The sequence below is a fragment of the Dama dama genome, chromosome X (genome assembly GCF_033118175.1).
Source record: "Dama dama isolate Ldn47 chromosome X, ASM3311817v1, whole genome shotgun sequence".
NCBI classification, from domain to species: Eukaryota; Metazoa; Chordata; class Mammalia; order Artiodactyla; family Cervidae; genus Dama; species Dama dama.
The window spans coordinates 129,991,257-130,133,366 of NC_083714.1; the positions used below are offsets into that span (position 1 = coordinate 129,991,257).

The following is a 142,110-nucleotide window of genomic DNA, read 5'->3' on the forward strand; positions in this document are numbered from 1 at the left end:
AAAGCTGTGTCGACTCAGGTGATCCCTGGAATCCAAGCTTAAAAATAAAAACAAGAATTATAAAGGAAGAAATAGCTGAGCCATCAGTGGCTGTACATGGGGTGGGGGAGGTGAGTGGGGGATGGCCTCCATAGAATTCCTCCTGGCGAGTCGCTAAGCACACAAGCCAGAAAAACCACAAAAAACCAAAAAATTTAAAATGAGCAAAACAACCACACAGAAGCCAGGGTTGCTAAAATATATTATCTGTAATGTTTCTAATGAAAAATTACGAGACCTGCAAAGAAACAGCAAAGTGACCATACCCAGGAAAATAAGGAGTCATTAGAAAGCTGTCTCAGGGATCAGAGTATTATGGAGATGAGTGAGATTAGTTTTATATCCTGTATTCCACATAAAATTTTATTGAAAACAATTGCACAAGTCATTAAAATTTCTTTGAAAATATTTGTAGCGATTGCTTAGTGTTCCGTAATATGGCTATACATAATTTATCTAACTATGCCCCTATTGTGACACTATACTACATTTAAAAAATTTCTTTAATTTGATACATTCCATGCTTTTGATTGTTTCCTTTATGTAGTTTTGTAAGATGGAATTAAAAAATGAACTAAGATCCTTGACAAATATTGCCAGGCTAAGCTCCAGGAAAGTTGTACAATATTAAACTCACATCAGCAGTGAATATGAATTTCTCTATTACCACATCTTGTACTTAGAAATAAATCAATTAGCAATTTAATAGGTGAACATTGTATTTTAATTACTATTTCTTTGATTACAGTGAATGTTTTTTTTTGATTACAGTGACTGTTGAGTGATATTTCCCATGTCTGTTTGCCATAATGTTCTATGAATTCCTGTTCATGTCTTTTATGCATTTTTCACTGGTATTTTGATGTTTTATTATGGATTTTGAAGGATTCTTCATCAACAATGCTTTGTTACACTTGAGTATAGTATTTCAAATGATGACTAGGTATCTTTAATTACTGGCGATTATTAAAAATCATATAATCAAATTTCATTAAATGTGGAAAACAAATAAAACAATTTAGAGAAAACAAGGGATGGAGAGTATACTGATGGAACAAAATGATTAAGAATCAAATATATTTGAGAGATAGGAGAAGCTGATAAAAATACTGAGAAAAGCATGGTATACATTACAGATTCAAAAGATACCTTATTCAAAAGTTAACAAACATACCCCTTAGATCTGGGGTATGAGAATTTTCTTTGTAGGGTGCCATCTTCTCTAATGGAAACATATATTCACACTTGTATTGAATACCTGCTATGTGGGTGCTAGTAGGCGTGAAAGAAAAGATCTCCTTTGCTCTCAATCTAATGAGGAAACATAGACACCCAAATGTCACTTAAGGCAAGAAAAGGTGCCAAGTAGAGGGAAAAACAGGATGCTGTGGGAGCTCAGGAAGTTAGTTACTATAGATGAGATTCAGGTTTATGGAGAAATTGGCATTTCTAGTTGGTCATGAAGATTAACTTGGATTTCTCTAGGTGGAGAATATGAAAAAGAATTTTAAAGAAAGATTATGCAAAAAATCTGAGGAGGTCATATGAGGCAGGAGGTTCTGATCCAGGCATGCACACAGATCCAATCCATCAGGCACCCAGTTTTCTATTCAAGTGGATTCTAGTACTGGTAGAAATAATCAACATAGAACAGCACCTAGTAAAATTTGTTAAGATGAAAAAAAATGGCTCATTTTTATCTAAGGGCTCATTTAACTCATTAAAATTATTTATCTCTGAGAATTTAAAAAATAGCTACCGTAGAAAATTTAGGCTCTGTAGAAATAATCAACACAATAAAACTGAGAATGGCAAAAACTTTATACAATTACATTTGTGATTGTAGGTTGGGCTCCCTGGTAGCTGACTCCATCTGAGACTAGAATGTGAATACAAGTTATCTAAGGTCATTCCAGAAAGCATCATTAGGGAGGTGGGAAATAAGACAGGGATGGGGGTTCTTTCCTGGTTGGCTCAGTGGTAAAGAATCTGCCTGCCAATGCAGGAGACACGAGTTTAATCCCTGATCCAGGAAGATCCCACTTGCTGCAGAGCAACTAAGCTCGAGAGAAAAAGGAGGAAAAAAAAAAAAAAAAGACAACGATAGGGATGAACCAGTAAAGGGTGTATCATCAAGCAGTTTTTCACTGGGGGGTGACTGGGTTCAATTCCACCGCCCTCCCCAGGGTACTGGGAAAAACTGCGTAGAACATACCTGAGTCATCCCCACCAGAGGACTAGGAAGCTGGGGTACTGATTGCCATCTGTCACTGGCTTAGGGTTACTTGCAGGTACATTAACTCCCCAGCACTTCTGGCATGGGGTGTCTGGCTGAGAGAAAGCCCTCAGGTGGGGAGTTGCACATATGTATTCGGAAGGATAAGTGCCAAGGGAGTATGGGGAGGGCCACAACTACTATCTGCTACATGTGTTATTGACTCAAAACTATTAGAAGAATCACCTATTGACAAAATTTAGGGCCACAAAATTTGCATCTCAAGAAATTGGTTGACATTATTGCCATAAAAGTAAACTCACCTTGTAAGAGGTTAAAGCTAAGACTTTTTTTATTGGGACAAATTTTAAAACACGTCTCCATGGTGACATTTTTATGAACAAGAATTTTCCAGATGAAAATAATTTCAGTAAAATGAAAGCAAGTAAAAAATTTAAAATATATCTTAGAAACATTTCACCTGCATTATACAGAAAAAGGATATCAAGAAATTAAATTGATTTTGAGTTTGCTCAGGAAAATACGTTCTTTGTTAAATTTCATCAGTGTTGGCATGATTTTGATTAGAATGTTTGTACTCACAAACATGGAGTCACAGTGTCCTCAGGCTCAAAACAAGAGGAGGGTAGAAACATCCTGTTCCTGAACTGCTAGAGGCCAAAAAATGAAGAGGATTTGTGCCAGGGGAAATTGCATGGGTAAATGCAGAGTGGAAAAGCATATGGAATGCTTTGGGAATGATGAATTCCTCACTGACAGAGCTATGAGAGCAGATGTTAAGCAAAAAAAAAAAAAAAATCATATTCATGAATATTCTGTGGATCTGCAGAGTTCTTTGTTGAAAGAGGATAAGAGAAAAATTGGATATTACAGCCCTCCAGTGAAACGCCTCACGACTTTTCACTAATATCCCATGACCTTACAGAAATGAATAAAAACCCATTAAAATAATGAAAGATTGACAGACAACATAATACAAAATTGTGAGCAGCCTTGAAAACTTTAAGGCAAATGGAGTTAGACTGAGAAAAATAGATCTATACTTCACATTATGGAATACTCAGGCTTCTCTTCATGATAGACAGCAAATCAAAGAAAGAAAGATTTTTTTTTAAAGAAAGATTTTTTTAAGGTATATTGTTCTTGCTCCACCAACTGCGTCCTGACTCAGAGATTTGTGCCTTTACTAGCTAGAGAATTGGCCCTTCAATTCTCTCGATTCCAAGGAGCTACACTGTAAGGGAAGCAGTTTTGTTGCTGAGTTTTGCCTCTTGCCTTGAAACCTCTCACCCCCACCAGCGCCCTCTGACCCCTTTGGCCCCCATCTCCACTCCTCAGTCTACCCACTGTCTTTTTGTATTTTCACATTGAGACAGCCCAACGGTCAACTAGGTAGGAAGTAAGAGCCGAGTGGCTGTGGTACAAAGCATATCCTCCCCCATTAGTGTAGGTGACCACAGACATAGGAAGGACAGTTGCACTTACTGCCACTGGCTTCCAGTACCAGAGAAGGAGATGAGAGGAGGGCAATAAGCATCAGAGTTGAAAGAGGCACAATGAGGGGAGAGCCTGTTAGAAGCTGAAATGTGGACTGGAAGCTATGCTCATCACCTTACCCACTTTCCAACTGCAAATGCATCAAAGGAATGGAACCATTACCCAATGGATAGAAGTTAAGAGCAAAGGCAACCCACACGTTCTGTTGACACATCGAGACTGGAAAGGTCTTCCCTTGTTTGTGTATGAATTAAGAGAAAAAACAAGTTGGGGTTTACAAACAAAGACTATGGGATAAAAGAAGTAGTTGGGAGACTCAGAGAAAGGAAATATTTGTGAAAAATTATTTGCTTTCAGATCCAGAAGAACAAAGTAACACTGCTTGGCATTTTCAAAAGATTGCAAATAATCATAACCTCTGTGTGTGAGAAACAAAAGGTTACAGGTAAATGAGCAAAAGTTGAAAAGGTCATTGACTCAAAGACTGTAAGCAAAGGCAACAAGAGAATTAAAACCCATATGAAGTCAGTAAAGAAAAGAAAGGATGTTGTAGAAAATTCACCTGCTGATGTGAAAGGCATCTTTGAGATGCTTTCCCAGAGTGCAGGAGAAAATGACAAGGAGATTTAGTTCTCACCACAGGCTTCATGAATACCTACTATGGTGCCAGTCACTGTGCAAGGTGCTAGGATCTAAAGGCTTTCATATTCTCAATCCTGAGAGTATGAGAGGCTTTCATTAAATCCTTAAACACAAATTAGCAAGGAGATATAAGAAAGCCTTCCTCAGTGATCAATGCAAAGAAATAGAGGAAAACAATAGAATGGGAAAGACTACAGAACTCTTCAAGAAAATTAGAGATAACTACGGAACATTTCTGGAGAAGGCAATGGCACCCCACTCCAGTACTCTTGTCTGGAGAATCCCAGGGATGGGGGAGCCTGGTGGGCTGCCGTCTATGGGGTTGCACAGAGTCGGACACTACTGAAGCGACTTAGCAGCAGCAGCAGCAGCAGGGAACATTTCATGCAAGTTCAGTTCAGCTCAGTCACTCAGTCGTGTCTGACTCTTTGCGACCCCATGGACTGCAGCATGTCAGGCCTCACTGTCCATCACCAACTCCAGAAGTTTACTCAAACTCATGTCCATTGAGTTGGTGATGCCATCCAACCATCTCATCCTCTGTCGTCCCCTTCTCCTGCCTTCTATCTTTCCCAGCATCAGGGTCTTTTCAAATGAGTCAGTTCTTCACATCAGGTGGCCAAAGTATTGGAGTTTCAGCTTCAACATCAATCCGTCCAATGAATATTCAGGACTGATTTCCTTAAGGATGGACTGGTTTGATCTCCTTGCAGTCCAAGCAACTCTCAAGAGTCTTCTCCAATACCACAGTTCAAAAGCATCAATTCTTCAGCACTCAGCTTTCTTTACAGTCAAAATGTCACATCCATACATGAGTAGTGGAAAAACCATAGCCTTGACTAGAGAGACATTTGTTGGCAGAGTAATGTCTCTGCTTTTTAATATGCTGTCTAGGTTGGTCATAACTTTCCTTTCAAGGAGTAAGCGTCTTTTAATTTCATGGCTGCAGTCACCATCTGCAGTGATTTGGGAGCCCAAAAAAATAAACTCTGCCACTGTTTCCACTGTTTCCCCATCTATTTGCCATGAAGCGATAGAACCGGATGCCATGATCTTAGCTTTCTGAATGTTGATCTATAAGCCAACTTTTTCACTCTCCTCATTCACTTTCATCAAGAGGCTCTTTAGTTCTTCTTCAGTTTCTGCAATAAGGGTGGTGTCATCTGCATATCTGAGGTTATTGATATTTCTCCCAGCAATCTTCATTCCAACTTGTGCTTCATCCAGCCCAGCATTTCTCAAGCTGTATTCTGCACAGAAGTTAAATAAGCAGGGTGACAAAATACAGCCTTGACATACTCCTTTCCCAATTTGGAACCAGTCTGTTGTTCCATGTCCAGTTCTAACTGTTGCTTCCTGACCTGCATACAGATCATATAAGAGGCAGGTCAGGTGTAAAGGCAGGTCATGCAAAGATGGGCAAAATAAAGGACAGAAATGGTATGGACCTAACAGAAGCAGAAGATATTAAGAAGAGGTGGCAAGAATACACAGAAGAACTATACGAAAAAGATCTTCATGACCCAGATAACCACGATGGTTAACCTAGAGCCAGACATCCTGGAATGTGAGGTTAAGTGGGCCTTAGGAAGTTTCACTACGAACAAAGCTAGTGGAGGTGATGGAATTCCATTTGAGCTATTTCAAATCCTAAAAGATGATTCTGTGAAAGTGCTACACGCAATATGCAAGCAATTTTGGAAAACTCAGCAGTGGCCACAGGACTGGAAAAGGTCAGTTTTCATTCCAATTCCAAAGAAGGGCCATGCCAAAGAATGTTCAAGCTACCACACAATTACAATCATCTCACACACTAGCAAAGTAATGCTCAAAATTCTCCAAGCCAGGCTTCAACAGTAGGTGAACTGTGAACTTCCAGGTGTTCAAGCTGGATTTAGAAAAGGCAGAGGAACCAGAGATCAAATTGCCAACATCCGTTGGATCACAGAAAAAGCAAGAGAATTCCAGAAAAATATATACTTTTGCTTTATTGATTACACCAAAGCCTTTGACTGTGTGGATCAAAAGAAACTGTGGAAAATTCTTCAAGAAATGGAAATACCAGACCACCTGACCTGCCTCTTGAGAAATCTGTATGCAGGTCAAGAAGCAACAGTTAGAACTGGACTTGGAACAACAGACTGGTTCCAAATTGGGAAAGGAGTACCTGAAGGCTGTATACTGTCACCCTGCTTATTTAACTTACATGCAGAGTACGTCATGTGAAATGCTGGGCTGGATAAAACACAAGCTGGAATCAAGATTGCCAGAAGAAATACCAATAACCTCAGATATGCAGATGACCTCACCCTTATGGCAGAAAGTGAAGAGGAACTAAAGAGCCTCTTGATGAAAGTGAAAGAGGAGAGTGAAAAAGTTGGCTTAAAACTCAACATTCAGAAAACTAAGATCATGGCACCCGGTCCCATCACTTCATGGTAAATAGATGAGGAAATGGTGGAAACAGTCACAGACTTTATTTTTTTGGGCTCCCAAATCACTGCAGATGGTGACTGCAGCCATGAAGTTAAAAGACGCTTACTCCTTGGAAGAAAAGCTATGACCAACCTAGACAGCATATTAAAAAGCAGAGACATTACTTTGCTGACAAAGGTCTGTATAGTCAGAGCTATGGTTTTTCCAGTAGTCATGTATTGGTATAGAGTTGGACTATAAAGAAAGCTGAGTGCTGAAGAATTGATGCTTTTGAACTGTGGTGTTGGAGAAGACCCTTGGACGGCAAGGAGATCCAACCAGTCCATCCTAAAGGAAATCAGTCCTGAATATTCATTGGAAGGACTGATGCTGAAGCTGAAACTCCAATACTTTGGCCACCTGATGTGAAGAACTGACTCATTTGAAAAGACCCTGATGCTGGGAAAGATTGAAGGCAGGAGGAGAAGGGGATGACAGAGGATGAGATGGTTGGATGGCATCACTGACTTGATGGACATGAGTTTGAGCAAGCTCCCGGAGTTGGTGATGGACAGTGAGGCCTTACATGCTGCAGTCCATGGGGTTGCAAAGAGTCAGACACGACTGAGCAACTGAACTGAACATAAAAATAGTGGCACATTGTGATGGCTGTCACAACTGGCACTATAAAGACTGCTCAGAAGAAGCCAGTTCTGCTTCTATGGTTAGGAAAGGTCTCTTTAAAGAAGGTATATATATATATATATATATATATATGTGTGTGTGTGTGTGTGTGTGTGTGTGTGTGTGTGTATGTGTGTATATATAAAGAAGGTATATATAGCCAGAGATATAAACTGTGAGTAAAAGAAGATCAAAAAATAGAGAGTGGGGCAGGGTGTGTAACTGTGCAGCAAAAAATGCTTGTGGAGCAGCAGAGAGATTGAAAGAGGGCTGAGGAGAGGAAGGTAAGAATGTGGTGCACGTTGTGATGGGAGAGCTACTAGGGCCATATCATACAATACCACGGAAGGCTGGGTGAGGTGTTTGTATTTTATTCTAAGGGAAATGGGAAGTCACTGAAGTGTTCTAGTAGGTGGCTGATGGGATTTACATTTTAAAGGGTCATCTGGTTTCCAAATGGCAATAAGGATGGAGTTGGAAATCTCACTGAGGGGTCAGTGAAGTGTGAAGGGTGATGATGACTTGGACAATGGTGGTGCCTAACACTACACAGAGAAGCGAATGGTTAGGACATGCTTGGGAGATTACAACTGGCAGAACCTGGTGATGGGTTGGGTACAAGAAGTGTTGGAGAGGGGACCATCTTGAGGACAGTTCATATGATGATGCCACAAATTACAATGGGAAAGATGGGTAGAAGAGTGATTTGGGAAGGGAACAGCAAGAATGCAGGTTCGGACACATCAGGTCTCAAATGCTTGTGAGGTGTTCACCAGTGAAGAGGTCCAAAAAGTCCCTAGATAGACATCTAGATGAAGTTCAGAAGAGAGGTAAGAGCTGCAGAGATACAATGGACAGTCATTCACCATTAATGACAGTACTTATTTATTTTGCTTTTACATACCTTTTCCTGATGGAAGTATTCAAAGATACACAAAAGTAGAACTATATACTGAATTTCTATGTACCCACCATAGTATGTATAATATTTTGTCATGAGAATGGTAAGTATCCTAAAGAGAGAAAGATCCCAACTCCAACTCATCCAAAAAAATGGGAATGTCTGAACCTACTTCATGGAGTTATGATGAGAATAAAATGAGATTCGCCATATCAACAGTGTGTGGTAACCGATGTTAGCCATTACTATTTTGGTATTGTTTGGTGGGCAATATTGATCCAATATTGGAGGGGGAAAATATATCCAGGTTAATGAGTGGAAACAAATTACTTAAGTTTCTAAATTCCAGGAGAAAGTATTCAAATCACTGAGTTCTTAGGGAGGGAAGAACCAAACAGAAGCTACTGACACAACTATGGCAAGTTTTGGAATTCTCGAAAAGGTGAGGCAAGCCAGGGACAGATCAGGAGTCTGACCTGGTAAAATTAAAGTTTCAAGAAAGTGTGAATTGTGCATATAAGATTCCCAGTCCTGGCAATAGAGCCCCCAATTTATGGTAGTAACATTACATGAAGGGAAAATTCACATGAAGATGAAGAAGTAAAGAGAACATGACATGACGTGGTCTGGTGAGAAGTTTGGGAAGCTTTTTGCTGTAAAGAATGACTCTGTCAGTAGACCTCCCCACACAAAAAAAGGATTATGAATAAAAGGGTTGAAAACGCCTGTGCTCTGGAGCTGAGATTCTCAAACATTAACGGACACACAAATGGCACAAATCTGGGCCTTCTGTGGCCCAGGAGGTTGGGGGTAGAACAAGGAAGGAGTCACCCACATCAATGCCCCCAAGAACTCATCAGAGTTGAGGGAGGAATGAAGAGAGAGATGGTAGATACAGAGAACAGAGAGGGAGCATCTGCACCCAGGGACTCGCTGTTCCCACCAAGGCATGCAAAGAGAGCTCTTTGAGAAGAAGGTCTTCCTAAGCTGGAGGAAGATCTGTATCTGTGGACTGAAAGAACTCACCACGGTTCACAGAAAATTAACTACCTGCCCACAGAGACATTTGGCAATGATGCTTAAGGAGGGGGGAAGCCCTGCCATCACTCAGGGAGAAGAAACAAGTCATCATGAATGGAGGCTTGAGTTCCACATGCCACATGCTACTTTCCATGAATTCTCTCATTTAACCCTCATAGCCTTCCAATAAAATGGTGGTGGTGGCCGTTAAGTGGACTGGATTCAGCAACTCAGACCATCTTGTCAGGATCCCTCTGCCCTCCAGCTGCCTCAGCTCTGTCATTGCGTGCGGGAGCAGGCAGCCTTCCCCCAGATGCACACAGGCAGCTCTGGGCTCACAGTGTCCCAGCTCAGCTGCCCCAGAAGAAGACAGAGTCCCTCTTCTGGTTTCCCCACAGAAGGACACCGGTTGTTTATGTTCTATGCTCACCCTTGGCTCACGGTGGCCAAGAGGATGGAGTAAGATATTCAAGCAGGGGCTGAGGGTACTATGACTACAAGTCCCACCAGAACTGAAAGGTTAGAGTGAGATGAAACAAAGAAAAGAGAGGAAGGATGGTCTGGCTAACAGATCCAAAGGGCCCATGACAGGGAGGACTGGGAGCTGCCCCACTTTACAGAGGAAAACAGTAAGGATCAGAGAGGATCAGAGAGGTCAAGTCACTTGCCCAAGGTCACACATCCCGGGCAAGTTAGAGCCAGGACACAAAGCGAGGTGGTCTGACCAGAGCTCTTAACCACTGTGCTCGAAGGCAACAAAGTCAAGTTTGGTTTCAGACTTCTCTGCAACATCAGTTTTCAGAAGAAAAAGTCTAGCAACAGCTTGACTTCTGGGGGAGAAAGACTGTAACTGAAGATTTGTGTGCTCTGCCAAATTGTCTTTCACAACAATAGGGAACAAACACAAAACACACATGGTGTGACAGGCACTGTTCTAAGGGCTTTATATATATTGACTCATCCACTCCATGGACTACACTGTAAGACAGAAATTCTTATTATCCTCATTTTACAGATGAGGAAATAGAAGGCCAGAGAGGTTGAGGATCTTATCTAAGAGCCAGGGTGGCGCCTAGGCAATCTGATCCCCTAAACCCATGCTGGCAATCACCCTCCCACAAGGTCATGGTTCAAAAGCGTATCATCAACACACACTTCTTGGAAAAAATGTAATAAAAATGTATGATGCAACAAGAGAGTAAAGAAACAGAGGTCAAAATCATGTAAAAACAAAGAGTTCTTGAAAGTCTAAATGATTAATCTGTATCTATCATAAATGTAAGATTTTAATAACAAAGAGGGAGAAAAGTAAAAGTGAGCTCAACTTGGCTGAGTCAGGAAGAACTAAAACATTACCATTTTATTTTTAAAAATTCTTATAATTTAAGAAATATAGACCACAGAATGCTTTTTAAAAAATTGTTGTTCTGCTTGAGTATTTTATCAGTATTTAGCAGTTTTCCAAATATAGCTGGGACTGTAAAGATCTCTAAATGAAAAACAGATTTTTTTTTTAAAAAAAAGATAAGCAGTAAGGGTTTTTTGATAATATGAAGTCATGGATTCAAACATATTCAATGTGTTTCACACCACTGCAATTAGCTTTATTGATGCTCGAATGATACCCACTATAGCTAGTGGGAACGATGTTGGCACCTGAATCCTTTTGCCATGATCTAGCAGTCTCTGACAGTTTTATTGCTATCAGAACATCTTGTATGTGTCCTTCCACAAATCCACAGAATGCTTAAAGGTCAAACTTTACTAGTCCTAAAAGAAGTATATGTGCTCTCCAAAGCAAGAAGAAGATAAAAGCAAAGGAAATACTCGTAAGAAAAAAACAAATCATAAACTAAAGGAAATGGCAAAAAAATTTTTTAAAATAGCATAGAAAAAAATGAAACATAATAAACTGGATGTATTAGCTATAATGACAAATATAAATGGAATCTGCTGCCATATTTAAAAATAAAATTTCCCAGATGGATTTTAAAAAATCAATTCTATGGTATTTAAAAGTGTCACACAATGGCACAAAAAGGGAATGGGAAAATATATGCAAAACAAACATAAATGAAGGGACATCAAGATCAAAATACTTAAATTAGTAGAGTTTGAGACCCAAAACTGAATGAAATGGCATGGAAATGTATAAAACTAAAATATGAAGGATAGATCCTCAGTAATAACAGTAAGTCTTGGGCTTCCATGGTGGCTCAGTGGAAAAGAATCTGCCTGCCAATGCAGGAGACATGGGTTCGATCTCTGGTGCAGGAGGATTCCACATGCCGCACAGCAACTAAGCCCATGCGTCACAACTATTGAGTCTGTGCTCTAGAGCCTGGGAGCCACAACAAGAGAAGCCACTGCAATGAGAAGCCCGCATACTGCAACTAGACAGTAGCCCCCACTCACCACAACTAGAGAAAAGCCCGCACAGCAATGAAGACCCAGTACCGGCAAAAACAAACTAATAAATACAATTATTTTTTTAAAAAAAGGTCTAAAAATAATAACAGTAAGTCTTACAGCTTCCTGGAAAGGCATATGTATATCAGACAATATATCTTTTTTCCTAGTGCCCATGGAGGACTAAACAAAGCTAAATATATAGCTATAGTAACAGTGGTGCTAAGACAGGGCTCAACTGCTGAAGAAGACTGACAGGACCCCAAATGGCAAAGCTTACAAATGAACAGTTTATTACAGGGAAAGGACACACTACAGCAAGAGCGTGAAAGTCAGAATGTACATCAGAGCATATGACTCACGGCAGGGGCCTGGAGAGGCCAGGTGCAGGCTCCTATTGTCCTCTCACTGGAAGGGCCAGGCCAGATGTCTTGTGGATCAGGAACCACTGACGTATGCACAGAACACTTCGGAACCAGAGATACTAAAATGAAGTCTTTGCTGAGTTTATTTATATTTTGCTCACCACCTAGGCCTAGCCCTGCTGTAGAACCAGCAGAACCCTGGGGCAGGGGTTGGGGAGTGTCACACCAAACCAGGTGCAACTCTTCAAGCTCATCGTTATTAATAAACAAGGCTGACAAGCTGGGTCAAACCACCCTGAAAGTCTTTGGACTCCTGGATATGTAGACACACTATACATCAATGCTTCGTGCTATGACCAAGAGTCACTGTCAAGCAGGAGCTTTAATTTTACCAAACAACTCAGGTTAATTGTAGGTCTGCTGTGATTCACCTTGCCAGTGCAGTAGCAAAACACAAAGCATAACTCACTAATTTCCAAAGTGCTGAAAACATACAAACTCTATTTTTGGACCATAATTCAAAGAAAATGAATAAATACAATGAGTACAAAGTACTAAAAATGCAAATTATAACAAAGTATGTTTTTGAGAACATAAGTCTAATGAAAATTCACAAGAATGTTAATATCTAGCATCAGTAAGGATCCAGGGTAACTGGGTCTCCACATTTACTGCTCCTGGAAACATAAATCTATAGACCTTTTCTCAGGTACATCTTGGTATCTATATTAAAATCCTTAAAAATGTACATTCTGTTGGTCCAGAAGTTACATATTTGGCATTTCAAGTATAATTGAGGATATGGGCAGGCAAGGATGTTTATTGCAGTGGAGTGTATAATAGCAAAATATTGGAAATAAAATGTCAAGCAACATGGGGACCACTTCACTAAGTTATATCCATGTCTAATTATTCCAAATAGTTTTGTGGAGGTCTGTTGCAGCAGGCTGTGTTAGTTGCATGTCTACAATCCTTTCCCCTCTTCCTCTCTAGCTATAGAACCCAACTATGGTTCAGGGCAACAATGCTCACTTTCCAGGCAGAAAATCATGACAATCCTGTTCCCACTTTCCCAGCTTCCCTTGCACCCAGGAGTGGCCATGTGATCCAGTTTTGGTCAACGAAATATAAGAAGAAATCTACTGAGGCTTTGAGAAAGTTTGTTGCTTTCCTAATCAAAGGGAAGGGCTTCCCAGGTGACTCAGTGCTAAAGAATCCGGCTGCAACGTAGGAGACGCAAGAGAGCGGGTTCTATCCCTGAGTCGGGAAGACCCCCTGAAGGCATGGCAACCCACTCCAATATTCTTGCCTGGAAAATCCCATGGACAGAGGAGCCTGGCAGGCTCTAGTCCATAGGGTCACAAAGGATCAGAGCAACTAAACCACCACCACCAGTCAAAGAGAAAGATTCTGTTGATTCAGCCAGTAATCATCTACTGCAGACCTTGTATTAAGGGAGAAAATTTTAACTATTTGTTATGCAAGAGTTGCTTGATTTTCTGTTATTTGGAGCCCAAAGTGTCTCTAACTTAGTGGATGCTGTGATGTGCTTCCTCAGATGTCCCTTCAGGGCTTCCAGATACTAAGAGTGCTCCAGGCTGCCAGCTCTCTCCAGGTACTGCACTCAGTTGAAGTTGGCTGCCTTGCCCAATGTCACATCACCCCCCACACCAGCCCTGCGAGGCAGCCCACATCAACACCTCCAAAGAAGGGTACAGGTCCAGCCTTCTTTCTTCAACGTGGAGGGCACCCCCAGCTCCAGAGCTGGAGCCCCAGTGATGACTGCACCGTTGCCTAACTTCCCCTTCTGCCTAATCCTACTTTATTCCCTTTCCCGGTGGTGTTGATCTTAAGAGTAGTTCCTAATAAACTTCCTGCACTCAAATGTCTCCAGAGTCTGTTTCCTGGGAACCCCACCCACAGTACTGCTGACACAGTTATTCACGTAAAAAAGATATTCAAAATATATTGCTAAATGACATAACAACAAGTTATAAAGCAGGACGCCTGGTGTTTTCTTATTATACAGATTACATGTCTCATATCGAAAAACTTTCCATAAAAGAAAATACTAATAATTTAACAGCAGAACTTGTGTTTCTAACAATATGCTGAGCTAGATATTTAGAGAAACTCCTACTTCAGAACACATTAAATGACAAAAAAGAGAAGTTTTAATGTTTTAATACATAAGGTAGTGGTGGGAAAATAAGGGAATTCTTGTGGTGGGGGCAGGAATGATAAGAAAGCACAAATCCACAAGAGTTAGAGATCATGTGACTCTGGAGCTATCTGCTGTTTTCTGATGGCCTAGAGCCAGGTTTTAATGAGTCACTGCTGTGGCGGACAGGAGACAAAGCTGAGAGCCCAAGCAGTGTGAAAGGTCAGGATGGAGATGGCTGTATCAAGGCTGGAGAGCCAAAGAGCAACAACCTCAAGAAGATCAGTTGGGAAAAACCCACCTTGCCAATGGAGCTCAGGAAAGTCAACTTCATAGGAACACTCACGCGCAAGCAAACTTGCATGAGTGTGGGCCAGATCTAAGCCTCAATCACTGTGGCCAAAATAAACCCCATGCCCAAAACAGAGTTCAAAGTGGTCCTGGGCCGTGCCCTGAGAAAACTACCAGAAGAAAACAAAAACTTTTCTTTGAAGAAACACATTTACCAGCTTTAAGAATTACCAGAAAGTTACTAATTTAGAATAATATGTAAATCAAGAAACTGTGAGCATTAGCATAAACATCAAAATTCAGAATCAGGTACATAAACACAAAAAACAATAGATATGGGATATTCAGGTACTGACTATAAAATACTAATGTTTGTTGTATGTAAAGAACTAAAAATAGGGTTGCCAATTAAGGGCAAAGAGACTATCAAAACTGACTAGGGTATATTGGAAAGAAAATCAAATAGGAGCTTATGCAATAAAAATAATAATTTAAATTAGAAACACAAAGGGTGTTATAAAGAGCAGATAGAACTAAAGATAAAATTGGAAAATTTATGAATTGTGGTCTGAGATATTTTCAGACATAAACAGACATCATTAAAAGAACTTTTAAAGAACATATCCCAGAAGGATAAAAATGATTCTAAGAGGAACATCTGGAACATTGGTAATGAAAAAAGGCAAGAAAAAAGAAATGAACAGCATACATATCAGAAGAGAAATAAAATTATTTATATCAACAAACAACCCTTCCATGTATAAAAACCCAAAGAGTCTACCAAAAAACTACTAGAAACAATAAGTGAGTTTATCAAGGTCATAGAACAGGAGGTCAATGTACAAAAATCAACTATATTTCTGTATACTAGTAATAAACAATTGGAAGTTGAAAACAGTCCTATTTATAAGAGCACCAGAAACATGAAATCCTTAGGTATGATTCTTATAAAATACGTGCCAGATTTATAAGCTAAAAATGACAAAATATCACTGAAAGAAATGAAAGACCTAAGTATATAATGATATACCTATCTTCATAAACTGGAAGGCTCATTGTTAAGATGTCTGTGGTAGGCAGCCTCTAAGATGACCCTTAATGATCCCTGCCTTCTGGTAATCATGCCCTTGCACAAATCCCTCCCCTTAAAGGTGGGCTACACCAGATCATGCACATTTAATGAAGAGAATAGGGCAAACCTGATGTGGCTTTCTAGGTTAAGTGGCAAAGATTCTGTGGTTTTGTCTTGAGTACTCTCTCATCTTCTTGCTCAGAAGAAAGCTAACTGCCATGTTGTGAGCTACTCTAAAGAAAGGCCCATGAAGGAAAAGTGAAAGTTTAGTCCTCAGTCGTGTCCGACTCTTTGCGACGCCATGGATTGTAGACTACCAGGCTCCTCCGTCCATGGGATTTTCCAGGCAAGAGTACTGGAGTGGGTTGCCATTTCCTCCTCCAGAGGATCTTCCTGACCCAGGGATCGAACCCGGGTTTCCCACATTGTAAGCAGACACTTTACTGTCTGAGCCACCAGGGAAGTCCCATGGGTAAAGAAAGGCCCACGGGTAAAGGAATTGAGGGAGGCTTCTAGTCAACATCCCAAAAGGAACTGAATCTTGCCAACAACCACATGGGCGAGTTTGGAAGGAGAACTTCCACCAGTTGAGCCTTCAACTAAGCCCTGGCTGACAACTTATTGTAACCTGATGCAAAGACATGAGCCAGAGGCACGCTGGGAATCCCAGGTGGCTCAGCAGTAAAGAATCTGCCTGCAATAAAAGAGACTGCTTGCAATGCAGGAGATGCAGGTTCAATCCCTGGGTCAAGAAGATCCCCTGGAGGAGGAAATTGCAATCCACTCCAGTATTCTTGGGCTTCCCTGGTGGCTCAGAGGTTAAAGTGTCTGCCTGCAATGCAGGAGACCCGGGTTCGATCCCTGGGTCAGGAAGATCCCCTGGAGAAGGAAATGGCAACCCACTCCAGTATTCTTGCCTGGGAAATCCCATGGACAGAGGAGCCTGGTGGCCTACAGTCCATGGGGTCGCAAAGAGTCGGACATGACTTCACTTTCACTTTCCAGTATTCTTGCCTGGGAAATCCCATGGACAAAGGAACCTGGTTGGGCTACAGTCCAGGCGGTCACAAAAGTCAGACACAACTGAGCACTAAACCACCACCACAGATGCACCCGGCTAAACTGAGACACCTGATCCACAGAATCTGTGAGGTAATAAATAGTTGATGATGTAGACTGCTTCATTTTAGGTGAGTTGGTTATGTAGTAATAGATAAGACAATGTCAATTTCCCCCAAACTGATGGATAGATTCCATGCAATCCCAACCAAAATCTCAGAAAGATTTTGTTAGAAGTTGTCAAGCTGACTCTAAAATTGATATGGTAAAGCAAAGGAACTAGAAGAGTCAAAACAGTATTAAAAAAAAACCAAAAAACCAAAGCTGGAGGACTCACAGTGCCTGATTTCAAGATGTGATATAAAGCTAGAGTAATTAAGTGTGGTATTGGCAAAAAGATAGGCCCGTGGATCCATGAAATAGAACAGAGAATCCAGAAATAAACCCACACATATATTGTCAATTGATTTTTGACCTAGGCACAAAAGCAAGTTTTACATAGATAATTTCTTCAACAAATGTTGTTGGAACCACTGAACATTCACACGCAAAACAAACAAGAGAATCTCATTGTATACCTCACATCATATACACAAATGAATTAAGCATAAATTACAGACCTAGATGTAAAATCTAAAGCAACAAAACTTTTAGAATGAAATCTTCGTGACTTTCATTAGACAAAGAATTCTTATCTCTGACACTAAAAGGACAATCTATAAAAAACTGATAAGCTGGACACACTAAAATTCTGCTCTTTGAAAAACACTTTTAAGAAAAGGAAACAGACAAACCACAGTCTGAGAAAAATATTTGCAAAATACATATCTGATAAAGGAATTGTAGCAGAATACATAATGTACTCTCAAAATTCAGTAAGAACACAAACAACCCAACTAAAAATGGTCAAAATATTTAAACAGATACTTCACTAAAGAAGATATATGGATGACAAAAAGCACATGAAAAGCTGCTTAACATCATTAGTTATTAGGAAAACGCAAATTAAAACCATAATGAAATATCACTCCATTCCCTCTAGAATGGCTAAGATTAAGATGACTAATAACATCAAGCGCAAAGCAAGGATGTGGGGCAACTAAAATTTTTTTTTGACATATTAAATTGTATTTTTTAATTTAATTTTTATTTTTTTCCCTATACTTTGCTAGTGGGAATGCAAAATATTACAGCCACTTTGAGAAAGAGTTTGGAAGTTTCTTATAAAGTTGAATATACACTTACAAAGTTAAACATACATAGGCTGAATAATTGCTTTCCAAATGTGCCCACATCCTAACCCCTGGAATTTGTGAAAGTTACTTTACATGGTAAAGGGAACAAGTTGCAGATGTGATTAAATTAAGGCTATTGGGATGAGGAAATAAGTCTGGATTATCTGGATGGGCCTCATGTAATTTCAATGGTATTTATAAGGGCGACACAAGAGAAGTCAGAGTAAGAGGAGAAGGTAATGTGATAATGGAAGCAGATAACTGGAGTGATGAGCATTGAAGATGGAAAAAGAGACCTTCATCCATCCTCCTGTATTCCACCTGAAGAAGGAATACAAGTGGTCACAAAGATGTTAATTCTCTCCCACACTGATCAAAAATTCAATGCAACCCCAAAGTCTTAGCACAATTTCTTTGGGGTAAAACGTTGACAAATAGATTAATGAAATAGAGAATTCAGGAATAAATCTTCACATATATGGACAACTTATTATTTTTTAAAACTATTTATTTTGCTGCGTTGGGTCTTTGTTGCTGCGCAGGCTTTTCTCTAGTTGTGGCGAGCAGGGGCTACTCTCTAGTTGCAGTGCATTGATTTTTCTCACTGTGGTGGCTTCTCTTGTTGGGGAGCAGGGCTCTAGGGCTCGAAAACTTCAGTAGTTGCAGCACATGGATTCAGTAGTTGCAACTCGAGGGCTCAGTAGTTCTGGTGCATGGGCTTTAGTTGTGTGCAGCATATGGAATCTTCCTGGACCAGGAATTGAGCCAGTGTTTCTTGCATTGCAAGGTGGGTTCTTATCCAGTGTACCACCAAGGAAGTCCATGAACAACTTACTTTTTTAAAACAAGGGTGCAAAAACAATGCGGTGGAGAAACAATAGCCTTTTCAAACACTGGTATGTAATAATTCGTTGCTGCTGCTGCTGCTAAGTCACTTCAGTCGTGTCTGACTCTGTGTGACCCCATAGACGTCAGCCCACCAGGCTCTGCCATCCCTGGGATTCTCCAGGCAAGAACACTGGACTGGGTTGCCATTTCCTTCTCCAATGCATGAAAGTGAAAAGTGAAAGTGAAGTCGCTCAGTTGTGTCCGACTCTTCGCGACCCCATGGACTGCAGACTACCAGGCTCTTATGTCCCGTTACGCACGTGCAAACAAAAACAAAAACCCAAACAAAAGGACCTTGGATCCAAGCCTCACACCATATGGTGAGGACCATATACCAAAACTAATACAAAATGGATCATAAAATAAATGTAAAACCTATAATTATAAAACTAGAAGAAGGGCTTCCTGGTGGCTCAATGGTAAAGAAACTGCCTGCCAATGCAAGAGACATGGTTCAATTTCTGATCTGGGAAGATCTCACATGCCACAGAGCAGCTAAGCCTGTGAGCCACAACTACCCAGCCTGTGCTCTAGAGCCTGGGAGCTGCAACTGTAGCCTGTGCTCTCCAACAAGAGAAGCCACCGCCATGAGAAGCCCACACACCACAACTAGAGAGTAGCCCCCATTTGCTACAACTAGAGAAAAGCCCAGGCAGCAAGGAAGACCCAGCACAGCCAAAAGTAAATACATAAATAAAATTATTTTTTAAAAACTAGAAGAAAACATGGAAAAAGCTTTGTGACCTTGAGTTAGGCAAATATTTCTTAGATAGGACAACAAAAGCATAATCCATTAATAACCAAACCGATAAACTGTGTGCTGTGCTAAGTCACTCAGTTGTGTCCGACCCTTTGTGACCCCACGGACTGCAGCCCGCCAGGCTCCTCGGTCCATGGAATTCTCCAGGCAAGAATACTGGAGTAGGGTGCCATTTCCTACTCCAGGGGATCTTCCCAACCCAGGGATTAAACCCAGGTCTCCTGCATTGCAGGCAGATTCTTTACCGACTGAGCCACCAGAGAAGCCCAAACTGATAGACTTCATCAAAATTAAGAACTGCTCTTCCAAAGAGACTTGTGATGAAAAGACAAGCCACAGACTGGGAGAAAATCTCTGCAGATAATACATCTGATAAAGGATTTGTATTCAGGGTATACAAAAACTCTGAACACTCCAAAATAAGAAAACAACTGACACAATAAAAACATGGCCAAAAGGTTTGGCAGGACACTTCACCAAAGAAGATATATGAATGGCAAATAAGCACATGAAAAGATGTTCAACATTATTAGTCCTTGAGAAAATGCATATTAAACTACAGTGAGATATCACTTGACACTTATCAGAATGGCTAAAATTAAAAAGATTGATGTCAAGGAAATGAAAGCCTATATCCACACAAAGACTTTACATAAATATTCAAAGTAGTAGTTTCATTTGTAATAGCTCCAAACTGGATACAACTCAAATGTCCATTACAGGTGAATTACCCAACATGGATAAACAAATTGTGGTGTATCCAAACAATGAAATATACCATTCAGATGAGCACGTGCAACAACACAGACGAATCTCCAAATAATTATGTTGAATGAAAGAAGCTAGACCAAAAAAACAGCACATGCTATTTGATTCCACTTATACAGAACTCTAGAAAATGCAAACTAATTCATACTGACAGAAAGCAGATCAGCAGTTACTTACAGATGGTGCTGGGAAGGGCATAAGGTAGGGACTACGGTGGCATGAAGAAACTTATGGGGATGACGGAGTACGTATTCACTACTTTGTGGTGGTAGTTTTATGGGTGTATATGTACATCAAAACTTCTCAAATTGTCCTTTCAATATGTACAATTTATCATATGTCTATTATACCTCAACAAAGCAGTTAAAATTTAAAAAATTAAGATTTGTGTATTGTGTATTGAGAATATTTTTCCCTGGCCTAATTTTCTATCTGAGGATTATAACCATAGTCATGCTTGACTAGGAACTCATCATTTACTAGTTATCAGAGGCAGAAGAGCAGGGATTAAAAGGCTCAGTTATTTTTCTCCTCTTTGAAAATAATTTATCTTTTTACTTGAAGAATTAAATTTCTTCAGTCAATGCACTTCAAAATTCAGCTACAATATTTTGCATTTTAGTAAAGTCAGGAAGGAAATAAATGAAAGATAAAACATAAAACTTAAATTTGAAAAATTTTATCATACTGCTCTTTCCATTATCATTGTTGATCTCTCATCTCAGTCTGGCCAAAATACAATTAAAATATTATTAATTTCACTAGCATGGAGTTTCAAGTCTAGAATGGAATGATAGAAGAAAACAGAGTTTTGTCAGAAAAGGAATGTCACTCTATAATTCACATTCCAGCTACAATTCCCTGTTCCAGCTATTCTTCATGAGCAAAGGCAAACATTTAAGATATTTAAGGAGTCATGTCCCTTTCTGAAAAGACAAATAGTAGCAACAATAATGGCATATGAAAAATTAATCAGAGCAAAGCTCCAAATATGGGAAGCATTGGTGTGAGGTTCAAGTTCAGTCAGTTTAGTTCAGTTTCTCAGTCATGTCCGACTCTTTGCAACACCATGGACTGCAGCATGCCAGGCCTCCCTGTCCATTGCCAACTCCTGGAGTTTATTCAAACTCATGTCCATTGAGTCGTTGATACCATTCAACCATCTTATCCTCTGTTGTCCCCTTCTCCTGCCTTAAATCTTTCCCAGCATCAGGGTGTTTTCAAATGAGCCAGTTCTTTGCATCAGCTGGACAAAGTATTGGAGTATCAGCTTAAACATCAGTCCTTCCAATGAACACTCAAGACTGATCTTTAGGATGGACTGGTTGGATCTCTTTGCAGTCCAAGGGACTCTCAAGAGTCTTCTCCAATACCACAGTTCAAAAGCATCAATTCTTCAGCATTCAGCTTTCTTTATACTCCAACTCTCACATCCTAACATGACTACTGGAAAAACCGTAGCCTTCACTAGATGGACCTTTGTTGGCAAAATAATGTCTCTGCTTTTTAATATGCTCTCTAGGTTGGTCATAACTTTCCTTCCAAGGAGTAAACGTCTTTTAATTTCATGGCTGTAGTCACCATCTGCAGTGATTTGGGAGCCCAAAAAAATAAAGTCTGTCACTGTTTCCACTGTTTCCCCATCTATTTGCCATGAAGTGATGGGACTGGTTGCCATGATCTTAGTTTTCTGAATGTTGAGTTTTAAGCCAACTTTTTCACTCTCCTCTTTCACTTTCATCAAGAGGCTCTTTAGTTCCTCTTCACTTTCTGCCATAAGGGTGGTGTCATCTACATATATGAGGTTATTGATATTTCTCCCAGCAATCTTCATTCCAGCTTGTGCTTCATCCAGCCCAGCGTTTCTCATGATGTACTCTGCACAGAAGTTAAATAAGCAGGGTGACAATATACAGCCTTGACTTACTCCTTTCCCAATTTGGAACCAGTCTGTTGTTCCATGTCCAGTTCTAACTGTTGCTTCCTGACCTGCATACAGATTTCTCAAGAGGCAGGTCAGGTGGTCTGGTATTCCCATCTCTTTCAGAATTTTCCACAGTTTCTTTTGATCCACACAGTCAAAGGCTTTGGCATAGTCAATAAAGCAGAAGTAGGTAGTTTTCTGGAATTCTCTTGCTTTTTCTGTGATCCAATGGATGTTGGCAATTTGATCTCTGGTTCCTCTGCCTTTTCTAAATCCAGCTTGAACATCTGGAAGTTCACAGTTCATGTATTGTTGAAGCCTGGCTTGGAGAATTTTGAGCATTACTTTACTAGCATGTGAGATGAGTACAATTGTGCAGTAGTTTGAGCATTCTTTGGCACTGCCTTTCTTTGGGATTGGAATGAAAACTGACCTTTTCCAGTCCTGTGGCCACTGCTGAGTTTTCCAAATTTGCTGGCATGTTGAGTGCAGCACTTTCACAGCATCATCTTTCAGGATTTGAAATAGCTCAACTGGAATTCCATCACCTCCACTAACTTTGTTCATAGTGATGCTTCCTAAGCCCCACTTGACTTCACATTCCAGAATGTCTGGCTCTAGGTGAGTGATCGTGATTATCTGGGTCATGAAGATTTTTTTTGTACAGTTCTTCTGTGTATTCTTGCCACCTCTTCTTAATATCTTCGGCTTCTGTTAGGTCCATACCATTTCTATCCTTGATTGTGCCCATCTTTGCATAAAATATTCCCTTGGTATCTCTAATTTTCTTGAAGAGATCTCTAGACTTTCCCATTCTATTGCTTTCCTTCTGATCAGGAAGGCTTTCTTAGCTCTCTTTGCTATTCTTTGGAACTCTGCATTCAAATGGTATATCTTTCCTTTTCTCTTTGCCTTTCACTTCTCTTTGGACTTCCCTGGTGGCTCAGATGGTAAAGCATATGCCTACAATGAGGGAGACCCAGGTTCAAGCCCTGGGTCAGGAAGACCTCCTGGAGAAGGAAATGACAACCCACTCCAGTATTCTTGCCTGGAAAATCCCATGGACAGAGGAGCCTACCTCAGGCTCCTCTGTCCATGGGGTCGCAAAGAGTTGGACACAACTGAGCGACTTCACTTTTTCTCTTCTTTTCACAGCTATTTGTAAGGCCTCCTCAGACAATCATTTTGCCTTTTTGCATTTCTTTTTCTTGGGGATGGTCTTGATCCCTGCCTCCTGTACAATGTCACGAACCTCTCTCCATATTTCTTCAGGCACTCTATCAGATCTAATCCCTTGACTCTATTTGTCACTTCACTGTATAATCATAGGTCATACCTGAATGGTCTAGTGGTTTTCTTCAATTTAAGGTTCAAGTTAATGTTCTTTTTATTTTTGCTTATGGATGTCCAATTGTTCAAGCACCATTTGTCGAGAAGACTATTCTTCCTTCATTGAATTGCTTTTGCATATTTGTAAAAAAATTAGTTTGGTGTATTTATTTTGATTTCTAGGTTCTATCTTGTTCTGTCGATCTATATGTCTATTCCTCTACCAGTATCACACTGTCTTTATCACTGTGGCTATATAGTATGTTAACATCAGGTGGATGTATAATTCCCACTTTATTCCTGTTTTCCAAAATGTAGCTATTCTAGTTCCTTTGCCTTTCCATATAACTTTTAGAATAAGCTTGTTCAAATCTACACAAAAACCTTTCTGGGATTTTGATGGGAATTGTGTTAAGCCTGTATATCAACTTAGAAATAATTGATACTTTTACTATATCGTCTGCCCATTCATGAACAGAGCATGTCTCTCCATTTATTTAAATCCTTGATTTCTTTCACCCATATTTTAAAATTTTTTAGCAAAGAGATTATTTACATGGTTTTTTTAGATTCGTACCTGGGTGGGCCTATTTTTGGTAGTGATTTTAGGTGGTATTCTTTTTCAGTTTCCATATGCTTATTGCTAGTATGCAGAAATAGACTGATTTTGGGGTATTCATCTTGTACTTTGCAAACTCGTTGAACTTATTGGTTTTATAAGTTCTTTTTTTTTTTTTGCTAGATTCCTTGGGATTTTCTATGTAGACAATCATGCCATCTGCAAACAGGAATAGTTTTCATTCTTCCTGATATGTAAACATCTTATTTTAATCATTTTTATTGCACTAGCTAGGACTCACAATGCTGTGTTGAATAAGAGTGGTGAAAGTGGACATCCTTGCCTCGTTTCTGACCATAGGGAGAAAGCATTCAATTTTTTACTCATAAGTATGATGTTAGCTGGGGGCTTCTCTGGTGTCTCAGACAGTAAAAATCTGCCTGCAATGGAGGAGACCCAGGTTTGATCCCTGGGTGGGGAAGATTCCCTGGAGAAGGGAATGGCTACCCACTCCACTATTATTGCTTGGAGAACTTCATGGACAGAGGAGCCTAGTGGGTTACAGTCCATGGGATTGCAAAGAATCAGACACAACTGAGAAACTAACACTTTTCACTTATAATGTTAGCTATAGGGTTTTTTTTTTAAATAAAATTTTTCAATGCTCTTTATCAAGGTAAGGAAGTTCCCCTACACTGCTAGTTTGCTGAGAGTGTTTATTATGAATGAGTGTTTAATTTTATTAAATGCTTTTTCTGCATCCATTATATTATCGGTGATTATTCTACTTTAGCCTGTTGATATGATTTTAAATATTTTACCTTTATATCCTGGAATAAACCCCACTTGGTTATGGTGTACATAGTTTTTATAAATAGCAGGATTTGATTTGCTAAAATTTTTTGAAGATTTTTGTGTCTAAGTTTATGAGTGATGCTATTCTATAGTTTTCTTTTTACATTGTTTTGGTCTGGTTTGGGTATTATTATATTGTCCTCAAAATGAGTTAGAAAGTATTCCCTCCTCTTTAACTTTCTGGAAGAGTTTTTGTACATTAGTGCTAAAACTCAAAGAATTTTAAAGCTGGAAGGCACGGCTGAAATCACTGATTACTGACTGGGACCTTGATTTGACTACAGGGATACCAGTGTGTGTGTGTGTGTGTGTGTGTGTGTGGCTTAGTCGTGTCCGACAGGGATACCAGTGTGTGTGTGTGTGTGTGTGTGTGGCTTAGTCGTGTCCGACAGGGATACCAGTGTGTGTGTGTGTGTGTGGCTTAGTCGTGTCCGACCCCATAGACTGTAGTCCACCTGTGTGTGTGTGTGTGTGTGTGTGTGTGTGTGTGTGTTTCTTAGTCGTGTCCGACCCCATAGACTGTAGTCCACCTGTGTGTGTGTGTGTGTGTGTGTGTGTGTGTGTGAGTTGCTTAGTCGTGTCCGACCCCATAGACTGTAGTCCACCTGTGTGTGTGTGTGTGTGTGTGTGTGTGTGTGTGAGTTGCTTAGTCGTGTCCGACCCCATAGACTGTAGTCCACCTGTGTGTGTGTGTGTGTGTGTGTGTGTGTTAGCTGCTTAGTCGTGTCCAACCCCATAGACTGTAGCCCACCAGGCCCCTCTGTCCATGGGATTCTCCAGGCAAGAACACTGGAGTGGGTTGCCATTTCCTTCTCCAAAAGGAACTATAGAAAGAAAGAAAGTGAAGTTGCTCAGTCATGTCTGACTCTTTGCAACCCCATGGACTGTAGCCTAGTAGGCTCTTCCATCCATGGAATTTTCCAGGCAAGAGTACTGGAGTGGGTTGCCATCTCCTTCTCCAACAGGGACACCAGAGACCTCATTTTTTCTCTCCAGGTAACCAAATTTAATTGCAGATTTCTATATCTTGGAAGATTACAAAGGAATTAAAGTGACTATTCTTGACACAGAATAGAAAGAAGATAGTATGTTCAGAAGAAGCTGAAAATCATTTCTTAACTAAGTTGATATTTGTTCTCTTTATTGCACTATAAAACCAGGAAATGACAAATAAATTCAAATGTTGAGTAAAGAACGAACCAAAGCAATAAGAGCTGGTTCTTGGTTAGTTTTCCCCAGAAGCTCTGAGGCAAGGACTTCAGTGCAAGTAGCTTATTTAGAAGGTATAAAAACAAACAAATCCCTCAGTAGGAGAATGAGAAAGTCATTGGGAAGGTTAGACATGGAAGGCAGGGCAGCCAACAGAGTGAATTATTAAGTCTATTGCCACTATGGGTGACTGGAACTTAATCGTGCTGTGGAAAATGTGAGAACCAGTTTAAGGCACACAAACCTCAGTGACCCCACCAAAGACAGACGGAGCTGGGATATTTATATACCATGTTCTTGAATTAGTCTCACTCTTGAGACTCTCAGGCATTAACTGCCTGGCACTTCTGCCCTGCTATGTAAAAATCAGCGGCAGAATGCCCTAAACAAAGGTCAGTATGTTTACCAAACAAAAACCAAACACATAAACACATAAAACAAAAACAACAGTTTTACCTGTTGGTCCCAATATTTATTATTTTTTTTTAATCCAATCTTTTCTTCTTTTTCTGGTTCTTCATCTCTCTATAATGACAGTTCTCAAAATTACATTCTCCCCGGTTTACACTTAAAAAGTTGTTTACCATTAGTACCCTGCAGTTGTCTTCCTAATGATGCTCTTAAATATGAATACACAATTTGATGAATAAGAAGAAAAAAGGTGGTTAGGGCTTGGTAAATGGGAAGTTAGGCTGTGTTCATGAAAGTGGTAAAGGCAAGGGGATACATGGAGGACATCTATAGCATTTGCCATAGCGGGGAAGGGGGATCACATTTTGGAGACAGTGAAATTACCTTACAGAGAAAGATTTGTGTGATTTTATTAGGAAAATATGAATATCATGGGACTTCCCTGGTGGTCCAATGGTTAAGACTCCATGCTTCCAATACAGGAGGTGTGGGTTCCATCCCTGGTTGGGGAACTAAGATCTTACATGCCCCTCGATGTGGCCAAAAGAAAGAAAATGAATATCATGATTTAATTTATTCCAAAATTACTCAAACTACATAAACATATTTCTGGGAGTAACCTGTAAAATTTTTGTCAAAAATAATATCCTTTTGATGCTATGCCTTCGGAAATAATCTGTGAAGACAATAAGGGACTGGCATGCATAATCTTTGCACAGAGCATTTTTATTCACTTTAAATTAATACAAACCTGAATATTATCATCTGATCCTATACAGCCTGTTAAAAGAATCACATCAACTTACATGCACCACATGAGAAAGTACTCTGAATGAGGAAAAAGTAATGGATTGTATGCTGAGAATAACCTATGGATTAATATTTAAAGTTTCTCAAGAGATGATATCATAATAAAACTTCCTGGGACAGACAGTATAATGGCATTAGTCATAGATTTCCGGAAATGCTGATCCAATATCTTTTAACACTGGAGGATTTTTTATATTTATACAAAGTTGTAGTAATTATTGATCCAAAATATGCTCAGGCTGTGTTTGATTCTTTCTTAATACTCCATGACAGAATGGTATAATTTTTGATATTTATTTTTTTAGTCTGGTCCCTAACCATCATTGATATTTTCACTTTTAGAAGTTTCTCATATTTCTGTAAATGTTGGAGAATATAATTTGACAGGTTAATTTTAATGCCAAAGATTGTCAAAATTTAATATTACCAGGGAGAAATGAATATTCACTTTTCCAAAAATACAGAAGGAAATGACTTACTCTTGGAGAACTTTAAAAAATGATACATATGAATATTTTAAACTTAATATCATTCCTATGAATCATAGCTGAATATAATACTGTAAATTTATAGAGAGGGGTTGAAACTTTTTGGTATTTGGGCAATCTTCATTCTTTCTTATCTTTCTGGTCCACAAATCTGAGCATCTCACCTTACTTCCAAACAAAGATTGAATAGTGGAGGTGAAGTAAATTCTTGTTACTAAAACCTCATTAATTTTATAAACATAATATATATATGTAAAACAATCACTATACACTATGAAAATAAGCCACAAAATATTCTAAATTAAATCACACTTTAAATAATTTAGCTTAGTACTATTTATGAACAGGAAGCCTTGATGTTTGAATTAAAGCAAATCAACAGTTCTTTGTGTTGTTAGTATTATTCTAGAAATAATTAGTATTGGTGGCTCAGATGGTTAAAAATCCACTTGCAATTCAGGAGACATGGGTTTGATCCCTGGGTCAGGAAGAGCCCCTGGAGAAAGGAACAGCTACCCATTCCAGTAATCTTGCCTGGAGAATTCCATAGACAGAGGAGCCTGGCAGGCTACAGACCATGGGATCGCAGAGTCGGACATGACTGAGAGACTAACACTTTCAAGGAGACTGTATTATTGCTTCATCATGGGAAAAAGTTACAGAGAGCATCAAGCCCTAAAATCTTATTATTCTGTGTCCTTTTTTAAAGTTAAGGTTCTGATTTTTTTTTTTTTTTTGGCCATACCACCTGGCTGGCAGGATTTTAGTTCCTCAACCAGGGATCAAACCCCAGCCTCAGCAATGAAAGCACTGAGTTCTAACCACTGGACTGCCAGGGAATTCCCAGGTTCTGAACATTTAGAATCATGTAATCAATTTCCCTCCTGTTCTTTCTAAAAAATCCTTTACTGTTGAGTTCCTATAAACTGTTCCTATAAAATTTGCAATCACTGTCAGTGGTGTATGTTAATTTATTAGCTTTGAAAAGCAAACAGAGGTTTCTACACGAGTGGTTATGAAGTTAATAATTTCTTCAGGAAGGCACTGCCACACTACTTCTATGCTATTATCAAGAGTCCCTCTGTCAGTTAATATATATTTCACATAGAAGACCTAACACTTTTGCAGATGCTTCCTGAGTTGGTGACCAAGCTAATGCTATAGAGGGAAGTATAACAATTTGTCCCTCAAGAAGATTCCGTCAGTTACCTGAAAATAATGTAAGTCCTTAAAAATTACTTTCATATTTTTATAGCATCCTATTCAGGCGCTGACTGTGGCTCAGATCATGAACTCCTTATTGCCAACTTTAGATTGAAATTGAAGAAAGTAGGGAAAACCACTAGACCATTCAGATATGACCTAAATCAAATCCCTTACAATTATACAGTAGAAGTGACAGATAGATTTAAGGGACTAGATCTGATAGACAGAGTGCCTGATGAACTATGGACGGAGGTTTGTGACACTGCACAGGAGAGAGGGATCAAGACCATCCCCAAGAAAAAGAAACGCAAAAAAGCTAAATGCCTGTCTGAGGAGGCCTTACAAATAGCTGTGAAAAGAAGAGACGTGAAAAGCAAAGGAGAAAAGGAAAGATATACCATTTGAATGCAGAGTTCCAAAGAATAGCAAAGAGAGATAAGAAAGCCTTCCTCAGTGATCAGTGCAAAGAAATAGAGGAAAACAATAGAATGGGAAAGTCTAGAGATCTCTTCAAGAAAATTAGAGATACCATGGGAATATTTTATGCAAAGATGGGCACAATCAAGGATAGAAATGGTATGGACCTAACAGAAGCCGAGGATATTAAGAAGAGGTGGCAAGAATACACAGAAGAACTGTACAAAAAAAATCTTCATGACCCAGATAATCACGATCACTCACCTAGAGCCAGACATTCTGGAATGTGAAGTCAAGTGGGGCTTAGGAAGCATCACTATGAACAAAGTTAGTGGAGGTGATGGAATTCCAGTTGAGCTATTTCAAATCCTGAAAGATGATGCTGTGAAAGTGCTGCACTCAACATGCCAGCAAATTTGGAAAACTCAGCAGTGGCCACAGGACTGGAAAAGGTCAGTTTTCATTCCAATCCCAAAGAAAGGCAGTGCCAAAGAATGCTCAAACTACTGCACAATTGTACTCATCTCACATGCTAGTAAAGTAATGCTCAAAATTCTCCAAGCCAGGCTTCAACAATACATGAACTGTGAACTTCCAGATGTTCAAGCTGGATTTAGAAAAGGCAGAGGAACCAGAGATCAAATTGCCAACATCCATTGGATCACAGAAAAAGCAAGAGAATTCCAGAAAACTACCTACTTCTGCTTTATTGACTATGCCAAAGCCTTTGATTGTGTGGATCAAAAGACTGTGGAAAATTCTGAAAGAGATGGGAATACCAGACCTGACCTGCCTCTTGAGAAATCTGTATGCAGGTCAGGAAGCAACAGTTAGAACTGGACATGGAACAACAGACTGGTTCCAAATTGGGAAAGGAGTACGTCAAGGCTGTATATTGTCACCCTGCTTATTTAACTTCTGTGCAGAGTACATCATGAGAAACGCTGGGCTGGATGAAGCACAAGCTGGAATGAAGATTGCTGGGAGAAATATCAATAACCTCATATATGTAGATGACACCACCCTTATGGCAGAAAGTGAAGAGGAACTAAAGAGCCTCTTGATGAAAGTGAAAGAGGAGAGTGAAAAAGTTGGCTTAAAACTCAACATTCAGAAAACTAAGATCATGGCAACCAGTCCCATCACTTCATGGCAAATAGATGGGGAAACAGTGGAAACAGTGACAGACTTTATTTTTTTGGGCTCCCAAATCACTGCAGATGGTGACTACAGCCATGAAATTAAAAGACGTTTACTCCTTGGAAGGAAAGTTATGACCAACCTAGAGAGCATATTAAAAAGCAGAGACATTATTTTGCCAACAAAGGTCCATCTAGTGAAGGCTACGGTTTTTCCAGTAGTCATGTTAGGATGTGAGAGTTGGAGTATAAAGAAAGCTGAATGCTGAAGAATTGATGCTTTTGAACTGTGGTATTGGAGAAGACTCTTGAGAGTCCCTTGGACTGCAAAGAGATCCAACCAGTCCATCCTAAAGGAGATCAGTCTTGAGTGTTCATTGGAAGGACTGATGCTGAAGCTGAAACTTCAATACTTTGGCCATCTGATTTGAAGAACTGACTCATTTGAAAAGACCCTGATGTTGGGAAAGATTGAAGGTGGGAGGAGAAGGGGACGACAGAGGATGAGATGGTTGGATGGCATCACTGACTCATTGGACATGAGTTTGAATAAACTCTGGGAGTTGGTGATGGACAAGGAGGCCTGGCGTGCTGCAGTCCATGGGGTGGCAGAGTCAGACATGACTGAGCGACTGAATTGAACTGATTCAGGCATATAATAAATGTTCAATATATATATCTGCTGAATTAGCATTTTTGTTATTGTCATTGTTGTTGATAATAAAGAATGAGTCTCTAGATCTACCTACCAATTTACAGGGAATACACAGGTTGGAAGAACAAGTTAAGCTATGCCATGGGAATTCAATCAGCAAAATCCAGATCATGGGATATGCTAGAGATAAATGATCCAGTTTTGACAACAAATTGTAAGAAGGAGGAAAAAAAAGGTGAATGGGGAACCCACAGATTAAAAAGAGGTAATAGCCATATAAAAATAATAAGCAAAACTAAACCATAGTGTTTATGGATGCATGCTTAGGTGGTAAAACTATAAAGTAATGAAATGGTTACCATAAAAGTCAGAAGTATTGTTACTCTCAGGAGAAGGGGAGCAGTTGGAGAGCCTCTGAAGTGGTTAGCCATGGTTCTTTTTCTGACATGGATTGTGGTTACAAAAGTGTCTTGCCTTCCAATAATTCATTAAACTGTGTACCAGTCATATAGCTTTCTATTGATGTGTTATATTTAACAATAAAAAAGTGTAAGAAATAAACAAGAAAGACATATATTTTCAAGGTATTTTTCAACCTGATTCCATAACACAGAGTTGAGAAGACATGTCCAGTAGCACAACATTGTATAGTATTTCCATTAGACAGATAAAATAGATATAAATAACCGCAAGGTCACAGATCACAGTAAAATAACTAGGAAGTGATGAGTTTTGAGTAACTAACTGTGCTTTTAATATAATAGTTTACTTAATTATAAGCCTATACACAATAGTTTACTGAATTGTAAGCCTATACATTTAATTTTTAATAATGGCTATATTTAACAACTGGTTTATGAACTTCCTTGAGCAATCTAAGCAATCTAAGCTTGCTTGGCAATCTTGAGCTTGAGCAATCTTGGCAGCTTGAGCAATCTAAGTATGAGCTGCTCTGGCACACTCCTGTCTGCATCCAAACAATTCTCTTGCTTTTTTGTATTTTTGAAAAAAACTTTAGTTTAAAAAAAAAATAAAATCAAATGTATACTTGCACAGAGTTTTAGAAGTCAAAGAGTTCTACAATGATTGCTGTAAAATCCACTAGACCACTCCTCTTTTTTCCATTTTCTGATTCATAGAGGCAACCATTTCAATTCTTTTGTTGGATTCTGTCTTCGCATGGCTGTCTTCTTATACAGACGCCAGTCCTATTGCTTTAGGGGCCCACCCTGTTCTAGGATGACCTCATCTTAAGTAATTACATCTGCAACAACTCTGTTTCCAAATAAGGTCACATTTTGAGGTACTGGGACTTCAACATATATATTCTGGGGAAGAAGATGGGACACAATTCAACCCATAACAGTGGGAAAGGGATTTGATGTTTTAATTGTGTCTTAAACAGACTTTTACCCAATTCTTTGTCCTTCACTTCACCCCCACTTCCAAAAATAACCTGTTAACTGTTGCCATTTCCCGAGTCTTTTAGGGGTTGCATGGTGTAAACTGGTTTGCTTCTTAGCTTTCCTTAGTCTGTTTAAGATACAGTTTTCTTAGATATGTTATGTCAACTATATAAAAAACTCATGTTTCATAACTTACAAAATTTTTTCACTGCTTTCTCTTTATCACTGAAAGTTTATGCCTTAAAAAATCTTTTTACTGTTATTTTAGTGGGGTTTGTGGGGGGAGGAGAGACCAAGATAGATATACAAGCCAGCATTTTTAGTCAGAAGTCCTTCCATGTGTATCTTAATTCTCTCCTCAAAGGGTGCCTTCTTTCTTAATTCTTTCGCATCTCAAACCAAAACAAAACTTTTTAGGGAAAGAGTTTCTCTAACCTCTATATATGTGAATACTGGCAGGATAGAGAGAGATGGGGTAGGGAGAGAGAACCAGATTTGGCTGACTTAAACTCATACTCTGATACCACTTGGCCTCCATGAAGTGGATAAACAAGAATCAATATAGTACTCACCACTCAAAAAGAGAATGGCTAGAAAGCAATCTGACAATGCATATGAACAACTATAAAAATGTTTAAAACTTCTGATGCAGTAGGTAGTGCAATTCTTGGCATTTTATCCTAAGGAGATAATTCAACAGAATTAAATGACAATGTGTGGACTTTTACTTATGAGAAAATGATACATTAAATATTCTGAAAAACCATCCCATTGCAAAACCACAGAAACCCTAGAGAAAATAAAATAAATTATCTTCTAAAAGGATAGCTGAACTTGTGAGGAAAATCCTCAAGAGTGAAAAATAAAGAGGGTGCTACAAACTAGCATGGTAAGTGACTGATGGCCCTGAGCACATCTGTCACTCTCAGGAACCTAAAGTCTCACATTTTAATGACCTCAGGTATGTGGGAGACAAGAAGATCCTGGGCTCAGACAGGTTGGAACTGAGACCTCCGCATAAAGCCAGCCTCTCAAAGGACAGTGAGGTGAAATAAAATGGGGAGAGAAAAGACAGAATGTGGGACAATCTTCTTCAGTATAATTGAAGAGCACAAAATACAAAGAGAAAATCTTTAAAATTTCAAGAAAGAAAAGAGAGAGCATCTAAAAGTCACAACTACTCGACTGGTAGCAACAGGGGAACAACAACTTCAGACTGCTGAGAGAAAACCATTGTCAATGCAGATTTTGATAACTACTGAAATTACGCATTTAATAACATTTAAGAATAAGGGTGAAATGAGGACATTTCCAGAAAACAAAAAACTGAGTTATCAATAAAAGATGTGCATTAAAGGAACTTTCAAGAGTATTCATCAGGACAAAGAAAAATGATCTCAGAAAAAAGTCTGAGATTTATAAAACAACAATGATGTCTGATTTGGAGGTTAAAAACAAGGTGGTGCTAAAATATTGGATAACAATAACTTTTAAAACAAGGGGATGGTGATTAGCATTCTAAGACCTTTGGATAATTTGGTAAAGGGAGTGGAGATTTAGGTTTCAAGTACACATGATAAACTTTAAGAGTAATCACTAAGAATAAAAATGTTATAAATTCCAAAATAATAGAGGGGGACAATGTGGAATCAAAAGAACAATCTGAAAGAAAACAGGAAAAGGGAGAAAAGACAGAAAAATCAGGACAGATAGCACAACATGGTAAATATAATTCCACATATCAACAATTAATTAAAATACCAATAAAGTATAACTTTAAAACCACCAGTTAAAAGGCTTAAACTGTTTATCTTGTTTAAAACCACCAGTTAAAATCCTTAGATTGAATTAAAACAAAACAAAACAATCTATATATTTGCTGTTATCCTAGAGTAAACCTAGGTTTCAGTGGTAAAGAATCCGCCTTCCAAGGCAGGAAACCCTTGAGTTTGTGCGTGAGTGAGTGCAAACCCTTGGGAAGATCCCCTGAAGAAGGAAATGGCAACCTACTCCAGGATTCTTGCCTGGGAAATACCACGGACAGAGGCCCCTGGCAGGCTGCAGTCCTAAGAGTCACAAGAGAGTCAGACACGACTTTACAACTAAACAACAAGAGTAAATCTAAAACACAAAGACATGGTATATCAGAATAATTAATGCTAGCTGCTGTAACAAACCACTCCTAGGATCCCTCGGGCTTAATGCAACAAAGTTTATTTCTTGCTCACATCAGGTCAGGGTGCTGCTTTGACTGTTGCTTCTTCAATCAGTGACATAGGAATCTAAGATCTTTCAATCCTAGCTCTACCATTTTGGAGTTTATTTTTTGCTCTGAGCCATATGAGCTCAGCTGTGTCCGACTCTTTGGGACTCCATGGACTTAGTCCATGGAAATCTCCAGGCCAGAATACTGGAGGAAATCAATCCTGAATATTCACTGGAAGGACTGATGCTGGAGCTGAAACTCCAATACTTTGGCCACCTGATGCAAAGAACTGACTCATTTGAAAAGACCTTGATGCTGGGAAAGATTGAAGGCGGGAGGAGAAGGGTACGACAGAGAATGAGATGTTGGATGGCATCACTGACTCAATGGACATGAGTTTGTGTAAACTCCGGAAGTTGGCGATGGACAGGGGGGCCTGGCGTGCTGCAGTCCATGCAGTCATAAGGAGTTGGACACGACTGAGTGACTGAACTGAACTGAGCCATATGAGCAGGGGAAAGAGAGCATCAAAGACCATGCATAACATTTTGGGGACCAATCCTAGAAGGGGTATACATCACTTCTGCCCACATTCCTCTGGTGATCCCAAAATAACTGTAAAAAGATTTGGGACATGTATCTTGTGTTCATAGGAAGAGGAAATGGAATCAGTGAATATCTAGCCAGTCTCTGACACATAAAAATGTTGACAATAAGAACAGATGCAAAGGGATATGCCAGGCAGACACTAACCAGAAGAACACTAGAGTAGCTCTGTTCATAATGGACAAGTCTTCAAAGAAAAATGTATTATTAGGAATAAAGATAGTAACTACATGATGATAATAGATTCAATTCATCAGGAAGTGACACAGTTTCTGAAATTATATATATACCTAATGATATCTTCAGGAGAGTCCTAGGTGGCTTGCTGGTAAAGAATCCGGCTGCCAATGCAGGAGACACAGGAGATGCAGGTTTAATCCCTGGGTTGGGAAGATACCTGGAGAAGAAAATTGCCACCCACTTCAGTATTCTTGTCAGGGAAAATTCTGTGAACAAAGGAGCCTGGAGGGCTACAGTCCATGGGGTCACAAAGAGTCGGACACAACACAGCAACTGAGCATGCACACACGCAAACAAAGTTCACAGACTTATGAGGAAAAACCAGCAAGTCTACCACCATCATAGGCTATAACACACATGTTTCTCAGTAACTGATATTATACAGAACAGAAATTAGTAGCACAGTATAGAGAATACAAATAAATTAACAAGCTTGATCAAAAGGACATGTATAGAATGTTGTACCTATCTATAGAGAATGTACATTTTTCTTCAGAGTACAAATAAGACCTATAAAAACTGACCATATACTTGGTTATAAAGGCAGTCTCAACAGGTTTCCTAGAATCAGTATCATACAAATCATGTTTTCTAGTTACAGTGCAATTGAGTTAAAAATAGCAGAAAGATAACCAAATGGAAGAATACCATGTATGAAGATGTTCACTCTAGCGTTAATTGCCTACAATAGTGAAAATTAGAATCACTGAAATATCCAATGATATGAGTATGATTAAGTAAATTATGCCTTATCAATCTAATGGGGTATCATGGGCCATTAAGAATTATTTTTAAAAAATAGACCATGTTTAAGATATAATATTAAGTGAATACTTTAGAATCTGTATGTTACTTATGATTACAACCATGTGAAAATATGTGCATTTAGACAGATTGGAATGATATAAGCAAGTGAAAACAGTTGTTATAGTGATGAGGTTATATGTAATGCTACTTTAAAATTTATTTTATTATTATTTTTATTATTGGCTGTGCAGCTTGTGAGATTTTAGTTCCCCGACCAGGTATTGAACCCAGGCTTTTGGCAGTGAAAGTCCTGAGTCCTAACCACTGGACCACCAGGGAATTCCCAAATTTTTTATATCTTTTATTTTTTGTGTTAGTTTCAGGTGTACAATAAAGTGATTTAGTTATGCATTATGGAGAAGGAAATGGCAATCCACTCCAGCATTCTTGCCTGGAAAATCCCATGGACGGAGTTGCCTGGCAGGCTACAGTCCATGGGGTGGCAAGGGGTTGGACACGACTGAGTGACTTTCACATTATCCACTATAGGTTGTTATAAAATATTGAATATAGTTCCTTGTGTTATACAGTAGGTCCTTGTTGTTTAACTATTTTATATATAGTAGTGTGTATATGTTAATCCCAAACTCCTAATTTACTTTAAAATAGACCACATTTAAAATAGATTCTAAATTTTCACTTTATATGTTACTCATGATTACAACTACGTGAAAATGTGTATTTAGACAGACCAGGACGGTATGAGTAAATGAAAACAGTCACTATATTATAGAGATGAGATTATCTGTAATTCTACTTCTTAAAAATAATTTTATTTATTTTTGGCTGTGTTGGGTCTCTCACTGCCTGGGCTTTTCTCTGGTTCCTGTGAGTGGTGGCTACTCTCTAGTTGCGGTGCACATGTTTCTCATTGTGGTGGCTTCTTCTGTTACCGAGCACAAGCTCTAGAGCACGTGGGCTCAGTAGTTGAGGCTTCTGGGCTCTAGAGTACAGCCTCAGTAGTTAGGGCACAAAGGCTTAGTTGCTCCGTGGCATGTGGAATCTTCCTGGACCAGGGATTGAACTTGTGTCCCCTGCATTGGCAGGCGGATTCTTTCCCACTAAGCCACCAGGGAAGCCCTGTAATTCCACTTTTAAAAGAATTTTTTGTGATGTGATTACATTGTGTGTTAGTCAGTCAGTCGTGTCCAAATCTTTGCAACCCCATGCACTGTAGCCAGCCAGGCTCCTCTCTGTACATGGAATTCTCCAGGCAAGAATACTGGAGTGGGTTGCCATTCCCTTCTCCAGGGGATCTTCCCAACACAGGGATCGAACCCAGGTCTCCTGCATTGCAGGCAGATGCTTTACCATCTGAGCCACCAGGGAAGCCTGATTACATTATTTAATGTAAGTTAAAAGAATCAATAGAAGACACAGCTCAGTCTGGCAGCTGATGCTATTTATGCCTTAATATCCATTATCCCTTTCTTTTATAACAATAGAATCTTAGGTGGGTACATAACTGCTCCACACAGCCTCCCTTGTAGCTAGGCATTATGATGGGACAAAGTCATATCATAGCTAATAAAATATGAGAAATGGGTGCCGTTAAACATAAAGAATCTGTCCTTTGACTTTTTCCTTCATCTTGTTATCTGAAATGTTGCTGGTTTTACTACTGCACATACTGTGAGTGAACTGGATCTGATCTGCATTTGATTAGATGAGAGACTGCTTCCCAACTTAATGAATGAGAATATGTGTGACTCATGAGGACAAATTATGTCTTCTATTCAACCAGTGTCCAGTACAAGCTCTGAAAACAAGATTATCCATCCTATTTTTAGAAATCGAATGAGGATATATTAATATTGAAGTGTACACACATGTTAAATATATTCTAGTGGGAATTATATACATTTACTCCAATATTCTTTATCATTTAAGAGAATGTTTTAATAGAGAATGAGATCCATTTATAGGCTGCTTTGCCTGAGTTAAATCAGGAATCAACCTGCACATTTTAAATATTAAGCAAAATAAAAAATTATATTTTTAAAGTACAATAAATAATGCACTTTGTTTAATTTCATAGCCTTAGGTAAGGTTTGATATAATCTAATAGCTTGGACCAGCACAAAAATTCATTAATTGGTACTATATCAGGAATGAGAATTTATCAATTCAAAAGGAAATTGATAGATATTACTCAAAATAGCCTTTTATACTTAAAAACAAATACAAAGTACAACAGTGAAGCACATGCAGCATTCTGTCCCAGGTGTTTTCAATGCTCAATAATAATTAGGTATGCTATGTCATGCCTTCTATAGCAACAAATTCATTATTATTTTTATTATAATTCAGAATGGGTCAATCACAAGCTGTTCTATAAAAACAACATGCTATTAATAAGAAAAAAAAAGACACTGGAGGCTGACTCAAGAGCAGCCTTTTATTCTGTGAATTCTAATATTTATGCTAAGCATGTCCTGTTCAGATATTTTTTTTAATGAAGGAAAATAAAAATTGAAATAAAGTTCCAGAGATGAAATACTCACCATTTCTTGAAGAAAATGTTATGTAGCTAGTTTGAGGGCACCTATTTGAAATTATTTAGATTAAAATTCTGTCAGTAAAAAAATACCTGTACCTATGGTAATACAGAAAGGGCTTTAAAATCTGTCGCACATTTGCTTAAGAGAGCATACTGAGCACTTGTTTATATTTTGTTTTCCTTTAATGCATATACTCATTTATAGACAGATAAGCAGACTGTTAAATAAGTTGGTTTTCTGTCAATTAGCTGTGCTTTAAAATGGAGAGTTATTAATAAACAAGTCTTGACACCAGGCAAATAATTCCTTTTCCTCTTTTTCCAATTCGTCATCTGACAGGAGTTCTTTAACTTTCACAATGTCAAAAGATGGGGTGGAGAGGACAACTGTCTCTTTCTGCTTTGCACCTGGTATGTCCATTTTTGGTTCCTAGGTAGAATTATAAATAAAAACGGAAAGTGTTTTATAGTTGGTTTCTACTATTTTATGTTTTCATATTTGACTGTTCATACTTAACCTCATCTGAAAAAAATTTATAGCAGATTTTTAAAAAACTACAAAGGAAACATGAATACATGTTCATTGAAAATATTCTTGCAATGTAGTACACTGAAGCTGACTTTCCACACTATAGCTCTTAATAAGTGTAGATAGAAATGACTTCCATTTTGAGAAACGCACCATTAGAGATGTGCTGAATCAACAGTGTCAATATACAGAAACAATTGGGCTTTTTGCCAACTCATGCTGATGTGGAGCGAAAATGGCTGATATTTATCAGAATAGCTACTCATATTTAAGAATTTTTAAAACATGTGTTACTAAGAGAAATGTAGCTTTATACCATCTAAAGTATATAACAAATGTATGTTTCATTCGTGAACTTGTAGATTAGGAAAATTCTACTTAAGGAAGTAGAATTACCTACAGTTTGAATATTGTCTAAAACAATGAATTCAGTACAAGTTAAACTTACAGACCCCACAGAAGCATTTTTTTCTTTAGCCATCTTATAAGCTCTCTTCATTTTTTCAACTTTTATTAGAGCTTGTTTGGATCGACGACCCAGATGTCTAATTTGACTTTGCTGTTGGTAGGGCCGATATAAAGGTTGAAGACTTGATAAGAATAAAGGGGACCTAGAAAATATTTGTAGTATAGACAGAAAAATTGCACAAAATAAAATTTACATGTAAAACAAGTTCCAACTTTTACTAAAGCACCCTTTAGCGACTATGTCATAAACCTCAGTACTTGGAGCAATATTGCATGTAAGTATTTAGGCCAAAGTTATCATTTCTGTTTGAGTTACACAGCATAGTTCTTTCCCACTTATGAAGGTATATGCTGATGTTCCTGCTTAGTCGCTTCATTCATGTCCGACTCTGCGACCCTATGGACAGCAGCCTGCCAGGCTCCTCTGTCTATGGGATTCTCTAGGCAGGAGTACTAGAATGGGTTGCCATGCCCTCCTCCAGGGGATCTTCCAGACCCAGGGATCAAATCCGAGTCTCCTGAACTGCAGGCAGATTCTTTACTGCTGAGTCACCAGGGAAGCCCATGAAGGTGTATAGACGTTTATGATGATGATAATGAAAATTACAAAATGTGGTATCAATTTAAAATCAGTTTTCCTGGAAAACACCATGTAATAGCCACTTGACTCTTTTAAAAATATACACTATATATGAACACCAACAAGTATTAGATTTCATAATGGCTTACAAGTTGTTTATATCAGTGTTGGAACCAGACATGGTTGGTGCCATGCTCTTAGTTCCCTTGGCCATAGGACACATACACCCAACTTCCAACTGTCAGCATTGGCTTCATTTACTCTGAGAGCTTTCTTATGAAAACAAGAGCCCATGTGCAGGGAAAGTGTCCCAGAATTAATACCTCTCCTCCTAAGTTACCCTTCACCAGTGACTGATGGGTGTTGGTGTATAAATATCCCAACTCCCTTCCCCTCAGTGGGATAACTTGAGTTGCATGTTCTACACTGGCTAGTTCATTCCCAGGAAGGATTAAAGCTCATTACCCACAGTAACAACTTGCTTGCTAACACACACTGTTTTGGTTGCTGGTCCTTCCCTGTTTCACTTCTCTACCCCTTGAAGTGACTTAGCACAACACTCCCTCTCATCAACGGTTCCTGGGATCACCTCCGAAATAAACTACTCATACTCAAATCCTTACCTCAGGGTTTGCTTCTGGGAGATCCCAAACTAAGACTGCATTCAAAGGAGTTTTTATGAAACTACTTTCCCCTCTTCAGTTGATTTAGAATTTGGCTACTTATTTGGCTTTTTAAGTGACTCATTCTTGGATAATCAGTAGCCTGAGTCTAAATAGCAGGGAGCCTACAGTTATATATGGTGGCAGAGAAAATTACATCATTTATTTGACCTTGGTGGTAATAGGGTTAAGTCCTCTATTGAATGCTTATATGGATAAGTTAGAGAAAATCTATTTCATGATGACAGACTGCACCCTACACTAGGCCATCTTTCTGGCAAATGTACAGCCTTGATCATAAAATAAATGGGATAAATCATGTTATTGGGTCAACACCCACTCATCTCTACTCCTGGAAAAAACCCAATGTGTTTGCCTGACAGTGGGTCACCAGTGTCTTTTCATGTACTGAAGCAGTATTTTTCATTTCGAATATGGTTGTGTGAAAAGAGACTACCAACAGGTCCTCTTCAATCTTATTATTTTCTTTTTCATAAGAAAAAAAGCTTAATTTGTAAACAAGATGGGCTAGGTGAGATTTGGTAATGGAAAGAAAAAAGAATATAATTGGTGTAGTCATAGTCTGTCCATGTTGTTTCAGATCATAATACAGTCTATTTTGCTACGACATGTTTTTCTATAATGTGAACTGGCTCACATGTTATTGGTAAAGAAGGGAATAATGTCACTGCAATTTATATGCAATTTATCCTCTGCAAAGGGAGCCAGAATAGCAAGACTAGAATTATAACCTTCAGCAGAAAAGGAAAATGTTTTCCTCTGTGCAGCATGTGCAATGAGAGCCCTTTTGGTTGTATTTATGAAAATAACACTAACACTGGCACCTAGCACTCTCTCCCCAGAGAGCCCCCCAAACACACAATCTACCCTTACTGCCCTCCACCCTACTTTCTGCCTTGCGTGGTTCCTGGTTTGTGGCAGGTCGCACTGCTTCTCATCTCTACTTAAAAGGTCACCACATTGGTCCAGCGCTCCACTTCCATCTGTACTGTCTCAGTGCCCACTACTTCCTCTAATTAAAGGGTCACCAGTATTTTCACTCTACATTTTTGATATTTTCTCTGGTGGCCTGTCTGGTGGTACAAGTTATCTCCCCAGGTACCAAATGTTCTTTTTGCTAGTGCTCTGTTTACAAAGTTGCATAAAATTTGAGCAATCTGCCCCAACCCATTTTTTTCTCACATGCTCTGTTATTATCTTTCCTGAGCCATTTGGCAGAATGTGAACATTTCCAGAAATTCCCCTAGTACTGTAACTCCAGTGAAGTGCCACTTTTACCTAACTTCAGAAACAATCTGTAGCTGGTGCTGATGCATCTCTTCTGTTTTTGGTCTTTGTAATAGATACTTCATCTCTTTTTTTAGACGGTTTGAGATTATTCCAGACTCGGCATAATCAACTATATCATACATTATCATTGTCCTGGGAATGTTTTCGAGGCTTAATCTTCGCCAATGATTATTTCTGCCACCAGAAGATGCAGGGATCTCATCCAGATGACTGGAATACTATATGAAAAACAACCAAGCATGATTGGCTACTTCATCCAAAAAGCATTCCCTGACCCCATCTCTGGACTGTATTGAGATCACTCTTCTATGCTCTTATTACTGACTACTTGATGTTCTAGCTACCTGTGTACGTTTTAGCTCCCCTGCTGTGACAAGGCAGGATCCCTGTCACATGGCATTGTGCACATAGTACCACACTCACTGAATATTTATTTAATGCATAAACACTAAATCTTTAAGGTAAATATAACTCAGATAAAATTGAAAATAGTGGTATGATCTACGTATCTGGCAATGCTTGTTCATGACGTGCTTGCATTGAAAGCACAAACCTTTCGAGAAATAATTAGTTCACCTCTGGTGCTAAGTGGTGAATTTCACTATTTTCATGTGGAGTATTTGTAGAAATTCCACTTTTCTTTTTTTACATTTAAAGTATTACATTAGGAATTTAAAATGTAGATATAATCAATTCAACCTTATAAATGTTCATTTAAGAGACAGGAACAGGGCAGGAGAAACTACTATGCTAGGCATTTAGGGTATCTCTCTCTCTGATACACACACACCCCCTCTCTCTCTTGCATTCTCTAACTCACACACATACCAGAAGTCCTCCCTTTGCACCATTTAGGCTTGTAAAAATCCCAATTACCACTATTTAGCAAAATAAGCTCAGTCCTTCAACAACACAGTTCAAATTTCACCTACCACAGTATAGCTGAATTAAATGCATAAAGTACAAACTCTGTTGCTAGCTCTTCAATGCGTAGATTACTACAGAAATAATAGGTGTGCGTGGTGGTAGACGACAAATCATGTCACTTCTTTCAAAGTGTGTCAGTGATTGGACACTGTGGATCTGCTTTTTAGTTCACACACAGACAGCAAAGTATGTAACTGTGTTGTCTCTTTGTCTCCCAGTGATAAACCCATGTGACATTTTTCCAATAAAGATAATCAAAAGAGGGAAAAGTCCAACAAAGAAACAAAAAGTGGTAAAGCTGGAAGTGAAATTCAAATTAAATGTAAACAGAGTTCTAGAAGAAACAGGTGACCATGGAGATGTTGATACTTTCATCATGCAGGAGACTGCAGCTAGGCTGCTAGAGGGACTTAGTGAAAGTGAACTTATCAACACAGGTGGGGAAAATGGCAATGATGGAAAGGGTAAAGTTTTCTTAGAGGAAGTAATGTTGGCAAAAAAGAAACTTCATATTAAAGGAGCCCTGATATATTTCAGAACACTTCAAGTACAGAGTACAGGGAATTCCCTGGTAGCCCACTAGTTAAGACCTAGTGCTCTCATTACCAGGAAGCTGGTTTTGATCCCTTGTCAGGGAACTAAGACCCTGCAAGCCAGGTGGAGAAAAAAAGTACAAGGAGTAAAATGTTGGCAGGTGATGCAAACTCAGGAGTATGACAATTTTCCAGGGCATTGAGAAGATGCTCACTCCTTATTGTAAATTATATGAGAATAAGGCGGCAAGCACTGTTTAAATTACTCTTGATAAACTAGCTTTTTTACAGGTTTTTTGAGAGTCACGTCTCTTATAATTCACCAGTTTAAAGTGTATAATTCAATGGTTTTTAGTATATTTTAAATGATAAGCTTTTTACAAAGAAGTAAAACACTTTAAATTCCGAGTGTTTCTAATGTTTTAAATTATAGTGTACTAAATAAATGCTTTGCTTTTTTCATTTTCCTATATAATTATAACATAGAGTAAGGGAGTTTTTAATATTTTGATAAGGTTTTTTTTAAAGGCACAGAACAATCACGATTTTTCCCATTGATGATTAAGTTTGGTCTGCATGGTTTCAGCTTTCATGGTCATTTTTATGACCCTGTACTACCATGCAAAGTGAGGACTGCCTGTACATTTTATTTCCTGAGAGTGGAATGGCAAAATGGGTAAACATCTCAGACCTGTCAATGATTTGCTCTGTATTTATTAACTATATGACCTTGGGCAAGTTTTAAAAAATCTCATTAAGCTCCATTTTTCTCATCTTTTAAAGGGTCACAAAATTTACAAACTTGAAGGTTAAAGGAGATAATATGTATTTAAAGAGCTAGAAACAAGGCTGTGTCCATAAAGGGCTCAATAAATGCCAGCAATCATCATATTTCTTTCAATGACTATCTGGGAACTTCTTTCTGTGACACCAGTCCTTGGCATAGTCACAATCTGCAAGTATGTGACCCACATCATTCACAAAGATAGTTGACATCCCCAAGCTCTACTTCTTCCCTGGTTCAGTTCTCTAATCTTCTAGGTTAGAAAGAAAAGAAAGAAAACACAACTGGGAGTCTCTAAAGCACTGCATTAATTTCATGTTTCACATGGAAGCAACTGAGTGAATAGTTAAGGCCATATATTACTACTATTATTATTCCTAGCTAGAATTTTGGGATCCCTTGTTTCTTTAAAACTTATAAAACAGGGGTTATAATAGTATCTAATTCTTAGGGTTCTTATGAGAACAGGAGTTAGTATTACATCAGCATTTGCTATTATTACTATTCAGGTTTCTAGTTTAAGTTCCCTGATTCAGCACTGCTGTCAGACCAGTTATGCAAACCAGAAACCTAGGAGCCATCTTGGACACCTTCTTTTAGCTTACTTCTCTGTTCCCAAGGCCCACTGCTTCTATTGCCTAATTATCTTCTGCATCGCCAGCTTCACTGCCCTAAACCAAGAGACTACCATCTCTCCTAAATTACTGCAGGAACCTCCAAACAAGGAGACAGTTCTTGCTGTCCTCTAATCCCTTATCTACATTGCAGCCAGACAGATCTCTTCAAGTATTAGATTAGATCACCTCATTTCCCAAGATACTGTACCAGCTTCTCACTGCATACAGAATCAAGGAAAAAAATAAACACCTTACTATGGTCAAAAGCCCTGTATGATGATCTTTTGCCAGCCCTCCAGGCTGACAGCCCTTCACACCTTCTGTGTCCTCCCTTCTCCAGGCCCACAAACTCTTTTTCAGGCACAGCAGTTCATCCTACCACAGAGCCTTGCCTGGGGTGCACCACCTTGAGGCTGTGACGCATTGTTGATTGCCTGCCTATCAACCATTCCCCAACTCCCTTACTTAAGGAGCCCTGGTTTATTTATTTATTTATTTTTGATGTACAGAACAGACATAAGCTCTGGGAAGGAAGGCCCCAGCATATGAACCGTGATTGTCCTACATCAATTATGGGAAAATGATCCCATTTCCCTTTACAGTGATTGGCTTAGGGGGAGCATGTGATCCAGTTCTGACTAAGAAGATCTGAGAAGAAGTTTGCTGGGGGATTCTGGGAAAGATTTTTCTTCATGAGATAAAGAGGAAAAGATGCTGAGTCTTCTTCCTGCCTTTGAGTATAGTTGAGAATGTGCTAGTCATTTTGTCACTGTGTGAAGGAAGCTGAAAGGACTGCAGAGAAGCTGGCTAAGAACCCTGATATCCTGGAGTTGTGGCACTAGCTATTCCATGATGCTCCTGTCCAGGGACATTCTAAAGTGGGAAAATAAATGTCCTTCATTGTTTAAGCCTCTTGTGGTTGCAGATATTCTGTTACTTGTAGCAGAAAGCACCCAAACAATAATAGATCCCTTCCTTACTGGGTCAAATCTCCATCATGTACTCTTTTTAGCACCATGCATTTATTTTTTATTTTTCAATTTTTTGTATTGAGATAAAAATTCACATAAAATTTACCATTTTAAAGTATAAAATTCAGAGTGTGTAGTAAATTTATGATATATATCACTACTAATTCCAAAATATTTCCATCACTCCCAAAAGAAACCCCACATTCCTTAGCTATTACTCCCCAGACACAATAAGCCACATATTATATGATTCCATTAATATGAAACATTCAGAATAGGCAAATTGAGAGAGATGGAAAGCAGATTAGTGGTTGGTAGGGGCTGGAGTGAAGGGGGGATGGGGGAATTCACTTGTTGCATGTGAGATTTCCTTTGGGGTGACAAAAAGGTTCTTAAACTAGATGGTAGTGATGTTTGCACTACACTATGATTGTACTTAATGCCATTGAATAGTACACTTTAAAATAGCACATTTTGCATTTGGAGAAAAGTCTACGGTGGTAAGTGAAGCTGTAACTTCTATATATGACATTACTATTTTAAAAAAGTATCTATTGGGTTATCTGCCTGGTGAGATTATGCAACTATTTATTTTTTGTTATTATCCTTTTTTGTATAAAAATAAAATAATAACAAATCTGAAAAAAATAAAATAGCACATTTTATATTGTGTGTATTTTACCACAATAAACTAATGTATGATTCTTCCTGAAAGATAGGGTCACAAGGCTTATTTTGCTGTTGTTTGTTTTCAATATCCAAATCTAAATTTCTTACTTGCATGTAATCTTTCAGGGTGACAATATCTTTGTCATCAGTTATTTTGAACTTCTGGAAAAGACGTTCATCTTCCTTAATTTGATGATAAAATTTCTTTTCCCCCATTATTTTGTAAGCATCAGCCTCAGCCTATAAAGAGAAAAGATTTACTTTTAAAATACTAGTATAATAGCAATAACTATCAGCACACATTTTACATATTTTTGAGACAAATCCATCAAATATTGTTCCTTCTAGTAACTTGCTGTTCAATAAAAAGACTGTATTTACAAAGAAAATATTATGTAGATTTTTAAACCACTTAAAATCTGTTTCCATAACCATATCTACATAGTTTTCAAATGCAGCGAGAGGAGTAGCAGAGTCTTCAATCCCCAGAGGACCAGTCTTTTTTTTAAAATCTGTTTTTCCCCCTTAAAAAAACATTATTTTCCTTTAAAAAGCAAAACAAACCTCTAACGTCATTCATGCTGTCAATGCAGAGAAAGCCTATCTGGTTATTAAACAGGTTGCCCTAGGAACCGCAATGAAAGGTACCGGGGCCAGCTCTCTTTTATGTGGTAGTTAATACGTCGCCCCCAAATGGAAATATATACGCTTCAGAGTGCTCAGACCTCCCTCTCCTTCAGGCTCTTCTCGGTAGCAAAAGAGCAGCAAACAAAGGGTTTTTTCCTCTCCCAAATGTCAACATTTTGTACTCAAGGAAAGACCTGAGAGTGCAGAGACAGAAGAATCACAGAAAACATGGAGGCTCAAATCCCGTTTAGCCATATTTGCTTCATACCCTTTCATGTATACCTGTCCTTGTGCTAAGAGCTATACATAGACTGTGAAGAGAGACTTCAGCGCTCTCCACCCTCCTCCCTACCCCGCCATAAGTATGTGCTGACTCTTCTAATACATATTTATATTACATATCCATGCTTCTGGCCACAGAGATTATGCTTATGTGAAGGGAGAGTGGCATAGATGAAAATTCAAGCATCGTTAGATTCCAGATCAGTTTCTTTTTTCCTTTGTATCTCAGAATGTGATACTGTGAAAGTATGGGAACTCTGTTTTAATGCTGTTATTAGGCTATAGAATAGAGACAGGATTGAAACTCAGAATCTCTGTTCTTTTTACTTACACAAAATAACAGGAAGCCTTAATGTATTTCTTATTCCCATTCTCATTTTTGTTATCCAGAATATTTCCTATGTATTTCTTTATTTAAATTGCAAAGCGTAGAACACAGACACATGGGGAAAATGAAAGAAAATATTCAAATGGTTGTAGTTTGATTCCAAATGCACCAAATCAAAGGCATAGAAACAGTTTACTAAAAATGTGATGGAACCTTCCTTTAGGCAGATCATTTTTGTTTTCCCTTTCATTAGTTTCCTTAAATACTATGCATCTAAAGAAAAGGCAGTATATTGGCATGTATCTCCATTATGCTTTCTTGCAGTTTCCTGTGGGTTCTAATTCTCATCCCCACAACGACACTAAAGGTAAAAGCAAATAGTTGTACACTGAACAGGTCTGAAAACCATATAATTTCTGCCTTGAGAATTTCTTTAGTAGATATAAATATATTTTACTTTAGCTCGGGTTACTTAGAAAACGTATTTCTGGGACTTCCCTGGCTAAGATTCTGTGCTCCCAAAGCAGGGGGCTCAGGTTCAATCCCTGGTCAGGGAACTAGATCCCACATGTCACAACTAAAACCCAGTGCAGTCAAATAAGTAAACACATATTTTTAGAGAGAAAAAGTATTTCTTGTCAGTTCCTCCCTACTCTATTCCACTCAGCCACCACCACCAACCTCTCCAAGCCCCAGTTTCCTTATTCATACGGCAGCTCAGCTGTGTGGCTCAGGTGTGTCAAGCCCATTCCAGTCTCTCAGCCAAAAAACCCCGGCACCTGGCAGCACAGGGCAGGCTTGTTGCCCAGCTGTGTCAGGGGTTTGAAAAAAGTTTGCCCTCCAGTGGCCAAGATGTTCTTTCTCAGACATTGGCTGTCTATGGCCAAGTTCAGAAAGTCCTTCTGGGTAGGAAGGGATGGGAATGAAGAGAAAAGGAAGAAAAGAGAAAAGAAAGGGATAAAACTAGGTAAGGATTCCATAAGAGCAGCCAATCAAGACTAGAATTCTAGAGACAGGTTCCATTCTTACTGGGTGACTCCAAGGGTCAGAGGGCAGTTGTTTTTGTTGTTTTTTAATCCCTAAATTGTGTCTGACTCTTTTGGGACCCCATGGACTGTAGCCCACCAGGCTTCTCTGTCCAAGGGATTTCCCAGGCAAGAATACTGCAGTGGGTTGCCATTTCCTTCTCCAGGGGATCTTCCCGACCCAGGGACTGAACTTGAGTCTCCTGCATTGGCAGGCAGATTCTTTACCACTGAGCCACCAGGGAAGCCCAGGTCAGAGGGGGGCATCTCTAAATTTGATACCTCTCCTGGTAGCTAGCATAGCTGTGGTCCAGAAGCCCCCACAACCTTGTGGCTACTTGCTTGCCAAGATCTACAGTTGGGCTTGTTAAGTTACCCTCATATCTCAAGTCACTTCTCTCCCTGGCTGGAAATTCTCACTCATGAAGGTAGTAATAAATGCTCAGGAACAGGGTATCTTGGTTTAGAAAAGTTCAATTCTATATAAGCTCAGAATTAATAAAGCCACCATCACTACTAACATTGTTTCTACCCCAAAGTGTGCATAGTACGGTGGAACATTGTTTCAACCCCAAAGTGTGCACAGTATGGTGGAACACTGTTTCAACCCTGAAGTGTGCACAGTATGGTGGAAATATGAAGTGTTCAAGTCTCAGTTCTGGCTCTGACAAGCCTCTCCAAGTTCCAGCTTCCACACAGGAAAAATGGGAATGACACATACCTCATCAGAGTTGTCAGGGGGCCACATAAGAAAACATATTTAGTAGGGTTCCTGACTCAGAAGTGGTTAAGAACACGGCTCTGGAGTCAGGTTCACTTGGTCTTGATGTCAGTTCCTTCACTTTGTAGTTGTGAGACCTTAGGCAAGTTACTTAATCTTTTAAAAAATGAAGTCAGTAACAGAATCTACATTCTAGAATTTATGAGAATTAAATGATAATGTGCTTAAAATGTTTAACATCATACTTGATGGTGCTCAATAAGGGCAGCTATTATTAACGATGTTTTTCCCTTTTACATAAACATTCAATTCTCAAAAAGAACAGGGATTTTCAATTTAACAATTGCTGGATGTTAAGGAATTGTCAACTACCCAGAGGTGTCTAGGTCATGGTGGAGGGCACCTTTATGACAGTGCTTGTCAAACTATATTGTGCCTAGAATCACCTGGGGGTCCTGTTAAAATGCACCTGTTGATTCAGTGGCTGTGAGGTGGGGCCTGAGAGCCTGCACTTCTAATAAGCTCCAGGGAATGCCATTGCTGCAGGTTTGCAGATCACACTTTATTTTATATTTAGTTTTAAAAACTGTTTTTGGTTTCTGTATAGTTTCCTTTGTTTGCAGACCACATTTTGAGTAGCAAGGCTTTAGAATATTATAAATATAGTTGGTGGACTACTATATGACAACCCTGTGTAGATAAGCATTGCTCTAGAAATAGATCATTGAAATAGATAAATGAAATTAGATCACTTTTATACATATGACTATTCAATTGTTCTGGCACCATTTAAACTGCCTTCAAACCTTTGATAAAAATCAACTGATTATATATGTGTGGGTCTGTTTTTGAATTATCTTTTCTGTTTCATTGATCTACATGTCTGTCTTTTTGCCATCATTATAGCATCAGGATTACTGTAGTGTTTTAAGTCTTGAAATCAGGCAGGGTAAATTGTCTAATTTTGTTTTTTTTCTCTAAAGTAGTTTAGGCTATTCTATATCCTTTCACTTGTTTTTGCTTTTGTGTGTGACAGTGTGTTTGTAAATACATGAGAAAGGCTGTTGGAAAATCATAAGGAAATGAAACTAGAAATGGATATAAGAACGAGGGGAAAGATGGAACAACAAAAAAGAATTGGTGAAACTCCCCTCCTTCATAAATGAACTTAGATTAAACATCTGAATGGACTAAAACTGACTTCTTTTACATTAAGAAATAAACTTAATAAAGTTGCAGCAGTTTGCTCAAGACATAGTGTCTATTATACATTCAAAGAGCAAAATAATTCAGTGACCTTAGAGTCACTGAAATTTCCATTTCTACAGGTTTTCTATTAACTATGAATCCAAATAGTGCCAGAGTTTCTTTTGAAGCTGAACTAAAGGGTAAAAGGAACCCTAAACTGTTCTTTTCAAGTTGGATATGTTCTGAACATTTACAAGCCTTTATAATACTTAGTGAAAAAAGCTGAAAAGTATAATCACATTTAAAAATAAGAACAAATATTTTAGCAATATATTTATATTTTTTATGGAAAAAATGAAGGATACACAACAATTAACAGTGATCATCCCAAGTAAATGAAAGCTGCAGAAGAAAGGTATATTTTCCTTTTTAAAGAAACCTCTGCTACATACTGATCAAAGGATCAATCCAAGAAGAAGATACAACAATTATAAATATATATGCACCCAACATAGGAGCACTGCAATACATAAGGCAAATGCTAACGAGTATGAAAGGGGAAATTAACAATAACACAATAATAGTGGGAGACTTTAATAACCCACTCACACCTATGGATAGATCAACTAAACAGAAAATTAACAAGGAAACACAACCTTTAAATGACACAATGGACCAGGTAGACCTAATTGATATCTATAGGTCATTTCACCCCAAAACAAGCAATTTCACCTTTTTCTCAAGTGCACACGGAACCTTCTCCAGAATAGATCACATCCTGGGCCATAAACCTAGCCTTGGTAAATTCAAAAAAACTGAAATCATTCCAGTCATCTTTTCTGACCACAATGCAGTAAGATTAGATCTCAATTACAGGAAAAAAACTATTAAAAATTCCAACATATGGAGGCTAAATAACACGCTTCTGAATAACCAACAAATCATAGAAGAAATCAAAAAAGAAAACAAAATATGCATAGAAATGAGTGAAAATGAAAACACAACAACCCAAAACCTATGGGACACTGTAAAAGCAGTGCTAAGGGGAAGGTTCATAGCATTACAGGCTTACCTCAAGAAACAAGAAAAAAGTCAAATAAATAACCTAACTCTACACCTAAAGCAACTAGAGAAGGAAGAAATGAAGAACCCCGGGGTCAGTAGAAGGAAAGAAATCTTAAAAATTGGGGCAGAAATAAATGCAAAAGGAACAAAAGAGACCATAGCAAAAATCAACAAAGCTAAAAGCTGGTTTTTTGAAAAGGTAAACAAAATTGACAAACTGTTAGCAAGACTCATTAAGAAACAAAGGGAGAAGAGCCAAATCAACAAAATTAGAAATGAAAATGGAGAGATCACAACAGACAACTCTGAAAAACAAAGGATAATCAGAGACTACTATCAGAAGCTCTATGCCAATAAAATGGACAACTTGGAAGAAATGGACAAATTCTTAGAAAAGTATAACTTTCCAAAACTGAACCAGGAAGAAATAGAAGATCTTAACAGACCCATCACAAGCAAGGAAATAGAAATTGCAATCAGAAATCTTCCAGCAAACAAAAGCCCAGGACCTGATGGCTACACAGGTGAATTCTACCAAAAATTTAGAGAAGAGCTAACACCTATCTTACTCAAACTCTTCCAGAAAATTGCAGAAGAAGGCAAACTTCCAAACTCATTCTATGAGGCCACCATCACCCTAATTCCAAAACCAGACAAAGATGCCACAAAAAAAGAAAACTACAGGCCAATATCACTGATGAACATAGATGCAAAAATCCTTAACAAAATTCTAGCAAACAGAATCCAACAACATATTAAAAAGATCATACATCATGACCAAGTAGGCTTTACCCCAGGAATGCAAGGATTCTTTAATGTCCACAAATCAATCAATGTAATACACCACATTAACAAATTGAAAGATAAAAACCATATGATTATCTCAATAGATACAGAAAAAGCCTTTGACAAAATTCAACACCCATTTATGATAAAACCTCTCCAGAAAGCAGGAATAGAAGGAACAAACCTCAACATAATAAAAGCTATATATGACAAACCCACAGCAAACATTATCCTCAATGGTGAAAAATTGAAAGCATTTCCCCTAAAATCAGGAACAAGACAAGGGTGCCCACTCTCACCACTACTATTCAACATAGTTTTGGAAGTGTTGGCCACAGCAATCAGAGCAGAAAAAGAAATAAAAGGAATCCAGATAGGAAAAGAAGAAGTGAAACTCTCACTGTTCGCAGATGACATGATTCTCTACATAGAAAACCCTAAAGACTCTACCAGAAAATTACTAGAGCTAATCAATGAATATAGTAAAGTTGTATGATATAAAATTAACACACAGAAATCCCTTGCATTCCTATACACTAACAATAAGAAAACAGAAAGAGAACTTAAGGAAACAATACCATTCACCATTGCAACAAAAAGAATAAAATACTTGGGAGTATATCTACCTAAAGAAACAAAAGACCTATACATAGAAAACTATAAAACACTGATGAAAGAAATCAAAGAGGACACAAATAGATGGAGAAATATACTGTGTTCATGGATTGGAAGAATCAATATTGTGAAAATGACTATACTACCCGAAGCAATCTATAGATTCAATGCAATCCCTATCAAGCTCCCAATGGTATTCTTCACAGAACTAGAACAAATAATTTCACAATTTGTATGGAAATACAAAAAACCTCAAATAGTCAAAGCAATCTTGAGAAAGAAGAATGGAACTGGAGGAATCAACCTGCCTGACTTCAGACTATACTACAAAGCCACAGTCATCAAGACACTATGGTACTGGCACAAAGACAGAAATATAGATCAATGGAACAGAATAGAAAGCCCAGAGATAAATCCACGAACCTATGGACACCTTATCTTCAACAAAGGAGGCAAGGATATACAATGGAAAAAAGACAACCTCTTTAACAGGTGGTGCTGGTAAAACTAGTCAACCACTTGTAAAAGAATGAAACTAGAATACTTTCTAACACCATACACAAAAATAAACTCAAAATGGATTAAAGATCTAAATGTAAGACCAGAAACTATAAAACTCCTAGAGGAGAATATAGGCACAACACTCTCCGACATAAATCACAGCAAGATCCTCTATGACCCACCTCCGAGAATATTGGAAATAAAAGCAAAACTAAACAAATGGGACCTAATTAAACTTAAAAGCTTTTGCACAACAAAGGAAACTATAAGCAAGGTGAAAAGACAGCCTTCAGAATGGGAGAAAATAATAGCAAATGAAGCAACAGACAAAGGATTAATCTAAAAAATATACAAGCAACTCTTGCAGCTCAATTCCAGAAAAATAAATGACCCAATCAAAAAATGGGCCAAAGATCTAAACAGACATTTCTCCAAAGAAGACATAGAGATGGCTAACAAACACATGAAAAGATGCTCCACATCACTCATTATCAGAGAAATGCAAATCAAAACCTCAATGAGGTACCATTACACGCCAGTCAGGATGGCTGCTATCCAAAAGTCTACAAGCAATAAATGCTGGAGAGGGTGTGGAGAAAAGGGAACCCTCTTACACTGTTGGTGCGAATGCAAACTAGTACAGCCACTATGGAGAACAGTGTGGAGATTTCTTAAAAAACTGGAAATAGAACTGCCATATCACCCAGCAATCCCACTCCTGGGCATACACACCGAGAAAACCAGATCTGAAAGAGACACATGCACCCCAATGTTCATCGCAGCACTGTTTATAATAGCCAGGACATGGAAGCAACCTAGATGCCCATCAGCAGATGAATGGATAAGGAAGCTGTGGTACATTTACACATTGGAATATTACTCAGCCATTAAAAAGAATACATTTGAATCAGTTCTAATGAGATGGATGAAACTGGAGCCCATTATACAGAGTGAAGTAAGCCAGAAAGATAAACACCAGTACAGTATACTAACGCATATATATGGAATTTAGAAAGATGGTAATGATAACCCTATATGCAAGACAGAAAGAGAGACACAGAAGTATAGAACAGACTTTTGGACTCTATGGGAGAAGGTGAGGGTGGGATGATCTGAGAGAACAGCATCGAAACATGTATATTATCAAGTGTGAACTAGATCGCCAGTCCAGGTTGGATGCATGAGACAAGTGCTCAGGGCTGGTGCACTGGGATGACCCAGAAGGATGGAATGGGGAGGGAGGTAGGAGAGGGGCTCAGGATGGGGAACACATGTAAATCCATGGCTGATTCATGTCAATGTATGGCAAAAACCACTACAATATTGTAAAGTAATTAGCCTCCAACTAATTAAAAAATTGGGAAAAAAATAAATTAAAAAAAAAGAAAAAAAGAAATCTCTGTGCTATTTCCTTTTTTTCAACAGTCACTTTGTAATTAAAATAAATTTAAGTTACTGTACAGCATTTTTAATGCCTTGTAATATATGCACAGTGCTTTCCAGTCATAGACTCAAGCTTCTCATTTGCAGTAGCCTGGGCATAGCAGGGTCTGCTAGGAACTGTCTTAGGAAAACATAAGTTCCTAAAAAAGCCCCATTATATAACCTCAGAAAAGCAACAACTGATGACATTTTATAGGGACAACTATAAGCTTATTCTGTAGATATATGTGATATGAATTTATCTCTGGAATGGAGAATAAATACATACTTTCACAATTGAAATCATTCTATTGATATATAAATGAACAAATATTAATGTTTCTGAAACACCATATTCCACATGAAACCACTAGTCCTTATGCTACATTTCTGAAGCCAAGCTAAATTTTCTCTGATACTGCCTGAGAAGACATAGAGAAGCAGTCTCTTTTCCTTTTCTAATATTCTGCAGAGAATAAATGTTGCACATGCTGGATCTGGTCAGAAACTGCCAGGGTGTGTGGCCTTTTATTCTGAATACATGTCAGTACTGATGATTTCAGGTGGGTCATACCTTTCATGTAAAATATTTCCACAAGTCTACAAGAAAATAACCTTTGATATATGGTTTATAAAAGGCTAAATATGAGAATGTACACTTAAAAAAATTAATTATAGTCATGTATAAGGGTCAAAGGAATAAAACTTAAGTTGTAGATCCTTGCTATTAAAAATATGGTCTAGAGACTTCCCTGGTGGTCCAGCATTTAAGAATCTGCCTTGCAATGCTGGAGACACAGGTTTGATCCTGGGTAGAACTAAAATCCCACATGCCTTGGAGCAACTAAGCCCGAGTGCCACAACTAGACAGTCAGTGGTGCAACAAGATCCCGAGTGCTGTAACTAAGAATCAGTGCAGCCAAAGAAATAAATATTTTTTTAAAAAATGTGGTCCATGGATCAGCAGCAGTTGCAGCACCTGGGAACTGGGTAGAAATTCAGAATCTCAGGCTTCATCCCTGATTGACTGAATCAGAAACTGTATTTTAACAAGATCAGGTGAGTCCTATGCTGTAGACACAATTGTGATGAATATAAATGAAAGTAAGAAGTATAAGAACTCATGTAAAAAAGGATAAATATTTTAAAAGTTCCTTTTCAATACTCTAGCACACTTTTTCTAAACAGGCTACCAGAATCAAAGAGACAATGATAAAATACCATTAAAACAAAATTGCATCAAATGTTCTACATAATTAAAAATAAAAATATTTAACAATGTAATTAAATTATCATAACAAACATAATAAACATTATTAATATAATTGATAATAAAACTCCTGACCAATAAGTCACTGTAATTCATTAACAAACCAAAATTTTCGTACAAAGAAAACTGATGGGTATTTTCTAGGTCCTTATACAAGTACTTCATTCCAAATATTTTTTTTTTTAGCTAATAAGCAAAGACACTTTGAAACATGATGCTTAAAAAATACTACCTGCCTGCTGGGCTATTTAATGGTGAAATAATGTAGTCTGTATACTTTGAATGCAATTCAGATATCAGAGAGATGTTAAGAAGCTAAATTAACACAAACTCTACATCATGAAACATCACCTCACTTGATGGCTTTAAAAATTTTTTTCCGCTGAAATACTTATAACCATGGCCTTCAGTGTGAAGAAAAATTTTAAATACGATGAAAGGTGGAAATATTTCGCCACTAAATCTGAAATAAAGACCAGAATTAGTCATTTGGTATCAGACTTGGGACTCAGCTACTTCTCCCTCTTGTACTTAGGATCATTCACATAGTTTCTTACATGCAGGTTAAAGGCTATACCAGAGCATGAAAAGAACTAGCAATGAAACGGATCACAAAGGATGAAAGAGCCCCACTTTGACATGTGTGCACAACTATTCTCATACGTGTGTCAGACTGAACACATCATAGGAGATGAGAGCTACTCTCAAGGCAACTTTTGGCCTGAGAGAGTCATGCCTTGGCTTCTTCACATAATAAATGTAAATAAGAACAAGACACTTAATTTGTAATTATAACGTGAGAAGTTATGAGGACTTAAGAAAATAAATTTCTAAGATTTCTTCATACTAAGTACTTCTTGAAATGAATCTGCATAAAAACATTACCTGAATCTAACTTTACACTTCATGCAAGGATCTTTAACAAGCTCAGCCTCTAAAGGGCTCACTTTCTTCAAAATTTCATGTGTCACGTGATGTTCCTGAAATAGATGATGGTGCCATCAATGAAACACAGTACCCTGCCCAGGCACAATTTACTGAAAACAACACAGGAGGCATGGTAAAGTGAAAGTACACCAGACTTGGTATTCTAAAGATCTGAGTTCTAGTCTTGGCTCCCTCACTCATCATCTGTGTCACCTTGAGTCACTACTTTATCCCTTTGGCCTCCAAGTTTGGGTATGTATACCTCCTTGGGATCCCAGGCACTGTTCTTCCCCTAAGACAGCACTTTTCACAATGTGCTGTAACTAACTATAAATGTGTCTGTGTTTCCTACTAGATTGTAAGCTTCATGAAGGCAGGGGCCATGTATTTCTTTTTTACCATTGCATTCCTAGTATCTAGTACAGTGCCTGGAACACAGCAGGTACTAAATAAGTATTTGATGTTGAGTGAATCACTGTAAAATGAGGATAATAATAGAAATGGTACTAGATTTTAAGCGCCTTTTATATACCACGCTACATTAGGTACCTTATACACATAAATATTTGAATATTATCATTCCCATTTTACAGATGAGCATGCTGAGGCTCTGGGAGTGTCTGTAACCCATTCAAAGGCATAAAAGTAGTAAGCAGAGAAACCAGGACTCAAACTTAGATCTGTTTAATTCTAAAGCCCCCATTTCCCCCCACTATGACCCTGCCCAACCTTTATGCCTATGACAATCACATAAAAATGTACACTATGGGGCTTTTAAAATGACAAAGCATTATTAATGTAAGGTATTACAGTAACTTGAAGTGTTAGGTTAACAGATTAAAAAAGAATTAATTTTTTTCTGTTACTAAAAGAGTCTAAAATTATGACAAACCAGCATTACGATAATTAACTACACATTCCACATGTGAAGACAATAGACAATGGACCTGAAATGTCACAGGTTTACCTGAATGGGTTTTCTTTGAGGTATTTTGCTTTTGCTGACATCAGAAATGGGTCTGTAGGTCAGATAGTGAGAAAGTGTACACATTTCTCAGCGTTTATCATTTTTTTCAGAACTGCTAAAATTCCCTTAATGTGACTATTACTAATTATAGACTACTGTAATCACAGGTGATTTTATTAGGAGAATATTAGGTACTATATGAAAGAAGGCTTAATACTCTGCCAGGGTTGCCAGAGTTGTTTCTTTGGGGAGTGAGGGGATGTGCACCTTTTTGCTTGTTGGTTTGTTTTTATTCAAATAGGACTATATTATTCATAATGTGCTGTACTTGCCTTGTTTACTAATGACACATTTTAGCTACCTTCTATTGCAGAATCATATGCAAGGCTGCAAGGCTTAACAGTATGAAAGTATCAACATTTATTTAACCAGTATCCTATTGATGGACATTATAGGGTTTATTTTCTTTGCTGTTATAACAATACTCCAATGAAATTATATATCTATTGTAGAGTGGATTCCTAGAAGTAAAACTGCTGAGTGGACGGTACAGGCACTTTTAATTCAGAGATTTTTAGCGTTGTAAGATCACTGTCTCACATCTTCAAATAAGGAATGGAATTTTAAAAAATCACATTGGTTTCAGAAAAAGAAACAATAGTTACTCGGCTTAAAAGTAAATTCATGTATACCTGTGGCTGATTCATGTTGACATGTGGCAAAAACCATCACAATATTATAAAGTAATTATCCTCCAGTTAAAATAATTAATTTTAAAAAGTAAATCCAGAAATATTCATTCAGGGTTAACCAAAGAAGAAATGCCACAACCCCCTGCAATATGATTAGATTCAAAGAGAAGAGATTTTAAAAGGCTATATATTCTATCTTTATTTAACACACATTTTACCTTGATAAGTAATTATATCTGTCAGAGCAAACAAAAAGCAAAATACATACCGCTGCACAAATTGTATGCTTAAGGAGTTGAAACACAGTTTTGTCGAGATGAGATAACCAAGCTCTCTGTATCACATGAGCCGAAACATCTTTATTTCTGAGAGGAAACAAAAGAGCTTAAGATTTGTGAAGTAGTTTTCATTTTCCTAAAATCTTGGGGAACTCTGAATTTATGCTTCCTCCTCTTGCACCTCCCCATCCCCCACCCTAAGTCTGACTTAATGAGGAACATTTGGATGTGGTAATTAGAACTGGTCATCTGTAGAATCTAGTCAGAATGAGGATATGAAATACTTCAGAATATTTCCCTCGAGATTAAAAAAAAATCCTGGTAAAACTTTATCATCAAAAAAATGTACTTTCTAAAAACATCTGTGACCTAAAATGATTCCATTAGAGTTAGTTCTTAAAGACATTGTCCAACTAGTTCAAATGCTAAGAAAATAGAATGTAGAATATGTGAAGTTACAGGAGGCCCAATGTTCTTCTGGGAGCAGATGACCATGCCCTAGAAAAAGAAATTCCCTCTCTGATCTTTGTTTGAGCCAGTCTCATCCCAGTCAGGAGGTCAGAGCATCATTCTACTTTGATCATGTCCCAGCACTGGCAGATTGTAGGAATCTTACTCTCCAAGAACTGCCCCTTACAACCCTATCATTACCCATCACAGGGTTACATGCAAAGAGAGGTACTCCCGTATAGTGTCGCTGCCAGCTGGCCAAGTGCAGACTACAAGATGTAGAGCAGAAAAGTCCTGAAGTATGGAAACAAACCCTTGAATAGTAGCTGATGCCATCTATTAACTTTCTGCAAATTGCTTACCTTCTTCCAGTTGCTACTTCCTCACTTACAAAATGTGGCAACAAGACTGCATCACAAAATTGTGTTAAGATCAAAGAGATGTGTGTTAACATGCTTTGTCAGTTATGAAATACTGTAATTATAATAATTATTATTCAATTCAAAAGTAATTTTAAAACACACAAAAAAACCCTCTAATTTACAAAACAAGAAGTGTTGGATGTTAGCTGGGTAAATATCATACGGAAACTGTCCAGTTGTAGAAGATGATACAAGGCAAAAGATGGCTACTTACTGTTGTTTTTCCTTTGTCTTTACAGTATTTGAGAAATGTACTTTGTGGCCTTTTCCCAAGAGTGGATTATCTGATTTTGGGACACCAGTAACTGGTATCTTCAGGGAATGACTCATTTTCCTCACAATGAAATACTCTGAAAGTATATAAATTAAACATTTGAGGTCATAATCTATGTTATTACACTGCTTGGATGAGACTCAAGTTCCATATGATTGTTAGGCTAATTCCAGAGCCCCTGAAAAAGGAAAGTTTCATAGATCTCAGCATTACTTACATCCTTTGTGTGCTACAAGAATTGTGAGGTATATAGGACAGACAGTGGATCTACCATAGCCTTTTTTTTTTTTTTTCTTTCTTTTTTTTTTTATTATTATTATTATTATTATTATTTTTTTCCCAGTGGGTTTTGTCATACATTGATATGAATCAGCCATGGATTTACATTTGGTCTCCCAGTCTCCAGCCTGTTCATCCTCCACACTGCAGCTGGAGTTAACTTCTCAGAGTAATAATCCAACCTTATCACTCTTCAATTTAAAATCTTTCAGGGACACCTCATTTCTTCCAAGCTAAAGTGCAGAGTCCTTAGACTCGTGTGCAAGTCTTTTCACAATCTAGCTCCATTCTCTCTAATCTCAAAATACCAACTTTCCACTAGCATGCCTCTCTATACTCTGTGAGAATAAGAATTTCTTGCCAAAGTCAGTGTTTTACAACTCTGTACTGATGACCATGCCATTTCCTCTACCTGAAACAACTTTCCTACCACCAGCAAACATCAATTCGCCCTTCAAGATCCCATCTAAGTGATGCCTCTTCTCTGAAGTTTTCCATCGTTTCCTTTTTACAGAACTACTCACTACTGTCTTCAAGGTCCCATAATACTGTATATGTTTTTCTTTCACAGTACTTCTCATATGCACCATAATCATTCCAACAAGTTGGTTGAAGGCAGGAGGCAGCTTGCTATCCATGGAATCCCCAGTGCACATCAGAGTGGAGGGTTTTTATATGCTTTCTAAAAACTTTTCATCCTGGTTTTATCATGGAATAGCTGTGAGACTTTGGGCAAGTCCCTTAACCTCTCAGTAACTCAGTTCCCTCTCTGGTAAAGTGAGAGGATGTGTAATAAGTGATCTGATTCCACCTCTGATTTTCTATCCCTTACACATTACTCCAGAAGCAGCTCACAAATTCTTAGTCACTGCTGAGTGTCTTGTACTAAACCAGGGTCTCTTAATCTTTTGGTGCCATGGACCCCTATGGACAAACTCCTTCTAAGAACTATGTTTCTTAAAATACATAATATAAAATATATGGGATTATGAAAGACTCCAATTATCTTGAAATTATTGTCAAAATATTTTCAAAGACAAAATTCTAGAAATGGGTCTTCTTTATGCATTAAATAATATGAGAGCTCTGTACTTGTGAAGTGGTAATAAGTAGAAACAGTATTTCAAGAAATTTGCTGTGACTGTAATGTGATATGAAAATACTGTGTTTTCTATTGATGACAAAGCCACAGGTACTGCCGATACTACTGTGGTTTGTTACCTACATATAATTGAAAGAAATGCTAAAGTTCAGGTAGAGGTTTGGGAAAATAAAGTTGCAATTTTTTTCCCAAGTTCACATACTCCCTGAATTAAGACTTCTTGCCCTAACTGATCACTTATAAGTCACACTTTTATATACATATGACATTCCATTACTGAGGCAGAGCCTTCAGAATCTCAATATTTCTCCTTAGAAATGGGGATGGGGATGGCTTGGAATACACTGATCTCTTGAGAAAGAGAAAAGCAGTCCTTAATATCCAGGAGCTGGCCTGGCATTCACAGCTGGGCTTAGGTGTTAACCCTGGCTTCCTACCACCACCCAACCCAGAGCAAAGCCCTGCTTCCTTGAACCCGCCCCCAAATCACCCAACCAAAGCTCAAATCCTAGAATAAATCTTTCTAACACTCTCTCACTGAGATGCCCCACTGTTTCCCAAGGTGTGCATTTTCCTAGCAGCTGCAAGAAACAAACCCAACTTGTTCAACTACAGATGTGTTCCTAGTGGTCTTCGGCTGGAGGGCAGGGACACAGCACCGCACAAATCCCCCAAATCTTCTAGATGCCTGCCTTGATGGGCTTACACTTGCTATGGGATTAGATGTGAAATACAGAACGAAATATTATACGAAACACAACCCCATTATAAGCCAACGTGACAGTTGTTGAGGTGAGACCACAGGCTTTAAAGCTCGACTAGGTAGATTTGGATCCTGACTTTCCACTTTCCTTCTCTGTGGCCTTGTATCTATTCTCTGTGCTTCAGTTTCTTCATCTACTAGATGTGGAATAATAATCGTGTCCACTTACTTCGGTAGTTGGAAAGAGAAGACAATATGTGTATGGAGTTTAGGTAAAAGCCTGGCATAGAGTAAACGCTGTTGCTCGTTGCTATTCTTGTCAATAAGATAATTATTACCATTATTACTTATTTCTATTAGTATTAAGGGAACAACAGTTGATTCCCAGTAAGAGACAGAGGCTTAAGTATTTTAAAGAAGAAAAAAAAATTTCACGGTCTTTCGAGATGAAAGGATGTGGCAAATCAGTTTAAATTTAAAATCTTAAAACTGTCCCGCCCAGAGTGGAAAAAAACAAACAAAAAAAAACCCGACACAAGTAAAAACCTTTTGTGAGGTAAATCCAGGCCCCAGAGGTCGGCGGTTTGCGTCTCCAAGGCTTTCGCTGCCGCCCAAGGCCTGACGAGCGCCCCCGCCTGGCGGCCTCCGCACACAGGATTCTCAACCTACGCAGCTGGGCGTCCAATCACCGCGGCGAAGGCAGATTCCCAGCGCTGCGCGGGCAGCGGCGCCTCCCTCCTCGCGCCCCCGCGTGCGGCCCACACGGAGCTGGCGCTTTCCCGCCGCCTAGCAACCGCCGGCGCAGGGGCGGAGCCTCCGGAAGGCGGGGCTTGCGTTCGCTCGCCGCCTGAGGCGCCACGCGCTGCAGTTCAACAACGCGGATTTCAGATTCCGGCTTCCGAGCTAAGCCTTGGCCGCACGGAATTGGCTGTACGGCCGTCACCCGCACCGCGGCCCATTTGCGGTCGGAAGAATCGGGCCCTAGCCGGCCGCCGTAGCCGCCTCTGTCTGTAGTGGGCGGGGCCAAGGCTGGGGTGACCCCGCCGGAGCTGCCGCTGCCAGCGACATGTTCAAGGTGAGAGAGTGGAGCCGGGTCACAGCTGTCACCGCCCCCTCCCGGCCGCCCGGAGCCCTCCCCGCGCTCTCGTGGGCCTCTCCGGGGACCAGGCCCGGCTCGTCCCGAGGTTTTTCCCGCCTCCGGGCCGGCTCCGTCCGGCCTCACTGTTCATTCAGAGGTCCGCGTGGAGCGAGCGGCTGCCGGGCGGAGGCGTGAGACCCGGGGTGGCTGGGTGGGGCCTTTTGGTTTGTGCTCTCGTGAATAAAACACTTAAAAATTTAAAGTACCCCTCAAAGTATCCACCCTCCGGCTGGTCGCCTCTTGGGTTCGTTAGAAAAGTTAGGCCACATCAGGGCACTGCGGGGTTCGGCTTTGGTTGCCTGGCAAGGTCAGGTTTCAGAACCTGCTGTATGAATGGGGGAGGGTCACCTTTGGAGAAGCTGCTGCAGGAAGTCGGAGAGGCTGGCCTGGGAAGGGCTGGATGAGAAGGAGCAACTGGAACTTCTCTCTCCCTCCCAGCAAACGTTATATAGTATGAACAAATTGACCTCCTCCTTTCCATTTTATGAACGCGTGTCCTTTGAAAGAAGTTGACTTTTACAGTGAAGACTGTCTCGAAAATCTGCATTTTAATATGAAGACATTGTTCTCCTTTAAAAAGAGTAAATGGTATTTGTATATCATGAAAAACAAATCACAGGCTATTAGGAAGGAGTCTACAAAATCGAGTCTTGAAGCAGTGCACTCATAAAATAGTGCTAATGAAATGTCAGAATTGTACTACTTATTTAAATGGTTTATGGCTTTGGGGGCATTAGGACAGAATAAAACCAGACCATGGATTTGGCCTTCCACTTGTGGCGTTGCCACTTTCCACCTGTGTGACCTTGGGCAAGTCACTTGGCCTTTCTGTGCCTGATTTCCTATTGGTGAAATTGGGGAACTAGCTTCTACCTTGTAGGGTTGTTATAAGGAATAAATACATTAGGTTTGAAGCACTTGGAAGAGGCCCTGGCACATAGGAGTGACATCTAAGTATTTGCTTTTATTTTGTTTACAGGCAGCTCACAGTTTAGTTAGGACAACAGAATACAAAAGCATCTTGCATTTATTTCATAAATTTGTGTTGAAACACGTGCTAGGAGTTTGGCTCAGTTTTAGGGTTGCAACAACTAAGGATATGCTATGATCAGTTTATATTATTAATGTACTGTGGTAGTAAAAAGAGTAGAATCTGTCTTACTAGGGGGTCTCAACCTGTGGATCTCGTTCCCTCAGAGGGTTTGTGAGTAGAATTCAGGGGTCCCTGAACTTTGAGGGAAAGTATAATCTTTTTCACTAATCTTCTGGTGAAGTTTAGCATTTCCTTCCGTTATGAATGTAGATAACTGTTTCAGTTATCCATTTTTGGATAATGACCTTAAAACCACAGTGATTTTTTAATTTCTCACCACCCTTAGGTTGGCTGGGCAGTTCTAAATTCAGCTGGTGGCTAGACTACAAGGTGGCCTTTCTCCCGTATCTGTGGACCTGGGGCCCGTCAGTATGGCTATCTTGGGCTTCCTCACATGGTTACTGGTTTCCAGGAAGGCTTGTCCTGAGGCATGAACACCTGCTTGCATCACATTTGCTGATGTCAAGACAAGTTACATGGCCAAGCCCAGAGTCAGTATGGTGGGGGACTACACAGAGCATAGATGTGAGGACATATGGTTCATTGGGAGCAATTCATTTAATAAGCTACTACAGCAACAAGCTACAGTAGTATTAGCAGTACCTGTCACCAGTCGAAGTCAATAGGACCAGTGCATGTCACAAACATTGTCATATCATATTATAGTTGTTGCAGATCTCCAAATATCATTTATATTCATCATTACATCAAAATTATAGTAGTTATAAGACTCACTGTTACATCTTATTTAATGAGCTAATAAAGAAACACATTACTGTATCAGATTTTTGGTCTTAAAAACAATTATACTGCACTGTAATTGGCATTTTACGCAATTAGAAGCATTTTTTGGAGAAGGGGTCCAAAGGGCTCATCAGACTGCCGAAGAGGTCTATGGCGCAAAAGAGCAAGGAAGCCCTGGGGACTTCAGACAAGGCAAGTTTTGAGAGACCGGAGTTCCTCAACTGATTGAGTTGGGGAACAGCAGCAGTGGTACTCCATTGGGAAGGTGCCACCAACTTAGTTCTGCTGTATCAAGGAAAAGATAAAGGGAGCTGAAATTGTTGAAATGTTTTTTTTTTTAGTAGAAAAGCTCCCAGCAAACCTTGGTGGATACCAAAATGTAAGGAGGAGGAAGAGGGGAGGCCAGAAATTTTTGAAAAGCAACTTTTGATAAGTAGGGGCATAAGAGTGATATTTAGAAAATGAAGAGAGGGAAGTTCAGGGATGTTAGTTCAGTCACTCAGTCGTGTCTGACTCTGCGACCCCGTGAACTGCAGCACGCCAGGCCTCTCTGTCTATCACCAACTCCCGGAGTCCACCCAAACCGATGTCCTTGAGTCGGTGATGCCATCCAACCATCTCATCCTCTGTCATCCCCTTCTCCTGCCCTCAATCTTTCCCAGCATCAGGGTCTTTTCTAAGGAGTCAGCTCTTCGCATCAGGTGGCCAAAGTATTGGAGTTTCGGCTTCAACATCAGTCCTTCCAATGAACACCCAGGACTGATTTCCTTTAGGATGGACTGGTTGGATCTCCTTGCATTCCAAGGGACTCTCAGGAGTCTTCTCCAACACCATAGTTCGAAAGCATCAATTCTTCAGCACTCAGCCTTCTTTATAGTCTAACTCTCACATCCATACATGACCACTTGAAAAGCCATAGCCTTGACTGGACGGACCTTTGTTGGCAAAGGGATGTCTCTGCTTTTTAATATACTGTTTAGGTTGGTCATAACTTTCCTTCCAAGGAGTAGATGCTTTCAATTTGGGAAAACCCAATGGCATAAACAGTAAGGAAAATTATCTCATAAAATCCAGAGGAAGGGTGGATTCCAGTGGGTCAACAATGCCTTCAAGGTCCCCATCTCTTTTCTTGGCTTTCTGCAGTAAGATTGGTTCCCCTTAAGTTTGCAAGATGACTACTAGTAACACACACTTTCTCATCCACTAGAGCAACAGAGGACAAAACTTCAGACTTGGATTACACTCTTCCTTCAATCTGATAGGTCAGCTTATGTCAGGTGTCTGCACCTTACCCAATAGCCAGTGCCGGGGGAATGGCATGACCTGATGGGCTTAGACAAAACAGAATCAGCTCAGGATGGGCCACTCTACCTTAGTCACCTGGGAGAGAAATGAATCCATGTACACAATGGGACACTGGAAACTGGATGTGCAACAGCAATGTCTGTTACAGAAAGATGAGTTAGATGGGTTTGGAGAAGTGTTCACTGATTTGGTCAGTTTGGTTGGAAGACTCATGATCTTTATACATGTAGGTTTACTGGTGGAAGTGAAAACTAGATTAATATGGGTTGGTGACTGAAAGATGAGTTAATGTGATTTAGAAGATTGACTGTCAAGGGAAGTAGGAAGAATATAGTAATTAGAGGGACATGTTTGGTCAAGATTTTAGAGTTGTTCTGTGGTTGTTGCAGTATTCAAGATTTGGCAGTGTTTATGGCCTCGGGAAAATTCCATAGACAGAGAAACCTGGCAGGCTACAGTCCGTGATGTCACAGAGAGTTGGACACGGCTGAGTGTGCATGCACGCAAACACACGCACCCCATGGCCTTGGGAAGAATGTAGAGAAGAAACTTACAAAAGAGAATCCCTCAGCTTTGAAAAGGAGGAGAGATAGTCCCTTCCACTTGTAAGATGGAAGGGAAAGAAGGATGGCAGTGATGATAGACCACTGCTTCTCAACTAGATGGTATCACCTGCCTTGGATATGTTTTAGAAACTTGGTTGGTTCTTCACATCTTTTTTATTAAAAAAAATTTTGGGGGGCATTCCATGTGACATGTGGGATCTTAGTTCCCCAAACAGGTTGAACCTGTGCCCCCTGCAGTGGAAGCATGGAGTCCTAACCACTCGACTGCCAGGGAAGTCCCTGTTCTTCACATCTTTTAGTTGTGTTGAACATTCATATGCTGAAATGTAATGCTTATAAATCTTTCCTTTTCGTTCTCCATTGTGTTACCATAAAATCAATATATTGGTCTCTTTTTTTGGACTTATATGTATAGGGCTTCCCAGGTGGCACTAGTGGTAAAGAACTCGCCTGTCAATGCAATGTGGGTTCGATCCCTGGGTCGGGAAGATTCCCTGAAGGAGGAAATGGCAACCTACTCCACTATTCTTGCCTGGAGAATCCCATGGACAGAGGAGCCTGATGGACTACAGTCCATAGGGTTGTAAAGAGTTGGACATACTGAAGCGACTTTAATATGCAAAACACATATGTGTAGGTGATGAATTTTACTTCAAGACACTGGGTTGGCCAACAAGTTTGAGTTTTTCTGCAATCTGGTATGGGAAAACCCTGAATGAACTTTTTGGCCAACCCAATAGCAGGAATTACTTAGAAAATAATTTGTCATAAATGTCAGTGTTGGGACTTCCCTGGTGGTCCAATGGTTAAGAATCTGCCTTGCAATGCAGAGGACATGGGTTCAATCCCTGGTTGGAGAACTAAGATCCCACATGCCTCAGAGGAATGAATCCCGCACACTGCAACTAGAGAGTCTGTGGCCCAAGAAGAAGATCCTGAGTGCTGCAACTAAGACCTCATGCAGACGAATAAATATATAAATAAACAAATATTTTTTAAAATGGAGGTGTCAAATCTAGTAGGTGAGGACCAGGCTCCTCAAACTTTAATGTGCATGCGACTCTTGTTAAAATGCAGATTCTGATCCAGGAGGTCTGGGTGGGGGCCTCAGAGTCTCCATTTTTTTTTTTGACAGGCTCCTGGGTGATTTAGATGCTGCTTGTCTCCTTTCACAATTTGAATAGCAAGAACTGAGGCAAATTGTGAAGTGAATGGCTTTTTTGCATGTGTGTTTTCCAGGTGAGTGATTTTATGAGCATGGTGAGATTTGGAAGAGGCATTGACCAAAGAGCAAGAAAGATAAGTTAGAGGCTTTGAGGGCCAGAGAACTGCTACTAGCCCTCTTTCATGATTGCAGCCTGGGAGTGGGGATGAGCAAATGGTAGGGACTGATCAGGTGTATCAGCTTGTGTCAGCTAGGACTGGAGGACAGAAGAGTTGATGATATAGGTGTTGATGGAAAAAGTAAAGTTTGTGTGGCTGGTTATGTGTATCAGTTCAGTTCAGTCTCTCAGTCGTGTCCGACTCTTTGCGACCTCATGGACTGCAGCACACCAGGCTTCCCTGTCCACCACCTCCCGGAGCTTGCTCAAACTCCTGTCCTTTGTGTCGGTGATGCCATATGTTATATGCATATACAATTAAAATATTGAAACTCTTAACCACTATTTTGGTTTAGCTATCCATCTTCAAGTCAGTAGGGGGCGCTGGTGGATTACAAAACACCTTTGAAAAGCTGCCCAGTATTTAGTGCTTTGGCTTCCCCTGTAGCTCATTTGGTAAAGAATCCGCCTGCAATGCCAGAGACGCAGGTTGGATCCCTGGGTCAGGAAGATCCCCTGGAGAAGAAAATGGCAACCCACTCCAGTATTTTTCCCTGGGAAATCCCATGGACAGAGGGGCCTGGCGGACTACAGTCCATGGGCTTGCAAAGAATCAGACACGACTTAAGTGACTAACACTTTCACTTTTTCCCAGTATTTACATTCTGTTGCAGGAAGCAGGTTTTCCAGGTGCTGCTGCCAGAAGCTTGAATATTGACTTCATACACCCAGTCTCCAGATTCATGTTACTAGATTTCATTCATTGCACTTATGTCTATCATAGTTAGTTCATCTATGAGTTGAGCACTCTACTGTACCTTGCCAGGTGTAAATGAAACAACCCATTTTTTTTTTAACCTGGGAGAGAATCCCCAAATTTGGCCACATAGCAGAATTATTTGTGAGACAGTCTCCAAGTTGCTGCTCATGGATCTGATTGAGTTTTTAAGTGAGGTATAGGAACCTCTAGTTTTGTAAAAGCCCCTCAGGTGACTGTGAAACCTAGGTTTTAGGAGCTCATGATGTGATCAGTGGCACAGATAGGGATAGTTCATTTGGATGCACTGGGACAAGTGCTCTGATGTAAGAGTCAGGGAAATGTAGAGCAGTAGTTCTCAACCTTGACTGCATGTTAGACTCACCCGGGTAGTTTTATAAAAATTTTATCTATTTTTATTTTTGGCTGCCTTGGGTCTTTGTTGCTGCGCAAGGGCTTTCTCCAGTTGCGGAGATTGTTGCTGCGCAAGGGCTTTCTCCAGTTGCGGAGATCCGAGGCTTCTTATGGAGCACAGGCTTCCGTAGTGCAGGCTTTGGTATTTGTGACTCATGAGCTTAGTTGCCCCAAGCATGTGGGATCTTCCCAGATCAGGGATCAGATCTGTGTCCCCTGCATTGGCAGGTGGATTCTTAACCACTGGACAACCAGGGAAGCCCTCACTGGTTAGTTTTTTATAAGTCCCTGTGCCCAGACTGCACTGGACCAATGCCATCAGAATCTCTGGGGTTGAGCTCTAGGTGTCTAGTTTGTAGGGCGTGTAGCCAAACTTGAGAAGTACTGACTTAGAGGAACAAGCACCAGCAGGGGGCATCAGGAGACTTGGTAGAGGAGAACATGCTCTAGTCCTGGTCTTTTAAACAGGGCAGACAAGGTTGAAAGAGCCTTCTTAAGCAGAGAAAAAGCTCATGCAAGGACACAAGTGAGAGTTCAGTGCCAGGATAAAACCTTGGGCTTCACCATGTTACCTGGGGTGAGATACTAAAGTTTTCTGTAGCTTTGTCCTCATCTGTAAAAGAAGGATAGGCCTAATTGCAACATGGGACTTCCCTGGTAATCCAGTGGTTAAGACTCCGTGCTTCCAATGCAGGGGGCTCAAGTTCAGTCCTTGGTCAGGTAACTAAGATTCCACATGCCAGTTGGTGCAGCACCCTTGCCCCCCCTCCACCCCCTGCAAAAGACTAGTACCAACCTTAAATTGTTGTGTGGATTTAAATTAACTCAGACCCAGAGTTTAGCACAGCGTTTGGTACAAAGTAAGTGCTCTGTAGACATGAGCTCTTAATATCTTTTAGTTGGGGTCTTGTATAGGAGGCTGCTATGATAGTGTTATGGTGATGCACAGTCTTGGGACTTTCCAAAATTATTTTTTAATGTCAAAACTTGGTATTTGATTGGATGTGGCAGAGTTGAGAGAAGGAGAATTTCAGGATGCTGCCCAGGCTTTTGGCTTGGAAAATTGAGTGGCTGTTAGAACTATTGAGTGAGATGGGAAAGTGGAAGAAGGCTGAGTTTGGCTTGAAAGAGATGATAACTTGCTTTTGAACAGGTTGGACTTGTAGAAGTTTCTGTGGACATTAGAGGTGGTAATCAGTTAACATGGAAGTAATCAGTTAACATGGAACCCAGGAGGGTGGAGTTTTCCTGAGAAGAGATGTGGGCTGAAGGTAAAGTAATCATCAAATGCCTCAAGGGCCAGAAGATAGCCTAGTGAGAGCTGGTCTATGTCACTTCCTTCCTGTAGGACGGAGATGTGACCTGTACTCAGAGCTCACTGCTCAGAGGGGCCTGAGGTGACCGTATCCTTGGCTCTAAGGTGTTATTACCTCGCATATGCTTTGACTGTTCGGTCTTGATGTAATGCCTTTATTGCCTGTCTTTCTGAAATCAATTTTCTTACCATGAATAGTATGTTACTAGTATAAACTGAGGGGAGAATTACACTGATAAAAGGAAAAAGAAAATCCTCAGTGAATACATTTTGCTCACATAGAAATGTATTTACATGCAGAACTAACTGAATATTCTTCCTTTCTTACCCTTCAAAGATGTTGGGTGGTCGGATCACAAAGGAGAAGGAAAAACTGCTGTGTACCACAGGCTGCAGTCAGAAAGCACAGGCTCAGGTTCTGGTTGTGTTTCTGGTTTCTGGCTGAGCAACTTTAGTGAGGTTTCTTTATCTCCCCAAGTCCCCTTATCAGGGCGCTGTGCGGACAGTAACAGGCCCCCCATATGGCACGGGACTGTGGGAAGGTTTAGATGCAGTAACATACGTAGGAAGAACAGTAAACTGCCAAATACTAAACGAATGTAAGGTACTTTTGATGCCTTTTGCATCATACCTGTCCACCAAAATGATCTCGAGTTTCAGGTTAGCACTGTCGACCTAGGACTATAAAAAGTAGCTCAAACTTGAGTAAATTCACTTCTCATTTGGAACTGAATTCTGCTCAGGACACTGTACCACTCTTCCCAATGACTTTGAAAATGCAAATAGCTTCTCATGTGCAGCTAACACTGGAAGAAGAGAAGGAGGAAGTAGATGAATTATACCCTAAAAGAACGGGGAGCAGAGACAAAATGGGGAACAGTAGATAATGCACTTGACATTTATGATAAATTTATTGCCCCATGAGACCTATGCATATTTACTGACTTTTTATGATTTAAAGGTTTAATGTTTTAATTACATGTATATATACTCCACACCCATGTCCTTTCTAGGCTAGCTGGGACTTCTTACAGCCTGAGAAATGAACTTTGATACTTGTTTGTACAGTACATTTAAAATTACTGCAAGTAGTTAGATGCACAAGAAATCTCTGTAGCAGTGATACATACCTATTTCAAAAACTTGAGAATTAACTTATAATATGACAGGAAAGTACCAAAAGATTTTTTTCAATGAAGGAATTAGAAGAGTTTGTATCAGTTGATTTTCCCCAGTAATGTTAAAGTGGAAATTTATAGTTAGTGCATACAACATGAAACTTCATATGGATATTTTCAGGGAGGAAAAAAACTCAGTCTCGAGATATATTTTAGAATTTGGAAACTACTTGTTTTTCACTTTTGCTGCATGGCCTCATGCCAGTTTTATTAGAAACCTTGAACTGCCAATTTCTTAATGTGGATTTCAAAACTTGCTTCATTGTACACTAAAACTTGTAGAAGGAGGAATTTAGAGCAAGGGTTGTCTAGTTTTCATTATGCTGACAGCCTATAACTTTGAATATTAAACTGTGTTTTCATGATAGTAGCATTATACACAGTAAGTTGTATTTTGAATGAATATTCTTCTAAAGGCACTTTAAATACAGCCACCCTCTGTCTTCCTACTTCTTTCTCACTCTTTGAAGCAAGCGGTTTGTTTTGTTCCAGGCCCTCGCTGGCTCCAACTTAAGGACGTCTTTGTTTGGTTGGGTGAGGATGAGGAGGCCTCTGTGGGAGCTAGAGACAGGTTTACAAGTACGTGTTCACTGCTTTAGTTGGGGCACGGACACAGTGGTTTCTTTTTTGCAGATGTTCGTATTCATTCCTTTGAACAGTCTTTTAAAATAGAATATATGAAAACAATAAAGGTTCGTTTTTCTTTTTTCCCCCACTCTGTAGATGTCAGTCTTGTGAAATAACAGCTTGCTTTTCTTGTGCTTGCTGAAATGAATCTCCTTTCCCATTAAAGGTGCTGCTTCATGTGTCATTTGATGACATGGGTTAAACTGGTGAGTGAGCAGGTGAACACCAAGTGATAGGAGGACTCCAACGAGTTTCCTAAATCGTTTGCTAATGGCTTACCTCACTTGGCAAATATTGACACTGAGTCTGTTGGTAGAGTCACATGGTTCGGGAGCACTGTTAAAAGTTGCTGTGTTTAGTCCAAATATTGACTTTTCCTGTTTTTGTTCCTTATTTTCGCAGAGATTTTCGTTATGAATCTAGACGGTCATCAGCTGATTTGAGCCTTGCACATGAATTTTTTTTTTACAAAAGAATTTTGCAGTTTCCTTTTCTTTGAAGAATAAAAAGCCTGTGAATAACTGAGATGAGGTTAGGGCAGTTGTCAGTGAGTTCAACATTCTCTGTGCACACAGTGGTCTGTTAGGAAACAAAACCTGGGTGTAGATAGACTTGACTTTGACAGAATACCTCTTCCTCTTAGAAGATGGAAATCCTTTTAGTTGTTAGGAAATGTAGAAGCATTTGAAAGGCAAGTCTTGAAGTCAATATTCCCTTATGTGGTTTTTTTTTTTTTGCTGCCTATATTTCCTTAACTTAGAAAAGATTGAATGGATCTTGGGATGCCATTCGGGTTTAGGTAAGCACTGTTAAATTTCTGTCTGAATGAGGAAGTTCAGAATAAATTTGCTACATGATAAATTATATGTCATCTTTGTTCCAAGGCTGTGAAACCAGTACAGCCCAACCAGATGACTCAAAACCTGCTCGAATGAACAATTATCTCACTCTTTGGCTCTGAGGTTTCCTTCCTGTTTATCAGACAAGTTTATTTATTTTTTGTGTGTGTGAATTCAACAAAATTCTGTAACTATTTTAAAAGATCAAACAATTGCAGATGAAACATATTTGCTTTGCTTTGCTGACCTAATTTTGTGGTGAATTCTGCCCTCCAATGATAAAATAGAAGGTGGTTTTCTGGAAAAAAAAATGTTAATCTTGAAAACAGCCTTGGTGTTTTTCTTCCCTTATCTCTTTAGATCACAGTGTGTTTATAGTGGATGAGGAGGAACTAGGAAATATCAGTTACCCCAGCACAAAATTAACAGAATTCAGAGTTTCTCATAAGATAGTTCTATGTTTGTCATAGTTGGAAGACAGTTTTTCTTTTCGTTGGTTAAAGTCTGAACTCTTAAAATACTGACTTTATAGTCCCTTCACTGTGAAACAGATCGAAATGATTGTGGTTTGTCTTGTTGAAGTGTAAGGGCTCCCAGATTTCTACGTGCAAATGAGGGCCTGTCAAAATAGTCATTATTAAGAGGACAGATTTAATTACCTTGTCAATACATTTCTTCCAAACATGCCGTCACTGATCAGTATATTTATTCCAGAAATGTCATCTGATCAAAACATTTTATCCTTTTTCATTTGGAATTACCATCACATTTTCTGGCAGATTGTTTAGAATATCCTCAGGATCCAGCCATTTTTGTTTCTTTCATGTTATAAAATTAATATGCATTGCAAAAACTTCAGGATATTCATTTAATTCTAAAGAATCATCCTTAATCCCACCACCTGTATATAACCACTGTCATATCTTTTTCAGACTCATTTCTGGGCATACTTATATAGACATCCTTAGTTTGATATTTTCAAAAACCTCACAAATCCCCCACCCCTTTTTAAAAAATCTAATTTATTTCATTTTCTAATCTGCTTTTATTTAAGATATATTGAGACGTTTTCTTACAGTCTTAAAATTTGATGTGAAGGCATTTAGAAATGAAAGCTGTATGATCACATAATGAAAGTAAATTTCCTTTATTAATTTGTTATATAAATAGTTACGGTAAGTTCTGATATGATCTATCAAGGTTACTACTTTGGAGAGAAAAAAACTTATTTTTGAGGAGGAAAAGGTATACTGTATTTTTTTCTGATTGCTTTTTTTGGTGTTTACCACTTAATCATTTTTCTTAAGTTCCATACTTTTTAATTATGGTGATAAAACTCATATAACATAAAATTTACCATCTTAACCATTTTTAAGTGTATTGTTCAAGTGTATTACATATATTCACATTGTTGTGGACAAGATTTTCATGTTACCAAACCAAAGCTCTGTACCCATTCAACAACAACTCCACATTTTCTTCCCTACAGCCACTGGTAACCACCATTTTGCTTTCTGTTTCTATGAATTTGACTACTTTAGATGCTTCATATAGATTAAATCATACAGTATTTATCTTTGTGACTAACTTATTTCACTTAATGTTCTAATATTCCATTGTATGTATATATGGCATTTGCTTAGCCATTTATCTGTCCACGGACAGTTGGGTGACTTTTCACCTTTTATTTGTTGTAAATAATGCTGCTATGAACTTGGGTGTGCAAATACATCCTTGAGGCCCTGCTTTCAATTCTTTTCCATTTATATCCAGGAGGGGAATTGATGGATCATACAGTAATTCTGCTTTTAATTTTTTGAAGAGTTTCCATGTTGTTTTCCTTAGTGATTGTACCATTTTATAATCCCACCAATAATGAATGCACAAGGGCTCCAGTTTCTCTCTTCTCCAGCATTTTTATTTTCTGTTTTTTTTTTTCATAGTAGCCATCCTGAGGGGTATGAGGTGAGAAAATACCTATTTGAAAAATTGTGTAAATCATGCTAAAATAACTTTTCCTTGTAAAAAGTCAAACAGTACAGTTATGATAATTATCTGTTTTCCATCATCTGCATCCCTCTAATCCTCTTCTCAGAGAAAGCCTCTGTTACAGGTTTGGTGTGTGACCCTCCAGATTAGGAGGGATTGCTGTATCAAATGTAGGTACTGTACTGAATGCTTATTATGGGGGGAGGCATATTCTTTTGATGTTTGGAGAATGCAGACTCATTTAGTTTCTCTTTATTTTTTTATTCAGTTTATGGCACATTACAAAGGACAGCAATGCAGCCTGATTTGGGCAAAATTGTTTATTGTTTTCATCATTTTGTTTTACCCTAAATTCTTTTACATAATCTATTTTTTGTTTTATGTTCTTCTTTTAGAACATGAATAACCTCAAAAGTATTGTCAGTTTTCATAGACATAAAAAAAAATCCCTATCAGATCTTTCCCTCTTAAACAACTGGAAAGAATCAAATTAAAAGCATTTTGTTTTTAAGTGAAAAATGCTTTCAGATGGAAATTTTTGCAGGAAAAGTTGATTGAAGATCAAAGAAGTAGTGTAACATTTAGGGAGAAAATACATAATTGTGCCTCATTTCCTATAAGTATAGGAATATCTAATTTTAAATGGCATTTACTTTTAAAATGTTCCCAAATACCATTTATTTTCCACCCACAGTGATAGATACAAAAGTGATGTTATCCAATAACTTTGGAAATAGCTGCACATTTTAGTGTACAGGTTATGTGACAGCTAGTTATATAATAGCTAAAATGGGCAGTAATTAAAGCATTAGATTTATTTATACAGTTTTGATACCAGGTTATTTATTTTGAGTAGATTATCGTTGAAACCCATCTGATCTTGAGATTAAAAGAGAGCTTCTGGATTGAGAATGCTGATATGTAAAAGTCATGGTTTATGGTTGCTTGTATTTGTTCCATCTAGAGATTGTAGCTGTTGTTGTTTAGACAATCAGTTGTGTCTGACTTTTTATGACCCCGTGGATTGTAGCCCACCAGATTCCTCTGTCTATGGGATTTCCCAGGCAAGAGCACTGGACTGGGTGGCCATTTCCTTCTCCAAGGGATCTTCCTGATCCAGGGGTCCAACCCAGGTCTCCTGCTTGGCAGGCCGATTCTTTACCACTGAGCCACATGGGAAGCCCATAGATTGTAGCTAATTATGAGTATAACTGAAAAGATTGTAGTGTGGTGTGAGAAATCATCCTTATGATCCAAACCTTTGTTTCTTTTGTTACTCTTTACAGAGACTGCTCCTAGTGACACTGAGTCTTAACATCAATCGGTTGGGTGACTTTGCTTTTAAAAAAAGGAAGGAAGACAGGAAGGCAGGCAGAAACTTTCTGATTGTTGATTCTGCTTTCTCTCTATGGTTGTTCCCCAGATTTCCAGTTTTGGTACCTTATTCCTTTTTCTATGTTACTCCTGTCCTTTGTCTGGTAATGCACTTATCACAAGTGGCGTAATTATTTGTTTTCCAAACTATTAGATTGTGGGAGCAGTGACCGCATCTTATTGTCTTTGAAATCTGTTTTCACTGTTTCATTAAAGAATTGCTTTGATGTTGTCTTGTGTGTGGCTTGGTAAGGCCATTAAAGGATGTAGGGAAACTCAGAGAAAAAGAGCTTTTTGGAAAAAGAGAACTCATTATGAGGTAGCAATTGAAAAACCTGATGGGGATGTCCATGGGGAGTTAGACAACCAAGCTGAGGCTTAGGGAGTGACCAGGCCTCAGAATTGGCCTACTGATTTGGGTATCAGTAGCATAGAATGGGAGTTGAAGACTTAGATTTAATGAGGTTGTGCTGGAGTGGAAGAAGAGGATTAAGTACTACTCTGACTCATCAACCTTGAAGAGATGGGCAGACAAAGAGAAGGCCCATATAGAGATCGGTGGAGTGCCCTACAAAGCTTAGAGAATGGAGCTAGAGCAGAATCTTAGAAACTAAAGGAAGAGAGAGTTTGGTGGAGGGGTCACCAGTTTCAGGGCACAACTGAGATGCCAGGTATCCTTTGAAGTTTAGTTACTGGGAGGTCATCGGTGGCCTGGGAAAGGCCACTTTTAGATATCTTGAGTAGTGAGGGGAGGAGGGAATAAATAGAGAAAGGAGGCGGAATCTGTCTTTCTAACTTTGTGTTGACATATACATACAGGAAAGTGCACAGATCACAAGAAATTTTTGCGAACAAACTGTACTGGTATATCTTGTACTCGAGAAACCTTCAGGGCCCTTCTAAGTTACTCCCCAGCTCACTAAGGATATCCACTGTTCTGTCTTCTAACCAGTGGACAATAGATAGAGGACTAGGAGAGGGTATTGTGTTGTGTTTAAGATGGGAAAGATTTTCTTGAATGTAAATAAATCCCATAACTTCTCTAGTGGTTGGCCAGTCACTGTTTCTTTTTATGTTTGGGACAATTTTCATTTCATCCTTTCAAGTGTTTTTGAAAGTAAGTACGATTCAGTGTTTTTACAAACTTAAGTTGAATAATTGTTCCTCAAGCATCTGCTTTTGGAATAGTGGTTTTCTAAACTTGACTGATCGTGGGAATAGATTCTTGGGACTCTCTTAGGTTTACTGAGTCAGACACTCTGGGGGAAGGCATTGGAATCTGTGAGTCTAAAAAAAATTCCCGGGTGATTCTGAAACCTTTTATGTTACACAGTCCTGGTACACAGCACCTTTTATTGAAAAGGAAACTGGTGTGTGTATGTATACTTACAGAAATACACACTCATATATGTGTATATATATTTTAAATTTATATATATGTATAGATATTTAAATTTATTTTATTGACCTATAGTTGATTTACAGTGTTGTGTTAGGAAATTGGCATATATTTTTAGTGGAAATTCTAGTAAAATAATAGATCTGTAATGGTGGGAGAATAAAAGTATTACTCTTCTTAATAATGAGAGAGACTATATGCTATGTTTTCCATAAAATTGATAAAGCAAATTGTCAGGGTTTTGAGCCCCACTGCTCCTGAGCATCCTTGAATAATTCTGAGGATGACTGATTCAGCTTGAGATTTTTATGTGTCCCTAAAGCAGTCTGTTTAGTCAAAGCTATGGTTTTTCCAATAGTCATGTACAGATGTGAGAGTTGGATCATAAAGAAGGCTGAGTGCCAAAAAATTGATGCTTTCGAACTGTGGTACGGGAGAAGACTCTTGAGAATCCCTTGGACTGCGAGGAGATGAAACCAGTCAGTATTAAAGAAAATCCACCCTGAATATTCATTGGAAGGACTGTTGCTGAACCTGAAGCTCCAATACTTTGGCCACCTGATGCAAAGAGCCGACTCATTAGAAAAGACCCCGATGCTGGGAAAGATTGATGGCAAGAGGAGAAGGGAGCAGCAGAGGATGAGATGGTTAGATAACATCACCCACTCAGTGGACATGAATCTGAGCAAATTCTGGGAGATGGTGAAGGACAGGGAAGCCTGGGGTGCTGCAGTCCATGGGGTCACAAGGAGCCGGATACAACTTAGCGACTGAACAGCAACAACATGGCAGTTTTCGTGGGACACAATCAGAAAGTTGTCCTGGAGCTAGAGTTCTGGACAGTACACTTTTATTTGCAAAACAAGGACAGTTTAGCCTCTGGGTATCCACTGTGATCTGAGTGTGAACTCACGTGATTAATATCTTAGTTAACTGTGTACAGCAATCTGCCCTTGCTGCTAGTGCTGAAGGCTAAACTCAGTCTTATGCCTGAGTCTTAAAAAAATTTTTTTTTAAGTTATAACTTGAGTTTCTTTGAGTTAACTCTAATAAGCTTCCTCTAAACTCTCAGGGACCATGTTTGCTTAAGTGTCGTATCATGGTGTGCATGCGTGTGTTTGCTTCAGTTGTCTGACTCTTTGCAACTCTATGGACCATAGCCTGCCAGGCTCTTCTGTCCATGCGATTCTACAGGCAAGAATACTGGAGTAGGTTGCTGTGCCCTCCCCCAGGAGATCTTCTTGACCCAGGGATACAACCTGTGTCTCTTATGTCTCCTGCACTAGCAGGTGGTTTCCTTACCACTAGTGCTACCTGGGAAACCCATGGTAACTGATGTGGAATAGATAGGTAAAAAATATTTATTTTAAAATGAAATTCTAGTTGACCTCTTCCAATTGTTATATCTTATATAACACTACTTCCCTAGCCTGATTTGTTTTTGTTCTTGTCAGTCCTTGATGAGCTCCAGTGGAGAGAGTAAGAAGTGGAAGCCTTTTAAACAGTGGTGGCCTGCTCTTTTACAATATTTCCTGTTAGGGCCCCATCCAACCAACTGCCAATCCTGGTGCTCAATTTGCATTGACAATCAAGTGCTCTGTGGACTATGTAAAACAAAAGTTGAGAGACAAAGAGAGTCCACATGTCTAAGATAGAGGATATACCTTGATAAGCACAGCATATAAGATGTATTCTTAGGGAATATAGTCAGAAAGAAAGAGGGTTTAACCACATGAGCCAGAGAACTCCATGACACTCCCTCTGAAGTTTGCAAACTCAGGGTCACCAGCTGACCTGTTTCCCCTATGACTATGGGTCTCTTACAGCTACCTTTAAAATCTCAAGGAAGCCAATACATTGGTTTCCTTAATTTGAGACCTTCAACTAGCTGAGTTCCAGGAGGAGTGTCTAGTGACTGAAGGGCACAATACAGAGGATAGGCTGGACCTAAAGCAGTGCAGCCTTTGGATCTAGTTAGTCCTATGGCTGTAGCTTAGCACTCATTGAAGATACAGAGTGGACTTGACTTTGAACTACCAAACCAGACTCTTCTAATTCAAGGTAGAGAATGTTTAATCGGCTCTTCAGTTCAGTTCAGTCGCTCAGTCGTGTCTGACTCTTTGTGACCCCATGAACTGCAGCATGCCAGGCCTCCCTGTCCATAACCAACTCCTGGAGTTCACCCAAACCCATGTCCATCAAGTTGGTGATGCCATCCAACCATCTCATCCTCTGTCGTCCCCTTCTCCTCCTGCCCTCAATCTTTCCCAGCATCAGGGTCTTTTCTAATGAGTCAGCTCTTCGCATCAGGTGACCAAAGTATTGGAGTATTAGCTTAAACATCAGTCCTTCCAATGAACACCCAGGACTGACTTCCTTTAGGATGGACTGGTTGGATTTCCTTGCAGTCCAAGGGACTCTCAAGAGTCTTCTCCAACACCACAGTTCAAAAGCATCAATTCTTCGGCACTCAGCTTTCTTTATAGTCCATCTCTCACATCCATACATGACCACTGGAAAAACCATAGCCTTGACTGGACGGACCTTTGTTGGCAAAGTAATGTCTCTGCTTTTTAATATGCTGTCTAGGTTGGTCATAACTTTCCTTCCAAGGAGTAAGCGTCTTTTAATTTCATGGCTGCAGTCACCATCTGCAGTGATTTTGGAGCCCAAGAAAATAAAATCAGCCACTGTTTCCACTGTTTCCCCATCGATTTGCCATGACGTGATGGGAGCAGATGCCATGATCTTAGTTTTCTGAATGTTGAGCTTTAAGCCAACTTTTTCACTCTCCTCTTTCACTTTCATCAAGAGGCTCTTTAGTTCTTCACTTTCTGCCATAAGGGTGGTGTCATCTGCATATCTGTGGTTACTGATATTTCTCCCGGCAATCTTGATTCCAGCTTATGCTTCCTCCAGCCCAGCATTTCTCATGATGTACTCTGCATAGAAGTTAAATAAGCAGGGTGACAATATACAGCCTTGACGTACTCCTTTCCTGATTTGGAACCCATCTGTTGTTCCATGTCCAGTTCTAACTGTTGCTTCCTGACCTGCATACAGGTTTCTCAAGATGCAGGTCAGGTGGTCTGGTATTCCCATCTCTTTCAGAATTTTCCACAGTTTGTTGTGATCCACACAGTGAAAGGCTTTGGCATAGTCAATAAAGCAGAAATAGATGTTTTTCTGGAACTCTCTTGCTTTTTCGATGATCCAGCGGATGTTGGCAGTTTGATCTATGGTTCCTCTGCCTTTTCTAAAACCAGCTTGAACATCTGGAAGTTCACGTTCACATATTGCTGAAGCCTGGATTCGAGAATTTTGAGCATTACTTTATTAGCATGTGAGGTGAGTGCAATTGTGCAGTAGTTTGAGCATTCTTTGAGATTGCCTTTCTTTGGGATAGGAATGAAAACTGACCTTTTCCAGTCCTGTGGCCACTGCTGAGTTTTCCGGTCTTGTTTTTGCTGACTGTAATCAGCTCTTAGAAGGTGCATATATACCCAGTTTCTGAGCCAAGCCATCTACCCTGGGTGGAGAGTGAGCCTGGCAAACAAGGAAAGATTCTCAAAGACTGTCACTTGGGACAGTGAGTGCTCAGGCCATGGGTAAACGTAGTCTAGAGATCCTAGCCCCTCACCAGAAGAGGTCCACCAGTGATCTCACTTCCCAGGAGGTATTTTTAGTCTGGTTGTACCATGATGGCTCAGGATCCCTCATGGAGAGAGAACACCTTTGTGTTCATGTCTCACAGGGCAGCATAACAGGAGTGCCCATGAAGAAAAGGTCACAAAGCCAGCACTTTAGTTATTATGACCCAGTTGGTTAAATCTTTCTCGAGGACATCAGACTTCCAGAGTCATATTCTTTTTCTTCATTGGGGAGATAAAAGATTAAAGAAGATTCTTCTTTGCTCCTTTTATTGCCCTCACACTTTCCTGGGGTGATTTCTGCCCATTTTAACAGACTTTCCTTTGTAAATCCTGATATTGAGTGGCTTAACCCAAACAGTTAATATGAGCTCTGACAAATTGTGATAGCCCACCATTGAGAATCTCCATTTTGATAACGTCCGGTCAAGCCGGATGGAGTAGTCTCTCACCAAGAGGAGCCCTCTTTGATACCAGAAAAGAAAATAAACCACCCAAGATGCTGGGTAGTGAATCAGCATCAGACTTCTCTGCCTGTGGATTCTTTACCCAGGCTCTTCCTGTGAGTTTCCACTGCACAGGTCAATACAACCAGGTGTGTGGCTGACTCATTGCTGAGAATGACCGTTGACCTGCAGTCTCCACCCATATTTTGGCATAAACCTGACATGATTTAGGTGTGTATGAATTTTTTTTTTAACATACAATTTATACACATTGAGATGCACAGATTGTAAGATATACGGATTGTAATGTGAGCTTTGACAAATGTATACACCTTCTGTAACTCTCACCCAGTCAAGATATTGATCATTTCTGTCACTGCAGGAAGTCCCGTTGTGCCCCTTCTCCACAAGTCTACCCCACACACACTTCACCTCCCAAGCATTGTTGTTGTTGTTCAGTTCCTAAGTCGTGTCTGACTCTTTGTGACTCCATGGACTGTGGGATGCCAAGCTCCTCTGTCCTCCACTATCTCCCGGAGTTTGCTCAAACTCATTCCATTGAATTGATGATGCCATCCAACCATCTCATCCACTGTCTCCTCCTCCTCCTGCCCTCAATCTTTCCCAGCATCAGGGTGTTTTCCAAAGAGTCAGCTCTTCACATCACGTGGCCAAAGTATTGGAACTTCAGCTTCAACATCAGTCCTTCCAGTGAATATTCAGGGTTGATTTTCTTTAGGATTGAGTGGTTTCATTTCCTTGCAGTCCAAGGGACTCTCAAGAGTCTTCTCCAGCACCACAGTTCAAAAGCATCAATTCTTTGGTGCTCAGCCTTCTCTATGGTCCAACTCTCACATCTGTACATGACAACTGGAAAAACCATAGCTTTGACTATAGGGACCTTTGTCGGCAAAGTGATGTCTCTATATTTTAATATGCTGTCTAGGTTTGTCACAGCTTTTCTTCCAAGGAGCAAGTGTCTTGTAATTTTGTGGCTGCTGTCACCGTCCACAGTGATTTTGGAGCCCAGGAAAATAAAATCTGTCAATGTCTCTACTTTTTCCCTTCTAATTGCTATGAAGTGATGGGACCAGATGCCATGATCTTAGTTTTTTGGATGTTGGGTTTTAAGCCAGCTCTTTCACTCTTCTCTTTCACCCTCATCAAGAGGCTCTTTAGTTCCTCTTCACTTTCTGCCATTAGAGTGTTATCATCTACATATCTAAGGTTGTTGATATTTCTTCTAGCACTCTTGATTCTAGCCTGGGATTCATCTAGCCTGGAATTTCACATGATATACTCTGCATAGAAGTTAAGTAAACAGGGTGACAGTGTAAAGCCTTGTCATACTCCTTTCTCAAATTTGAGTCAGTCTGTTGTTCCATGTCTAGTTCTAACTGTTGCTTCTTGACCTGCACACAGGTTTCTCAGGTGACAGTTATTGACTGTGCTAATTTCTATCACTGCATATTAGGACTAAGGCCACAGATTTTAAAGCGTAAAGATTTCCTTAAAATCTGAATGGTGAGAAATATCAGGAAATAATATTTAATCAAGTAAATTGGCACTTCTCAAGGCAGGAGGAGGCCTCCGAGGAGACTTGTGAGCGTCTGGACACATTTTTGACTTATGGCTGGGAGGGGTTGCACTGGTGTCTAGTGAGTACAGGCCAGGATGCTGCTGTGCCCCCTACAGTGCACAGAACAGCCTCCCAACAGAGAATGATCCAACTCAAAATGTCAACATTGCTGAGACTGAGCAACCCTGAAGTAAACCTCTGCAGAGAGAATTGTGGCCCTGGGGAGTGTTAATTTCTGGATGGCCCAGGTCTCTGGGGATGAGGTTTTTTGTTGTTGTAATTTGTTGAGAGCCTGCAGTAAACTGAAAGGGCAACTGCAGGAGAGAGCTTTCTTAAGTGCTACCACCCTTGGGGCCACAGTTCCTGCTGTGGAATGGGAGGGAAGGTAGGCTTAGGTCCGGAGAGGCTGACAGGAGAAGAGGGAGATAAAGAAAACAACTTGGGCAATAAAAGGGTAGGCTTAGCATAATAAAACTAGAAAAATGGGCAGGAGTGGGGAAAAGTAGAGATTAATGACTCCTAGGCACAGCAGATAAGAATCTGCCTGCCAATGCAGGAGACTCGGGTTCAATTCCTCGTCTGGGAGAATCCCACATACTGCAGAGCAGCTAAGCCTGTGTGCCACAACTCCTGAGCCTATGCCCTAGAGCCCTGAAACTGCAACTTCCGAGCCTGTGTGCTTTAGTGCTTGTGCTCCACGACAAGAGAAGCCACTGCAATGAGAAGCTCCTGCTTCGCTGCAGCTAGAGAAACCCCACACAAAGCAATGAAGACCTAGCACAGCCAAAATAAATAAGTAAATTTTAAAAAAGTTAATGACACCTAAAGTACAAGCAGCAGAATAAAAAATAAACAAGTGAGACTACATCAAACTGAAAAACCTCTGCACAGCAAAAAAAACCATCAACAAAGTGAAGAGACAACCTATGGAATGGAAAAAAATGTTTGCATACCATGCATCTGATAAAGGGTTGATACCTAATATATAGAAAGAACACATACAACTCAGTAGCAAGAAACCAAATAACCAAGTTAAAAAATGGGCAAAGGACCTGAAGAGACATTTCTCCAAATATGATATGCAAAAGGCCAGAAGATACTTAAAAGGATGTTCGGCATCACAAGTCATTAGGAAAATGCAAATTAAAACCACAGTGAAATATCACCTCACTTCTATTAAAATGGCCGTCATGAAAAAGACAAGAGATGAATGCTGGCATAGATGTGGAAAAAAGGGAACCGTTGTGCACTGTTGGTGGGACTGTAAATTGATACGGCTACTATGGAAAACAGTGTAGAGATTCTTCAAAAAGGACTAGCAACAGAACTATCATGTGCTCCAGCAATTCCACTTCTAGGACTATATCCAAGGGACACAAAAACACAAACTCAAAAAGGTATCTGCACCCCCATGTTCATAGCGTTATTTATAATAGCCAAGACAAGGAAACAATCTAAGTGTCTATTGATAGATGAGTAAATAAAGAAATGTATGTATATTGTGCACACACACACATACATATATATAAAATGGAATTTTGTTCAGCCATAAAAATGAAATCCTACCATTTGTGACAACACGGATGGACCTTAAAGGCATTATCCTAAGTGAAATAAGACGGAAAGACAAATATTATGTGATCTCACTTATAAATGGAATCTAAAAACAAATAAAAAACCCTAGCTCATAGAAGAGATCAGAATTCTGGTTATGATAGGTGGAGGATGGGAGGAGGGGGAATCGAAGGAAGGTGGTCAAAAGGTACAAACCTTTGGCTATAAGATAAATAAGTACTAGGCATGTAAGGTACAACATAGTGACTATAGATTACAGTGATGTACAATATAGAGGAGAGTTGTTAAGAGTCTTAATCCTAAGAGTTCTCATCAAAAGGAGAAAATTTTTTTCTTTTTCTTTTTGTCATGTATGAGAAGATGGACATTAGCTGAACTTGTAATTGTTTCACAATATATGCAAATTAACCATGTGGTACACAAACTTAGGCAGCAATGTGTGCCAGTTACTTCTCAGTAGAACTGGAAAAATGCATATAAATTCCAGCAAAATGTTAAATTTAAAAAGTAAATGAGTTGAGATTGAAAATAAAAGATGAAAGTGAGTGAGATTAATCATTAAGAACATAAAAGTAGAAATCTGAATGAAAAAACAGTAGAAAGCCTTCTACTGAAATTTGAGATGAAATATGTGAAAAGTAGGGAGGATTAATGATTGAAGCAGAAATCAAGAATTTAAAAGGTCAACACAAGGCATTGTATCAAATGAGGAGGAAATAGGGGTCAGCATGAACCCAGAATGCTTGGATGAGGAAGTGGGAAAGGGATGAGGCACCAACTGTTGCTGGTAAGAAGGGGAATTGAACAAAGTTGGGGTGGGGCCAGTCAGCTGGCTCAGTGGAAAGTCCCCTGTATTCAGCAGTGTTGTCAGTAGTCTGAACAGACCCAGAGGGCAGAGAGCACTGAGTTGGCACCTCCAGATACCAGCAGCCTGATAGGCCATCTCCTGGGGAGTGGGGAGGGGCATACTGTCAGAGTGGCTCACTAACCTTTATCCTGAAAGCAAAAGAAATTATTAGTGGCAGTATTGCCTGGAAATTAATACCTTTCAAGTATTCTACTTAATGCTTTGGGGTGTAGTCATTATTTTTAAAACCAGTTTAAGTAATAACCATTTCTTTTTTAAAAAATAGCTTCCAGCTCTTTGTTTGCTTCTGAGATATGGGAATTTCCTTTTGTGTGTGTGTGTGTGACTCCAGGCATAAATTTCAACAGACCTTTGAGGTTTTAACTGGCACTATATGCTTTGTGAGTATTTCTGAGTAGCCTAGTCTTTCACATTACCGGCATTGCAAATCTCAGGAATAGGATTTCCATGATGCTAAATCATGCCTGAGTAGTTAGAACAGGTCAATCACTCATTTACTTTTTGCCTGTCTTCTGTCCCTTCATGCAGGCAGAAACTATTCTTGAGCATTTTTTATGTGTTAAGCACTGTTGTAGGCATGAGGAATACAGGGTGAGAGACAGCCCCATCCTGAAAGGGCTTCTAGTTTGGGAGGGAGAACTTCATAGTCATAAATAAATGGATAAATAAGACAAGAAAAGCAATCAACTTCCATGCTCTTGGGCAATTGTACAGAAAGCAAAGCAAGTGTAGAACATTCTAGGTGGAGGAACCAGCATGAATGAACCCATAAAGCTGGAAAACAGCATGGGAAGAATGCAGGAGTCCAAGTTTTATGGGGAAAGGCAGAGTGACTGATGAAGAAGGTGGTTGGGGTCAGATCATAAATGGGCCTCTTAGACTCACATAAAAGTCCTAGGTAATAAATACCAAAGGATCTCAAATACGGGTAGTACTCAGGTTTGCAGTTTAGAAGGATCATTCTTTTGCAGTGCGGTGGTTTGAGTCATCAGAGGGCCAGGTGAACAGTTAGAATTAAGCTGTTGAAACAATCCAGGAAAGAAACAAGGGCCCAAGGGGAGAAGAAAAGAGGAGAGAGTAAATTAAGTTCTTTTAACAGGCAGAATTAACAGGACTTAATAACCAATAGGATGCGGGGTAGTGGAGATAACCTTAGAACTTCTGATTGGGTTGTCTAGTTGGAGGGTGGCACCATTCCTGAGAGAAAAAGTAGCTGAAGAGGGGGCATTTCTGGTGGAAAGATTCAAGATGGTCAAGTGCTGTGTATTAATTTTTTAAATGTATTATTTTTTAAAACTTTTCTTGATTCTACAGCACACATTCACCTATCAGGCCTCATAGAGACTTGGAGGCACAATCAAGATCCTGATGAGCTGGTTTTGGGTGTGTTTGGTGGTGGGAGCTTGTGTCCCATCCAGGTGGAAATGTCCAGAAGTAATAGGATAAGTGAGTTGGGAGCTCAGAAGAAAACTCTGGCCTGGAATTGCATATCTGGGAGTCACTGGCTTTGTGTTGAAGCCATGGGCATGAGTGACCCGGTCAGGGAGAGCAGGACACAGAAAGAGTGTGAGTTTGGGAACAGAGATTGGGGGAGAGCAGCTCTGGGTAGGAATGGAAAGCGAGAGCTGCTGAACATTTCATTCTTAGAATTAAAGAAAGGATCTTCACTCTGTTCAATGAATCAATTGGTGAGATCATTAAAAACTCCTTCCCCTGTTAGTAATGTGTGTGCGCGCGCGCGCGCGTGTGTGTGTGTGTGTGTGTGGTGTGTCATTTATTTTACTTAAAAGGCTAAGTAGAAAACTCAGAAACTACTACTGTCTTTTGGAAATGAAGATAAAGATGACTTGGAATTTTGAGTGCATGAGAACATGTTTTTTAGGTTCTGACTTCCATAAAACTTCAAGAATGCATTTATTTCCCATAATGCACAATAAGCCTTTTGGAGCAGAAGTGGCTGAGGTTGCAAGTGTGCCCAAGTTACACACCTTCAGTTTGGAGAATTGGGAGAAGGCTTAAATTGCTTCTGTGTTTCAGGTAATTCAGAGGTTCGTGGGGCCGGCCAGCCTGAGCCTGCTCACCTTCAAGGTCTATGCATCATCAAAAAAGGACTCACCTCACAAAGATACTGTGAAGGTTAATGAGGTAATATGTTGTGATATATTTTGAATATCTGATAGAGTTACTATGGGGAGGATACAAATTGACTATCAGGAAGCTATAACAATTTGGAAGATGTTTAAAAGGAGGAAATATATTTCCTTATAGTTTGTTTTTATATGTGGAATGCTGCTCACTATGGCTTTTTCAACTTTAATTAATGGTACTTAGCTAAGGGCATAATTAAGGAATATTTCTTACATTTTTACTGGGGAAACTGCTCTATCCCAGTAGATTGTAAACACAAGTCACTTCTAAGTGATCTTCCTGCTTCTAGACTGCTTATTAAGCCAAGAAAACATTCACATTTTTCCTTCTCCTAAGCAATTAAAGACCAGGGCTCATCCTGCTTCTTGGCTGGATTAGAGGCTTGTAAGTAGATGCTTAATAAATACTGAATATATAAAATGAGAAATCATCTCTCCATTGTTTACATTCCTTTTTGTCTCTGCTTCCCACTGATTATTTTGGCTATTTCGTTTCTTTTGAAACTAAAATACTCTGTGTAAAGTATCATAAATATCTACCTTCAGTCATGATCAGGGTTACTTGAATGGTGTTTACATAAAGCTGGATAGCTTAATTTTTTGCCCTTTACTCTCTTCTTCTCAGGCCTTGGGACAATGGCATCTTTGCGGGTGAAGAAGGCAGCCCATGGTGGCTCTGAAACATTTCTTCTCTGCCTGGGGGACAAACCTGCTCTCCTGCTTTCGTTAGCATTAGACTGATCATTAGAAGATGACTAGGCTAGGTTAGACTAGAACTAAGTCTAGACTGACTCTTCAGTTACTCTCAGGCTTTTTTTTCCTATCCCACCTCCCACCCACCCTTTAGAGTAATAGAATCCTTTTTTTCAAACTAAATCTAAGGTGAAATAACAAATACCAGTATATAAAATGGGTGAAGAGGGCTGCTTTGTCTGCTATGAGTAGGGTCGGAGGAGGCTATGACACCTCATAAGAGCCCTGCTGTCTTGGCCTAGGCCTTATTAAGAAAGTAAGTATGGTAGAAAGATGGTCTAAAGCAAGGTTCAGGGTGCACATAATCCTTAGTCACTGTAGTTCATGAATTACTAGAAATATGATGCTTATAAATTTGACAGTTGATTGTTATTTCATTGCTGTGTATGCTTCTTCATTTTTTTCTGTTTTGTTTTTCAATTTTTGCAGCTTTCACTCTACTCCGTTCCTAAGGATCAGTCTAAATATGTGGAAGAACCAAGGACCCAACTTGAAGAAAGCATCTCTCATCTCCGACATTATTGCGAACCATATACAAGTTGGTGTCAGGTACAGCTGTTCTGAAAATAGAATGAATGCATTTCTGTTTAGAGTCAGTAGTGAAAAGTCTATATTGTCTCTAAGTTTTCAGAAAAAGGCACAAAAAAGGGCCCCAAGTTAAAGAGTGCCCAACTTAAAAATGTTCATTATTGCCATCTCTGGAAGAGAGCAGAGAGCCCTGACTTCCTGGTGGCAGCTGTTGCCATAGCTGCAGAGAGAATTTCCTTCCCACTGGGCAGAGAGTGTCACATTGCCTAGAGAGCAGAGGCCCATGGTACTTATCTTTTTTTTTGGCCAGGCCTGCTTGGCTTGCAGGATCTTAGTTCCCCAACCAGAGCTTAAACCCCAGCCACAGCCATGAAAGCTCTGAGTCCTAACCACTGGACCACCAGGGAATTCCCCCATGGTACCTATCTTGTTGGTTGTGGCTATGAAACCATTATTGTCCACCAGGGAGGATACTGGGACTGGAACTTTAGTAGGAGGAAAAGGGTACAATGCAAACATTTATATATACTAAGTTAGGAAGTTTCTCTCCTCACAGAGATTCTACAAGTCAGTACCACTTTAAGCAGGATGGGTACAGAGCATTTCAAATGCAATATTAAGAGAGTAGATAACTAGAGGGTGGAATTACATGTTTGAGTACTGAAGTGTTTCCTCTAGTGATCAAAGATCTGCATCTACAGATTGACTTGTACTGCTCAGGTTTTAGATCAGACATATGTCATTATGTTCATGAAAGCACATCTGCAGCTTTTAACATTGGAAACTGAAGTTTACAGTCTACAGAATGTTTTTGTTGACTTTGATCTATATATTTGCCAAACTTGATTTTGAAAATTCATGACAAAGTAACAGAATGTAGATGTGTGTGCTGTGGTCTAGATTTACTTTGCTTGAGATTTATAAACTCAATTTTCATCCAAATCTTTTAAAATTTTAAATTTCCACTGTCTGTGCCAGTGCTGAACTTTTGTTCACCAATTTAGAAAAAAAAATGGTAAACATAGACCCTGTCAACAACATAAATTAGGCCATTATACTAGAGTATCATAACCATATTATAGAGTTATGAAATACCTAAAGACTTTACATATAATGTGCTGTAACACATTTAGACTTTATTCTCTTGTTCTAGAAGATTTTTAAACCATCTGCTGGTAGTTAAGATAAGGTCAGCACATTTGCAAATATTTTTGTACCATGTAGGCATGACTGCATGACTACTATTATTTCTCTCTTGCTCTTTTTTTTTTGTGGTTAAAAGTACTTTATCTCTTTACCTTTCAACCTAAGGTTGCTTTTTGTTTTTTACTTTCTTGTCTGTGCTTGATGCTTAGTGCAGCAAAATGCCTCTGAAGCTGACAGCATAGTAATCAACATGTTTATTTGTACTGCTTTTAAGTAAAAAAGCTTTTTTGTGATTATACTAGTTTTATTTTCCTGTAGATTGAACTCTTCATGAATGAAAATACTTTTCATTCCTGACTTAAGTTCTAGTCCCTTTCTTTAAGAACTAATTTAATTTTCTTAAATTAGAACTGATTCTAATTCTTAAGAACTGATTTAGTTTTTCTTCATAGTTAACAGATTATGCTAGCAGAAGTGGGCAGTCAGTCCAGACATTGGTCTGTAGCTTTTCTTTTTTTAAAATAAATCATTTTCCAAGTGGCAGCTGGTTCCGATATCTTCTAATATCCACATATCTCTTTTTCCATTTTTTACTGTAGATTTCTTGAAGGTGGATACCTTCTAGCCTAGTTCCTTCTTTTCTTTAGGATCATCTGATGTTCATGTAAAAAGTCTTTTTATTGTTATTAAGAGAATGTTAATGCTTCATTTGCTCAGGATAGGGGTACGTGTCTCCAAATCTGGTATAGACTCCTTTGTCACATTCAATTGGGTCATTTCTGCTTCAAATGGGCAGTTTTCAGATACAAGCTCTAAAATCATGGCAAATCAGGAAATAGACTTAATATGAAAGATTTAATCTCACAGGGAAAGGATTTCCACTTTAATTATCGAGGGGACTGAGTGTTTTTCATCCTCTTCAGTTTCAGTAGAAGAATAAAAAGGCTGGGTTGTTGAAACCACTCTACTTGAAATCTTTGCTTCCTGTGGCAATAATAAGCCATTCTGCTAAGCAATTTGTGGTGAACAGGAAATTACAAAAGAAAAAAAAACAACACAAAACCCCTCAGATAGACAGTAAATCCCTTTGTTCAAGAAGTGCTAATAACATGGTAATTTATTCAGTAAAGATAAATACATATTTATTGTTACTTTCTAATCAACAAAGTCTATTCATTCTTTTTTTTATCTTTTTAGGAAAAGTACTCCCAAAATAAGCCCAAGATGCAAAGTTTGGTTCAATGGGGGTTAGGTAAGTTGATTTTTAATTAGGCACAGTCAGTTTGTTTGACATTGGATGTTTTAACTGGTATTCTGTGGATGTGCTCCAGGGGATCTGTGAATTCCTTAAAATTATATGTAGAATTTTAGAACTACTTGGTTATTTCTGGAAAGAGGGTCTGTTTTTTTCCATCAGATTTCAGGAAACTAGTGTCCCCATTCAGGTAAGTCTCTTCAGGATCGTTAGGATTGTTGACCTAACAGGTGCAGATACACTGGATTTTCTTTTTTTTAAATCTGTTTCCAGATGCAGTGTCCTAGCTCATCTATAGGTTTTCAGAATCAGGATCGCTCATTGGCATGGCTGTTAACACATGTTATAGAAGTCTAGATGCAGGAAGGAACTAGGCTAGTGTGCCTAGGAAAGGCTTTATTGCATGATTCGTGTGTTCTTACATGTTTTCATTTGTTTTTTTTTATCATCTTTCACATTCACTTAACACATACACCCATAAACTGATTTCACAGTCTTGTGTTCAACTAATATTAGGAAATTAATAGTCATTGGTCATATTTCATTCCCTTTATTGGGCGTCTAAACCAGTCATCCTCTTCTTTCTACAAGTGTTTGTTTCCATGACAGAATAAACATGAGTACAATTTATTTCTCTGTGAAAATCATCAGAGCATTGATGTGCTGATTCCCCCGAGACTACCTACCATATAAATACAGTCTTCCTTTGAAGATAGACATATTAGTGGCTTACCAGTTCTCTAAATTATCCATGTGGATTAATATCTTAATTTTAAAAACAGTTATTCAGTGCTTTTTAAGTATCAGGAGCTAATCTATGTGACTTGAAAGTATTAATTGCTGTAGAATCCTTATAACAACCCAGGCAATTAGGTACTTTTTTACTGTCTTTTTTTCCCCTCAGGAAGCTAAAGATTTCCTGATCTTTTATCTCTGTGTGACTGAGGTGATCTCTTTGTTGTCACCTGTCATTTCCCATAGAAGTAAGCAGTATTTGCAATATGAGTCTTTTTTTTTTCTTCTCTTGGACTCAGTTACTGCAAAGGCTCTTAAGAAGAAACATTCCATTATGAGTTGCGTTGTTGTCTGCCAAGACAACCCGTCCATTTCCCAGCAGTCACAGCCAAGATGTGTTAACTAGAAGCTGGCTTTCAGCTTCAGTGCAGTCTTAGAGTCCCATTTCTTTGTGATCTTCCCGCTTTGGTTCCCCTCACCGAGGCATCTGGGTGTCCTGTCACCTGCTCTGTGTTCATGGCTACAGTTGAAAATAACATGCTGGTAGGCAGAAATAAAGAGAAGTAGAAAACTGCCTCAAATGACCCAGGCAAGTTAAAATCAGGTTAAAGGCAAAGTAAGTAAAAGGTCAGACGGGAATTGGTACAAACAGCACAAACCCTATTGGAGAAGGCAATGGCAACCCACTCTAGTACTCTTGTCTGGAAAATCCCATGGAAGGAGAAGCCTGGAGGGCCACAGTCCATGGGGTCACGAAGAGTCAGGCACGGCTGAGCGACTTCACTTTCACTTTTCACTTTCATGCATTGGAGAAGGAAATGGCACCTACTCCAGTGTTCTTGCCTGGAGTATCCCAGGATCGGAGGAGCCTGGTGGGCTGCCGTCTATGGGGTTGCACAGAGTCGGACACAACTGAAGTGACTTAGCAGCAGCAGCAGCACAAACCCTATAGCAGTATTTAAAATGATCACCACAGTTCCCAAAGAACCCAAGAAAAGGAAAACTGGCATGTGTCTAGTCTTATCTGGAGGAGAGAATTACATAGTATTCCAGTTAGTTCAGTTCCACTTTCATTTAAGTCACCACCATGGCAGGCATTGAAGAGAGAGGCTGAGGAAGACAGTGGTCACAACCATTGAGGTGCATATAAATAGTGTTCAACACTGTCTCAAATACAGAGGCAGTCATAGACTACCATTGAAGGTACAGAGGAAGGAGGCTAGTTTAACAGAGATTGGGGAGACGGAAGCAGTCAGGGAAGGAGTTCTGAGGAGGCATCGTGCAAATGAGGTCATCAGGCATATTCAGGCGTGGCAAATAGGCTCACGTGTTGGATTTGTTTGTATTTATCTATGAACAGTGACTATTTCCCGCATGTACTTGCACAACAAGTTTCCCTCATTGTTCAGATTTTTCATTTCTTGAGTCTGAATAATGAATTCAGATGGCAAAAGATAAGTTTTTTCCCCCTGAGTCTGATATATTTTGTTCCTGAGTTTTAGAGAGCAATCAGCAAAGCTTCAGACAGTGACACATCTGTCCAAAGATTTATCCAAGTTTATTCTGATCCTGTGTTTGAATAGCGAGAGATTCCTGTATTTGTATTTCTCCCCTTATAAATAATTGATTCGGATCTGTTGCCTTCAAGAATTATGAAGATAATCTAATGTTACTGCCAGATTGTCATCAGACTAAAAGGTGTTTGAGAATTGGATACTTACTATGTGACTAGTAAATCATGTTTATCTCTCATATAAAAAGAACTTGTTGAAGCATATTAACAGCAGACTACATTATTTGAAAAGCATTTGATACTACATATACTTTTATATATGACTTCTTGTTTTGTTCTTTTTGTTTCTTTTTATTTATTTTTAATTGAAATATACTTGGTATGTGTGTTTTATTTATTAATGAGCAATTTATGGTACTGTTTTCCGGTCTGATTCTATTGTAGACAGCTATGAATATCTCCAAAATGCACCTCCTGGATTTTTTCCAAGACTTGGTGTTATTGGTTTTGCTGGAGTTGTTGGACTTGTTTTGGCTAGAGGTAGGTACAATTTTATAGTTTTTTTAAGAAAAAAATTCATAAATCAGAGATAAGATATATGTTTGGTTCTTTGTTTTCATTTATCAGTTTTTGGAATAATGAGTTGGCTTCTGTATATGGCCTTCTTGGTGTATAATTGATATGATTATTTTCTCCAGTATATTTGATTTTAAACATATATAGAAATTGTAAAAAAATAAAATGAAAAAAAATGTGTACTTTTGATTTAAAGAAGAAGTTAGTTATCCTTCATAGGTACATTTACTTCATTTACTTGGTCAAATTCCTGTTGCTCTTCAGTACAGAAAGTGAACTTTTGTTAACCAAGACCTGTCACACCTGAGAAACTGTTTCTAAATATTTCACTATTAAGATCAGGCTAATTGCTTTGAATTCTGGCAGTTTACCTCTTAGATGTTTTTGTACACATGTAGAATGGCATATGTTCAAGGTTGTGCACTGTAGTATTTTTTTTAAATATAAAAGATTAGAAAGTAAAAAAAAAATCAGGCTATTAATCACAGTACAGTGATTTCATAGAGAGTTTATAATTTCTTGATGTCTTATAGCTTCAGTCAGTGATGATAAAAAAATCTTTTAAAATACTTAAAGTTAAGAGCTAACAAATATCGACTTAGAGATATTACTACACCTTACTACTGGATTACAAAGAATTTATAGGAAATTCAGGATGATAAAATACTGTAATGAGATGAATTTGTTATGAACCACTTGGAAGTTTCACTGGTTGTAAAATTCAATTACAAAATTTTCTAAATTAGAAAGATTATGAACCCTGTAATCAGGTTCCCATAAGAGATGACTATAGAGACTAGTTTGATAACCATTTCTCAATATTAAGAACCTTTCTATACATGGCTTAACCATTCTTTTACAATATGGAAGAATGCTGTCCTGGTGCCACTCCCCGAGCATGTGGAATAAACTCCTGTTGTAGTTTCTGTGTCCTCCTCCCATTTGGCGCAGAATATATAAGAATTAAAAGCAGAGTTTATTTTTGCTAATCGACTTGGGCAATAGTTGAATCAGCTTTTTGTCCCAAACTTCTTTCCTCTCCTTCTGTAAAGCTGTCCAAAAAAGCATTCCTATCTTATTTAGATAGTGTTTAGAATTTATGGAGATCCCAAGGCCAGGGTGTTGGAATGTTGACTGGCTGTTAGGGAGCTAGGAATGTGGAATCAAGTGAGATTAGCTTCCTCCTTCCCTCCCCGTGGGGAGAGCACATGGAACAGTTTTACAGCTCCCTGTGCCACGCATGCGCTCTGCACTGTGTTCATCCTCCGCACATCCACTGGGCTGACCGTCCTGAGGACGACTGGGAGCTCTGCTCTCCTGAGCAGATCAGCAACAGAAGGACATCTGCTGCTGTGGGGCCTTTGCCTTTGTCTTTATTTGCTTGTTTGTTTAGATGTTCCCCTTTCTTTTTCCTGAGAGGACTCTAGTTGTATTAAAATACTTTAAAACCTTAATTCTTTTCCAGAAAAGTACACAGGCACACATACGATACAATAGATCTTTTCCCATGGGTGCTGGGATATAGGAGCCTGAGGTAAACACCATTGGGTGGGGGTTCCTAAGCAAAATGAGTGGGAGGGTAAGTATGTTTATGGGTGGTCAGAGTGATTTGCAGGCCCTTTAGGTAGATGCTGGCAGCAGTATGATGGGCTAAGTCTTTCCTGGTAGCATTTCTTTTCTTTCTTTTTTCAAACATTTTATTTATTTTAATATAATTTTATTTTTTTAATAAAGAAATTCAGATTTTTTTCCTTAAGTACACACAGTTGTATGAATTGCCTGTATACAAATTAACCAGGGCTTGACAACTTGGCTGGATGGCATCATGGTTTCATTTATAATTAGGACTTTTTTTTTTGATAGTAAATATCTCTAAAATGCTAGGTAATTGTTTACCCTTTCAAGCATAATTTTCCCCTCCCCATTTTGTAAAGTAATATTAATTATTATGGAGTATGTTGTACTTAAAGTAAGAAAATAATCTATAATAAAAATATATATGCATTTAAGGTATACAAAGTGATGTTTTGATACGCATATATGTATATGACAGGGTTGTCTGCTGTCAGCCTATTTGTTTAATCTATACACTGAGCACATTATAAGAAATGCCGGTCTGGATGAGTTACAACCTGGAATCAAGATAGGTGGGGAAAACATCAACAGCCTCAGATATGTGGATAATCCCACTCTAATGGCAGAAAGCAAAGAGGAACTAAAGAACCTCTTGATAAGGGTGAAGGAGGAGAGTGAAAGAGCCAGCTTAAAACTAAATATTTAACAAAAATAAGATCTTGGCATCTGGCCCCATTACTTCATGGCAGATAGAGGTGGAGAAAGGTGGAAGTAGTGACAGATTTCCTCTTGAGCTCCAAAATCACTATGGATGGTGACTGCAGCCATGAAATCGGAAGACGGTTGCTTCTTGGCAAGAAAGCTATGACATACCTAGACAGTGTGCTGAAAAGCAGAGACATTACTCTACTGGCAAAAGTCGGTATAGTCAAGGCTGTGGTCTTCCCAATGGTCATGTACGGTTGTGAGAGCTGGACTGTCAAGAAGACAGAGCATTGAAGAATTGACACCTTCGAACTGTGATGCTGGAGAAGATTCCTGAGAGTCCCTTGGACAGCAAGGAGATAAAACCAGTCAATCTTAAGGGAAATCAGCCCTGAATACTTGTTGGAAGGACTGATGCTGAAGTTGACCCCAGTATTTTGGTCATCTGATGAGAACAGCTGACTCATTGGAAAAGTCCCTGATGCTGGAAAAGATTGAGGGCAGAAGGAGAAGAGGGTGTCAGAGGATGCGATGGCTGGATGGCATCAGTAATGCACTGGACATGAACTTGGGCAAATTTCAGGAGATGGTGAGGGACAGAGTGGCCTGGTGTGTTGCAGTCCATGGGGTAGCAAAGAGTCAGACATGGCTGGGTGACTGAACAACAGCAGCAACAACATATGTGTATAAATAGTGAAATGATTACTGGAGTGGAGCTAATTAATATATCTTTTCATATAGTTACCTTTTTTGTGATGAGAGCATCTGAAATCTCCTCTCTTAGTAATGTCCAGGGTTCAGTATTATTAACTAGTTATCATACTGCACATTAGATCTCTAGACTTACTCATCCTACATAACTGCACCTTTGTATCCTTTGACCAATATCTCCACATTTCTCCCACCTCCCTACTCTTGATAGCCACCCTTCTAGTCTTTGCTTCTGTATATTTGACTTTTTTAGCTTCTACATATCAGTGAGATCATGTGCTGTTTTTTCTTTCTCTGTCTGGATTATTTCACTTAGCATAATGTCCTCTAGGTTCATCCATATTTTTGCACATGGTAGAATGTCCTTATTTTTAAAGGCTTAATAATATTCCATTGCAAATGTATACCACAGTTTCTTTATCCATTCCTCCACTCCAGACATTTAGTTTGTTTTCATGTGTTGACTATTGTGAATAATGCTGCATTGAACATAAGTATTTCAGGTTACTGATTTCATTTCCTTTGGATATACACCTGGAAGAGGGATTGCTGAATCATACAGATAGGTTTCTTGGGCATCTAGCAGATAACAGTGATGAGGGTGGCCAGGACTGTGGTGATGACAAGAGGTATCTCTCTGGAAGAGAAATGAATGGATGATTATTCAGAGGAAGTAGGCCCAGCCAGGCCACTCAAGGAGGGCAGGTGTTTGTTGCCCTTTGTTGTTGCCTTCTGGAGGCTCCCTCTGGCCATGCTGACAGTTACAGTCTACATCACTGGCTTCTTGGGAAGTTTGGGGGTGGAAACAGGAAGGGAAGCAGGGGATTGTACTTCCTTCCAGAACTTCTAGGACCCCCAGCTCATTGTGTGCACCAGTTGGAGCTAGAAACCCAAGAGCAGCTGCCTATCAGCTTTCTCTGTGCACAGTGCTCAGTCGCTCAGTTGTGTCCAACTCTTCGCAATCCCATGGACTATAGCCCTCCAGGCTCCTCTGTCCATGGGATTTCCCAGGAAAGAATATTGGAGTGGATTGCCATTTCCTTCTCCAGGGGATCTTCCCAACCCAGGGATCGAACCTGCGTCTCCTGCACTGGCAGGCAGATTCTGTACCACTGAGCCCTCTGGGGAGCCTCTATCAGATTCCTCTTATATATTCTTGATTATTTTCTTCTTTTGAATTATTTTACTTTGATCATTTCTAAGAGCTCTTTTCTGCTCTGTTTCACAGAGCTCATTTTTCTTTTAATGCAGTAGCTTCTTAAATTTATTGATGATACCTAAGAACAAGTTTAAGTTCTTCTCTTTCCTTTGGGGTCATTTTTCTGTCTTTCTTGTCTTGATGTTCTCTTATGTTGTGAGCTTTCTTTACCTTTCCTCGATTGTACAGTCGTATTTAAGAGCAAGGCGATTGAGACTCTAATAAGAACTTTTTACACATAAATGGGACTTGCTGGGAAGCAGGTTCTCTCTCTGGGTGAGCTGAGAGGGAACTGACCTTAAAGGAGAGTGGTGACAATGCCCACCTGAGCGAGGCTGGACTTTCTCCACTAACATGCACATGCTGTTACACCAGCTGTCTTGGCTTTCAGCAGCAAATCCGTGGCATTTCTTTAGAGGTACCTTGTGCCCCTTTTAAGATTTTGTCTGGAGAGATGCCCTCACCACAGCATTTTGGCACTGGCATGGTGTGGAGGAGTCTTACACAGTGTTAGATGTACAAGGCAAACTGTGATGATAGAGATAATAAATACTCTGATGGTGTCCACAACCTTTTATTTAATAGGTTCAAAGATAAAGAAGCTTGTGTATCCACCTGGTTTCATGGGATTTGCTGCCTCTCTTTATTATCCACAGCAAGCCATTGTATTTGTCCAGGTAAGTTATATCAGTAAGCTTTCATGCTCATGTATGTATGTGTTTACTGCTTCATTTAATTTTATTTTGCAGACTTTAATACCAGAGTAAAATTTCTTTGCACATATAGATTTAAATGGTTTTGCAGCAAATTTAAATGGTTTTCTCCACTGTATACCTCAGTTCTGGCCCTCCTTTCAATGTCAGTATTCAGAGAAGGCAAGCTAATTTGAATATTAATAAAAGAAAATTTAATATACTTTTTTGCATAATTACATGGAAGCCCAGAGACTCAAATTCCAGAGTTGGTGTTTACAGATCAGTTTGGGTGTACCTGGTCATAGCCTGCCCTCCTTGGTGTTGTAGGCATGGGCCTTGTGCTCTGGCCCTCCGCCTTCCCCCTTATCTGGTGCTGGCCTCACTTTCCTTGCTGGGGACTTCAGGGAGTGCAGTTCACTCCGTCGGGAATGCCCTTTTTAGGGCTGTCAGTTGGCTGCTCCTTTCTTACCCTTGAGGCCTCAGCTTGATGGCATCCTGGCGGGTAGAACACAGTGGCCGAGACATGAGTACAGCTGATGCCTTCGTCAGTCAAGCTGCCATGACAAAATACCACAGCCTGTGAGGCTTAAATAATAGAAATTTATTTTCTCACAGTTCTGAAGGCTGGAAGCCCAAGAGCAAGGTGTCAGCAGGGTTGGTTTCTCCTGAGGCCTCTCTCCTTGACTTGCAGGTGGCCACCTTCTCCATGTCCTCGCGTAGGCTTGTCACTGTATGCACACTTCCCTGATGTGTCATCCTTGTCTTATAATGACACCAGTGGATTAGAGCTCCACCCTTATGACTTCACTTGACCTTAATTACCTCTTTAAAGGCCCTTTCGCCAAACAGTCACATTGTGGGTTAGGGCTTCAACACATGAGTTTTGGGGGACACAGTTCAGTCCATAACAGCTGGACCAGCAGTTCTCAGACTGTAGTCCCTGGATCAGTGGGATCAGGATCACCTGGGAACTTATTAGAAATGCAAGTTTTCAGGCCCCAACCCAGACCTATTGACTCAGACCCTGAGAGTTAGGGCCAGCAGTCTGTGTTTTAGCAGGCCCTCTGGGATTTTTGCAAGCCTATAATATTTGAGAACCACTGATAAAGACGTTAGACTCCCTCAGGGCAGTGGTGTCTGGACTTGGAGGGACTGTACACATAGAATCCCTTGGAAAACTGGCAAGAACGAGGCCGACTTAAAGTTTTGAGATCCTAGGTAGCTTCTAGAGATGGGGATTCATTTGCTAGAACTGCCATATCACACTGAAACTGGTTTCTAGGAAGAAGAGCAGTGCCATCACCAGAATTAGTCCTTGAAGCGCTGAGCCAATCCGACCAGACACTGTGCCCCCTGGAGTCCTTGCAATATCATTAAGTCTAGATTCCTGGATGGTGCTCCAGTTGTAGGTGGGAGCCCAGTGGATCCAGCTGTGGGAAATTGTTGGCTTTGGTGGCAAATACGATCTTTATAACATGGGTTTGGCGTTGTTTATAGCAGTCCTGGAGGCAGTTACTGATCCTCTGCCTGCTTCAGTCCTAACTCTGAAACAGTGAATCATGTCTGCCTGCTCTAGATCACAAAAATAATCAAACATCATCTTAGTCTGTTATGGTTTAAATAGTAAATTGGCTGGTGGTTGAGAAGCATATGTAGTAACCCTCTGAGTAGAGGTCTTTTTTTTTTTTATCTTCCATGCCACAGCATGCATTGCAAAAGAATTTTTTGTATTCACAACCAAGATAGTAGCATATAAATCTGAGTTGTATTCTAATTTATTTTTAAAGTCAGTGGGAAGGAGTTTTGTCTTTTTTTTTTGTACCTAGAGTGAGCCAGAACAAAGCAATTAACTATTTTCACTAGATATAAAACATTAGTGATCTGTTTGGGATGATGAAAAAGTTCTGAAAATAGTGGTGGTGATGGTCACACAACATTGTGAATGTAATTACCACTTAATTGTACACCTAGAAGTGGTTAAAATGGTTAATTTTATATTATGTGTATTTTGCACAATAAAACAAAACAAACATCAGTGATCGAAAGAGAATTAGTTCCTATTTCACAGTTTCTTTTCTACTTCCTCTTTTTTTTTCCTCCTAATGAATGCCATGACCTTGGACAAACCACTTAATCACTTATGTTTTGTTTTCTGTTCAGTAGTGTCTGGAGAATAGTATTGTCAGAAAACTCTGAAAGTGATGGGCGAATATTATTTTTCTCTCAGAAATTTAAAACGCTGAGAACAGTGCCATACTGATAGTAAATGCTTGTTACATCTACCAGTGAGTCTGAGAATCATATCATATCATATTTTAAGAACAGTTGGCACAACTGGAAGAATATAACTTGTAAGAAACCAGTATGTTGCAGCCAAATGCTGGATTTACTAGCATTGTGACCTTGGACGAGTCATTTGGCCTCTGAATATTTCCTAATAATCTCTGCCTACTTACCATATAGCATTGTTATATAGAATAGAGGTAAATCATGTGAATGTGCTTGGTAAAGTAAAATGCTATATAGAGACAAATGATAATAAAAATTCAGAAGAGAATAATAACTGCTTTCATAAAATCAAAGTAGTTTCATGTAGAAGACAAATCAATATTGTCCTAAGTAGGACCAATGAATGCAAATTATTGGAAGTTTCTTTTTAAGAAAGCTCAATATTTTTTATAAAAGTTTCCAGTAATTGAAGTCAGCAGGCCAAAGGTGGATCAGCACCTTTTAAGGTAGGGAACTTACTTACTCCAAAATATTCTCTGACCGTTGAGCCTACCTTTCTGCATGTTGTAGAAAGGATTTTGGAGCAGAAAGCAAAAGCCCTATAGAAACTCAAAGACTTATGTTTTGAGGGATCTGGGGAGACTGACCACCTTTACTGGGCTCACTTGTTTTTTTACCTAGCCCCTAAAATGAATGAATGATTTTCATCTTGAGTTTCAGACTTGGTTGGCTGTTATGTGCTAGATGTGATAGGTATAAGCCTTCTTTCTTATCTGATTTTTCAGGAATTTCTCATATCAGCATTTTTTCCCACATTTTTCCCTTGAAATTGTGAAAGGTTGAAATATACACCTATAATTTATGGCACATTATTTTAAATAGTAGCTATACCTGGGCAAACTATTTTTTCTTCTTACCCTATCATTCTTGCTTTTATTTGGTTACATTGCATAGCTTTTTTTTTCATTGTATAGTTTTAATGTGTATGTTCAACCAAGATTCCTGTGGTAGTTGTATGCTTAAATACAGTTCTTTTGGAAACGGGACAAAAGAAAGCATAAATTCTCTTCCTTACCACTTCATATATGGAATAGCAATGGATCATTTATATTTTATTTCAAGGTCAGTGGAGAGAAATTGTATGACTGGGGTTTACGAGGCTACATTGTCGTAGAAGATTTGTGGAAGGAGAACTTTCAAAAGGTGAGAAAGATCTTTTTAATTATCTTCCTTTCAGTTTAAATGTGTGGTTTCTCTCAGGTTTTATAAAATTATTGATAACCCTGTTGCTTGCTCCTGCTTTTCGTGTTTGTATTTTCTTATGCTTGTAGCTCAGATTCTCGGGTGGCCTTTATTAGAGGAGCAATAGAACTTCTATACATTTGATTGTTTTTAGCAGGGCTGAATATAAGTGGGGATCATAGAATGCATTCCACTTCAGTCTTAGACCATAATTTCCGCTCTATTGTATTTACAATCTGTTCAGAGTGTTGCGTATTATCTGAAAGTTTTATCAAAACTAGAATAGATGGAAGCAGGGTATGTTCCCAGCAGAAGAGGAGTAGCTGAGACTCCTCCTCTTGCTGTTTTGCTCATCATAGGCCCCATTCTTTGCTTTATCAGTACTGTATCTGTTAATCCCCTAGCCTCTGGGCCAAGTTAAGGGCATATAGGGGCCCAGCCACCAGTTACAGGCCACTTTACTGACTCGTGGGCGAGCATCAGAGGGGAAGAGGTTGTGGAATTAAAGGATATGCCATTTTTTGTCTCTTCTCACAGCCGCTTAGCTGATTAAATGTTGCCCATGTTTGCTGGAACATTCTTCTCTGATAAGGAAGAGTAAGTGTAGAACAAGGCATCATGTCTTCTCTGAGCACTCAGAGGCACAGCTCAATGAGGAAGAATTAGGGTTCTTATTATTAACATACCTTATCTTAGAACACTTGATTCTGGTCATCTCAAATCAAAGTACTCTTTTAAAAAAATATAAATACCTGTCTCAAAATTAAAGTCCAGGATTTCGAACTGGAACTTGAAAGTAACATTGTAGAATAAATTATAAGCCCTTCTCATTAGTTACATAAATAGTCTTCCAGTGAAATCTTTTTTTTTTCCTTCCAGTGAAATCTTTTTTTTTTTCCTTTTTTTTCATTTATTTTTATTAGTTGGAGGCTAATTACTTTACAATATTGTAGTGGTTTTTGTCATACATTGACTTGAATTAGCCATGGATTTACATGTGTTCCCCATCCTGATCCCCCCTCCCACCTCCCTCTCTACCCGCTCCCTCTGGGTCTTCCCAGTGCACCAGGCCCGAGCACTTGTCTCATGCATCCAACCTGGGCTGGTGATCTGTTTCACCTTAGATAATATACATGTTTCAATGCTGTTCTCTTGAAACATCCCACCCTCGCCTTCTCCCACAGAGTTCAAAAGTCTGTTCTGTACATCTGTGTCTCTTTTTCTGTTTTGCATATAGGGTTATCATTACCATCTTTCTAAATTCCATATATATGTGTTAGTATACTGTAATGGTCCTTATCTTTCTGGCTTACTTCACTCTGTATAATGGGCTCCAGTTTCATCCATCTCATTAGAACTGATTCAAATGAATTCTTTTTAATGACTGAGTAATATTCCAGGGTGTAAATGTACCACAGCTTCCTTATCCATTCATCTGCTGATGGGCATCTAGGTTGCTTCCATGTCCTGGCTATTATAAACAGTGCTGCGATGAACATTGGGGTGCACGTGTCTCTTTCAGATCTGGTTTCCTCAGTGTGTATGCCCAGAAGTGGGATTGCTGGGTGATATGGCAGTTCTATTTCCAGTTTTTTAAGGAATCTCCACACTGTTCTCCATAGCGGCTGTACTAGTTTGCATTCCCACCAACAGTGTAAGAGGGTTCCCTTTTCTCCACACCCTCTCCAGCATTTATTGCTTGTAGACCTTTGGATAGCAGCCATCCTGACTGGCGTGTAATGGTACCTCATTGTGGTTTTGATTTGCATTTCTCTGATAATGAGTGATGTTGCCAGTGAAATCTTAAGACTAGGTTTTGTACTGGTGATTTCTAAAGGAATTAACCTCTATTGAGCCTGTTTAAAACCAGCTAGCTCTTGAGTAGGAAGTTGTATATTAATATCAAGTGCCCTCTGGCAATCCATTTTAAAGAAGAAACACTCGTAGTTTTATTTTCATTTCTCTGACATTTTCTTTGGAAGCTCTCTTTCCTGTTTAAAAAATTCCTTAAGTCCAGGCTGAGTTGAATATGAGAAAGGAAGTAGAAACGTAGCAAATGAAACTCCTCCTCAGTTCTGCATGCTCTCTGTGGTGTCAGTACAGAGCTGATGCACACAAAAGCCACGGTGGGGGGCTCCCCTGGGAGTCTGAGCGGTCACTGTGGTGTCAGGCAGACGCGTGCCCACCAACTGGGCTGTGGTTGGAATGCAAGCTGAACAGGCCAGCATTCTATGGCTGTTTGAAAACGTTGGATATGGGGAGTGAGGTAGTAACGATGCCTAGTTAGCCACAGGTTGATCTATATATCTTCTCTGGTCTCCTGTCTGTGCCCTTGCCCTCTCGAGCATCACTGGGAGTTCTACTCATTCACTCTCAAAGCACAATTCTCCTGCCAGCTATCTGTTGTGACTAGAAGGTAATAAAATGGATATTGACAACTTAAACATTTAGCACAAGTTCTAAGTGAAAAATATCAGAAGGCCCTTTTAATTCAAGATTTGATGTACTTAGATTTGGGGAATTATTTGACAATGAAATGCTTTTGTTTTTTATTGATTTCCCTGCCCCCCCCCCTTGTTGGACTTTGTGGGTTTCAGTATTTTTTGTTCATTTTTTCTTTACTAATGAGAGTAAAGATTTAAGCTACCCTGGAACAGGAATCTTTTGGAGCTCAGGAACTCTGAAGGGAATTGGGGAACACTTCATGGATTTTTGTTTGTTTCTTAGCATGTTTAGAAATTGGTTTTCAAGTCAGGCTTTAATTACCAGTCTCAAATTCAGTGCAGTCTGATTCATAATTGTACTACCATCATGTAACAGATATACATACTTTTGGTTGCAAATAGTCAAAAGAAATTTGTGGCCATTGTGTTTAAAATGGGGCCCAGAGTGCTCACTTCGGCAGCACATATATTAAAATTGGAACGATACAGAGAAGATTAGCATGGCCCCTGCGCAAGGATGACACGCAAATTCGTGAAGCGTTCCATATTTTTAGCTTCCAACTAATAAAAATAAATGGAAAAAAAATGGGGCCCTGAAAGTTTAAGTGGTATGAATGATGGTTCAGTTCTTTATTATTTCCCATGAAGCTGTATTGCTCTCAAAACCCTAAGGAAGTCTGTGGCATTTTTTGGTCCGCCACATCTCTTTTCCCTTTTAGAAATTAATTCTAAATGTTTGCAGTGAGTCTTCTACCAATGAAATTTGAATGAGGTGATCTTTCAGTTCTGTGATTGGTTGGTGAAGAGGAATTAATCTGCTTCAGCTAAAATGAATTCTTTGCTTTGGCAGAACTGTGAAGCAAAGATGGGTGTGTCCAGAAATATTGTCATCATAGTGGGTCGGGGTTTTTTCTTTTTTTTTGAGATATAATATATAAAATATATGTACAATAACTGTGTGTATATGTATATTTGCAGTTTAAAATCCAACAATATAATGGCCTTTCATATGCCAACGAACCATCCATCTTTAAAAATAGGAAATTACCAGTGTCTTTCAACTTCTTCCTGTGCCCCTCTGTCTACACAGAGAGAACCACTGTCCAGAATTTTGAAGTTTTTATTCCCTTCTTCTTCAAACTTTTCTTGTAGTTTAACCACATACATATTTATTCTAAAACACTGTAGTTGAGCTTGCCTGTTGTTTGCCTTTTAATGTAAGTAACTATATCAAATACACATATAAATAAATATATAGTTTGTCTAGAGGGAGTCTTACTCTATGTATTATTTTGCAAGTTGTTTTGTTCCCTAAGCATTATGTTCATGGGCTGTGTATGGCCGTAGTTTATTTATACTGCTATAGAATATTTCTTTGTGGGAAAATCCCATGTTGATGGCTAGTTGGGTGGTTTTCAGTATATTGTTGTTGCACACACAGCTGTGAGCATATTTTTGTACATGTGTCATGGTTTATTAAAAGTCTTTCTAGGCTGAGATTCCTAGTTCATAGGGTCTGCACATCAATTTTACTAGATGACAAGTTTTCTATTTTTGCCAGTCTGGTGCCTTTGAAGTAGTTTTTCACTGTGGAGTGTGTGTATGTGTGGCTTTGTTTTGTTCCTCAATTTTTGTTTTGAAAAAAAAAATTCAGAACTGCAGAACAGTTGCAGGAATAGTGTAATGAATATACCCTTCACTTAGATTCGCCAGTTACCATTTTGCTACATTTGCTTTGTCTGTCTTTTTACACATGCTTGGGCACTCACCCATGTGTATTTTATTTTTCTGAACCATTTGAGACTTATAGATATGGCGCTTTCTACCCATATCTAATTCAGCATGTATTTACAAAGAATATGGTCATTTACTGATAGAATCACAATACCATTATCATGCTCAGGAAAGTTGACATTTCATTGTTTGCATAGACTTTATCTAATATGCAGTCCATAGTCAGATTTCCTTAGTTGCCTCAATAATGTACTTCCCTTCAACTATTAATAGCTTTATCACCTAAGTATCTATCCCTGTCTCTTTAGTCTTGCCCACTATTATTTCTGACTTGTTATTTCTTTTAAGGCTTTTTTCCCCCTTCTAAGTCACTTTTAATCTACAGTTTCTCCTTCCATCCTCTTCTTTTCCTTACTCTGTATCTGTTAAAAGAACCTGGCATGTTGGACCTGTAGAGTTTCCAACAGTTTGGGTTTTACTGATTACACACTTGGGTGCAGTTGAAAGTGTTCCTCTCTCCTCTCAAGATTTCCTGAAGATTGGCTGCTGGGTCCATGAGCTGCCTAATCAAGTTTGTGTTATCGTAGGTCTATGCAGGCACCTAAGCTTTTGTTTCACTTTACCAGTTTGGTGTTAGTGGCTGTTGAGGATCAATGCCTAGACTCACTGATTCACTGGGAGTTGGAAAATGGTGATATTCTATTTCTGTCATTTCATTTTCACATGATAGCTAGAGCACTTGAATAAAGAACTCCTTCCCCTCATAAACTAGTTAGTTATAGGAAAGACAAGATAAATGCTCAGCTTTTTCTCTTGGATTTTTCTGGCTTTCAGAATAATAAATTTGTTCCCTCACATCCTCAGAATGTCTCCAACTAGTTGGTTTTTTTTTTTAACAATCATTTTGCATTTGTTGATTTAAACATATTTGGGTTTGAATGCTTTGTAATTCCTGTCCTTGTTGGAGTTCAGGTTGCTCATTTTGGCTGGTATAAGCTGGCTTTGTGTCCTTCTGATGTGATGCAAGAACTCTGCAATAGTTTCCTGGCTGTCTGGCATGTCACATTGGTCTCAGAATTTCTCTTTGTTGTTTTAGTGTACATTCCTTTGATTACTAACGAGGTTGAACATATTTTCACATGTTTATTGGTTTCTTCTTGAAATGCCTGCTCATATCTTTTGACATTTTTTATGTGGGTCATTAGTTCCTTTCTTAATGATTGATGTAAAAGCCTTCATTTTTTCCTAGGTACTAATATTTGTAGTCACTTGTTTGCAGATGTCTTCTCCCGGCTTGAGGCTAGTCTTTTCAGTTTTGGTGTTCTTTGATGATGATCAGGAGTTCTTAATATAGTTGATTCATAGAATGCTTCCATTACAGTTTTCACTCTTTGACTCTAGGCACTTAATAAAAGCAGGAAACTATTCATTGGTTGTTCATTGCTAATCTGAAATCCCTTCAGAATAGTCCCAGCCCAAAGTCTGAGTTTCAGAGATGGAGGCCAGTGGTGGGTGTCAGGCCCCAGGGTCACAGATGGCCCTTTTGGAATTGTCTTCTAAATTAACCAAACACAGCAATGTGTTTCAGTAAAAGTCATGTTTAATTTTCACTAGGTTTTAAAAACTTGTGACAATTTACTATCAAAAAATTATAGAATGACTGTTAAAGACCAACAATAACTAAAAGCAAAGAACTTAATACTTCTTTGAAGGGCAGGAAAATATAAAGAAATATAAACCTGTTACTAATGTGAAAACTGAGCAGAATTTCTAATGCTGAGCTTTTAATAGTTGTATTCAAGCCTTTGCTAGCTCAGCAGGAAAATAAAAGGGAAACAGTGGCCACCATCCTGAGTAAATCCTGTTTTCTCTTCCTCCATTCAAAATTCCTCAGCTTTCTAAACACACTCAAGTTTAGCTGTAAGTGATATGATTTTAAAATGACCATCTCTGAAATAAGGCAGTCACAGGGGAAATACTGTTTGAGTCCACTGACATGAAGTATCTGAAACAGTCAGATTTATAGAAGCAGAGTAGAATGGTGGTTATCAGGGCCTGGGGGTGAGGGGAAGATGGGGAGTTGCTGTTTAATGGGTATAAAATTTCAGTTATACAAGATGGATAATTCTAGAGATCTGCTGTACAGCATAGTGCCTGTAGTTAGCATTACAATATTGTACACTTGAAAATTTGTCAGGAGAGCAGATCTCTTATTAAGTGTTCTTACCACAATAAAATAAAAATAAGGACAATATAGTGGGTTTTCTGTAAAGCTAAATTTGTTCAGAATTTCTGCCCATTCTAGTTTTTGTTATTAAAATGCTAAGAAATAAAGGTACCAGGCAATGATTTTTCTTTTGTCCTTTAAAAACAATATTACTTAGCATTAAAAAAGTAAGAAATCCTGAAAGAAAAAGTTTCTCCTTTTTTTGAAAGACATACACTTTTGGTATCAGAAAATGTAGACGAGGCAGGATTCAGCGTGACCTGGTAGCCAAGAGAGTAGACTCCATAGTGGACACCCTTCTCCAACTCCCACCCCACCCCCACCTCTTACAATCCTTGAGTGAGTGAAAGTGGCTCAGTTGAGTCCGACTCTTTGTGACCCCATGGACTGACTATACAGTCCATGGAATTCTCCAGGCCAGAAGACCAGAGTGGGTAGCCTTTCCCATTTCTAGGGGATCATCCCAACTGAGGGATTGAACCCAGGTCTCCTGCATTGCAGGCGGATTCTTTACCAGCTGAGCCACCAGGGAACCTTGGGAAATTGCTCTGGTGCTCTGGTAAATGGGGGTTGTTTCGAGGATTCAGTGGGTTTATCCATGTCAGAAGCAGAGAAAATGGACCAACTTTAGACATGGTAGCCATGATGGATGTCATGTGACATCTGCACGGGAGAAGGTAACATCTCCTGATGGAAAATGGAGCCATAGAGCTTGTTATACTCATTAGTCAAAAGTCCCTGTATCTGTTTTAGTTTGCTTTTTGCTGCTGTAACAAATGACCACAACTTTACTGACTGAGAGGAATGTAAATCTATTTTCTTAGACTCTAGGTTGGACGTCCAGTGCTAAATCAAGTTGTCAGCAGGATTGCATTCCTTTCTGGAGGTTCCAGGGGAGAATCTGCTTCCTGCTCATTCAGGTTGTTGACAGAATTCAGTTCCTTGGCGGTTATAGGACCAAGGTCTGCTTTGCTGGCTGTCAGCTGAGGGCAGTTCCCAGCCTCTAGAGGCTGCAGCATTCCTTGTCTCCCAGCTCTCTTCCTCCGTCTTCAAAGCCAGCTTCTGTAGATGAGCCCTGTTCACGTCCTATTTCTTTGACCCTGTCTTCTGTTCTCTTACGCTATAGGAACCCACGTGATTCAATTGGGCCAACCCAGATAATCCAAGATAATCTCCCTATCGTAAGGTCAGCTGGTTTGCAACCTTAACTCCGGTGCCACTGTAATTCTCCTTTGCCACGTACAGTAGCACAGTCACAGTTTCCAGGATTAGGATGCAAACACCTCTGGGGGGCCATTATTCTGCCTACCACATCCAGTGAACTGGAACTTCATTGGGGTTTTGACAGGTCATTTTTCCTTACCTTCTATTTCCTCATTAAAAAAGTTAAGTGACCTACCACATAGGATATGTGACATTTATGGAGTACTTGCTGGGAGCTTGGTCCTGGGTGCTAAACTCTTTGCTCAGGAAGAGTCTGTGAAGCAGGTTCTATTATTTGTTGTTCAGTCACTCAGTCATGTCTGACTCTTTGCGACCCAATGGACTGCAGCATGCCAGGCTTCCCTGTCCTTCACCATCTTCCAGAGGTTGCTCAAACTCATGTCCATTGAATTAGTGATGCCATCTAACCTTCTTATCCTTTGTCGTCTCCTTCTCCTTTAGCCTTCAACCTTTCCCAGCATCGGGGTCTTTTCCATTGAGTCAGCTCTGCATCAGGTGGCCAACATATTGGAGCTTCGGCTTCAGCATCCATCCTTGCAATGAGTATTGAGGATTGATTTCCTTTAAGATTGACTGGTTTGATCACCTTGCTGGCCAAGGGACTCTCAAAAGTCTTCTCCAGCACCACAGTTCAAAAGCATCAATTCTTTGGCACTCAGCGTTCTTGATGGTCCAACTCTCATATCCATACATGATTTCTGGAAGAACCATAACTTTGATTATATGGACCTTTGTTAGCAAAGTCATGTCTCTGCTTTTAATATGCTCTCTAGGTTTGTTATAGCTTTTCTTCCAAGAAGCAAGCATCTTTCAATTTCATGGCTGCAGTCACTCTCTGCAGTGATTTTGGAGCCCAAGAAAACAAAGTCTGCCACTGTTTCCACTGTTTCCCCATCTATTTGCCATGAAGTGATGTGGCCAGTTGCCATGATCTTAGTTTTCTGAACACTGAGTTTTAAGCCAGCTATTATTATCCCCATATTATAACTGAGGAAACTGCATTTTGGAGAAGTTAAGTAATTGATCAAAATGATTCAGCTAGTGAAGGGCTCAGACATTTCAGTGGGTTAATATACCTTAAAGGTTTAGCTACAAATGCCCCTTCATATGGCAATTCATATTAATTAGAAATAAATATTTTGATTAATTCCTGTAGCCCTTTGCAGTCTAATATTGCAGACACCAGCTATGGACTACATGAAGTGTAGCTGATCTGCACTGAAGTGTGCTATAAGGGCACATTCACACCAAATTTAGAAGACATGGTCTAAATTAAAAAGATTGTAAACTATCTCGGGATTTTAATATTGATTGATGTTATATTGATTACATGTTGCAATAATAGTATAATATTTTTTGATGTGTTGGGTTAAAATGCACTACTCACTTAAAAAGAACCGTGAAACCCAATATGTATTAAAAGTAGATTATAAGGAGAATGGTTGCATTGTAAAATATTTTAAATAAAACTGTCTGGAGATGCAAAAAAAGATTGATTTCTGGCTTGTGCTAAGTCACAAACTGTCTTTTGAAGTCAGAATATTGTTTTTGCTGAAATCATGATGATTTCTGCCAAGAGAGATCTGATTTGTAATAGCGTGGATGGGCTCACTATTTCATTAGTGAGATATTTGACTGTCATGTTTTATTATACTATAAGTAATACGTAATCAAACAAGAAAAATTTCCTAGAAACAGAGTTGTTTTCTTCAACCAGAAGAATGTTTCTGTGTGCTCAGTTTTTTAATGTCCAAAAGATTAAAAAGCTTATGAACTTAGCAGTTTATTTTTTTGAGATCGAGTTGCTGGCAAATACCCATAGTAGAATATATAAGATATCACTAAAAGTACTTGGCAAGCATTATGTTAAGGTAATTCAGACCTGAAATACATTTAACTAGGTAGAGAACCACATGATTTTTATGGCACACCCAGTTCTTGGACATGGTTATCTCACTTATCTTCATAAGCTTGTTTTTATCTCTTCATTAATTACATGCCCAAACTTTTTTTAAACACTCATCAGATTTCTAGGTTCTGCCTCATTCCATTTGTTTATTCAACAAATGTTTGAATGCTCTGTGCTAAGAGGTCCTAGGGATGTTGTGCCCTTGTGAAACATATATTAGTGAAGGATTCAAACATGAATGAAAGAATTCCACAAATCAGGAAGTGCATGGGTGCTATGAATGTGAATAAAGATTCTCATCTGAATAGAAGGGCAGAGGACAGAGGAAAGCCTTGATCTAAAGGATCAGTAGCATTAGCCAGGCAGAAATTGGGAGTGACCAGTCTAGGTCAAGGGATTTGTGTAGCAAAGGTCTTATCCCAGGAAGGAGCTTGGCAAGTTGGAAGAGCAAAGCAAGAAGGCCTCTGGTGTGTGCGTGACAGTGTGAGAAAGAGGCTCTGGAGGAATAGAGCAAGGCACATAGGCACTGAGTCCTGTAGATTCAGAGCAGCAAGTGGACCTGGATATTGTATGATGATCCACCAAGCAGTACATCTTGCTTTATTCCCTAGAACTCCAGCATCAAGTGGTTGTCATCTGTAGATACAGCGGTCATATAATTTGTCATCCAAAACAGGATACCCTTGAGAGTGAAAGGGGACACTTATTAATTATACTGAAACAGCAGGTATAAGCCAGTATGGATAACTTGAGCAAAGCAGAATGTATGATCACTGTGCTTAGAGACAGGTTCTTAGCCCATACAGTAAGCCTGACATTGCTTAGAAATAGAAGCAATGCTAGAAACCATGCTCTGAAATTATAGGGTTAGGCATTTGTTCCAGCTTTTTCACTTTCCCCCTCCTTCACTCATGGGTAACTCTGAGAGAAGGCCACTAGGAGAACCTGCACCAAGTCGCCCACAGAATCACAGCCCCATTTTCACCCAAATGCAGCCTAGTGTTTTTCAGATTGCCACTCATGGGAGCTCAGTTCCTTGATGTACATCAGGTCTTATTAATGTGTTTTCAGAACTACAGTTTTAAGAACATATGGGAAAGAAAGTAAGGTCTTAAACATGTAGCCCATGAATTTTTCCCTCTAGAACCTTTCCTTCATCACTTCTCATGGATGACATGACCTAATTATATGTTCTCAGATGACAGCCAGGCGGGATGGGTGTGGTCTGATTATAACCTCTTTCAGAATAAACATGTTTTGTGATTTGACCCCTACAGTGAATGATATACAGAGTAGAGTACCTACAGGAAGTATTACCATATGTGTAAACCCTTTTTTTTTTTGATGTTCCAATCATAATGACTGTTCTTTTTTTTCCTCTAAATTTTATTGCAATTTAGTTGATTTGCAATATTGTGTTAGTTTCAGGTATACAGCAAAGTGATTCAGTAACCTTCTTTAACAAGGACAATGACATAAAGTAGTGAAGAAATCTTTTCACTGTTGATTGGATATTTTATCGAATCAGCTGTTGGCCAAATCTGTGTAGTGAGGATTAATGGAGTTTTATTTCCTCCTCTCCTCTGGGCCTGAGTCAGTTTCTACAACAGGGCCCTCAGGGAGCCCTAGTAATTCCTTTAGTTTCTGGAGACATGGGTCACTTTGCATCAGATAATATTCAAATAGTGAAGATGTGCACTTTGAAACAGTGCACTATTTCTTTAGAAGTTTTACTATTTCTTTTCAAACTGCATTAATATTCTTACTTTCTGTTTTACAAGTCAGGAAATGTGAAGAACTCACCTGGAAATAAGTAGAATACTCCATGCTCTGCCCATTTTAATCAGGTAAAGAACAAAAAAACTTTGTGGTTATTTTTAGCATTATTAGCACTAATTGAAATGACTTGTCTTTAATTAATTAAATTAATTATAGCTGTTTAAACTTTGTGTGGTGGAAACATAAGGGCCAGGATGATATTTCATTTCATCTTTAATTTCTAGGCTTAAGTGCTATGACTTCTTTAATTGTGTTTGTTCCTGAGAAGTACCTGGGTTTTTTAGACAAGCTAGAACTCGACAGTTGCGATTTGTCTACAAACCTATTTCAGACAATCATTTCTTAAGCTTACTTTTTTCAGACAGCATTTCACTATAGTCAGCACACTTGTATTCACCTAATAATCATTCAATAAACATTTGCTGAATGCATGACTTTGGTAGAGACGCTCAAGATTATATAGAATAAGTGACATAGGGAATTCACAGGTGTAATTTTCTTTCTTTAAAGATTGAGTAACTTGAGACTGGGCTTCCCAGGTGGCTCAGTGGTAAAGAATACACCTGCCAATGCAGAAGATGCAGGAGACATGGGTTCAGACCCTGGGTTGGGAAGATCCCCTGGAGGAGGAAATTGCAACCCACTCCAATATTCTTCCCTGGAAATCCCATGGACAGAGGAGCCTGTGGGGCTACAGTCCATAGGGTTGCAAAGAGTTGGACATGACTGAATCAACTTAGCACACACACACATGCACAATTATCAAATGAAAAAAGAAGCTAGTATAATACATTTTTAGAGAGGATAATTACCAGAAAATACAAAAAAAAAATTTAAGTATGTATCTTCAGATAGTAGGATTATAGATGATTTTTATACTTTTTCTTCTATATAACTTTATGTATTTTTAAATTTTTGCAATGAATATGAATTTTCTTTTATAATAGAAATTTGTTTTAAAAAAATCAGTGTTACATTTATTGTAAGTCATGGCTACTATTTAAAACTCATGAAAGCTCTGGGTTTGAGGTTTTTCTTTCTCACGTTGTCCCCATATTTTTGGAGACCCAGAGAGTCATATAATCTTAGAATTTGAAAAGAAGTATTTGGTATAACCCCCAGCCTCAAGCAAAATTCTCTGTGGCTCTGTGTGTTCCCATTTTTTACCTCCACTGATAGGAAAAGCACCCCATGGGGCAGCCATCTTTGGGCAGTTCTAATTTTTAGGAAGCTGTTTCTTTTACTAAGCAAAAATATGTCTCCTTATAACTCCTACACAGTGATCTGATCTTGCTTTAGCGGTCACAGAAAATAAATTCAGATCCTCTTTCACATCCTAGCCCTTCACATAGAAACCCTAAGTCAGCATTTCTCACATTTTGTGATACAGATTACCTGGGAGATTGTTGAAAAGCAGAGGCTTAAGCCCCACCCCAGAATTGGCATCTTTGGAGAGTAGGGCCAGATGTGTATCTGGGTGACTAGTGGGTAAGCAGCCAAGAAGTCACACATGTTTATCAGAGATTTGACACTGGATATGATTATGTTTCTCTCTAGGGACAATGAGTCACAGAATATAGGGAAACTGTGTACATATTCCTTTCATTTCAAAAATGTTCCATGCCAGAGTTCAGCTTATTGTATATACAACCTTGATTTCATTTTTTTAAGTTGTTTCTTGGAAATGTAGTTTTTAATTATAAAAATGATGCATATTTGCTGTAAAGAATTGTTTTTAGAGAAATGTTTTGAAAGCTTGTTTTGTCTTCCATTCCTTTCCCAGAGGTAATTTCTGTTAATAGTTTGGTATATTATTCCAAACTTTTTTCTCTATGTGTAACACACACACACACACACACACACACACATCCAAATATACTTTTGGGTTTTTGATAGAATGAGATCATATTCCTTGTACTGTTTTGCAAGTACACCGAAAGCTCCATGCAGGCACATATTGCAATTTTATTATCACACCTAGAGAAATTAACACTAATTCTTTAATACCATTTCATATTGAGTATGCAGATTCCCCTGATCGTCTCATTAATAACTTTTTACAGTTGTTTTGGTTTTTTGAGTCAAGATCATAACAAGATCTGCCCATTGCATTTGACTGATGAGTCTCTTAAGTCTCTTTCATTTTTTTTTTACAAAGATATAAACTATGTTTTCAGATATTTTAAGTCCCTCTTAAGCTGTAATAGTTCCTTCTCCCTCATTTTTCTCTTATCATTTATTTGTTGAAAAACCAGGCTTATTTGTCTTTCAGAAATTTCCCATGTTCTGGCAGTGGCTGAGTGTATCCATTTAGTGTCATTCTGTTTTATCTCTTGGTTCCTCTCCTCTCTGCATTTCCCATAAACTGACTGTTGGATTTGAAGGCTTAATCAGATTTAGGTTCAGTTTTTTTGGTAAGAATACTTTGTAGACACTGCTGTGTTTAGTTATGCTGAATGAATTAACTTGTTTTTTTGAAATGAATTGTTATTGAAGTAGAGTTGCTCTCCAGTGTTGCCTTAGTTTCTGCTGTACAGCATAGTGAATCAGCTATCAATGACAGGGCTTCCCTGGTAGCCCAGATGGTAAAGAATCTGCCTGCAGTGCAGGAGATCCAGGTTCAATCCCTGGGTCAGGAAGATCTCCTGGAGAAGGGAATGGCAACCCACTCCAGTATTCTTGCCTGGAGGTCACCACAGAGCATTGAGTAGAGTTCTCTGTGCTATGCAGTAGGTTCTCATTAGTTATCTATTTTAGACAATAACTTGCTTTTTTTTGGTCTGAATATATTGTGTACATTTTTCCCTGTTGGTACTTATTCCTCCTTTAGCTGCTTAATAATTTCCTAGTATGGACTGCCATGATCTATTAAAATGTTATTGATATAGATTGTTGGTTTGAAGTTTTTTTTTGAAGTTTGAAGTTTTTTTTTTTAACAATGCAGTAAATCTATTGAATTTTTAGAGGAGTTCAAAACATATTAATAAACTAAGATAGAAAAGGTAAACTAGTAGTTTACATGTTTAAAAATGTTTAGTTTTATTTTAAAAGATCAAGGAAGTAGTCACTGGCCTCTAAAATTTTTATAAATCTCTAATTGCTGAGTAGATTCATTACATATTAGGAGAAAGGCAATCTGAAGAAGAGTTGGCTTGTCTTTGCTGTATCTTTGGATTTGATGTGTGTTTCATTCGAGAAAATGATGGGGTCATGTGAGGAAAGGTATGTGTAGTACTAGCTGTGATATCATCGTGCTTTCCCCCAGCAGATGGATGGAAATATAGTTGTTTGATTTTCAGAAGGGGAGGAATGTAGTGTGTGCTGTACCATTTAAGTATTTATTTTTGGTTTATTCACATATCCATCTGGTTAATTTATCTCAGATACACAGCCAGTCGAGAATCTGCATATAGTATTGGAAATAAAAGGTAAACCAAAATCCTTTCTGGTTTTTAGTGTACTCATTTATAAAATGGGAATAATTACAGTTTTCACCAGCTCATTGTGATGTCATGTAATGGTAATATATGTATTTGATGTGACTTTCTCTATTTAAACCTAAGAAGTTTTAAAAATGCAAACTCTTAGAGCTGTTTTTATCTGGGAGGACACTGTATTTATGTTTTTATTTTCTTTTAATTATAGGTAAACATTGGAAACTCCATATGGTAAACCAGTATTTCTACAGAAAAATGGCAGAGAAGTCAGTATTGAATGTAGTAAATTGGCATTCTTCTGGAAAAACTCTCCTAGGCATCTTTGTTATCTTGGGTGATGCCATACTCCAAGTGGACTAATCTGAAATTCTTCCACCTAGAGATAATGTATAAGCCTTAGAACTCCTCATTCTCATGTTGCTATTTATGTACATAATTAAAGATCTAAGTTAAAAAAATTGTCCTTTTTTTTTTCCTGATATTATTTGAGTGACAGTTTAAGTGTACCTGATGTCCCTTCCCTGTGTGTATATATGGTATGTGTCTGAGTGTACATGTATGTGTGTGCATGTTATGTGTGTGTGTGTGTGTGTGTGTGTGTGTGTGTGTGTGTGTTAAGGAAAACCACCCACTCTTCTTAGCATCAGCTGGCAGTCTCCAAAGATTGCATTAAGAAGAGTGGCTCTCGGGGACATAGGTTCGATCCCTGTTCAGGAAACTAAGATCCCACATGCTGTGGAGCAACTCAGCCTGTTAGCCACAACCATAGAGCCCATGCGCTCTGGAGCCTGAGCCTGTTCAACACAACTAGCGAGAAGCCCGAGCACCATGAAGAGCCTGCATGCCACGGCTAAGATCCAATGCGATCAAAAATAGGTAACAAACATTTTTTTTTAATAAAAAAAGAAGAGTGGCTCTGAAGCTGAGACATCATGCTTCTATCACCAGCCCAAGGAACAAAACTTGTAAGTAATAGTTTGCCTGACTAATGAGAAGACATACAAAAGAAAACAATGACCATGACCCCTTGTTTTGTGCCATTGCCTCCCAGCTTGTATAGATCTTCCAGTTCTTGACTCCCAGTGGGAGACATGTAATGCAGTAATCTCTGTCCTCTGCCAGTGGAGGAATGGTATGTGATTGTGTGTGTTGGTTCTCTGTATGTAGGCTTTGTGTTTGCCTTTGTGACCTCTTAATGCACAGCTCACTGAACTCCATCTTCCCAGTGCTGGTGGGAATGGCAGGAGTCTCTTTTGACTTGTCAGCCAGCCAGGAAGGATGGCGGGGGAAACTATATGAAGGAGAATTGAGACTTTCCAAATTTCAATCAGACTTAAAAATTACAAGTCACCTTTGTTTTCTTGCAGCATCAATCTAATTCCTAAATTGTTGATCTTCGAGAACTGATAGCAGCTGGTAAGATAGCAATACACGAATGGAACATGCACATGTTAATATTAAATACAATCGATAGAACCAAGATGCCAGGAATGTGCCAGCATTGTTACTGGATTAATGAGCCAAAGCATATTTGTCTCTAGAATAATCCCCCAAGTGACCCAGAAATCTTTTATTTCCTTTTATACTGAAATACATTTGTCTTACCATATCAATCAACCAAATATATTAAAGCTATGCCTAAATTGTCTCATTATAAACATACTATTACTGTTTCAGGATTTTCCCATTGTCTTGGCTTCATACATCACCTCCAGAAAGTAGAGAATCCACAGGTTTCCTTGTTCTTGATATAGAGAAGTTGAAGGGGTGGCCCCTACCACAGTGTGCTTGGGACATCTTCAATCAAAAGGTATTTCGGTGCCTCCTAACTGGAAGGTATTTACTTCCATTTTGAACACTTTGATCCCATTGAAACATTACTTTGAAACTTATTAACTCCTCCAAGGAGTGGAGGATGGAAGTAGGTCTCACAGAGCCAGTGCCCAGTAGTTTCTGGTCCATATTTAGGATAACAAGGGAATCACCTCTCACCCACAGTAACTCAGTTGCTTTTACACTATCATCTTTTCCTTTCATGGTTGTTTGGATTTAATGCTGCCTTTGTTTGTATTTAATAATTTTTACCTGCCTTTCATGAACTTTGAACTGTAGGGTATATAAAATTTGCATATTATAATATGTTGTATTTGCCTAGCTCTTAATACTCTTACAGTGGGTGTCCCAGGTGGTGCTAGTGGTAAAGAACCTGCCTGCCAATGCAGGAGATGTAAGAGGCGTGGGTTCAACCCCTGGGTCAGGAAGATCCCCTGGAGGAGGGCATGGCAACCCACTCCAGTATTCTTGCCTGGAGAATCCCATGGAAAGAGAAGCCTGGTAGGCTACAGTCCATGGGGTCACAATGAGTTGGACATGACTGAGCGACTATCACTTTATACTTGCCAGAGTACCATTTTGTATCTTTCCTTTTTGGCTTATTTCCTTACCTCAGTGCATTTGTACTCTGTTTTTTTTTTTTTATCCTGAGTTAATATTCTCTATTTACAGTTACACTTTTTATTCTGTTTCTTATAACCCTTTTTTTCTTATAAGACTGACTCTTGGGGACTTCCCTGGCAGACCAGTGGTTAAAACTTCATGCCTCTACTGCAGTGGGTGCAGGTCCAATCCCTAATCAGGGTACTAAGATCCCACATGCTGCTCAGCATGGCCAAAAAAAAAAAAAAAAAAACCACAAGACTGACTCTCAGTGCAATTTATCTGTAACTTAATCAGGGTAGTTCTGTTGGATAACTTTAATGCTTTGGAGGAAGCTTCTTTACCACACCGTGTGACCTAAGCTTCTCTAAAGAGATAAATGTGGCATGCTCTGTTCTGTGATAATATGTCCTGAGAAAGATTGCTGTGTCAAAAATCAAGATTTAAAAGCAGTTTCAGTGGGGAAAAAAGAGACTAGTGATACTAGAGAACGCTTTCATCAGTCTTATCATCCATGTCACACCTTGGGACAAAGTTACAGTAATAGTAGGAGGAGAATCAAGGCCAGCTGAGAGACCACCCACCCAGGCTGTGGAGTAGCAGGTGCCTGGGCCGCTGGGTCAGTAGCTTTTGTGCTAAGTGCGGGGCTGGATTCCAGCCCAGTGGTGGCCCACGTGATGCAAATGGATCAGTGGCATTCCCTAATGGATCAGTGGCATTATATCTAAATGGCCCAAAGAAAATTCAAAATGTATGTATAATGCCTGTGTTCACATATAAAAATAGAAAAATGCAACTTACTTGTGGTTAAATGGCAAATCTGTGACATCACATCACTTTGCCAACAAAGGTCCATATAGTCAAAGCTATAGTTTTTCCAGTAGTCGAGTATGGATGTGAGAGTTGATCCATAAAGAAGGCTGAGCACTGAAGCATTGCTGCTTTTGAACTGTGATGCTGGAGAAGACTCTTGAGAGTCCCTTGGACAACAAGATCAAACCAGTCAATCCTAAAGGAAATCAACCCTGAATATTAACTGGAAGGACTGAAGCTGAAGCTCCAGTACTTTGGCCACCTGAAGAGTCGACGCGTTGGAAAAGACCCTGATGCTTGGCAAGATGGAAGGCAAAAGGAGAAGGGGGTGGCAGAGGACGAGATGGTTAGATAGCATTACCTACGCAGTTGACATGGATTTGAGCAAACTCTGGGAGATAGTGGAGGACAGAGTAGCCTGGCATGCTGCAGTCTATGGGGTTGCAGAGTCGGACACGACTTAGTAGCTATACAACAACAACAAAAATGATAGTTAAAATGAGGCCAAGTAATGAGTAATAATGATTTTCATTAGTTTAAAAATAAAATTCTTGGACTTTCGTGGTAGTCCAGTGGCTAAGACTCTGCATTCCCAATGCAGGGGGCCTGGGTTCAATCCCTGGTCAGGGAACTAGATCCCACATGCCACAACTAAGACCCAGTGAAGCCAAATAAATAAATAAAAATATTTAAAAAATAAAAGAACATTTGAGTTCAACAACAAAAAAAAGAGATTTTTCCTCATTTTTCTGTCTTGATGAACACACTTTGCACTTACATTTTGAAAAAGACAGGGTGTTTAGAGGGACATTTTTCTTTGTGACCAGTATTATTCATGATAATTTAAATGAGCTGAGGGATTTACTGTGAGTCTAAGTTTTCACTTTTTAATTTGTTAATGGAATTTTTAAGTTAATGGAAAAACCACTGTCAGAGGGACCAGCAGTACATTTGTGCAATGAACCCTCATCCGAGGTTTAATTTTAATTTAAAAGTCAGTATTTGCAATGATGTTTTGTTCACCACTGAAAGAAACCCTTGAGATTTTGGTATTCACCTTGTCCACTTCCTGTCTGATGTTTTGTTTCCCTTCTGATAGGTTCAGATTTCAAGTCAATAATTAGCCAGCACATAGTTCTAAGGGTATGGTTAGGTCAAACTCCAAACATAACTGAAGTTCAGGCTTATTTATGAAATGATAGCCAAGCAAATTTCTCAGGAGGAGAAAAGTTTGTTTTCATAAACAAGTGTTTCACTGTTTCACATTTTGTTCAATGCTGAGTCACCTGTATTTCACATTTGAGGGCCTTTATCTTCTTGATCAGCTCTACAGCTTCGTTGTTCATCTTTAGCTATGCCTCTTGAAGGCAAAAAAAAAAAGTGAAGGAAGTGACTGTGTTTCCTGCCAACTCTCCCACCTGTGAAGTAGTCTTCACACTCAGCACTGGCAGGGTCAGTCCAGTCAGAGTTACTCTTTATCCTCTCAGATACACGCTGAAGGTACACTGAAGAGTCCTTTCAGTGCTGGCCTGTCTTGGGAGTGTACAAGACAGGTGGAAGAAAAGGCAAGAGGCAAAGATGGAGGAAAATATAGGATGCAAAGGCTACTTACGATCAAAAGTAAAGTCATATGCTTATTTGGCACAGTACTGGGATTTTGTTAGTGGCTACAAATTTGAGTGTGGTTGGAGGAATGATTTTATATGCTTTTGTTCACTACACGGAAAATAGCAGCTTTTAAAGATCAACCATCTCATTTGTCTTCCATAGCTCTTCTAAATTATGAAAAAACAGCTTTTAGGTGATGATAGAGTCTGAACACATACATTACTTTCTCTGGAAACCCCAGGAAGATGAGAGGAAAGGGGTGGTTAAGATGGCACTAGTGCCCTAGGAAAGGGTAGGGAGAGGCAGACAATACAACTTCTGTTTTTTTTTTTACAGCAGACTTAGTGAACTGTTCAGCTTTTGAAACCCTGTACCTACATAACATTGACATAAAGAAAAATAATGAAAACACTTACAAACAAATTCTAAGAAAAGGAAGGGAGTTAATATTAAAAGTCTCATGTTTACTTTGTACATTTTGGTTTCATGTGTCCAGTGGGGCCCCTCCTGTAATGAATGCATTGTGATACATTTCTCCCCATTTTTTAAAGTTTGAGAAGGTTATGGTGTGTCTTTGTCTTTATGGCATTTTGTGGTTGATATCTGTGATTCATTTTCTGAGTCCTTCATCAGGAATGCAACCCTCTATTGCAGCATTGATCAAAAAGGGGGCTGTGATGCACTGTGGGGCACGTTTTCCGGAATAGGAAGTCCATTGTTTCCTTTCCTTAACTTTTGAGGATACCCGTAGGCATTGGATTTGTTTCATTGTCACCTACCTGAGGGTATGTGTCCCTGTGTTTCCCTATGTTTCTGGCTTCCAAAACAGAGAAGATTGGACTGAGTACTCTGTAAAGACCTTCAATCCCTGTAACTTCCTCTTTAGATTTATTAAGAATCAGCTGAGTGCATGGTCTGGATATTTTATTTTGATAAGGAGGAGAAATACAGTTTACAATTCAGATGCAAAGACAAAGCAAGTACACAAAACAATCAGAATAATTACAGAATAATAACGGCCTTATACCATATAGATTAACTGCCTTATAGACAGTGATTCTGTATATTGGTCTTGTGCAAAGAAGAACCCAAGGATATTTGTTTTTTAAAGAAGGAAGTCAAGTAATCAGAGGAAACAAGCCTGGTAAAACAGGACATTGAATGAGTGATTTTACTTTTACTGCATTAGGACCTAACTTGTGCTCTCTTTGTGTGATCACTATTTCTCCTTGGAACACCTTCCACAGTAAGTTCAGCAGGAGTTAGCCTGGGGTTGGGCTTTTGAGGCACCCTTGTTGTATTCTTCTAGCTTATTCCTTGATGTTATTGCACATGTGTTATTGCATATAGATAAGATTTAATGTCTTAATACTTTCAGTATGAATAAGAATTTAAATGTCTGGCTTAGAGTAATACCAGTTGACATCCTGCAGGTTGTGCTTTAATGAATAGATATACTTAATTTGAAATTAGAAACTTCCCTGACAGTCCAGTGATTAAGACACCATGCTTCCTCTGCAGGGAACATGGGTTCATTCCCTAGTGAGGAAGCGAAGATCCTGCATGCTGCATGTGGCCAAAAAAATAGAAAAAAATTAAAATTAATACCCATTTGCATAGTAAGGTATACCACTGTCCTTTAAAAATCTTTTTGCTTTTTTTAATAGCATCCCGTTGTATGAATATTCCACATTTTACTTGTCCGTTCCCCCTATTGGTAGATATTTAGATTTTTTTAATTGTTAAATACAGTCTGCATTAAACATTCTTTTGCACACCCAAAAAGAAAAATCTCTTAGCTTAAACACGTATCATACAATATCTACTGTTGTAATATACTTTAAAAAATTCATTGATAGTATAAACTTCATCTCACTGAAGTGATGACAAAATCAGACTATTACTAGACCCCAAGTTTGAATGTTTCCTTAAGTAAATTTCAAATTAGAGCTTGAGTGAATGTCATGGCTTCTGTGCAGTAAGAGAATTAACCTCGCAGTTCTGAGACTGCGGTCTCCAGAGAGACCTCAGGGTTGGCCCTTAGGAAACTCAGCTTCTCAGAAGTCGCCCATCTGATAAAGACTGGGACACCAGATTCTTCTCTGTTAGGTCACATAGATTGTGCAAATGCTGTGATTTATGGTAATCATTTGATTTCCTTCTGGGGATCATGAATTTTGGTAGTTGCTGGGCAAGGGCTGCCTCTGTGACCAGCCTCCAGTAAGAACCGTGGCTGCTGAGTCTCTGTAATCGGCTTCTCTACAGCAGAAGCATTGCACATGTTAAGCTGCAGTTTTTTATTGGAGAAAGGAAAATGCTCATGTATCCCTCCCAGGCTGGGAGGGTGAGAGCCTCTGAAGCTTGTGCATGCGTTTCTCCAGATTCTGCCCTTGTCTTTTTTCCTTGCTGACCTTGTGTATGAACACAAGGCCTTCCTTGCAATGAACATTGGGGTACATGTGTCTCTTTCAATTCTGGATTCCTCAGTGTGTATGCCCAGCAGTGGGATTGCTGGGTTGTATGGCAGTTCTATTTCCAGTTCTATTTTTTTTTTTTCCAGTTCTATTTTTTAAGGAGTCTCCACACTATTCTCCATAGCGGCTGTACTAGTTTGCATTCCCACCAACAGTGTAAGAGGGTTCCCTTTTCTCCACACCCTCTCCAGCATTTATTGCTTGTAGACTTTTGGATAGCAGCCATTCTGACCAGCGTGAGATGGTACCTCATTGTGGCTTTGATTTGCGTTTCTCTGATAATGAGTGATGTTGAGCATCTTTTCATGTGTTTGTTCGCCATCTGTATGTCTTCTTTGGAGAAATGTCTGTTTAGTTCTTTGGCCCATTTTTTGATTGGGGTTTATTTTTCTGGAATTGAGCTGCATGAGCTGCTTGTATATTTTTGAGATTAATTCTTTGTCAGTTGCTTCATTTGCTATTATTTTTTCCCATTCTGATGGCTGTCTTTTCACCTTGCTTATAGTTTCCTTCATTGTGCAAAAGTTTTTAAGTTTAATTAGGTCCCATTTATTTGTTTTTGTTTTTATTTCCATTAGTCTGGGAGGTGGGTCATAGAGGATCTTGCTGTGGTTTATGTCAGAGAGTGTTCTGCCTATGTTTTCCTCTAAGAGTTTTATAGTTTCTGGTCTTACATTTAGATTTTTAATCCACTTTGAGTTTATTTTTGTGTATGGCGTTAGAAAGTGTTCTAGTTTCGTTCTTTTACAGGTGGTTGACCAGTTTTCCTAGCACCACTTGAAGACATTAAAACGGTTTTTATTCATCTTCCTCAAGCAAAGAGAAAGTAGTTTTTGAAAGCCACTGAAAACTCTAAGCTCTCTTGTTTAGACCAAATTAGTGATTGGATTTTTTTTTCTGATTCTTACAATAGAGTCTTTCTTCTTCCTCACGCTATGGAGGCAAACTGTTTGGGCTAGTTCATAAGTAAATAGGTCATAAACTGTACTCCATTCAAAAGTGACGTACTTCTGAAAGCATTTATTTGTCCTACAGAGAGAGCACTAGCTCATTTCAAAAATATTGTTCTCAGCCTAGATCAGAATGCTAAAGAGCACACATTGCACATTTTGTTTTAAACACAATAGTTTAATTGTTTGTTTTTTGATGGTGCCATAACTATTTCCCTGGAAAAGCACTACCAAATAGGTAAGACTTTTAGACTGTGGGATCATAGACCTAAATGTAAGAGCTAAAATCAGAACTCTCAGAAAACAACATAAGAGTAGATTGACTCTTGGTAAAGGAGTAAATCATGACCTTGGATTGGGCAATGGTTCCTTTGATACAACAACAAAAGCACAAGTGAAAGAACAGATAAATTGGGCTACCTCAAAATTTAAAAACTCTAGTGCTTATAAATAATACTTTCAAGAAAATTAGAAGACAACCCATTATGTGTATATGTATAAGAGATTCACTTTGCTATACACCTGAAACTAACACAACATTATAAATCAATTATACTCCAATAAAAATTAGAAAAAAGAAGACAGCGCATTGAGTGTGGAAAATATTTGTAAGACATATATCTGATAAGGGACTGTGTTCAGATATATGAAGAATATTTACAACTCAATAATAGAAAGACAAATAACTTGATTAAAACTAGGCAAGGAATTTGAACAGACATTTTTCCAAAGAAGATTTACAAATGGCCAATAAATACATGAAAAAGATGTTCATGAGAATTCCCTGGTGGTCCAGTGGTTACAACTCCTTGCTTTCACTGCCAAGAGCCCAGGTTCATTTACTGTTCCAGGAACTAAGATCCCACAAGCTGCACAGAACAGACAAAAAAAAAGATGTTCATCATCTTTAGTCATTAGGGGAATACAAATGAAGACCACAGTGAGATACCACATCACATCTACTAGGATGGCTATAATAAATAGGGAGAATGTGGAGAAGACAATCCAGCAATTCCTCAAAATATTGAGCGTAGAGTTCTCATATGACCCAGAAATTCCAGCTGTATACCCAAGAGAAATGAAAACATGGTCTTCATGAAAACTTGTATACAAATGTCCACAGCATCATTATTCATAACAGCCAAACAGTGGAAACAACTGAATGGCCATCAACAGATGAATGGATAAACTAAATGTGTTTTCACACAGTGGAATATTATTCAGCCATGGGAAGGAATAACGTACGGATAAAGGCTACATTGATGACACTTTAAAACCTTATGCTAAGTGAAAGCAATGAGTAACGTATTATAAATCATATATTGTATTATTCCATTTATTTGAAATGTCTAAAATTGGCAAATCCATAGAGAAAGAAAGTCAATAAGTGCTTGCTTAGGGACTGTGGAGGGTGGGAGTGGAGTTGACTGTTATCAATCAGGGTTCAACTAGAGAAACAGAACAGCTAGGAGATATATAGAGAGAGGTTTACTGCAAGGAATTGGCCTAGGTGATTGTGGGGTTAGCTAGACAAGTCTAAAATCAATAGGGCTGAGCATCAGGAAAGGCAGGCTGGAACTCTCAGGTGTGAACTGAAGCTATCATTCATAAGTGAAATTGCTTCTTCAGGGAAACCTCAGTTCTTCTCTTAGGCCTTTGGACTGATTGAACCAGGCACACTTAGATTAAAGCCAACTGATTATGGACTGTAATCACACCTATAAAATAACTTCCACAGCAGTTCCCAGATTAGTGTTTGATTGGATACTTAGGGACTATAGTCTAGCCAAGATGATACATAAACCTGACCATTGTTGGCTAGAACATGTGGGACATGGAGGGAAAGTGACTGCAAATGTTTTTTTTTTTTTTTTTTGAGATAATTGTGGCGATGGTTACACAACTCTAAATATATAAAAAACTTTTGAATTGTACAGTTTAAATGGGCAAATTGTATGGTTTGTGAATTATATTTCAGTAAAGGTATTTTTAAAAAGACTGTGTATGTATATGCATACCTGTGTTTATAGCAACACTATTCACAATAACCAGGAGGTGGAAGCAACCCAAATGCCCATCAACAGATAAGTAAAATGTAATATACTGATAAATGGAATATTACTCAGCCTTAAAAGGAAGAAAATCTAGGGACATCCCTAGTGGTTCAGTGGATAAGACTCTGCACTCCTAATGCTGGGGCTCAGGTTTAATCCCTGGTCGGAGAACTAGATCCCACATGCGGCAACTAAGAGTTCAGATGTCACAACTGAAGACCCTACATGCTGCAGTGAAGAGTGAAGATCCTCTGTGCTGCAACTAAAACCTGGTGCAGCCAAATAAATAAAAATAAATGTTAAAAAAATATAGCATTCCTTCTTTATTTAAAAAAAAAAAGAAAATCTAAAATATTTTTTAAAAGGAAGGAAATCCTGTCAACATGCTACAATGTGGATTAACCTTGAGGACATTATGCTAAATCACCAAAGGACAAATACTGTGCGATTCCACTGTAAGTATCTAAATTACAGTAGTCCCCCCTTATCCACAGTTTCGCTTTCTGCAGTTTCAGTTGCCCACAGTCAATCAAGTTCCAAATATATTAAAAGCAAAATTCCAGAAATAATTCATAAGTTTTAAATTCCTTTTATGAGTAGTGTGATGAAATCTTATCTGATCCCACCTGGGACATAAATCATCTGTTTACCCCAAGTATCTATGGTGTGTATACTAACTGTCCATTAATACCTTAGTGGGTGTCTCAGTTACCAGACTGACTGTTGCATGACTGCAGTGCTTGTATTCAGGTATAGTACAAGCATACAGAGATAGAGCAGATTCAGTTCCAGACTACTGCAGTAAAGTGAATATCACAATAAGTCAAGTCACACGAATTTTTTGATTACCTAGTACATACAAAAGTTGTGTTTATACTGTACTGTAGTCTATAAGTATGCAATGGCATTTTGTCTAAAAAAGCAGTATATGTATCATATTTACAATACTTTATTAATAAGAAATGCTGACTGAGACTTCCCTGGTGGTCCAGTGGCTAAGACTGCACTCCCAGTATAGAGGGCCCAGGTTCGATCCCTGGTCAGGGAACTAGATCCCACATGCCACAACTAAGAGTTCACATCCTGCATGCCACAATGAAATTCAAAGATCCTGCATGCCACAACTAAGACAAGTGCAGCCACATAAACAGATAAAGGAATAAACATGCTGACTATTATCAGCCTTCAGAAAATCATCTTTTTGTAATAATAACATCAGAGGTCACCATGACAAATGATAATGAAAAAGTTTGAAATACTGCAAGAATTACCAAAATATGATGCAGAGACACAAAATGAACAAATGTTTAGAAAAATTGCACCAAAAGTCTTGCCTGACACAGTGTTGCCACAAACCTTCAATGTGTAAAAAAATGCAGTATCTACTAGGTGCAATAGAATGAGATATGCCTTTATGTATATAGGGTTCTGTGCTATCTGTGGTTTCAGGCATCCATTAGGGGTCTTGGAGTAATGTATCCCCCAAGGTTAAGGGGGCATGACTATAGTCAAATCATAGAAAAGAAAGAATGGTAGTTGTCAGGAACTAGGGTGAGGGGGAAATGGGGAGTTCTTACTTAATGGGTAACAGTTTCAAATATTTAGAGATGGTGAGTTCACATGATAAAATTTGAGGTAGAGTTGTTTATTTTTCCAGTTAAGTGAGACAACTGTTAAAAAGTAACTAAAAATCTGGCGTTGAATGATAGAAATGTGACTGCTTGGCCCTTCTCTGAGTTTGGTGCACTGCTGTGGGATCCTCTTCAGGGAAGTGATGCAGAACCCAGACCCGTGGTAGCCACCTGACTGTACCCTGTGGTTTTCTGATACTGTCTGGCTGCAGTTTCAGGCTATGAGTGGGGAAGAAGAGCAATCCACAATGAAGGGTTGAACCACTTCCTGGTTTGCCTCTTTCATTTTTAAAATCTATTGCCAGTTGTCACAGTTAACAGATTGACCAAAAGGGAGTGGTGGCTGGAGCTGGTGAGGCCAAGCAGGCCAGGCCCAGTGGTTCTCAGTGAGGTGATTCTGCGCCCCTCCCCCCTAACCAGATGTCAGTGTCTGGAGACATTTCTGATTTCTTAAGTTAGAGTGGTTGCTACTAGATCTTGTGGGCAGAGGCCAGGGATGCTATTTATCTTCCACCAACGCACAGGACAGCCTCACAACAAAGAATGATCTATCCCCAAATGTCAGTAGTGCTGGCAGTGAGCAACCCTGCCCTGGGCCTTTCCAAGATTAGCTCCTTGACATCTAGGTCTTGACCTAAATCAATGTTTGGTTGGGTGGGTTTCAGTCAACCAATGTAAGGTAGCTTTATTTTCCATCTGCACTATCACTATACTTTGTCTGTCTTTTATCTACACCATCTCTTCCCCACATACAATATACTGGCTAATATAAATTCCAAAAGTCTCCAGAGATTAGAGACCTGGTTCCTCCTCACTGCTATATCCCCAGCTTCTGGCATAGTCTTTGGGACATAGTGAGATGGAATCAATATTTGTTTCATCAATGAATGAAATGGGTTTAACTTGCTCTAGTCACTTGGCCTCCTCCCTGCCCCCCAAGGCATGCTAACTGCTCTTTCTTAATCCTAAAGCCCCTGGTCCCTTCTTGCGTCCCAATTCCTCCTCCTACCATGGTGGGATTTGAGGAGGAGCAAAATTCCTGGGGGAGGCAGACCTGCAGGGCTCAGGGAAAGTCTCTGGAGCATGCACCATCAGGGAGAAGAAGGACTCATGGGAGACAAGCTAAATGGCAAAGGGTAGGATGGGGGAGTCTGAGTCTGCCTGGCTGCCATTTTGGGTAGGAAAGGAACTAATATTTATTGAGTGCCTTTTTGGTGCAGGGCAAAATAATCTCATTCAATCCTTTTAATAATTCTGAGATGAGGATGCTCAAGTTCAGCATAATTAAGTCCACATAACTAGCAAGTGACAGAATTGAGATTTAAAACAAGAATTCTGTGATCCCAAAGGCCAAGCCTATTGTTCAATCCTTTGGGGAGACCAGATAAAATGGGTCCTGTCCTTAAAAGAGCTTCTAATCTTGTGGAAGAGGGGGCAGGTAGGCCCACAAATTAACATATGAACGTTGTAGATATGACCTCTTCACCAGCTTGGAGTTACAAGTGTCATTTCCTTCTTGTTGTTCAGTCTGTCAGACGTGTCTTACTCTTTGCATCTGTCTGACTCTCTGGCTCCATAGACTGCAGCATGCCAGGCTTCCCTGTCCTTCACCATCTTCCAGAGTTTGCTCAGACTTGTGTCCATTGAGTCAGTAATGCTATCTAACCATGTCATCCTCTGCTACCCGCTTCTGCCTTCAGTCTTTCCCAGCATCAGAGTCTTTTCCAATGAGTCGACTGTTTACTCAGGTGGGCAAAGTATTGGAGCTTCAGCTTCAGCATCTGTCCTTCCAATGAATATTCAGGGTTGATTTCCTTTAGGATTGACTGATTTGATCTCCTTGCAATCCAAGGGACTCTCAAGATCTTCTCCAGCACTTCCTTGTAATTATACTTCCTTGTAATCAAGTTAATTGCTCAAATACCCACATACCCAAATTAGTAGCCAATCCAGTATTGTGCTCTCTCTTGGCCCATCCCCCCACCAACTTGTATTCAGGAACCCCAGGTGCTTACTAGGTCTGAATCGGTGAATCCTAAATGAAACCTAAGATGGCCTTTACCGCCTAGCCATCCTACCTTTGGATGGGCATTACCACTTGGTCAGTACTGAAATTAAGTCATTGCAAGGGCTGAAATAGTGGCCTAAGATTACCACTATATTCCTGCAGCTGATTTGTACTCATGAACTTGGCCTTTGTTCCACAAGGAGTCCCCATGCCAAGAGAGTCCCAGCCTCAGGCATGTACCCCCAAACAGGCTGTGATCAAATATGGCCACAGCAGTATTTCTGTTTCCACATGTTCTTGAGGAACCTGACCAGGCCTTCCAGCAAGAGGAGGAATCTAAGTCTCATCCCTTTAAGTGTGATTTTCTCATATCAGATTGGATGGCGCAGAAGTGAGCTCCATGACTTTTAAGGTTAGGTCTGAAAAGGCAGTGTGGCTTCCACCTGGTTGCCTCACTAAGCTCACCCTCAGAACCTGGACACCATGCTCTGAGGAAGCCCAGGTCACACCGAGAATCCACGTGTAGATGTTCCACTGACGGCTCCAGCTATGATCCTGGCATACAGTCAACCGTGGCTGTCAGACGTGCAGGTGAGCCTCAGGTCTTCTGGGTGAGACACAGAGGGGCAGCTGCCCCTGACCCTGCTGAGCCGTGATGGAATTGATGACTCGCAGAATCCATGAGCATAATTAAATGGTTGTTTATCTGCTTCCAAGTTGGGGGATAATTTCTTTTGCCACCATTGCAACTGGAAACCCACATATCACTGGTGAGAGTTTCGACCCTGCCTTTGAGGTCACCGTTCCAGATACTCTTGTCTTCATTGTTTTCAAAGGTCTAGTCAAGGATCAACCTGTAATCATTCTGACGCTTCTTAGGGAGAATTCATCTCCCTGTACTTTCTTTTTGCCTGTAGTTTTGCCAGTATTTTGACATAATGTTTGTCATATTGTATTAGAGCTACTTGTGTCTGCCTCCCAGGCTGACTGTGAGCTCTCTTGCAGGACAGGGCAGACCCATGTTGTACTCTCTCCACTGGCACCTAATATGTAGCAAAGCTAACAGCTCCTTCTCTACTCACCACATGAAGCATAGACTCAAAAATCAACACTTTGGTACAGTATCAGGTATCGTCAGTGGCTTTGTTTATGTACATGTATCTGTGTGTTTTCTTTAAAAACAACTTCTGGTACTTCCCTGGTGGTCTAGTTGGTAAGACTTCGTGGGGCCTGGGTTCCATCCCTGGTCAGGGAACTAGATCCCACGTGCTGCAACTAAGAGTTTGCATGCCACAACTAAAAAGATCCCGCATGCCAAAATGAAGATCGAAGATCCTGCATGTCACAGCCAAGACCTAGTGCAGACAACTAAATAAATAAATATTTTAAAAATAAAAAATATAAACAATCTCTATATCCATACCATGAAACATAATTCAGCCTTAGAAGGAATAGAATTCTGACACATGCTACCCCATGGATGAACCTTGAAGACATTATGTTCAGTGAAATAAGCCAGACATAAAAGGACAAATGTGTGAGTCTACTTGTATGAGGCATCTAGAGTAGTCACATTCATAGAGACAGACAGTTGGATGGTGACTGTTGAGAGCTGAACAGGGGCTTAGTGTTTAATGAGGACAGAATTTCAGTTTGGGAAGGTGAAAAAGTTCAGTGGATGGATGGTTCTGATGGTTGTGCAACAATGTGAATGTATTTAATGACACTCAACTGTATGCTTAAAAATGGTTAAAATGATAAATTTTATATTAGGTAAATTTTATAACATTAAAAGAAAGATTTCTATATAACCTGTTATTTCTGAATATCACTGAGGAGACCCATACAGCAAATTCAGCCCTGGAAGAAGCAATAGAGATGCCTTCTGGACAGTTTCATCTCTTCCTTGCAAGCCTGCTATGAAGGAGCCTCATGAGAGAAGTCACGTGCACATAGTGGGAGTATCTTCCCTTTCCCATCATGTGCTGCTCAGAGTCTTTGCGTTGAACATTCAGCCGATGATCCTTCCCATGTGCTTCCCACTCCTGTGGCTTCTACTCCGTCAACAGATTCTAACTTGCCAGAACTCGTAAAGTGCACGTCTCACCCTCCACATGCTTTGTGATACCCCTGGACTTGGTTACACCAATTCTGAAGTGGAGTGCCCAACATGCCTGACTCCTTGGCTTGAAGGAAAGAACACTGAATCAGAAGCTAGAAAGCCTGAATTCGTGTTCCAGGCCTGTGCCACACCACCTGGTAACCTCACAAGTTGTTTTTCAACCACGTTCCACTCTGTCTCTCCCAGAGTGATAAATGCATTCTGAATTATACACCCATAGAATGTGTGCTCACCTACCCTTCTCCCTAGATAAAGAATCCCTATTAGTCATTCATTCTCACTGTGAATCAGTTTAATCAGATTGGGTGTAAGTGGGTGTTGGACAGTATTCCCGAATGGAGAAGGCAGGCCTAGAAGAGGCCCAGGAGGAAAGGAAGCAGAGAATCCAAGGGGAGTCTAATAAGTACCACAGTACTGCGCTGGCTTCTAGCAACAGGTAAGAGGAGTCAGGAGCCAGGAGACCACTGGTCAAAAAAACTACCTTTGCAAAAATACAGGACTATATCATGAAAACAAAGAGGTACCTTTGTGAGGTAGAGGACTGTTACCCCTCCCTAAACTGAGTTTGATGTATTAAGGAGAGAAAGGGGAGAGTCTGAGATCTCTCCCCTAGTTCTTTATTTTCTGAGATCACAGATGTATCTCCTTGGATTGTTTCCAGCCTAAAGTGGTTAAAAATACAGAAGTTTATTTCTCAAAAGAACTTTAAAAGAAAGTCCAAGGCTGGTGTGACAGCTCCATGGTCATAGGAACTCAAGCTCCCTTCAACTTTCCACTCTGCCATTCTTAGGATAGAGTCTTCATCCTTATGGTCTAAAGTGGTGCTGGAGGTCCAGCCATAACATTGTAGTTCCAAGCAGCAGAATAGAAGAGAATATGGTACACATGCCACATCCCTTCCAAGACTTCCTGGAACTTCTACCTATAACTTCAGCTTACTTGTTGACTCTGACTTAACCTAGCTACAGTGGAATCTGACAAATATCTTAAAAAAATTTTTTTTATTTATTTTTGACTGTGCTGGGTCTTTGTTGCTGCCAGCAGTCTTTCTCTAGTTGTGTCAAGTGGGGCTACTCTAGTTGTGGTGTGTGGGCTTCTCATTGCAGTGGCTTCTCTTGTTGTGGAGCACGAGCTCAGTAGTTGTGGTGTGTGGGCTCAGTAATTGCAGCTCACAGACTCTAGAGTGCTGGCTCAATAGTTGTGGCTCATGGGTTTAGCTGCCAAATGGGTTTAGCTGCCCCATGACATGTGGGATCTTCCCAGACCAGAGATTGAACCCAGGTCCCCTGCATTGGCAGGCACATTCCCAACCACTGAACCACCAGGGAGATTCCTGACAATTGTCTTTTAGCTGAGAAGCAATATGCCAAGTGAACAACTGGGATTCTCTTAATTTGTGAGATATCTGGAGAGTAGATATTTGGTAGGAAGCTAGACCTTGCGCCACAACAGCCCAAAAGACAACAGTAGGCATGGTCACTAGGAATTCCAGTTCATTCAGCCACACATTCCCTTAGCATCACTGAGCTGTCCTAATGAGACAGTTACTTTTACTTTAAAACTTTTAGCTCCTTTTCATGTGTAGAAAGATACCAAATGTGTCTGTCCTATTCATTCAACAAAATTTCCTGAATTCCAGCAACTGGCAGCGTAGTGCTGGAGAGGAAAAGATGAGAAAGATCCAGCTTTTGAGCCTCCCCTCACTTCATCACCACTGCTCTTGCTCCGTAGACTCGTGCCACCTACGGACTCTCCACTCTCATGTGCTAACACGGCTGTGACTGCTGCGAAAGGGGAAATACTGTGGGGGAAGAAAAGAGTCATGGCCTTTTAGGCAACACTGAGAACCCAGAAAATATGGAATGCAGTGTGAATATCTATTGTTTCAAGCTGAAGAGAGCTTTTTCCCTGAATGGGAAAAAGTTAAATTTAGTACCAAGAATAGAGTAAGAGCAATGTCGGCCCAGTGCCTTCATCTGAGAAATGAATTTCATTAGAGTCACAGTTATTGTCTATTGTCCTCATTGGTTGTTCTAGTTGAGCTGAGACCTAATTTCCACTTCAGTTCTCACAGTTGGCATTATTATTTCCCTTTGTGTAACTTTCGGGAAAAAATTCAATATGAATCAGATTTTGTTTTTAGTTCCCACCAAAGAGACTTTTTTTTTTAATACAATGAGAACAGATTCAGCCTTAGATCAAAATACTTATATCACAATGGAATACCTTTTCAGAGTACTATTGAGTCCTCTGCCTTTTATTGTTTCAGTGTCCCCACGACTGTTCCTGTCCTAATTTAGAACAGAGTGCACCTGCTGCCTCCAACATTTGACTTCCTTTAACTCAGCCTTCCTCTTTTAGTTTTTTTTTCTCCCGTGATATTTACAAACCTGCAATATTTTTTTTTTTACTGGATGCCTCCCAGTCAGAAGAACATACAAAACTCTCCAACTGCAAGGTAACACCCAATTTCCTGATTCCCGCTCTTTCCCTGTTCTTTCAGACAAAGTTTGGATCTTCAGCCTTCTCAGATTTGATCCATGAATGATCACATTATCTTCCAAATTTTCTTCCTTCAAGTTCTGATGTTTGAAACCAAGGTTTAAAAAAAAATTGTAAAAACCACATGACATAAAACTGACCATCTTAAACCATTTAAAAATTTACAGTGTAGTAGTAGTAGGTATAGTCACATTGATGGGAAAAAGATCTCCAGAGCTTTTTCATCTTCCAAAACTAAAACTATTCTGTCAGGGATCAAGAAATTTTCCTCTGCCTTCGTAGGTTCTTCTGGCTGGCCTAAGAATTAAATTGACATGATTTAATTTATTGACAGATTAATTGGAGAAAATCAAACAAAGTTTTAATAACATGGATACATAAGAGAGACCCAGAGAAACTAAGTCACTCCCCCAAATGGTCTCTGCCGTCACCTTGAATGCCATCTTCAGCTAATGACAAAAGAATGTGTTGGGTGTAGTGGTTTGGGATTTCAAAGGAGAGAGAGGCAATTTATACTGACGATGGGACCATCAGCAAATGCTTAATAAACTGTTTGCTGGGCCAGGCAGAGACGATGGGATACACAGTAGATTGGTATCTCCAGGCCTTGCTGAGTCTCCATCACATCCCATGCAAGTTCTTTGCCAAGATCTCTGATGATCTCTCTATTTGGGGAACAAGCCCTTTATCTAAGTTCTTTTAGGCAAGTCAGAGGTTCTTCCTGAGTCTTGGGCCTTGGTTGTTTTCAGCTCAAAATAATTGAAGAGACACATTTTAGGGTAGCAAATTTTGCTCATTAAATGACAACTCCCAGGACTTCCCTGTTGGTCCAGTGGCTAAGATTCCAAGCTCCCAATGCAGGGGGCCTGGGTTTTGATCCCTGGCCAGGGAACTAGATCCCACATGCTGCATCTAAGAGTTTGCGTGCCATAAGTAGAGCTCCTACATGCTGCAACGAAGACCAAAGATCCTGCGTGCCACAATGAGACCTTGCACAGCCAAATAAATATTTAAACAGAAAAACAACCCACCACTGACAGTTCCCTATTTTCCCCTCCCTTCAGTTCCTGAAAACCACATTCTACTTTTTGTTTCTATGAATTTGACTAGACAGATACCTCATAAATGAAATCACATTGTATTTGTCTTTCCTGACTGGCTTATTTCACTTAACATAATATCCTCGAGGTTCATCCACATTGTAGCATGTGACAGGATTCCCTTCCTTTCTAAGCCTGAATAATATTTCACTGTATGTAGAAACTACATTTTATGAATCCTTTCATACATCAATGGACATTTGTGTTGCTTCTGCCTCTAGGCTATCGTGAATAATATTGCTATGAATGTGGGTTTATAGGTATCTCTTTGAGACCCAGCTTTCAACCCTTTTGGATAAATATCCAGAAGTGGGATTGCTGGATCATGTGATAGTTCTATTTCTAACTTCTTGCAGAACTTCCTTACTGTTTTCCTCTTTCAGTTTTAACCCAGAGATACGTAAATCTTAATCTTTTCGCAAATTCAGAAGTGTATATCAAATAAATACCAATGTTTTTGGCAGATACAGGAAAAAAGGGTGGAGCAGAGTTTATATCAGTTGAAATGATCAAAGTGAAGCTATAATGAAGTCACAGCAGAGAGCCTTTCATTTTGAGGTCAGACTTGAAAATGTATCTTCATTTTCAACCTGATATTCACTTCTTTATACTATTTTTTTCACTTCCTCTCATTAAACCCCATTTTCCTTTACTAGAATCCGTTCTCTGAGATACGGAGAAGTCAGAGGTCACTTTTTTCCCCACCTGACTCTCTTTAATTGTTAGACAGGTGAAATAAAACTAGACAGAAACCAAAGCCCCTACATGCACGTCATTACATAAATATTTCTATGGCTAAAGTTTCTGGTCAGGTGGAGGTACCAGTACGTTTGATGTCAAACACCTTTACACTAGATTTCTCTGATTGTTGTTAAAACCATACACATGCAGGGTCTCATCTCCTAAGCAGTCTAACTGAATATTTTGGGGGTTCAAACTCAACCTAAGTGGTGGTTAGCCAAACGAGCATGACAGATGCCAGCATTGGAAGGTTTCCATCTTTTTCTTCCAAACATTTGAAAGAATGGGAAAATTAAAAGGTGGGGTTTTGTTTTTGAAAATTTGGCCATGTTGTGTGTCTTGTGGGACCTTAGTTCCCTGACTAGGAATTTAATCCATGCCCTTGGCAGTGAAAATGTGCAGTCCTAACTACTGAACCCCTGGGGAATTCCCTAAAATGTGTTTTTAAAAATTTATTTCTTTACTGGAGTATAGTTGATTTACAATGTGCCAATCTCTGCTGTACAGCAAAGTGACTCAGTTGTATGCTTATATCCCATTATGGTTTATCACAGGATATTGGCTATAGTTCCCTGTGGTACACAGTAGGATTGTGTTGTCTATATATCCTAAATATAATAGCTTACATCTGCTAATACCAAACTCCCAGTCATTCCTTCCACCACTCCCTTCCCCCTTGGCAAATACAACTCTGTTCTCTGTGTCTGTGAGTCTGTTTTGTAGATAGATTCATTTGTGCCATATTTTAGATTCCAAGTAGAAGTACTTTGGTATTTGTCTTTCTCTTTCTAACTTCACTTAATATGATAGTCTCTAGTTGCATCTATGTTGCTGCAAATGGTATTATTTCATTCTCTATAATTTATGGCTGAGTAATAGGAACCTGGAATGTTAGGTCCATGAATCAAGGCAAATTGGAAGTGGTCAAACAGGAGATGGCAAGAGTGAACATCGACATTCTAGGAATCAGCGAACTAAGGTGGACTAGAATGGGTGAATTTAACTCAGATGACCATTGTATCTACTACTGTGGGCAGGAATCCCTTTGAAGCAATGGAGTAGCCATCATAGTCAACAAAAGAGTCCGAAATGCAGTACTTGGATGCAATCTCAAAAATGACAGAATGATCTCTGTTCGTTTCCAAGGCAAACCATTCAATATCATGGTAATCCAAGTCTATGTCCCGACCAGTAACACTGAAGAAGCTGAAGTTGAACGGTTTTATGAAGACCTACAAGACCTCTAGAACTAACACCCAAAAGAGATGTCCTTTTCATTATAGGGGACTGGAATGCAAAAGTAGGAAGTCAAGAAACACCTGGAGTAACAGGCAAATTTGGCCTTGGAATACAGAATGAAGCAGGGCAAAGGCTAATAGAGTTCTGCCGGGAGCTGACTGTGGCTCAGATCATAAACTCTTTATTGCCAAATTCAGACTTAAATTGAAGAAAGTAGGGAAAACCACTAGACTATTCAAGTATGACCTAAATCAAATCCCTTATGACTATACAGTGGAAGTGAGACATATATTTAAGGGTCTAGATCTGATAGACAGAGTGCCTGATGAGCTATGGACTGAGGTTTGTGACACTGTACAGGAGACAGAAATCAAGACCATCCCCAAGAAAAAGAAATGCAAAAAAGCAAAATGGCTGTCTGAGGAGGCCTTACAATAACTGTGGAAAGAAGAGAAGCCAAAAGCAAAGGAGAAAAGGAAAGATATACCCATTTGAATGAAGAGTTTCAAAGAATAGCAAGGAGAGATAAGAAAGCCTTCCTCAGCAATCAATGCAAAGAAATAGAGGAAAACAATAGAATGGGAAAGACTAGAGATCTCTTCAAGAAAATTAGAGATACCAAGGGAACATTTCATGCAAAGATGGGTTTGATAAAGGACAGAAATGGTATGGACCTAACAGAAGCCAAAGATATTAAGAAGAGGTGGCAAGAATACACAGAAGAACTGTACAAAAAAGATCTTCACAACCCAGATAATCAAGATGGTGTGATCACTCACACTTACCTAGAGCCAGACATCCTGGAATGTGAAGTCAAGTGGGCTTTAGGAAGCATCACTATGAACAAAGCTAGTGGAGGTGATGCAATTCCAGTTGAGCTATTTCAAATCCTGAAAAACGATGCTGTGAAAGTGCTGCACCCAATATGTCAGCAAATTTGGAAAACTCGGCAGTGGCCACAGGACTGGAAAAGGTCAGTTTTCATTCCTATCCCAAAGAAAGGCAATGCCAAAGAATGCTCAAACTACTGCACAATTGCACTCATTTCACACGCTAGTAAAGTAATGCTTAAAATTCTCCAAGCCAGGCTTCAGCAATACATGAATGTGAACTTCCAGATGTTCAAGTTGGTTTTAGAAAAGGCAGAGGAACTAGAGATCAAATTGCCAACATCTGCTGGATCACAGAAAAAGCAAGAGGGTTCCAGAAAAACATCTATTTCTGCTTTATTGACTATGCCAAAGCCTTTCACTGTGTGGATCACAATAAACTGTGGAAAATTCTGAAAGAGGTGGGCATACCAGACCA

General features: G+C 39.3%; 2 protein-coding genes and 1 non-coding gene across 4 annotated transcripts; 2 read left to right on the plus strand and 1 right to left on the minus strand.

Moving 5' to 3' along the window:
- Positions 1–39,217: 39,217 nt before the first annotated feature.
- On the minus strand, positions 39,218–63,531 carry CXHXorf58 (chromosome X CXorf58 homolog). The gene is made up of 7 exons (XM_061135933.1): positions 63,414–63,531; positions 61,041–61,176; positions 59,945–60,041; positions 57,976–58,070; positions 57,442–57,553; positions 47,369–47,500; positions 39,218–39,639 (listed from the first exon to the last, which is right to left on the minus strand). The coding sequence occupies exons 1-7, from the start codon at positions 63,523–63,525 to the stop codon at positions 39,466–39,468; spliced, it is 858 nt and encodes a 285-aa protein (XP_060991916.1). The 5' UTR covers positions 63,526–63,531; the 3' UTR covers positions 39,218–39,465.
- A 441-nt stretch (positions 63,532–63,972) lies between these two features.
- Positions 63,973–119,576, plus strand: APOO (apolipoprotein O). 2 transcript variants are annotated; one of them, XM_061137887.1, is made up of 10 exons: positions 63,973–64,259; positions 69,166–69,269; positions 89,400–89,507; positions 90,692–90,811; positions 93,134–93,188; positions 95,884–95,979; positions 100,790–100,881; positions 104,251–104,331; positions 115,690–115,755; positions 119,333–119,576. In XM_061137887.1, exons 2-9 carry the CDS (start codon positions 69,255–69,257, stop codon positions 115,723–115,725), a joined length of 603 nt encoding a protein of 200 aa, XP_060993870.1. In that variant the 5' UTR covers positions 63,973–64,259; positions 69,166–69,254; the 3' UTR covers positions 115,726–115,755; positions 119,333–119,576. The 2 variants fall into 2 exon arrangements, with proteins under 2 accessions (XP_060993870.1, XP_060993871.1); XM_061137888.1 differs by lacking the exon at positions 69,166–69,269 and having other exon boundaries at positions 63,979–64,259.
- Positions 107,260–107,366, plus strand: LOC133053383 (U6 spliceosomal RNA). The gene has a single exon (XR_009692276.1). It is a non-coding gene; the product is annotated as a U6 spliceosomal RNA (small nuclear RNA).
- Positions 119,577–142,110: the final 22,534 nt, after the last annotated feature.

Excerpts from the sequence above, each read along its gene's own strand:
- CXHXorf58 (XM_061135933.1), bottom strand. The coding sequence starts at position 63,525 with ATGGTAATAATTATCTTATTGACAAGAATAGCAACGAGCAACAGCGTT. Across the intron at positions 60,042-61,040 it reads AAGACAAAGGAAAAACAACA|AAATAAAGATGTTTCGGCTC; the intron begins GTAAGTAGCCAT and ends GTTTCCTCTCAG. Across the intron at positions 58,071-59,944 it reads AGCATACAATTTGTGCAGCG|GAACATCACGTGACACATGA; the intron begins GTATGTATTTTG and ends CATCTATTTCAG.
- APOO (XM_061137887.1), top strand. Across the intron at positions 89,508-90,691 it reads ATACTGTGAAGGTTAATGAG|CTTTCACTCTACTCCGTTCC; the intron begins GTAATATGTTGT and ends CAATTTTTGCAG. Across the intron at positions 93,189-95,883 it reads TTTGGTTCAATGGGGGTTAG|ACAGCTATGAATATCTCCAA; the intron begins GTAAGTTGATTT and ends ATTCTATTGTAG.